The sequence below is a fragment of the Nuphar pumila genome, chromosome 13 (genome assembly GCF_984573655.1).
Source record: "Nuphar pumila chromosome 13, dmNupPumi1.hap1.1, whole genome shotgun sequence".
Lineage (NCBI taxonomy): Eukaryota > Viridiplantae > Streptophyta > Magnoliopsida > Nymphaeales > Nymphaeaceae > Nuphar > Nuphar pumila.
Window position 1 is genome coordinate 10,931,962 of NC_143261.1, and position 144,179 is coordinate 11,076,140.

Consider the following 144,179-nt stretch of genomic DNA (forward strand, 5'->3'; position numbering starts at 1 on the left):
AACTCCGGTGGTCGGTGGTCACAACTGGTCGGAGGTTGATGAGGGGCAATTTGCGCATCACAGCAACGCCTCCGTACCTTGAGCGTGCGCCTCGCCTCTGAGGTGTACGCTTCAGGTACTGAGGCGTACGCCTCTCACAACACTGCTTGAGAATGCCTTGTTAAAAGAGGATTTAATTTTTCCTTCACATTGGTGATTCTTGACTAGAGATAAGCTTGGACCTGGAAGATATTGAATATGATTCATGTTTGGAAACAAGAGTTTCTTTGCTAGAGCTGACAACCACGTTATTTGATTTCTTAACAGAGTCGATGTCCATATAAAGGTAGCAATACATGAAACTGCAAAAATTCATTAATATATATATATATATATATATGATTAAAAAGGATTTTATGCCCATAAAGGCTGACGAAAAAATGGTGTAATCCACTCATGAAAGTTTAATTCTATTTTAATTTTATAAAGCGTGATACGAAAATGGACATGTATATGAGTTTTTTTTTCATTAAAATTAAGGTATAGGAACTAGGGGATTCGAGAATAAGACACAATGTGATCCAAACCTGGGATCCAACAAAACTGGCAGGATCCATATTTGAGCCTTTTATAGTGTTTTTTCTAAGAAAATTTTTCAAAAATACACCTAAACTTTTGGCGATAATGAAAGCACTTCTAGTACACTTTAAAACACACCTAAACTTTTTTATGGTTAATTAAAAGATCCAAGTGTGACTTATGTCAAAGTTGCCATCAAAATAGGTGATACAGTTAGCGAAACTTGGGTGTGTTTCTATATTATCACCAAAACTTTTAGTTTGTTTTTGAATAAAAATTCGAAAAAAAAAATTCTAGTCTTTTATTTTTTTGAAAAAAAAAATCTTATCCTACTAACAGTAACACAACTTGGGTTAATGATAGCTCAACTTAATGGAGCATAAATTTAGGTTCGCTTTTTACAATATCAAAAACTTGGTTGCAATTTTTATTATCGCCAGAAGTTCAGGTGAGCTCTTGAAAATTTCCCTTTTTCTAAATATAATTGTTTATGTTCTAAACATTCCTCTCAGGAGAACAAGTTCTTTGGTAGATTTTTTGAAAAAGATGAAGAATCAACTTTTTTATTTTCTAAGTTTTGTTGAAAAGATGTGTTTTTGTATAACTGGTGGGGGTCTGCCTAACCCCAGCTTGTCTATATAAAAAAAAAAGATGTGTTTTAAGTGAAATTTTGATAACTATGGTCCATATCTAGAATGTTATAGTAGACCTGAGTTGGCCGGACAGGTTCATATGTCTCGTTTGGGTCTATAGACAAAAAAATTGCATGCACGGCCCTACATTTGGGTAATAAATCATAGTATTATTAAGGTGGTGTTTTGGTGTTCTCACTTATCCTGGAGAAGTTGGGAAATTGTATTATGGATCATGATGCCAAATACCAACTTATCACATGCATTATGGATCACAATTGTTCTGCCTTTCCGGATAGCGGCGAGCATCGTTTGTTACCTGACATGAGATGACCACGATTCAAAACTCATGGTGGCATCCCTTGCTGTAAGGTCGAAGCTCGATATACTTCTCCAGTGAAAAGAGGGAACCTCAATGGTCATAACTGAAGTGGATGGTGCAATTAAGTGACCTGTGAAGATTTCGAATATGAGATCAACAAATGAGATTACGTGTTCATGAACTCCAACCTCTCTATTTCTTCAAGTTCGTGAACTTGGTCAGATTTAGTGCAACATCTGATCGTGGGCCAAGAGACTTTGAATTCATTGATTTGGTAGAGCTAGAACACATTCTACCATTGTTTAAAAAGCTGAAAAGTAGTTCATGAACTTGGTCACCTTCAAACTTTAGATAAAGGTAAAGTGTGGTAGGAGAATATACTGAGCAGGGCAGGTCGGCCATAATTAAAAAGAGGAGAAGCTTTGTCTGCTCATGCTTTAATCCCAAATTTGTATAGTGAAGGGGGCATCATCAAGTTCAAGGTCATGTCACCATATTTCCATCTGGCAATGAGAGCTCCCTCTCATGCATTATAGTGAGGGCCATGAACACCAGTGCCACATTTATTGTCTAGATTAATTCCATCTTTTAATGCTAAGATACCTCAGAAAGAGCAGATGGCTACATGGGGATATCTAGATTTTCCTTTGGATGTATTTGTATAGAAGTAGGATATTAATTCCTAGATAAAAAACAAAAAGAAATTCCTACCAAACACATAAAATGACTGGCTTGGAAACAGACAGACTCTAATTCCAATTAGGGTAGAGCCGGGGCCTTGTACTCTAGTAGTTTGGGGTCTAGACTACTTGAACCAATTAGCACATTAAAAAGCTGAGTTATTTTTTGGCTTTTAGAAACTTATTAGACTCTAAACCAATGTTGTCAGTATCAGTGTGTATCGATATGCTTCACTCCTGAATCGGTTATTTTTTAATAAATATAAGAATACTTGAATTATTTTTAATATTGTTCTAATACTATTTTAATTCTTTAACACATGTCACGTTTTGAATGACATGTAATAGTTTCAAATTAATTTTTTTTTGCCAATTCAGAACGATTCACTTGACCGATTCACCTGAACTGTTGGCCAAACAATACAGGGCCGATACTGCTCTAAACACCCTGAGGATGTTTGGTATAATGGGCTAGGGTCAGACAGGCGGCCGAGGTTTAATTTCTGTGGATATCAGCCTTGCGCAAGCCGACATCCAGCATAGGCCCTGGGACCGAGGGCTCTAGTCTCGGAGTTTTATGCCTTTTGGACAACAATCGTAGGTATGGCAGGCTGAGCCAACATGATCAGGCCTTTGATCTTATATTGGGCTTCTTCGAGTCATTAAAAAAAAAACTTGTTAAGCTCCAAACCAAACAAGATATCAAATATGTCAAAGAATAGTCTAGTAGCAAAAAGAAAAATCAATCTTGATGTTTGATAAAGATGTTTGTTGGTTCATGAGCATTAACAGAACAGGTGACTTGTTTGACAATAGCCAATATTTAAAGCATGACATAATTACCAAAAGGGAACCCTCATGATTTGATGTAGCACTTCATAAGATCATTAAGGGGTTTTTTGTTTAACCCCTTAAGAGGCCCTTTTCCATACAAAAGAGGGTCTCCTTCCCACAGGGGCCAAATGAACATCCCTCAGAGAAAAATGTAGGTGGTCTCACATATTTAATGTCAAATCCATGTTTCCTATCATAAACCTTATGTTGAAGCAAAGGCAGTTGAAGCAAAATATTTGGCTCTTTGTAACTTTTTTTCTAAATGACTGTTTTGTTGTGTTCAAAGAATGAAAATATAAATTTGTTTGCGCATTGATTGATTTTTTTTTCAAAAATAGAATGTGTTACATGGCAACCATGTCATTTTTTAAATTAAATGTGCATTGAATTAAACAAGCAACTTTCCATATTCCACCTCTCTCTCTCTCTCTCTCTCTCTCTCTCTCTCTCTATATATATATATATATATATATATATATATATATATATATATATATATGGCCCATTTCTTTTTTCTTTCTTATCCTAATTGGAAACGTCTAAAATCCAACAGACACCACTCTCCCCCCCTTTTTAAAGAGCACGCCACTCCTCCCGACTATAAATTTGCCAAGAATTTCTCAACTTCCTTCTACATTGTTGCTGTTTACGTTCACCTTTTAACCATGGTAAGCATTTTTTCCCCTTGTTATGCTATGTATATTTTTTGGATAAACATCATGCCAAGTATATTTAGATTACCTATCTATCTTTTTTTTCTTTTCTTCTTTCTCTCATTAGAATTTTTGTTGTAAACTAAAAGCAGGTCATTAATTCTCATGGTGAGTATACTCTTTCTTTGTGCTTTTTAAACTTTATGTGACATATATCAACGTTTCTGTTTCACCTTTTAATGTGACGAATAAAATTTATTATTTTCTATTTTTATTAAACATATAGTAAGCAACATAAAAAAATGTTTTATTTGCTTCACTTTTTTTAGCTGTATGTTTTAAACTAAATTAATATAATTTGTTTTAAACATATACATATTTTTATTCTTTATTCATCTATTTATCATAAAATATTAAATAAAGCATAATGTATGTAGGCCCGTTCTTGTGGACAGGCTGATTGGATCTGCACTAGACAAATGTCTAGATTTGGACCCAACTTTGAGATGTTACTATTGGATCTAAATCCTGAATTTATCAGGCCTTCTGTTAAGTACAACCATACCTGGTTGTGATTGTAGAATACAAACCAAAACATCAGATCCAAGTCTATAGATCATTTGGATTCCATGAATCTGACCTGATTAACTAATTCACCTGTTCGATTAAGTATGAAACCAGATCCTATCATATTCAATCCTCTTGGAATCAAGTAATACCTGAACTATTGACAGCCTTTGGTTTATGTATGAAACAGTTCTGTTTATTGCGAATGTGAATATGAGATTTGAGAAAATGGGTTTTTGGTCGGGCTCATTTGAGGTGCTGAGATTGGAGAATATCAGGTTAAATCATTTTAATTTAGTTATATGTTTATTTTTACTAAAATTTATTTGTTGTTATAATATTTTTTTTACGTAAATATTACCTATCTAGAACCCGGCCATGTGGACGGGCGGCTTATCATTCTAGTTCTAATTATAAAAGCCATCGAGGTCACACTTCCTCCCATGGGGAAGCAAAGGAGCTCAAGGGAAGCCTCTTTCCTTTTAAAGAGCTAGTTTAAAGAGAAAGTGCTTTGCTTATCTAGGGGTAGGTATGAACTGATTTTGAAAGAAAACTTGTTTTTTTGCATGGGTCACATCATGTATTTCTTGTAGGCATATTTGTTTTACCTTTTGTAGGAAAAATGCCCTATTTCCTATGAGAGAGAGAGAGAGAGAGAGAGAGAGAGAGAGAGACTCTTTCATGGGAAAGGGCATGAAACAAACGCCCCTTAAGTGTCATATAGAGTGCCAGACAAGAATCTACTTGGATGAGAAAAAAAACAAAAATATATGGAATATATAAAAGATGATCAAGTAGTGAGGTTATTTTGCTAAGAAATAATTGATATAGTTGCTGGATATGAGTAAATCAGGCAAAAATAAACCTCCAGTCTGGTTTATACATACCTGGAGAGAAGTTTGGTGGGAACGAGATAGATGAATCTTTGAGGAAACTGAAAATAGTTTTTGAGCAATTCTCTCCAGGATTCACAAGGATTTCAGTTTAAGCGCACAATCCAGGTGGATTCAGGTTATGTTCGGAGCCCAGGCGGAGACGAAAACATTTAGTCTTACGCATGCAGCAGTAGAATCGGCTTGGTGTCACTCTTAGGCTTGGATTGTTTCATTCCCACACATAAGAAAAAGGACCCCCATGGAAAAGGTATCCCATGATGGGAAGGCCATCCCATGTGTGAAAAAATCCATACGTAAATTCATTCTTATGGAGTGCTGAGAATGGATTTACTTATTAAATGCATGGTCAGAAGGAAAAATGGAGTTAGCATGTTTGTTTACCTGCATACGAAAATGAAGGGTTTCATACGTATGATCCTGCATTTTCATGTGTAAAATGGGTGAAACAAACACGGCCTTAGCAGTGCATGATGGTGTCTCAATTGGGTTCCACTCATTCCCTATGTCATCCCTGTGTCATACCCCATCCTGGGATCTCACTGAAATGAGTTGTTTTGATCAAATTTGTCCCCGGCCACAGATGCGATCTACATAGTCCACTTAGTGAATATCATTATGGAGCGCTGCACATAGTTTTTGCCAACAATCCATTTTTACCAGCTTTTATCATCTCCATCCCACCTGCAATTCCAAGCGACACTATTTGCAAAGGAACGTGTTCATACTGCTGCTTCATTAAAAGCTGACGGCTCAGACTTGGCTATATTTTACTCAACAGTCTGAATCTATGGCTGAAAATGGTCAGATCTTAACCTGGGCCAAGGCAGAGTATGATCTCACAATACCAAACCCAGATTTGCCTAGTGGGTCCTACAAAGATATCAGGGTTGTTAGTGTATTTGACTTGCAATTAGAGCTGGGAAACAAGGCCACCTGCTCTTGGTTTGCCTTGTAAAGAGCTCGTTCGAAGTCGTGACATAGGCTTGGCAAGCTGAACATCATTAGCAAGCTTTTGGCTTACGATCATATAGGCTCGTTGGCTAGTAATAAATATATATATATATCATGGAGTGTAGATCTTTGAAGTGTTTGGCTTGTAAGCAATAGGTTTAGATTTCAAATTTAATTGCATATAACTTTGAAACAATGCATTTGTTTTGTAATGAGTCAGTTTGTGCTTTTTTGGTACACAAGCTAGCTCAAACTCTGTTCATTTAACTCAGGTTTGCGATGAGCTTGAACTCGGTTTGGCTCTCTACAAGAATGAGCGGGGCTTGAACACCCTCTGTTTGATTCGTTCGGCTCTTTTACCAACCCTACTTGCAAGCTTAACCCTCTTGATACATTTGAAAATTGTTCAACCATATCAGTTTTTTTTTTTTATATTTACACGGAGAACAAACCCACAGGATAGAAACCTAGCTCTGTCTGCCATATTTATGGTCCACTGTTCTAGCAGCGTAAAACTCTGTGAGCTTACCCTTTGCTCTCAAGAAGTCACCACACTTCGGCTTGCCGAAGGGGCCATGCCCATGAACCTAGACCACATGCCTAGCGGCCTAAGCCCCATCCCACACTAAGGCAAACCCCTTTGCTGCTCCCAACCATATCAGTTCATCATTGAGAAATAAAATCAAGATTGAGGACAAGCCAAATCTTATGAAACTTGTCACGGAAACAAAGGCAGAAGAGAGAGAGAGAGAGAGGCCACAAAACTCATGAGGTTTTGCAAGCTCTAGGGTTAGCAACCTTCAAGAAACAACCACAACTTTTTTTCTGCTTTTGGCTGCTTCATTGTGAAAACTGTCCCACTGCGGTCCCAAAACCGTACCATTAAAAGCTTGGATTTCATGATACCTCGATTCTCATCCCTCCACCACTCGTCCCACAAATATCATCCAATCCAGATCACCATCAAACCCCAATGGCCACTCTCATCAACATTATGGCTTTGTCTTCATCAAAGATTAGGAATATTTTGAATTCCAATGCTTTATGGCTGACAGAACCGGCCCACTTTGCCCAATCAGACTTCCATAAGATTCATCTGGTTCAGCTTTATCGAGCCCAGCACTAAAAACAGTCCAAAATAACCCAACGTTCCAGTTTTAAGATGACTTCACCACTACTCCCGCTAAAAGGAAATCTTTGTAAAAACCTCGTCGAGCCCACAGAACTCAGGTGGGTCAACCTTGGCTCAATGTGATTCAACAGATGTGTAAAAAGTAAAAACCACCAAAGGTAACTCATCAATCTCATTTTTTTCCGATCATGGATAAGCAGCGCTACAGTTTGGAAGCCTCGTTACAGTCCGAGAGGTGTCACGTTGTCTGTGAACCAGAGTTGGTGTTAATGCCCACTAGAGATGGTATATCAATTGGCTTAAACTTGCAGCACCCCAAGTTTCGAACTATCGACCTCCTTCAATTTGAAAGCTTTAAGCCAACTCACCTAGTCAGATGTGCTGAGTTCTTCTCGGCTAATCAAACATCTGTCCCCATTTAAAAAAAAACAACTGGTAGCACTAATACGTCTTGAGCCACCATTGTCACCAATGCAAATCCAAAGAGTCACCAACAATTTTTTTAAGGCAAGCTGGGTTAGGCAGACCCTTACCAGTGATACAACAAACGTTGGGATTTGAACTTGCAACGTCCAAACACAAGGTGACGTGAACTAGCTGCTCCTGCCAGCCCCGTTAGTCAAAGAGACCAACATTATTCCTCAAAAAATGGTCACAACACTAGTCTGACCTGACCCCATTATCAGTTTTCACTGGCCATTTGGATGCACCCACTTATCTTACAAAACCGGGATAAGTCAGGATATTTCACTATGGAGCAACCACGCATGCCAATATTTTCAAAAAAAAAAAAAGGAAAAACCTTCCGGCCAAAAGAAGAAAGACAAAAGCTAACCGGTATCCTTGGCATTGTTAACAACCATGTACAAGATTCACTAAGCAGATTAAAGAAATAAAAAAAAAATTACAGAGGCGGCACTCGTTATACCGAGGGAATGCCAGGGTTGAAGCTCCGGCACGTTGAGAGGGGTTTCTGGCGGGCACCCTGGCAGAAGAAGAACATGCTGGGACACCGGAAGAGGCAATTATTGGCCAGGCTCACGGCGACCATCCCCGGCTTCAGGCCGAGCAACCCCATGGGGATGGGCCCGAACAGATAGTTTCCGGCCAGCATCAGCCGGGCGAACGGCTGCACCCCCAGCTCCCCCGGCGACACCATCACCACCCTCACGGCGTACGCCGGAGGTATCATCCCCGTGAGCATGTTGTTCTCCAGCGACACCGCCGAGAGCTTCGGCATCATCGCCAGGAACAGCGGCAGGAACCCTACCAGCCGGTTATTCTTCAGGTCCAACGCTATCAACTCGCTCTTGGTGCCGAAGCTCGTCGGAGTCTGCACTCCCCAGAATTGGTTGAAGGAGAGGGTGAGCTGCTGCAGCGATGGGTGATCGAACAGGACCGACGGCACCCACCCAGACAGTCGGTTCTGGCTGAGATCCATCACCTGGAGGTACTTCAGGTCGCCGACCGTCTGCGGGAGGTTGCCTTCTAGTAGATTGTTTCGCATTGAAATCTCTAATAACGAAGCTGGTAGGCTTTCCGGAAAGGCTCCTGACAACTGATTATCGCTCACGTCTAAAAAAATGAGGTTTTGTAAACTGCTCAGATCGGGGAACTGGCCGGAGAGATTGTTTCCTTGGAGCTCGAGTCTCTGAAGAGACCTGAGCCCGGAAAAAGTGTCTGGAACAGCTCCGGTAAGATGGTTGTTATCGAGATAAAGTTCTTCAATAGTGACAATGTGGCCCAGTTCTGAAGGGATGGCGCCGAAAAAGTAATTTCGAGAGAGAGTTAGGTGTTGGAGGTACGGAAGGTTGGCAACGGAAGAAGGGATGGAGCCCTGAAAGTAGTTTCCAGGAAGCTGGAGGGTGGTGAGGAACTGAAGGTTTCCGACTGCGGGAGAGAGCGTTCCGGCGTAGCCGGCGCTGTCGAGGGTTATCTGGGTGACCCTTTTCTGGCTGGAGGAAGACGGTTGGCCGCATGCGAATCCGCAGGTGAAGCGTTGGCCGTAGAGGTTGTCGCAGGGATCGATGGTGAAGTCCCAGGAACTGAGGCAGGAGCCCTGGGGAATGGAGGAGGGGTCGATGGCTCTCTTGATTTGCTTGAGGGCTTCTCTGTCAGTGGCGTAGGTGATGCAGTTGGCTGTGGGGAAGAAAAGGGATGAAGAGAGGAAGAGGAGAAGGAAGAACATGGTCACCATCTTAGCTCTCTTTTTTTCCTTCCCACTCACACTCATATGGAAAGTAAGGGAAAGAGGGAGTAAGTTTAGTAGTAACAAAAATCTGAATAAAAAAAATTGCTCGTTCTTTGAGAGTGTTTTTGTTTTTTTGTGATTTGTCCGTGTAAATCCCCTACTTTGAGGTAAATCCTTGTGGATTAAAGATGACCTAAACAATATCATCTTTTGACGGATTTGGACATCTAAAGTAGGTACATTACGGTAGTGCCACCCGTTCGGGTCTGGTAGGAAACTTAGGAACCTATTAATAATAGGATACAGGTTTGGTATTGAGTTTAGCATTCAAAACCTAACCTGAATCTGACAAAACTCGAAACCCTAATAAAACCCGACCCGATTAAGTCTAAATGTCGGTTTTTAAGCTAGTTGGTTCACAAAAATAGTCCCAGGAACAGGACAGACAAGAGAATGACCACATTGACTGTTCGCTGAGCGTGAAGAGGCGCTTTGGACTACTAGACTAGGGTATCTAATCTTGTTCGCTCATCATGCTTTCGCACCCCAGCGTCAGAGTTGCCTACACTTTTGTCGTTCCTTCGTAGATCTTGGGATTTCACCCCTACACACGAAAAACATAAATTTGAACTTCATTTTTTCTATTTGACCACTGTGGGTAGGGGGGTGTCAACAGTTTGGTTTGGTTCGGACACAAGTGAAACCAGACTTGGACCAGATTTTCGAGTATGGTATCAGGTTCAGACCTAGGTTTAATCAAGTTCTGTATAAGAAAAACCATACTCGTACTCAATAAAAACTACATGAACCAAACCCGGACCATACCTTGTAAAACCATATTTTTTGTCATTTTTACATTAAAAAATTATGGGTCTTAATCGGAACTCAGGTCAAGTTTGGGTCTGGTATAAAATTTCACAAACTATACCTGAGTCCATGTATTAATTAATTGGACCTTTGGGTCCAGACCCATGTCTTAATTGGGTCTTCTTATTTATCACCATACCCGGATTCTATAGGGTTTGGTTTGGGTCCGGTTGGGTCCAAGTAAATAAGGCCCATTGAAACCCGGGCAACATGCGTTAAAAGATTACGAGAGGTATCCAAAGAATGCATTCATTAACATGTGGATTAAATGCCCTAATGAAATTAAATGAGATGAATGCGAAGTGAAGAAATGAGCCTACTTTGGTAAGTTGGGCCTCAAGAAATGCCAAACGAGATTCAGTATTCATTTTACAAACATTTTTAGTTTTGGTACCTTTGTTCTGCCCACAATTTAGTGGACCGGGGGGACAACGGGGCTCTCCCCTGCCTCGCCTGTTTGGACCACCGGGGATTAAGGGCATGAAACGGGGATAGAGGCGGGGACGAAGGTTAAAATCTATCCCCATGCGGGGATAGAGGCGGGGATGGACTTACGCTTTTTCCTGCCTCGCCCCATCCCCAATCCTTTAAAGGATGACTATAGACTAAGGGAAAACGGGGCCCGTCCCGCCTCACCCCGTTTGGGGGATGGAGGACATGAAACGGGGATGGAGGCGAGGGTGGAGGTTAAAACCCATCCCAGTGCAGGGATGGAGGCCGGGATGAAGGTTCAGATTTTGAAACGGGGCGAAGGTGGAGACCTTGTCCCTAGTCTCCGCCCGGGTCCACAATTTCAAGCGACACCTCTTTTTTTTATTTCTTGACACAACCTAATATTTCCCATTATTGCCAAATAAGGAGCACGTGTTGTTTATAATAACAAAATTGTTGTTTATAATAACAAAATTACCCTTCTCTTTTTCCTTATTGTCCCATAATGTGTCTGAGGACTGGAGAGCAGTTACTGTAATATTGTATATGATCCATTGTTGGTTATATTTAATATTCTATATGATAAATCACCCATCACAATCAATCTCCATCGCACATCTTGCTTAAGAACCACACAAGCAAACTTAGGATGTGTGAGAGTGAGGTCCGTACGCACTTATACCAAGCTAGATGTGTAGGGATGTAAAAGGTTCGGATTGGGATCAGATGTGGTGAATACCATATTCAACTAATTGGATGTTGGCTAAACGGATTCAAATTTGCTGTGAAAAGCTCATATAAGATCCATTTATTTACATTAGGTAGAAAAAATCAAAAACTATATCTGCATCAAATTATAATTGGATATGGCTTTGACTTACCAAATACAACTAAACAAAATTGAATTGGGTCAAATATTCAATAAAACCCGATTCATAAACATCCCTATAGATGTGAAGTGGCTTTGGTTATATGCAATGTCACCTTACTGCTCACCTCTTTAACAAGGCAATCATGTTTTTTCACAAAGGTAAAACAAGAACCTTTTTTAAAGCTTTTCACCATTTTGCTTTGGTGGAAGTAGGGGTGAGCCAAGCCAACCCAGCCCGCCATGGGCCAGGTTTGGCCATGATTTTAGGATCGGGCTAGTTACATATCGGGTCAAAACCCAGGCCATTACATACGTGGGCCGGCCTGGAGGCTATCGGGATGACTTGATGAGCATGAGTTATTTATTCAACAACAACAACAACTACTACGCCTTCATCCAAAACAATTGGGGTCGGCGATATGAACCAACAAAAAAAATCATTCTGGGTTTTCCACATGAATCCTTCTCCTCCAATCATTTCTATCCAATGCCATGTCCTCGGTGAGGTTCAAAGCATTCATATTCTTTCCTATCATCTCCATCCAAGTCTTCCTAGGCCTACCCCGACCTCTTTTAACTAATAATTTTTTCATTTCTTCATCATTCTAACTGGAGCATCATTAGGCCTTCGCCGAATATGTCCAAACCACCGTAAACGATTCTCTCTCATCTTATTTTCAATGGGTGCAATGCCTACCTTCTTACGTATCTCCTTGTTCCAAATCTTATCTTTTATTGTATTTTCACACATCCATCTAAGCATACGCATCTCAGCTACACTCATTTTTTGAATATGATGTCTCTTGGCGGCCCAACATTCCGTACCATATAGTAAAGTAGGCCTAATAGTCGTCCTATAAAACTTTTTCTTCAACTGCAATGACATTCTACGATCGCACAACACTCCAGTTGCACTTTTTCATTTCATCCACCCAACCTTTATCCTATGATTTACATGTCCATCAATTTCTCCATACTTTTGAATGATAGATCCCAAATATTTGAAATAATCATCCACCGATATTTCTTGCTCACCAAGCTTCACTACACTCTCATCACTACTTCGTTGCTTACTAAACCGACATTCCATATATTTTGTCTTACTCTTACTCAACTTAAAACCTCTTGCTTCCAATGTCTGTCTCCATAATTCTAACTTAGCATTAACCCTAACTCTAGACTCATCAATCAAAACGATATTATCAGCAAACAACATACACCACGACACATTTTCTTGAATTGATCTCGTAAGCTCATCCATCACTATAGGAAAGGGCTTAAAGCAGATCCTTGATATAACCCAACCGTTATAGGAAAATTGGTTGTCACCCCTCCACAAGTGTGGACATTGGTTACTACTCCTTCATACATATCTTTGATTATACTAATGTACTTGAGAGAAACACCCTTCTTCATCATTGTCCACCAGAGAACGTCCCTAGGTACTCTATCGTATGCCTTCTCCAAATCAATAAAAACCATATGCAAATCTTTGTTCCTCTCTCTATTTCTCTCAATAAGTTGTCTAAAAAGATGTATACCTTCCATAGTTGATCTTTCAGGCATAAAACCAAATTGATTCTCTGATATTATGACAATCTTCCTCAACCTAGACTCAATCACCCTCTCCCAAAGTTTCATAGTATGACTCATGAGTTTTATACCATGATAGTTTGTGCAATCTTGTATATCACCCTTATTTTTATATAAAGGCACTAAAGTACTCTTCCTCCACTCATTAGGCATCTTATTTGTTCACCAAATCTTGTTAAAAAGATTTGTCAACCATTCTAAACCTTTCGCTCCCAAGCATTTTCAAGCCTCGATAGGTATACCATTTGGGCCAACTGGCCTTCTTGATTTCATTTTCTACAAAGCCTCTGTAATTTCTTTCATTTGAATCTTGCACATGAAGTCATGATTCATCTCATGAAAAGGAATGGACAAGTCTCCAAGATCCTGAGCATGACTTCCATTAAATAGCTTATCAAAATAATCTTTTCATCTCTCATTAATCTCCTCATCTTTGACTAAAACCCTTTGTGTTTCATCTTTGATACATCTAACCATACCCAGATCCCTCGATTTCCTATCTCTCATCTTTGCAAGCCTATAAATATCCTTCTCGCCCTCTTTGGTATCCAACTTGGCATAGACCTCCTTATATACCTTATCCCTCGTGTTTCGAGCTACTTTTTTAGCTTCCTTATTTGCTATCATATACTTCTCCAAATTCTCATTATCACGACTATTACTTAGATTTCTATGACACTCTCTTTTAACCTTAATAGCTAATTTGACATCCTCGTTCCACCATGATGTATCCTTACCTAGCGGTGCACCACCTTTAGACTCACCCAATACCTCCTTAGCCACCTTTCTCATGCCACCTGCTATCTTATTCCACATTAATTTTGAATCCTCCTCGAGACACCAATCAGCTTCCTTAACTACCTGCTCTACAAACATTCTTTGTTTAGCTCCTTTCAGTGCCCACCACTTAATTCTATGATCTATCCTATGTCTATCCCTTTTGTGGCATTGTCTAATTCTAAGATCTAAAATTAAGATCTATGTTGTGTAGCTACACTTTCTCTCGGTATAACCTTACAATCGATGCAACAAACCCTATCTCTCTTTCTAAGTAGGAAAAATCTATCTGACTCGTATTAACCCCACTTTTAGATGTTATTAGGTGATACTCTCTCTTCCTAAACCAAGTGTTTGCTAAGATCATATTATAGGATAAACCAAAATCTAAAATCCTTTTTCTACTTTCGTTTCTTTCTCCTATACCATAGCCTCTATGGATACTCTCAAATCCATCCCTACTAATGCCTACATGTCCATTAAGGTTACCGCCGATGAAAAGCTTTTCTCCATAAGATATCCCTTGTACTACTCCATCTAAATCTTTTCAAAATTGACGCTTAATGGAATCATCTAAACCTACTTGAGGTGCATAAACACTAATAATATTAATAATATCTGTACCTAATACTAATTTAATATGTAAAATCCTATCACCCTTCCTACGGACATCAACTACATTATCTATAAACTCACAACAATCCTTACTCCATTCCTATTTCTATTTATTCCTGTATACCAAATCTTATATCTCCAAGGTTCTATCACTTTTGCCTTCTCACCTACCCATTTAGTCTCTTGTAGACATAAAATATCAATCTTTCTCCTACACATAACATCTACTAACTCTACCAACTTATTAGTTAAAGACCTTATGTTCCAAGTGGCTAACCTAATTTTATGGTCTTGGACTAACTTCTTTACCCCCACCCGTCCAACAAAGTGAGGGAACCCTTGCCTATTTGACACCACACCCAGGCGCCGGTGTGACGCGTCGCTTCCGGACGACGACCTAGCAACCCTTGCCCATTTATCACTGCCTCCGAGCCTATAGAGTACAATGTGTCGCTCAGTAGGGAACACCTCAACGAAATTCTCATATTAGTTCATATTCATAGGGTATGACTAAGTTTTTATGTTGGCTGTCACTGGCCTACCGCAACCCTCCTCCTTTATCCGGGCAGTGTGTAACTAAACACAGACGGAGTTAGTTATTTATTATTTTTTTTAATAATATAAGATTTAAAAAAAAATAACAATTTTATAATAACTTGGATAACTATTATTATTTTGCCTAATTAGTTGTATAAAAGCTTTCTATCTGTTAATCATTATTATTTACCTAATTAATTGTATTAATTAAGAATTAGGTTTTCATGTCATATCATGAAAATAAAAGGAAATAAATGAGTTTGGGCTAAGATGGGGCAGACCCGACCCGCTTCACATTGACCCGTTTGACCAATGAGCCCGGCCACAGGCTTCTCTTCAAACCCAAGCCCATTAAGAACCGAGCCAAAATCCGGCCCGTTAATAAGCCGGCCGAGCCATTGACGGAGCCAGCCCGGTCACCCGATGCCCACCCCTAGGTAGAAGTTAACCCAAGGTCCCTACCTCATACTCTCCGGCTAACATTAAGCTTGGATTTGGTTCAGGTCCTAATTTGACACTTTTTGAGAAACGCCAAGTCTCGATTTGGGCTTTTTGGGAAGGTTGGTATCCGAAAGGTATATCAGGTAAAAGTGTGTCAGAATCAGGGAAAACTTTTCATCGTTTAAATATTTTCACTTTCACATCAAATGTAAAAAAATATTTTGAATGTGGATTACACGTCAGCAGGCAAGTACCAGGGGGTTGCCAAACCTTGATCCCAGTGTAAGATTTCTTACAGGTTTGACAAGGGATGGCCCTTTTGTAATTGTCCAAGGAAGGAAGGGGAGTTTGGTCTCCAAGTGGCGAGCAGCAGTGAGAAAAAGAGTTCCCATCTGAACTATGATCTATGGAAGAAACGCTCCCAAGCAAACGTGACCATGTACGGACAAACTTTGATGTCAGCCTCCAAGAAAAAGCACACAGGTAGGAAAAGACATGAAAGGGAAAATGAAACCTTGAAAACAGCCACAGTAAATTCTCTCAAAAGCAAACAAATATATATCTGAAATTGGTCACAGTAAATAATCAAATGCAAACAAATATCTGGAAATTGGTCACAGTAATTTCTCAAAAGGAGACAAATATCTGGAAATTGTTCACAGTAAATTCTCAAAAGCAGACAAATATCTGGAAATTGGTTACAGTAAATTCTCGAGGGCAAACGAATATCTATCTCCCTTAATATTTTGAAAAGTTTCTTTTAGGGTCTATAATGAGCCCCATGTTTTTGGAATTTCATGATATTAGCCACGGGTTTCCTGGAAACTAGAGAACCCAGACCTCATGTTAACGTCCATCATCTCCGAAAACAGAACATTTTATATTCTAAAAAATATAAAAATATAAAGAAGATTAAAAATATAAAAACATAAATAGCAAATTAATAATGAAATAATATCATGACCAAACATGATAGTTTCAAATTATGCAATATTTTTAAAATATCAACCTTTTTCAGTAATATATCAAATTTCAAAATCTCATGATAAAATCGTCAAAAAAGAAACTGATTTGTGACTGTTTTGATATTTTATGAACTTTGTTATTGTCATTTGGTTCAATTTAGATGACATTTAGGTTAAAGTTATTGGGTAATAAGGGCAGGTCTCTTGTTGGCAGTTTCCAGTAGGAGTGGGCATCGGGCCGGCCCAGCCTGCTAATGAATCGGGCTGGGTTTTGGCCCGGTTCTTAACTGGCTCGGGTTTGAAGAGAAGCCCATGGCCTGGCCCATTGGGCCGGGTCCGGTCTGGTCCAATCTTAAAATTATGGGTTAATGAGAGAATATCAAGTTTTCATGCAACTAATTCTTAATAAATATAACTAATTAGGTAAGTAATAATAATTAACAAATAGTAAGTTCACATGCAACTAATTAGGTAAATAATAATAGTGTTGCTAATGTAATAGTTAAAATTTAAAATTTTTATATTATTAAAAATTAATAAATAACTCAGGTCCATCGAGTCGGCCCTAGCCTGACCCACATATATAACAGGCTGGGTTTCAGCTCGGTACCTAACAGGGCTTAAAATCATGGCCCAAACCCGGCCCATTGCAGGCCGGGTTGGGTTGGCTTGGCCCATTGATCTGTCGGGCCGGTTGCCCACCCCTACTTTGGAGAAAACTTGAGGCTTATCTGAAATTTATGTCTTATTTTGCAATTAAATACAAAAAGTTATTAAAATTTTCACCTTAACTGGTTTTTGCTTGCTGAGTTCACTTGTGTTCTCTCTCCGAGTCAGAAGTCTGGCATCACTTGAGTGTTACTTGATCTGCATCACATAGCACAAAATTTGTGCATTAAGCACCTGATTGCCCTCGGGCCTCACTACTGACAAGCTTGTCCCCAAGATGGAGGGTGGTCAGGTACTTAATGCACAAATATTTGTGTAATCACACTCGTGACAATTTATAGCATGAAAAGATCAGGTGCAATGTAATTGCACAAATATTTGTACATTAATCTCCTGATCACCCTCCATTTTTGGGACTGGGCCCAAGACCTGAGTGCAATCAGATTACACCCGATCCTCTCTTATTTATAGCCTTTGCTTGTTTTGTGAATTGTTCTTTTTTTTAATAATTTTTTTTTTTATTTTTTTCTGGTCAACCGAGCAGTCGGAGTTCGACTCCCACCGCATTATCCTCCTTGTGTAAGCCGAAGCCGGTGGCTCCCTAAGGTGAAACAGTGTGTACACCCCTCTGAGATGATTTTCCCGTTCTTATATGAAAAAAAAAAAACTAGTGATCATGGTTCTCCATGAAGCATCATTCACTTTTTTAACTAAAAAGTTTATGGTTGATTAGGAGATAACTAAGACATGTTTGCATTTTTCTGTCTTGCTCCATCTACTAACTAAGAACCTCTTTTGGAGAGAGTAATTAATGAACAAAAAAAAGAAAAAAAAACTATTAATATAAAACCTAAAAAGGGAGAAAATTATTGGTTATCCTCGTGGGTTTCAAACATCCTAGTTGAAAATAATAGTTTTTGGACTAACTCTGATCCATGAATGTGTTTAACAAATCAAAATAATAGGCATTGACTGTTTGGATCATCTTTTTTTTTATCATTGTTGTCAATGTCATAGCGAATCGATCTGAACCGGCCAATTCAGAATCCTTATCGAACCTATTTGTAATATTTTTAAATAATATTAACAATATTCTTTAGTATTTTATTTACATGTGTTATTTAAAAATTAGCAGAATCAGCTCGATTCAGTTTAGAATTGAAATCAGCCAATTCTCTGAATCATTTTAAAAATTGAGTCGATCTGGAAAGATCAGGTGCAATATGATTGCACAAATATTTGTGCATTAAGCACCTAATCACCCTCCATCTTTGGGACAGGCCTGTCGGGTGTGGGGCCAAGATACTGGTGGATGGTGATAAGGTGCTTAATGCACAATTTTTGTGCAATCATATTGCACCCAATCCTCTCTCCAGGACATAAAGACATAAATTTTTTGAAGGTTTAAACCTCAATAATTTATTAGTAGTTGGCTTTTCAGCTCCAAGGTTGTTAAATGTGATGAGGCGAAGAGAGGCGTTGAGCATGTTATGAAGCGAGGCGTTGAAGCGTAATCTTCATGATCAGAATAATAAAATATATAATATTAATAAAATAATGAAAATTTTAAATAAGAACTACTAATTTGCTTTTAGTTATTTTAGTACAAAATCATAAGAAAATAAAATAAAGATTCATCACCGATCTCTGCGTCCGCCATTAACTGAACACACCAGGTTCATATCCAAATCTGACTTTTGTGTACAAGATCCCAACCCAAATCCATATCCAAAATTTGATAAAGGTAGAGTTTAATATGGATCCAGCAAGAGAATTTTGCATTGATAGCCAAACTAAGTGCACACCATAGTCACAAATACCGGCCATTTTTTTAAATATCGTGATTTTATTGTGAGATTTTAAAAAACTGACACAATCTCGAGAAAAATGTGATATTTCAAAATATCGCCAATTTTGAAAATATCACATCTTTTATCACAATATTTTCTTGTTATAATGTGATCTTGGCATTTTTATAATTTTTGCCTATATTTTTCTACATAGTTTATCTGATATATATTAAAATTTTAAATATACCAAAATTTTTTAAGATTTTCCTAAGGAAAATAAATTTTACAGATTATCATGACATTTTCCTTTGTCAAGAAAATAGCTAATTAGATTTATGACTATGGAATACACACGCATTCAGACGGGTGCATGCTAGCATATCGGTAATCAAGTACACTTTGTTCTTTTTATTATATCTCAGGTGACGTCACATGGATACGTATACAAACATGGATGTGATATATGGATTTGAGACATGAGTACATTATATGATTTTTATGCAAGGTCAAACACAGTGATGATATATAATTATATATTTCTTAAATTTAATATATAATTTTTTATCTTTTTTATTATAAAAATCTACTAAAATATTATACATAGTGTCTCTGTAGGCCTTGTCATGTCTTCATCCTTGTGACATAGAATTCTCAAAGTATTAGGAGGTCATAAAAGTCATCTTATGAACAAATGAAATATAAAAAGGCTAAAAGAAATATCAACGCTTCAAGGTACTGAGTGTGCGCCTCAGTACCTTGAGCGTGCGCCTCGCCTGTAAGGCGTACTCTTCAAGTACTGAGGCGTACGCCTCTCACAACACTACTCAGCTCTCAAAAATTTTTGGTTAAGTACCAATGAGAGCTCCACTTGCTTGGTAGGAGCAGCTAGTTGACACCTTGTGTTGGGTTATTGCAGGTTCAAAATCCAATGGTATATTTGTATAACTGGTAATCCCAGCTTGCCTTTCAAAAAAAAATCGTGCAAGTATCATAGCCACATAATATAAGGACTAGCTTTCTATTAAAACCAAACATGTAAATCTTATGTGGATGGTTCAGATGTAACAAATAAATAAATAAAATTAGAGTTTTTCACTAAAAGTTTATAACCCAAGAGGCATACATTTTTCTAAAAAAAGTTTTCAAAATAATAAAATATAAGAATTTTGTGAAGAACAATTGAATAGCCATATTACAAATAGGTGTATCTTGTCAAGATCTGAAACCCCCAACCCGAGATTTTTATGTAAAAATTTGAAAATTTTTGTTTCAAACTCTCAAGCAGTGAAAAACGAAGTTTTCAACTTGATGTCTGAGTCGAACAACTTCGGCAGGTTACAAGTGATGAAAAAATATTTTTCAGAGATCAGAATACATTCAAAATTTTCATGACAAAATTTGCATATATATATCAAGAGTTTCAAAAATGGATTTACAACTTCAAGAAGGCTTAAGATTCAAAATAATACAAAAAGTATCATAAGTTGGTCCTAGGATCCTGAAAGTTGTGGGTTCTGAATGCTACCCTTGCCTCGCACTATCACATGTTTATTGCTCACTTGAAATTTTATAATAATAAGGTCAGACTTGTGACAGTCTGGTAGGTATCTTATCAATTTTAGGTAAAAAACATAATATTTAATATTTACAATACAATGTTTATGAATCTTAAGAGTTTGATTTGTGTTATAACATATATGTATTAATGTGATTCTGATAAACTTATGTTTTGATATTTAACTCCCACTGTAGGTACTCATAGGAGAAACTTTGAGTTAGTTAAGACCATACGGGGGTTTACTATGTTATGTATTTTAATATCTCGTATGACTAACTGGCTCTATCTCTCCATGGGCAATTCAATAACCAGGAGAGAAGTCCACACTGGGTCATAAACAAGAATGCACCCCAACCTTCTGCAGAAGTATGAAAATTATTCACCTAGGATACGTATGTGGTAGATCATATCTCGTATCTTCAATAGCCAAGAACGTTGAGTCATTATCACTCGAGGAGCATATTAACAACATTATCCATCAGAGTTTGTAAATCATATTCTCTTCAAGGTAAGCATAGATTTTTAAGAAAAATAGAGAGTTTTTCTTTCTTAGTAAGTGTTTTATTATTGTGTCTGCCTCTTATGGGCATTTCAAGGCATTGATGGCTTGCATACCTTAATTGAGTAGCTAATGCTTTATGACAAAGTTAGATATTATCTCCCATTCAGTGATAGCTCTATATATACAAGCATGTGCTTGTGAAGGCGGATGTCACTTTAAGTGTATGTATGGATCATTCTTATCTTTCAGTGTTGCTCTGGCACTTTTAGTTTTTGTGCGCACTTTACCTGTTTAGGCGGATCTCGACTATCATATTTTTTATACACTACAAGTATTTATGTTGAATCTCAGAGGTTCTTTAAACCTTAACTCTACTCTTGAAGCTGACTGTATGCATATAAATATAGGTCGTCACTATAGCTCTTAAGGTTTCACAAATTCTCACTAAATATTATTAAACTATCCAAAAAAACTCTTTGTGAATTATGTGAGTATAGATAGAGTTTATAGGAAACAATGATAGTCATTTTTATAAAGGATATTCGACAAATATCTATTTCCTTGAGGATTAGTTCTTTTAGAAATCTTTATTTAGAATTTGTTGACTTGCAAGATACTTGTGAAATATTTCTCTGAAAATTTATTATTTTTTCAAGGTGCTATTTTTTTTGTAAAGTAAATGCTTTGAAAGTATTTATCTCTTTGAAAATATTTCATTTTTCATTGAGAATCCTTATTTTCTTGAGCCCTCATTACTTTCAAAAATAACCATATTTCTTAGAGAATATCAATAACCGATCAATTATTTCGAGAAGTCATGATGGAGCAAATATTCAAAGAAAATAATTATATAAATTTAATTATATATATCAAATATTATATGCTTTACAAACATTTGACAAGAGAAGATCCCACCTTTAAATGCTTGACGAGAGAAGCAAAAAAAAAATCAAAAATAATTCAAGAGATTTTTCCTCCGAAAATACTACGATAGCTTTGGAGATTTCTCCGAGTGTGTAACTTCATTGAAGGAGGTTGGCAAAAATCGAGTCTTGTTGGGCTGAGTTAAGTTGGGCAGAACCTAGTTATGGTGGAGAAAGGTGGAGTCGAGTGAGCTAGGTCAGAACCCGGTGGTGGGTTTGGTCAATCCTAGGCTCAAACCAAAGACCAGGTTAGGTCATTGAAGAAAGTGAGATAGGTTAGCTAGAAGCTGGGTTCAGACCAAGGGCTTAACTAGGTTAGGTAGGTTTGAACCTAAGGGGTGTTGGGTTTAGCCTAGTAGCAAGGGTGAAAACTAGGTGCGGTGAGAAGACTAGCTCGAGTGAGCTTAGCCAAACCAGGTTGGGGCTTGGTAGTGGGCTGGGCTTGTACCGAGGAGTGCAGAAGGCTTGGCCACCACCACCTACGGTGGTGGTTGAGGCAAAGGAGGGTTGGGGTTGTGCCGGTGGTTGCAAGGGTGCAGCCACCACAAGAGGTGGTGAGAGGGAGTAAAGGAGGGGAGGGGAGAAAGGAGAATGTGAAGGAGTGGAAGAAAGGAATCTTTTCAGAGTGAAAAAAAAAAGAGAGAGAGGAAGTCAGGTATTTATAGTGAGAGTGAAGACTGGATTGGGATGCCAAGTGGATGGGTGTGGGGTCCACTTGGAAGGAGAAAGGGAACCGAGTGTAGGTCTTAATGTAAAACAATGGGAAGCAAACAAGGGGCAAATCATGACCGTGTACTCTTTTGGGAGGGTGTTATATGGGTTTGGATTGGATCCTAGTTGGATCCAATCTAGATTCATTAAGTTAAGTTGGCCTTTTGGGGCTGGTTTCACTAACTAGCTAGGTCTTGACCTAGTTAGTGAAACTAGGTCCTCTATTTTTCACATATTAAAAAAAAAAAAGAGACTCTCAAAAAGGAAAAAATGTAAGTGTTTTAAAAAAAGCAGAATTTTTTCATTTATGTATAAAATAAAGGGTTGACTGCTGGTCAACCTGTGGCTTGAACTCAAATTTGTTCTTGAAATTTGGTAAAAAATATCATTATGCTCTTGTAACTTGCTGGGAGAGCTCTGAGTGCATTATAACTTCGATTTTTATGAAAACAAGATCGTACTTCTTAGAATTTCTATACCAATGCAACTGAAGACTTAAAACTTAAAAAATGGATCAATAAAATTATGATTTTACCTTTAACCTATATATATATATATATATATATATATATATATATATATTCAACACAAATTTGTTAAAATAAGAAGGTTATCTTTTTATTTATATTCAAAAATTTTTGTGGATATTACAATCTAACTACCAAAGTGTTGCCTACATGGGCTCAGCTCATTTGATAGGGGTGACTTATGAATGCCATTAAGTTACTAGACGTCACCTATTGGAAACCCATGCGTCACTTGCCACACGGTTAAAGCTCCCTAGTGAACAGGGGGATCTCAAGAGTTTTACCAACGTTAGGCTGGCCAATGTGCTGGTTGGTGATGGGGGAGGAAATACCAAAACACGAGGGCTTATAGGCAAAACGTCATTATATATGATGCTTTTTACTCCATCATATCATGGAATACTACTGAACTAGTAATAATAGCAATAATACTAATAATAACAAGCATTAAGAACTGGCAAGAATAATAATCTTAGTCGTCAGATTAGTAACTTCATTTCATTGATTTAACTTTGGAGCCACTATCAGTGCTCACAGGTCTAGAGTTAGAGTGAACTTGGCAAACATAAGCCATAAATGCTTACTTTTTCAGGCCTATAACTGGGCGTGGAATTCATTGCTCAAATTTAAGTTTGAAACTTCTTGAATTTCCAAGGGTCTATTCTTTCCATTCGACTCTTTTGGTTTTTTTTTTTTTTAGTCCTGATAAGCTTTTTGTTCTTGATAAGCAATTCATTAGCCTTCGTGGTCAGCAAGATGGTTGTGAGGGTGACACATAAGGCAGAACCCTTTTTTTTTTTTTTAAAGGCAAGCTGGGGTTAAGCAACAATTATTAAAAAAATTGTACCAACGGGGCTTCGCTAGTCTTCTAGGAGCAGCACGTCACTTTGTGTTAGGACGTTACAGGTTCAAAACCCAATGGTATAGTCCTATCACTAGTAAGGTCTGCCTAACCCCACCTTGCCTTTAAAAAAAACTATTAAAAAAATTGTACCACTCCTCTTGTTTGGTAGGAGCCGTTAGTGCACGTCGTGTTGGGACGTTGCAAGTTCAAAACCCAATGGTACGAGTTGTATTACTGGTGTTGGACAAAAAAAAAAACTATTAAAAAAATTGTGCTTGGTGTCACGCCTCTTTATCAAGCTAGAAATGCTAGAATCATAGCTGGGGCCCACCTTTCCATCCCTTGAAGAAGACTCTAGAATAATTGCAAGCGTTGGTGTACACGTGGAGGCACTGAAGAGCCATTTTGAAAGGTTCAAGCCTTACACTCCTTTTTTGTTAAAACTTTTTTTTTTCTGAAAGGCAAGCTGGGGTTAGGCAGACGGCAGACCCCTACCAGATATCTCTTAAGCCCCATGTGGCAGAGGGATTCGAACCTGGACCTTCAGCTCGGCACAGGACCCCGCTTACCACATGGGATACCATAACAGATTGACATTTTTTTTTCTCAAAACTTGGGAAAAACTAACGGGGGTAATTTAACAGATTGAGATTTTAGTAAGAGTGTTTTCAGTTTTTCAATTTTATTCTCAAGTAAAAGATACCAATGGAGACCCGTTCATCCCGCGCCCCCCCAAAGGGACACATTTTTCTGTCCCACGCTGTTCTGCCCTCTCTTCTGGAACAGGGAGGATGGGACAACATGGTCACCTTTTGGAAAAAAATTTGTGCACCGTCCATGCATCTTGGGTTGTCCGCAGATAGGATAGGACAAGACATTGTGTCCTTGTCCTCCCCTGTCAGCGAATCAAACACCCCTTAAGACGACCTGGATTCTCTCCCGTAAAGGCCCTATATAAAATGAAAAGAAAGCCTAGAGTGCCAATATATCTAATTCATCAGACATGACGGTACCCATTTTATGAATTTCTAGATTCAGAGAGAGAATGCTATATGGCTCTTGTTTTGTAATCCTTTGTTTCCCAAAACCCTCCCCTTATGCTTTAGATGGTCAACTATTTTCAAGAAGCTCATTCTAATTTTGTTGAAGTACTTTTTTAAGCACTCCTTACTGGTAGTCTATGTGACCATAAACCGCATAGACAGATTTCATCCACAAACAAGGGCCCGTTCGTGGATGAACCATGGACCATTTTTCTAAACTGTTTTTCAACAGCATGCTTATCAAAATCCTGGTCCTTCGAAATCCTCTCCCAGTTGGCGCAACTGCACGCCGAGTCTGAGAGAATCCAAGAGAAAAAGCAGCCTATAAAGAGGCGTGCTCGGCATACAAAAATAGAATAAGAATCTGAAGCTCTCTTAAAGCAAACCCCCAAAAGGCATTCCACCTTTTTCTTTCACTGTCCTTTTTGTTGTCCTTTCAGGCTGCTGCTGTGAGATTCCTCCTTCAACAGAGGTCCAACAGTGGTATCAGAGCAAGGCTAGGTCCTGAATCGCAGCCTGCGGCCTAAAGCAGTCAAACTCTCCTCTGGTCCATGCACATCATCTACAAAAATGAGGTAAGTTTTTTTCCCCTTTTGGGTTAAAAGGATTTTTTTTAAAGGGGCCGTGTGTGTGAAATAACACACCAAAGCTCATCTGAAACTGCTCAAATATCTGTCAAAACCTCGACATAAAGAGGCCATTTTTTGCAAATTAGCCTGTATATGTCTCAAGCATATCAACTTAGCTAATGTTAGACATAAAATAAACATATAAATATACATATATATTTTCTCGACAGAATACATTCAGGTCGACGTTGTTTTCCAACATCCACCTTGAAAACTCTACCCTTTTTTTTGTTCCTCTCTCTGAACACCCGGTTGGTAGACAACCACCGGCATATCCATAAAACCCCTAAGACCGGCTGGAAGACAACCACCGGCATACTGAGCCTTAACCCACAACTGAGAAGCTCGTTAAAAGAAAAAAAATAAAATAACAACACAAAGAAACACAGACAGACGAGAAACAGGGTTTTTACCGAAGTCGTCCAAGGTTGGAGCTCAAAAAATAGAAGCTTGCAACCAGATCTACAAACCCAAAACCTTTGTTGAGCCAGAGCGTTGCCGGAAAAATCTTCGACAGACATGTACCTCTGAGAAATCGAGAGAGGAAAAAGGGAAAAACATCAAAACACTGAGAAAATAGAAGCCTACAACCAAATCTACAAACCCAAAATCTCCGTTGAGCCAGAGCATTGCCAGAAAAATCTTCGGCAGACCTGTACCTCTGAGAAACCGAGAGAGAAAAGAGAAAAAAATATCAAAACACTTAGAAAATAGAAACCTGCAACCGGATCTACAAACCCAAGCCTCCAGCAAGCCGGAGGGTCACCGGGATCGGCCAGAGAGACCACCGGCAGTGCTATCGCCCTGAAGTCGGTCGAGAGAGAAGAGAGAACTAGTGAAAGAAATCTTGAAAAAAAATCTTGAAAAGGTTTTTTTATACCCGGTTCTGAAAAAATTTCATTTTCACTCTAAAATTTTCGAGTATTTTAAAAATCGGGTTAAAGTTTAAAACATTTTATCCCGCATTCTTTTCTTTTCAGAAATTGTAAAACACGGTTTGCGGTTTTTTGAAATTTCAAAAACCATTTTAATTTTTAAGAATTTACTTCTGAGTACCTTTTTTTTTTAAATCTCAGAAAGAGGTTTATCGAAAAAGAAATCAAAATAAAATAAAATAATAATAATAATATAAAAAAATATTACACATAAAGGGGCAGGTTTTTTCTAAGAGAGTGTATTCTTCTAAGTTTTCTTTTAAGTCATGGATTAATTCATTAATTTTATATTTTTCTTTTGTCTGAATTTGTTGAACTTGTCAAAATCAATAGTCTTCAGAAAATGGCCAGTCGAGTGTGCGCTTTTAAACTAGCCAAAACTGACAAATTGAATGGATCAAACTTTGCCATCTGAAAAAGACGTATACCCTTAGCCCTTACCTTAGAAGGTCTAGAGTACATTCTAAATGCACCTATATCTAAACCTGAAGAACCCCCAATTAAGGACGAAAAAGACAAATATGAAAAGTTTTTGAAAGATGACTTAATGGCTAGGACAATCATGCTTACATACATGGATGATGACCTAATTAGGATGTTTGAAGACTTCACCTCAACAAAGGATATGATGGAAGCAATTGCTGCAAAATACGACACAACATCTGAGGTTCACATCCAACTACAGTTAGAGCAATATAACTCATATAGAATGAAAGAAAATGAGAGTGTAGTGGACCATGTAAATAGGATGTTAGTCATGGCAAAAGACTTAGCCATAGCCGAAAATGTTATCCCAGACCGTATGCAAGTATCCACTATCATGAATAGCCTACCATCCTCTTGGAAGATGGTAACTATTGCCCTTAGGTTAAACTCTAAAAATCTTAACCTAACCGAGTTGCCCCTGCAGTTAGCTATAGAACAAGAACACATGAACAAAGAGAACAAATTTGAGTTGTTGATTGGCCAAGAGACACCTACTAGTAGTCGAGTACCTTTTAAAACCAATAATTTTAAGAAAAAAGGAAATGGCAAGTTCAACAAAAGTCAGGGCTCAGAGTTTCACAAACCTCAAAGGAACAATGACTCCCAAGTCAAATGCTTTAAGTGTGGAAAATTGGGCCACATTCAAAGAAACTGCAGATCCAAGATTTTCAACAACAAGACTTATGGGAATAATTGATACAACAACAACAACCATAAGAAAAATGACAACAAAGAGGTTGATTGTGTTGCGTCAGAATGCCACTTTGCGATTGATGAGCTTTCAGGGTGGTGGGTAGACTCAGGCGCTACTCGTCACATAGCCAAGACTACCGATGGTGTTGTGGATCTAAAAGAGATGAAACTTGGTGAACATAAAGTCTATATGGAAAACAATTCCTATTGTGATGTGCTAGGATTTGGATCCTATAGGTTGAACATTGGTAGAACAAGTGTCATGTTTAATGATGTTCTGTATATACCTTCTATGAGAAGGAATCTAGTGTCTGTGCCAGCCCTCACTGAAAAAGGGTTTGAGGTCAGGTTTGTCCTAGAAAAGGTCACTATGGGTAAATATGGAAGAGTCTTATTTGAGGGCAAATATGTAAAAGAACATAATAAGTTCAAACTATGTGACAATAAAGAAACTTTTTTTGTTTATACTGATTCTGCCTTTAGCATTGATATAAATACATGGCATAAAAGATTAGGTCACATAAGTATTAAAAAGATGAAGAAAATGACCCAACAAGGTATTATTCCTACTTTTAATGAGTCTCACTTTGAAAAATATGAGTCTTGTATATATGGAAAGATAGCAAGAAAACCCTTTCCATCAAATGTTGTGTGAGCTAATGAATTATTAGAAATAATTCATACAGACATTTGTGGACCATTCAGGGTCCAAACTCACTGTGGCATGTTATACTATATAACATTCATTGATGATTTCTTGAGGTATGGATACTTATATCTTATTAGACAAAAATCTGAAGCACTCGAGAAATTCAAAATATATAAAAGTGAAGTTGAAAGATAGCTTGGTAGAAACATAAAGAAAATAAGGTCAGATAGAGGCGGTGAATACACCTCTAATGAATTCAGTGAGTTTTGTAAAGATCTTGGCATTGACAGGCAAAGAACCATGCCAAGAACACCTCAGCAAAATGGTGTTGCTGAAAGATGTAACAGAACACTCTTGAACATGGTCAGATCCATGTTGGCAGGTGCACAGTTACCCAAAGTATTTTGGGGAGAAGTTGTGAGTACAACTATGTATACAATGAACTGTGTGCTCTGCAAAGTTGTTCCAACCATACCTTATGAAAGATGGACTGGTATGAAACCAGACTTAGCCCATCTCAAAAGATGGAGATCTATAGCACATGTTAAGATTCTAGATCCTACTATGGATAAACTGGACAATAGATCTGCTAGATGCATTTTTATTGGTTATCCTAAAGGATCAAAAGGCTATAGGTTATATCATCAAAGGTTGGGACTGATCGAAAGTAGAGACATAGAGTTTCTTAAAGAACTCAATAATGAATTCAGTGATCAAGGTGAAGACTTGTTTGATTTACTGGATGATGATGAGCATTTAGGCAATGAACCAACTTCAGAACAGTCTGGTAATGAACCAACTGTGGAACAGTTAGGCAATGAACCTATTGATTCTAATGCCTCTACTTCTCAAAGAATGAGTGGTCATAAAAGGTCTAGAGCTCATCCATCCTATTTGGATGATTACTATGTATTTTTGTCTGATGTGCTATGTTACTTAGTAGACCTGGATGAAATGATCGATAACTTGTCATATTCTGATGCAATAAGATCACATGAAGCTTCAGAATGGAAGAAAGCTATGGATGAGAAAAAAAATCTATTGAAAAGAATAAGGTCTAGGAGTTGACCGATTTCCTTGAAGGAAGAAAACTTGTTGGATGCAAGTGGGTCCTAAAAAAAAAAAACAATTATGATGAAACCATGAAAAATTTTAAGGCTAGACTGGTTGCTAAAAGTTTTTCTCAAAAAAAAGGAATTGATTACACTGAAACCTATTCACCAATGGCCAAGTTTGCATCTATAAGAATAATTTTGTCCATAGTGGCTTTCTTCGATCTTGATGTTTGGCAGATAGATGTAAAAATTGCCTTCTTGAATGGTGACTTAAAAGAAACCATTTATATGGTTCAGCCAGAGGGGTATGTCACAGATAGTGATAAAGTATACAAGTTGAAAAAATCCTTGTATGGACTTAAACAGTCACCAAGACAGTGGTATTTAGCTTTTTATAATGCAATAACCAAGATTGGGTATGTAGCCAATCATTTAGATCATTGTGTGTATGTTTGGAAAAGTGAGAGTCACTTTTGTATTCTATCGTTATACGTAGATGACATATTATCAATCGGAAATAATAATGAAATGATAGCCAACTTGAAAAGTTGGTTGTATACTAACTTTGAAATGAAAGATATGGGTGAAGCCTCATATATTCTAGGCATTAAAATTACCCGAGACAAAAAATAAAAAATTCTTAGCTTAAATCAAGAAAGATACATTGACTATATCTTAAAGAAATATAGAATGCATGACTCAAAACCCATTGGTACTCTTGTTGCCAAAGGAGTAAATCTGAGTAAAAGTGACTGCCCATCAGAAGGACAACAAAAACTGGATGTGCCATACGCTCAAGTTGTTGGAAGCCTAATGTATCTTATGTTGTATACAAGACCGGATATAAGCTTTGTTGTTGGTCTTGTAAGTAGATATCAAAGTAATCATGGTTGGCCTTACTGAAAATCAGTGAAAAGAATATTCCGATACTTAAAAGACTCTAAAGGCCTACAGCTAAGCTTTCAAGCTGACAACCTTGATTTAATTGGATATTCTGATGTTGACTTTGTAGGATGCAAAGATGATAGCAAATCTACCTCTGGCTACATCTTCCTCTTTGGAGGAGGAGTTGTTGCATGGTCCTGTAAGAAACAAGGTTGTGTGACTCAGCATAGTCAAGAGGCTGAGTATATCACAGGTAATGCAACTGCAACATTTGCAGTCTAGATCAGTAGGTTCATAAATGATTTAAAACTAAATCTAGAAGTTGAACCTGTGCAACTATTTTGTGAAAATCAGGCTGTCATTTCCTTAATGAAAAGTGGAGTTGATAGCTCAAAAAGCAAGCATATAATGATAAAATACCATTACATACATAACATGATTGAGCGAAATGAGATAATTGTTGATTATCTACCAACATCAGACATGATAGCTAATCCTCTAACAAAAGGAATCCCTGAGGATCTATTTTAAAAATATGTTGCTCATATGGGTTTAAAATATTTATGATTACGATGAAAATCCTTAAAAAGGAAAAATCATAATCTCCAAGGGAAAACCCACAAAAGTGGGAGCAAGCCCAGCAGATTTATGGCCAAGTGGGAGTTGATAGTCTATGTGGCCATAAACCTTATAGACCGGTTTCATCCACGAACAAGGGCCCGTTCATGGATGAATCGTGGACCCTTTTTCTAAACTGTTTTTCAAAAGCATGCTTATCAAAATCCTGGTCCTCCAAAATCCTCTCTCGGCTGGCGCAATTGCTCATCGAGTCTGATGGAATCCAAGAGAGAAGGAAGCCTATAAAGAGGCATGCTCGGCATACAAAAATAGAACAAGAATCTGAAGCTCTCTTGAAGCAAACCTCCAAAAGGCATTTCACCTTCTTTTTTCATTGTCCTTTTTGTTGTTCTTCTAGGTTGCTGCTGTGAGATTCCTCCTTCACGAGAGGTCTAACAGTTACCTCATCCATGTACCATTCATCTCTCTCTCTCTCTCTCTTTGGTTTTAATGTCTTTTTGATATGCCAATATATAGTCAAGGAGAAAAAAGAAAGTAAAAAGCTCCAATGGGTTTGTGCAATAGAAGTGGCCTTGGCCACAAGACTGATGGTCAGAGTTTCATTCCCATGAGTGTCAAACCTCTTGCATTAACAAGGGCAACCACTGATTACTTGGGTCATTCATTGGATCTTGGGTCCTTTTTTTCACATCAGCTAATTGGAGGACAAGTCTAGTTTGGGCCGGTCTAAGAGCTTCTCTTTTGAATTTTTTATCTGAATAAGTCAGTTTAATTACTAAGATTCTTGGTTGGGTACGTTTGGGAATCCTTGTTCGGATCCTTTCCCATTGGTCTGGGTTTCTAACACAAATAAGAGTTCAAATAATTCACCTAGGGCACAAGATTGGATTTTGAAAATAAGCTTTCTAAGTCTTCTCAAATTGCTCTACGAATTTTGAGAAGTCACATTTTGGGTTAGACTGATTTAAAGCCCCCATTCGAGTTCACCACCGATATACCCAGACTTATGTCTATTGTACCCTAATAGTGCACCACCTGTTTACACCATCAGGAAAGCTATCGTAAGTATGTCAGACTTAGTCAGCACAATTAGGTCTCCGATTTCAAGAGGTAGATTGAAGAGTTTTCTTCCATAACAAACTCTTCAAAGGCCTTCCTAACATAAAATAAAAAAACCATTTACACTAGTAGCATGTTAATTGTTGGATCACATGATGCATAAGTTGCACTTGCACCACTAATGAGGGGTTTAGGTAGACCCAAACCTTATAGGGTCATGGTTTGGTGACAAAAAAAAGAAAGTCTGATTAGAAACCGAGTCAGCCCCAAAGGATCTGATTATTATAGGGAGCAAGGCATGGTTTGTGAAATTTCATACCAAACTTGAGCCTGACCCAAATTCTTAGAATCCATGATTTGTCAATATGAAAAAGATAAAAAATATTATTTTACTGGGTATAGACAGGGCCTGGTTCATGTATTCGTTATAAGACCTCGGTATGGTTGTTCTTATTGCACACCTGAATAGGACCCGGGTCCAGACCCAGTACCATCATCTAAAAGTGTAAGACTCGCACTTTTAAAAAAAAAAAAATATTGTTTCAGATCCAGGTTGGATCCGGGTCTAGGGGGGTCTTTTTAACGCAACCCACCCACCCCCCCCCCCTCCTGTCTCCCTTCTCTTTGCTGAACCCCGATCCCCGTCGAGATCCCTCTCCCCCTCCCTCTTCGTCTTCTTTCCCGTCTCGCGAAGCTCCGCTTCGTCGGGGCCCCTCCTCACGCTGACAGAAACTGACCCGACCCCCTTTTCTCTCTTAGCCCCATCTCGCTCGTCAGAACTTCACCGAAGGCACTGCCTCCCTCAGGTATGCCCTCACTCTCTCTCCTGCTCTTCTCTCTCGTCGCCATGTTTGCATATGGCAAGAGGGTGCCACCCGTCCTGCCCTCTCTCTCGTCTTTGTTTGCATATGGCAAGAGGGTGCCACCTCTCCTGCCCTCTCTCATCTCTGCTTGCAACAGGCAGGAGGGGCGACCCTCCAGCCCTCTCTCATCCCACTGTTTTCCTTCGTGAAAGTTGCAGCATCCTGCTACAGTTGAGGCACGATACCGAGCCCAGCCTGGTTCTCTTAATTGGAGGACTGAGCTTAGGCTCAGTCCCGTCCGGGTTAGAGGCCAGTCCAGGATCGGCTACCAGGCTGAGCCCTCTGCTCCCTCTCTCCTCTTTGCATTTTTTCGGCAAGCCTAAGGTGGGCAAGCCGAGCGAGCCTGGCCGCCAAGCCCACCCCTCCCCTTTATTTCCCCTCCTGCCCTCTATCATTTCTCTCTGGCCCACCTCCTTCCCCTATGCCTTGCACATGGTGGTGGGAGGCCACCTGAGCCAGGGTACCCCTGGGACTCGGGTGGAGGGAAGAGGGTTGGGCTCGACTAAGTCAAGCTAACCTTCCGCCCTGCTCCCTCTTTCTTCTCTGTGCATTTTCCAGCAAGCTTAACAGGCCCAACCCCAGTCGCACGTCGGGGCGCTGCCTACGGATCAGGCTTGTCAGCCCCTTTCCAGTCGCAGCATGGGGACTATGCCGGGCTTGGCCTGACCACCGAGCCCACCCCGCTCCCCTTTGTTGCATGGCTCGCCGAGCTAAGCTCAGCTAGAACTGAGCTTGGCTCGATCTCTGCTTTCAGACCGAGCTGGCTCAGTCGAGCATTTGTACCCACCTCTTGTATTGAGCCTAACTCGGTCTGGTCGGCTCTAACTGGGTTCGGGTTCGACCCCTGCGACGCAAACGTTGCTTACTCATTAAATTAAAATGGTTACATCATTTCATTTCTTTTGAAGTGCAATAAAATATATTTTAACGCACCCTCATCGGTGCAACAAACATGACACATGCACCAAGGTACAAGCCCTTAAAAACCTAAGCTCGAAATCGTCAACAAGTCCTACCATCTCCAAGGTAGGAGAATGTTGCATACGATGACAAATGACAGAATACTTTTAACTTATATATATATATATATATATGCTTTTAAACTCAATGATGCAGTTTTGCGTATTCTTGTCCATTTAAAATTTATGGCATTTATTTTGTCGACACGCTATTACGTGCACAGGCTACTGCTTATGCAATTTATTTAACCGGTGTACGATTTCGTACATCATGCATCGCTTAAACAGTTTATTAGCTCGATGTGTGGTTTTGCACATCAAGTTTGGCTTTATGTCATTTACTTTGCCACCACGTTGTTACATGCACAAGCTACTGCTTACGCAATTTACTTAGCCAGTGTACAATTTCGTACATCGTGCACTGCTTATACAATTTACTTAACCAATGTATGGTTTCGTACCTCATCAACTGCTTACGTAATTTATTTAGCTAATATATGGTTTCGTACATCGTGCATGGCTTACGCAATTTATTTAGCTCAATGTGTGATTTCGCACATCAAGTCTAGTTTTATGTCATTTACATTGCAGTTGCGCTGTAATGTGTACAGGCTTATGCTTTGATATATATATATCATATATACATATATATAACTTTGTAAGGTACGTAGATTTGCATACTCGTGCCTACTTTGCATTACGCTTGCATTTAAAGATGCATATTTGTGCATACTCGTCAACTCTTTAAAGAAAAAAGGGATTTCACATGCGAAATTTAAAAGCTTGTAATATTCGTTGTTTCGAAAAACAAAAATGAATATTTGGCATTTGCATATTCTCAACCAAGTCTTTTTCTTAACCCTGCGTAACGAAAGGGCTTCGACTGTGTAGCCCTAAGTGATACGTATGGTCCTTTATTTGATATTCGAAATGACTCGGATATCCCCGGCCTAAAGCATGGAACTTTGAGATTTTTAAAGAATGTTAGAGTTACTTTCTGAGAAACTGATACCCCTTTTATCGTAATGGTATTATTCGACATGCATGGCATGTTAGTATTACGATGATTGGATGAGAGGTTTATGGTAACCTTGTAGCATGCAAATGCACAATGATGGAAAGAAAATAACATAAATGGTGATAATCGTCTTCACAGAAAAGATGCTCAAGTTGGTTTGAAAGATCAGAGTATGTAGAATGAGTCGTCAGTTAAAATAGAACTTGACATACTCATTCGTCTCTTTGATTTCGTCAAGAAAGAGGATATGATGGTACAAAAACTCTAATAGACAGGTTGTTAACAACTACGTTCTTCAAGTAGCAATTGACTCGGTGTCCCCGATCATCGGAGTTAGGGGACGGGGCTATAAAAAATTATCTTAAGTAGTAGATCACATAGACTTCTCCAGAAGTTAGATGCATCCCTTTAAAAGATTCTGTGTGGGCTCAGCCTTCACTGCAGAAACTAAGAAAAGAGAGAGGGAGATTCACAATGGCTGGGGGCGGCGCACGTTAACCCAACCTCCCAGCCCTAAACATTATAAATAGGGAAAAATACAATAGCTGAAAAAATTATAGACATGCCATTAATGAAATGGCATTGAGCATGTGTTAAAAGTTAAAACATAACGTGCGTATGGATCTGGATCCAGATCCATACGCATACCATATTTTAATACCCTTGCCATGAATGCCTTTGAAAAATTCTCTCTCGATCACTGGTCGTCTCCTTAATAATAGTTTCAGCTAGTTGTCTGGAGTATCAATACATAAAATAACAGACCCCTAGGCAGTCTCAGTTGTTTCTACGTTATCTCTTGTATGTACCCTTGTTACAGTTAATATTGAAACAAGGTTATCATGCTTATTTTGCTTATTCTGAACTGCACATCACAAAATGAATAACGTATATGCTAGTTTTGTTCTGAATTTTGTTATCTATATACCTATCAGATTTTTATAAGTCTGACCCATTTCATAGGTACAGGTGATGATTAGGTCGATACGACAAGTGATGGTATGATGACGTGATGATATCAAGATCTCACTCTTTTCCTGACGTTTTCCTCCCGAAGAGGTTTTGTAATTTAGTATAAGGATTTCTTTGAAACTCCACTTTTTGTGTAAATTTTAATTATTAAAAACCTCATTTTGAACCCATTGGATCTGGTACGGGCCGGGATGGGGTCATACCCGAACCATTGACACCGTCATTCTTGTATTTGTGCTCTGCCCACTTGCAGTTCTTTACTTATCTGAACAAGGATGGCAGTGTTAAATTATCCATGTGGAGAACTACCCTTGTTTATAAGCATAGTGATAAAAGTTCAAGTCAGTAAATTATTCCCCATGAAGTTCTTGAGATATGGAGTGCCGTACTCTCAATCTAAAACTTATGTGTACGCATTTTATTTCAACAAATTTACCTCAAAAGATGCATTTAGCGTGTCTTTTTACTAGGGAATTCACTTTAATTTAGTTTTGATATAAAATTATGATTTTTTTCAACTGTGAAATTTGTACATATTGTGGACTATTGAATTTTGAAGCCTTTAAAATATCTACTTATACAATCGATGGGACGATCAAAACATTTTTTATTAAACAAACCACATAAATAATATCTGTAGGGCTTGATTCAAAAAAAAAATCAAGAAAATGTGATGGAATAGATTGTTTTTACTAGAGAGAGTTTCACACCCTTGACATTAATAATTTGAACATTATAATTAGGACTGGGAAACTAGATGAGCAGCTCATAGCTCCACTTTTGTTCAACTTGTCACGGGTATCAGCTCGGCTTGTTAACCAGTAACAAATATATTTTATACCATAGAGTGCAGATGGTTGAAGCGTTTAGCTTACAAGAATATGCTTAGACCTCAAATCCTATTGCTTACCATTTTGAAATAATTCAGTTGTTTTGTAAATGAGCTAGTTTGAGTTTTAATAAATAAGTTCAGAGTTTAAATTCTATTGTTTTTAGTTTTAAAAATACATTTTATCTGCAAATGAGCCAATTTGTGATTGGCTTGTTTAGTTCATCCTCACCATAAGCTCGAGCTCGGATTGACTCATCATAAAAAACTGGCCAATCTTGAACACCTTATGTTTGGTTTGTTCGGCTTGTTTAACAACCCTTGTTATGATTGCTTCTTAGACTAAGCAAAAAATATATATGGCCAAATTTGCGGTAGTATAAGGCTATGGAAAACAAGCATTTACATCCATATAGTTTTACCAAGGGAATGGCAAGCATTAAGAGTGCTACAGGACATGTTTCAAGCATGTCTCGGACTGGCATGTCTGTGGGATGGATTTGTTTGTTTCATGCAACTTTCATGGGAAAGCGCAAAACTTGCAATCCTTTTTTCTCCTTTCCCACAAACATCAAATCATCATGGTTAAAAAATATGATGCTGGCTTTTTTTCCACCGCCTACCACTTTTTGTGTGAAACCATTCATACACCCTCCCAATGAAAGCATTCTCATGAGAAGGCTGAGTTGGATTTTTTTAGAAATTCATGACCTTCCCCATGAAAGGTCTTTCCCTTACATTGGAATGAAACAAACAGGCATCCTGGAAAGCTTCATTTGTCTTTTACCTTCGAGGATGATGTTATGACCTTTAGAAAAAAAGGGTAGTTTTGACCTTTCACTATACGTCTGATCTTTCATTCATTTTCACTTTTTCCCTTTTAGCATGCCATGTGCAAGGCACTAACGCACAACTGTCTAGGTTTAAAGTACGACTCCCCTTTTATCCCTATCCTTGCTATGTTGGAAACAACCGTCCAAGCATTCATACAGTACCTGAATAGTACATTATTTGATTATCGCACCTGTTAAGATGAATCAATCTTCTGATAATTCAACCATATATCAAATAATGGATGTTGTGTATCAAGGTGTATCTAATACATCACTGAAGATCACCCACATGAACAAAATTTCAATGGTTAACTGAATGCTCAACTAAAAGTCCACCCTCCAATAGGGGTGCACAATGAGCCGAGCTAGGACAAGTCTGTTCAGATGAATGAGCCAAGCTCGAGCAGAAGCTCAGGCCAGTTTGTGTAAATGAACTGAGCTTGATCAACAACCATCGCGCTTGATAAGCTCACCTACATTCGTAAAATTTGTTTATATACACGTCTTGTTGCATCATAAATCAGAAGAGAAAATGGGCTCTTGTAAAAGGGAGGTGGCAGGTTCAAATCCTGTCTTTTCCCGCCTTTACTTTTTCCCTTTTCTTTTCATTGAGTTTAAATGCTGAGCCAAACTGAGCTAGCCCAGATCAAGCTCGAGGCAAGCTTGGACATTTGTTTTTTTAACAAGCCAAGCTTGGACATTTGCTTTTTTAACAAGCCAAGCTCAAACAACCCAGGCTCAGGCTCGGTTCAAGTTCCGCTTGTGTGCAGCTCTACCCTCCACGAGACGTTGTCTGTCACCAAAGTTTAAAATGTCAGACACTGCTTGACACCATCTAGGACTTGATTTAAAGAGAAAAAGTGTAGCTTGAGTCCGTTTCATCTGGGCTTGCAAGATAGTCCAGGTGGGCCAGCTTTTCCAATAGGTAGGAGAGGTCATATCCTTCTGAAAGCATAGTGCAATTTACTAGTTAGAACATATTCTAAATAGCAAGGATGCATTCATCACAATTCACAATCGCTTGGCCTACAGAATCAGGAAACCAATTGGAGCTTGTGCTGCTCTCTGTCTGTAAAGACACCGGGCTGCACACACAGAAAGAATACGAACAGACCAAAATTCAATTGATACACCTAAAGCTGTAACAAAGCAACCACACAATGCGGCCTCCAAGAGGTGGTGCAAGAGTGGTAGAAACAATTTCAGCCCCTTGAACAACAATATGGCACATTTACTAATAATGTGAAATCAAACTGATTGATTTATATTGGCATCCGTACATTTATTTTGGATTTTCTTTTCCATAATGTTAGCTATGTACTGCTTCACAAGCTTTGGATTTGTCTCGAAAATGAACCGCAAGCCCCTGATCTGCAAACATCATTGGTCATATGAATATATTGTTAAAAGGTATGATACATAAATTGTAATTATAGCCAAGTTCTGTTTATGATGTATCATTGATCCATTTGAATCATACAGATCGTACTGTGTTTATCCATGTTCGAATTTATCAGTCTAAAGGCTACGGTACACATAAATTCCATTACTGTTACTGACCAATATTAATACAAGGGCATGTGAGATTCCATAACCAAATACTCTTGCAATCCTTTCAATGATCTTAAGGATTCGAAAGAATAAGGAGACATCTAATGTTATATCAACAATAAACAAAAACAATGACAATTAAAATTAACCTGAGATATTCATATAAACAAAACAGCCAAAACAAGGCCGAAAGCGATCAATACAAGGTGTTTTCCAGTGTGAATTTTGATTATTCAATGTTGTCATGTGCTAAATTTAGTGATTATACAATATGAATTATATATATATATATATAAAATTATGTGGGTCTGGGTTTGGGATTATATGACCGTTGGGTTGGGGCTCCCCAACGTCTATAATGGGAGCCCCAATGGCCCCCTCTTTATGCTTCATTCTTTTTGTATATAAAGGGGTTGTTCCCCCTTATTTTTGTATCTTGTTCTCTCACTTTTTCTCATTAACACTATTCTCTTTTTGCCTTTTGGCATTTCCCCTTAGTGGGTTTGTGTATTTGCACTTTATGTGTTTGTGATATTTTGTTCATTATTGACTACTCTTCAAGTGTTATCACTTGTAATTTGTATTTTGTGACCCTTTGTACATACAAGTTTGTATCCAATTTATAATTTATAATTTATATTTATAATTTCAGTTTATAACTTTATATTTTCAGTATATAATATATATTTTATATATAACATATATATTTAGATTATATTCAGTTTATTTTGTATTTATCTGATATATATATATATATATAGTTGTGTCCCCGGACCCACACTTTTTGGAATTGTTGTGTAGCCTTTGTAGTCAAACCCGTATCCAGATGACATAGCCGACCATGATTGTAAGGTCATATTCTCATCACATGGTTGTTACGTGCAGGATTGCCAGTCAAAGAGGCTGATTGGGGAAAACCATAAAAAATATCTCTACATCATGGATTTTCTTTATTTACCAAAGAATGTTTTTGTTGTAATGCCCAAATTTTTTATGTAAATTTGTGGCACAAACGTTTAGGGCATCCAAGTATGTCAAAGCTTCCTCACTTTTCTAGTTTGGGAAAATTTTGTAATGCTGAGGATTTCCATTTTATTGATTGCATTCTTGGTAAAATGAATTTTTTACCTTTTAGACAAAGAACTTTTATGTCTTTTAAACCTCTTGAATTGATACATTCGGATGTTTGGGGTGCAACATTAATAGTATCTAAGGTTGGATATGCATATTATGCTATTTTTGTAGATCACTTTATGAGATATACTTGAATTTACTTTCTTAGGCATAAATTTGATTTTTTTAACACCTTCAAAACCTTTCATAACCTTGTAAAGAATAGGTTTGAAAACAACATTTGTATCTTCGCTCGTATTCAAGGAAAGAATTTTTACCAAATGACTTTAAAAATTATTTGGACTTAAATGGGATTACTAACCAAAGATCTTGTGCACATATGCCTCAACAAAATGAACTTGCGGAACAAAAACATAGACATTATTGAAACCACAAGGACATTACTCATGTCAAACAATGTACCAAAATTTGTTTTGTTCGATGCCACATTGACCATTATTTATCTCATTAATAGAATGCCCTCAACTTCTCTAAAAAATATCAACTATTGAAAAGCTTTTCAAAATAACCCCAAATTATCATAGACTTAGAACCTTTAGCTGTGAATGACTTGTTGTATATGACAAAGGTGACAAACTCTCCCCAAAAGCTATACCATCTATTTTCTTGGGCTATGCTGAAAATAAAAAAGGATATAATGGTTTTATCCAAACAATGATAAATTATGTCCCTAGAAATGTGGCTTTCATTGAGAAACGTCATTATGATTTGGAAAAGCCTAAGAAATAAACAGAGCATTCTTTTTTTTTAATCTCTTGTCTAAAATATTGATTCTAAGGTTTGTGATTAATGCATAAATATTGATAATGTTGACGAGTCTATCGTTAAAAATATCAATAATGATGGGGTTGGTGTTGAAGAATCTCAAGATACTTGCTTGTAATATACTAGATGTGGTCCTAAAAAATCTTCATGTGCCTTGAAAAATATATGAACAACCAATCTAGAGAAGGTATTAGTGTTAAACGCTCTTCTAAGATCACCAAACCACCTGAAAATTTTGTTTCTTATGAATCTTTTTCACTCCAAATACAAAGCTTGCATTGCCTTGATTAGCTCCTATATTGAACCCAACAAACACACTCAAGCTAAAGAATGTCCAGAAAAGATAGAGGCCATGAAAACTGAATTAGATGCCCTAGAAAAGGCCAAGACATGAGAAATCCAGAACTCACCTTTAAGCGAGAAACCTATAGGATATAGGCGAGTATACAAAGTAAAAACTAAGAGCGATGAAACCCTAGAGATATATAAAGATAAGGTGGCTAAGAAATATTCTCAAGAATACGAGGTAGATTATGAGAAAACCTTGGACCTCATAGCTCATATGACAATTGTTTAAACCTTAATAGTCATAGCACCAATTAAAAATTGGCCTATTTATCAAATAGATATTAAAAATGCATTTCTAAATGGTAATTTAAATAAGAAAGTCCACATGAAAGTTTCACCATATTTTAACGTCTCTAAGGGTAAGATTTTTCACTTGCATTGTATGGTTTTAAACAAGCACCAAGAACATGGTATGATAAATTTGGCAGCTTAATGACAAAGCTTTAATTTAAATCATGTTTTACTGACATTGTCTTGTTTGTTAAGAACTCCAATACAGGTAATGTTATTTTGTTATTGCAAGTGGATGACATTGTTAAAATGTAAAATATAAAGTGTAACATATATATATATAATAATAATATTACATTATATTATTATTCTATATATATATATATATATCTTTATTTTATTTATTGCTTTTTATATTAGTTCCATTTGAACTAGATATATAATCTAGTCAAGTTCTTGTTAGAACTTGACTAGGTTATAGCCGTTGGACTCTAGTCTAACGGCTACAATAAGAGTCGTGTCTAGTCCAACGACTCTTTTTGGGAGAGCTCAAAATGAGCTCTCCCCTCTTCATTCCTCTTGTATAAATAGGGGTGAACCCCTCCATTACTTATTTTCAATGTTTTTTAAGCATTTTGGTTATTAATAAATATTTTTCATTTATTGTTGTGTTCTTCCTTTTATGCCTTTTTATGGGTTGTGCTTGAAGTGTCTTTTAGACACTCTTTTTGGTGGATTCAAGTGCTTTCGTAGAAGCCCACCATTTCATTACATGGTATCAAAGTCGTGGAGATCTTAGATCGTGAAAAGCTTCCACCTCGTTTTTTGTGCCTCACTTGCAAAGGGTATTTCATCACCTTGTTCTTGCCTCAAGAAGATTCGTTTGAAGGAGGCTATTGAAGAAATTCTTTGCTACAAAATTTGCATTATCTATCCTCTCTCCCAGATTTTTATTTCTTCTTCTCTCATCTCTTTCTCTCTCACTCTTGCAAAAGATGGATGACAATGATAAGATCACCATCAAACCCATGAAGTTAAATGATACTAATTATGTAATATGGGCTTCGATTATGAAGCACCACATTTGGGGAAAAGGGTTATGGGGTATAGTGGATAGTTCTGATTCGAAACCTAAACTATCTCTCACCAAGATAGAGGGTGATAAAGAAGTTCCTCCAACGGAAGAGAAGAGCAAGGCATTAGCTACTTATGAAAAGAGATAGAAAGAGTGGAGAATAGGGCATAAAAAATTATACCATGGCTAATTAATAGTGTAGACATTAAAAAATGCTCTAGTCTTGCTAAGTTCCAACAATCTGATAAGGCTTGGGAATACCTCAAAAATATGTATTCCCTTAAAGATATTGCACATGTATGCAATTTACAAGATAAAGTTTGGAGAATGACTCAAAAGGAGAAAACCATTAGAAAATATTACAAAGAGTTGTATGAAATTTGGGAAGAATTGGCTCTTTTAGAGCCAAAATGGCATTGTTTCAAAGACATTGAGCTTCGTAAAAAACAACTCGATATGGAGCATTTTTATCAATTTGTAAACGATTTAGAAAGAAGAATACTCCAAAACCAGAAGATGATTCCGTTCTAGCTGTATTTAGACCGGATAATCATGTACGCTCTTACAGGCCACCTCATTTCAATAGATAAAATGGCGACTTTGACAGAAAAAAAGTAATTTGCCACCATTGTCATGAACTAGGACACTATAAGCCTCAATGTCCTAAACTTAGAGAACTAAGGGAAAAGAGAGTTGTGACTGTTGGATCAGAACCCAAAGATCAAGATGCATCAGTTTCAATGACCCAATTAATGGAGATTCTCCAACCTCTTATCAAAGGAGCTTCCTCCTCGTCCGAAGCCTCAACTGGAGCAGTTGTTTCATCCTTCTCCGATCCAAGTAACTTTTTGTGGCTCCTTGACTCTGGTGCTTCGTTTCATATGACCACAAATAACAATAGCTTATCCGAATGTTTAAAAAATAAGTCAAGTGTGTCAAAAGTTTTTACAGCTGATGGAACCTCTCTTGAAATAGAAGGAATAGGAAATTTTGAAAAAATCCATAAAACTACAAAAATTTTTATTCCAGAAGTTAGTTATATTCCTAAACTAAATTTAAATATTTTGTCTGTCTCTCAAATATCTGATCATGGATGTAATATTTTCTTTTCTTCTCGTAGTTGTTGGGTTAGGGATCGCCAATCAGGAAAGCTGATTGGGGAAGGCCATAGAGAAGGAGGACTCTATTACATGGATTTTTTGGAATTGCCTAAGAATGTTTTCTGTTATAATATTCAGAAAATAGAGTTGGATTTGTGGCACAAAAGACTTGGTCACCCTCACATGGCAAAATCCAATATTTTCTAAATTTGGAAAAAAATTGTAATTCTGAGAATTTTACTTGTAAAGATTGTATTCTTGGCAAAATAAAAATATTACCATTTCATGATCGAACCTTTGTTTCTTCCAGACCACTTAGTACATTCGGATGTTTGGGGTCCTGCAGCAATTAATTCAAAAGGTGGCCTTGCGTATCATGTCATCTTTGTCGACGATTTTTCTAGACATACTTGGATTTATTTTCTTAAACATAAATCTGAAGTCTTTTCATATTTTCAAATATTTCATAACATGGTTAAAAACAAGTTTCAAAATGACATTTCTATTTTTCGCACGGATTCAGGGGGAGAATTTATGTCTAAAGAACTCAAAGATTATATCAATTTACATGGCATTACACACCAAAGATCTTGTCCATACACACCACAACAAAATGGATTGGTTGAATGTAAACATCGACACATTATGGAAACAACTAGGACATTATTAATAGCAAACCAAGTTCCAAAGGAGTTTTAGGCAGAAGTTGCCCTAACTGCTACCTTTCTGATTAATCGAATGCCATCTTCTTCTTTAAAAAATATTACCCCAATTGAAAAACATGTAAATCTTTCTCCTAACTACTCTAGATTGAGAGTATTTGGATGCAAGTGCTTTGTTTTTACTGACAAAAATGACAAACGCTGTCCTCGTGCGATTTCCTATGCCTTTTTAGGATATGACGATAATAAAAAAGGCTATAAGTGTTTTAATCCTCAAAATAGAAATTTGTATGTATCAAGAAATGTCTCTTTCCTAGAAAAAGAAAGCTTCTTTGATTTTGAAAAACCTAAGGAAGTTACTGAATACTCCTTTCTAATAGATCTAACATCAAAATCTAATAAATATGATCCTAAACGTGACTTTGACAATGATCAAAGTACTATTGATATTGATCATAATAATGACAATGAAGAGCAAATCAATAGGGATGTTGGATTACAATATTCAAGATGAAGAGAGTCAAACCTTCCATGTGCACTTAAAAAATATTCTGAAGTACCAACCAGAAGATCATCCCGAGTCTCAAGGCCTCCTGGAAAGTTTGTGTCATATGAATCCTTTTCACCCACATATAAGGCAATTATTGCATTTACACTCATACGAGGAACCGTCATCAAGCTCACAAGCCAAAAATCATGTAGAATTGGTAGAAGCCACGAAAACTGAGTTAGATGCACTTGAAAAGGCTTTTACTTGGACTATTCAAGATCTTCCTTTAGGTAAGAAACCTGTAGGTTGTCGATGCGTTTACAAAGTTAAAACCAAGAGTGATGGAACTCATGAGAGATACAAAGCCCGATTAGTGGCCAAAGGATATGCACAAGAATATGGCATTGATTATGAAGAAACCTTTGCCCCAGTTGCTCGTATGACCACAGTTAGAACCTTAATTGCCTTGTCTTCCATTAGAAAATGGCTCATATATCATATGGATGTCAAAAATGCATTTTTAAATGAAAACCTAGTTGAAGAAATGTACATGGAAGCCCCACCTGGTATTAGTATTCCCAAAGGTAAGGCTCTTCGTTTAGAAAAAGCTCTTTATAGCCTTAAACAAGAACCAAAAGCTTTGTATGATAAGTTTAGTCATATAATGTTTGATATTGGTTTTCAATCATGTTTGACTGACATTGCTTTGTTTATTAAGAATTCTGATGCAGGGATTATAGTTCTTCTCTATGTGGATGACATGATCATCACCGGAGGCGATAAACAGGAAGTTGCAAATATCAAAACTCTTCTTAAAACTCACTTTGAAATGACTGACTTAGGTTTATTTAGATATTTTTTAGGAATTGAAATTGTTTATTCCCCTCGTGGGTATTTGATATCTCAATCTAAATTTGCCTTTGATATTGTTTTCAGGTCTGGCATTACGGATGATAAGAAAGTGGACACTCCAAAAGTTGTCAATGTTAAAATGAGAATTGATGATGGAGAACTTCTTGATGATCCCACTCCTTATAGACAGCTTATCGGAGCACTTCCCATCTTTTCATTACTAGGCCAGATATAGCACACGTATACACAGCTAGTCAGTTTCAGCATGCTTTCACTTTTGTACACATGAGAGCGGTTTTGTGTATTATTAGATACTTAAAGACCTCTCTCTCACGAGGCCTCTTCTTGTCTTCGTCATCATCATTAGATTTAATTGCCTATACTGATGCTGACTGGGGAGGTGATCCTAATAATAGGCACTCAACCACTGGCTTTTGTATTTTCTTAGGTGAGTCCTTAATTTCGCGAAAGTGCAAAAAGAAACAGAAAGTTTCTCTTTCCTCTACCGAAGTTGAATATAGAGTCATGGCGACCACTACAATGAAAGTTGTTTGGCTCAGGCGACTGCTAGCTGACATGGGAGCTGAAGCAACACAAACTTCAAGAATGTGTTGTGACAACAAGAGTGCGAACTACATTGGGAGCAACCGGACATTTCATGAGCGCACCAAACATATTGAGATGGACTGTCACTATGTCAGAGAGGAATTTTTGCATGAAACAATTGATCTGCCATATGTTACATCAGAGTATCAATTAGTAGATTTCTTCACAAGTCTCTTGCTGCTCCTAGATTTCACTTCCTCTTAGACAAACTTTTGCTCATTGTACCGTAACTTTGAGGGGGAGTGTTAAAATATAAAATATAAAGTGTAACATATATATATATAATATTATATTCTATTATTATTATATATATATATATATTTTTTTCTTTATTTTCTTTATTTTATTTTTTTCTTTTTATATATATCTAGTTCCATTTGAACTAGACATATAATCTAGTCAAGTTCTTGTTAGAACTTGACTAGGTTATACCCATTGGACTCTAGTCCAACGGCTACAATAAGAGTTGTTGGACTAGAGTCCAACGACTCTTCTTGGGAAAGCTCAAAATGAGCTCTCTCCTCTTCATTCCTCTTGTATAAATAGGGGTGAACCCCTCCATTACTTATTTTCAATACTTTTTAAGCATTTTGGTTATTAATAGAGAGTTTTTATTTATTGTTGTGTTCTTCCTTTTATGCCCTTTTATGGGTTGTGCTTGAAGTGTCTTTTAGACACTCTTTTTGGTGGATTCAAGTGCTTTCGTAGAAGACCACCATTTCATTATAGACATGACCATCACTGGAGAAGACAAGAAAGGAGTAAATGATATTAAATTAATTCTTATAAAATGTTTTGAAATGACTGACTTGGGTTATTTGTGTTATTTCTTAGGTATTAAGGTTTTTCCCCGCATGGATATTTGCCATCTCAAACTAAGTTTGCTACAGATATTAGGGAACCATTGAAAATTCCTACTCCTTATCGCCAGTTAATTGGAGCCCTCGCATACTTGCTGATCACAAAACTGGATATTACACATGCAGTCTACCACTTCGGAGTTCGTGTGGTTGAGACAATTATTGGACAAGAGAGCTCATTTGATGGAGTCATCCAAGTTATAATGCGACAACAAGAGTGCAATCTACATCACGAGCAATCAAACATTTCATGAAAAAACAAAACATATAAAAATGGATTGTCATTATGCTTGTGAAGAATTCTTGAAGACTATTTCCCTACCCTATGTGAATTTGAAACACCAATTGGCGGATTTCTTCACCAAGGTTCTTCCTTCTAAATTTCATTTTTCCTTAGCAAACTTTTGATGGGCACAGTTAAATATTGTATTATATATATTATACATATAATGTGTATACCAAGGTTGCCAAACTAGGAAGCGAAAGCGGGAAACGATACGAGAAGTGGAAGCGAGAAGCGAGGCATTTTAAAATTTATAGGATGCGAGAAGTGAAGTATTAATTTTAAAGCGAAATATGAATAAAAAATGAAGCAATATGGTGAATGAATAGGAATCGAACAAGAAACAAATAAAAACTAAAATAAAATTAATCATTCTTATAATTCATGATTTGTCAGTAAGAGTTAAATTTTTGTTAAAATCTAACAATGATGGTTACCAATTTAGAGAAAGTACACGAGAAGTGAGTGGAATGTGAGAGGAAATACATGAAAAAATTGAAAAGAAATGTGAAAAAAAACATATAGGAAGCATATACCATGCATGTGAGAAGCATAGAACATGTGTGTGGGAAGCATAGAAGAAGCGTGGGGGAATCGAGATTCCCATGAAGTTTCGGAAGCGAGGAGTATCACGCTTCCCACCTAGCTAAGAAGCTTCCGATAACTCTGGTATATATATATATTTCTTAAGTAGATTGTACTTAGGTATAAATGTATTTTTTATTTCTTTGTTTTTCTTTTTCTTGCTTTTTGTATTTTCAAATTAGCTAGAGTAGACTAGCTGTTAGACTAATCTAACTGCTAGTCTTTTGCTCTTGTATATATAATCGGATCTCCCCATTCTCTCTTCAATTCATAAAATATTAATTTTTATATTGTGAGTGCCTTGTTGCACTTGTGTTCTTGCCCATAAGTGGCATTTGAGCTCCTCTTTTGAATACCATTTCATTACCATCACTAGCGTGTCATGCACCAAAATGTGTCATCCTGTGTGTCATCAGTGACATGAGGACATTTAGGCATGTCATTACAACATAGGTACGAAGTGTTCCACTAGAACTATTCAAATGTTAAAAATGCAAAAGTAAGCATGGTCACAAGAATATTTAAAGTAAAAAAATATATCAAATACAAAGGGAGCTACTTGAGAGTGGAGAGTATCAACTTATACCTCGATTAGAGAACCAGACCCGAGACATAGGCGGTGACCATTTGCTATCTCCTTGTTGTTAACTGAGATAACATGCCTTCCAAGGTTTGTCAGATAAAAAGCTCCATCTTCTTCCATCTTTATAATTGCCTGGAAAAAAAAATCACCTCCCTAAGATTAACAGTAGAGTAGACCTAAAATGAATTACCCATAACAAATGATGCTGCATATACCCAAAATGAGTCTATAATACCAGTTTGAAGAGCTCCTAGACTGAAATATTTAGGGAAATAAACTGAAGAATTTGTAACATAACCGTTTGACCCAAAGAGGTAAACAAATTTTTATTAATATCTTATTAATATTAACCATTTTTAAGTGTAGATTCAAAAATATTAAAAGTTAGCTTTCAAATGCTACAAGAGATGTTTAATCATAAAATACATTACATCGAACGAGCAACCTGTTCAACTATATACAGTTGTTACCTATTACTTTTGCTAGTGCATTACCATCCTTGTATCGCTTACATCTTTTATGACCTTGAATATAATTTGAGGACATTTTGTCATTTATCACGTATATATCTTACCCATCCAGAGGTCATTAAGTCATTAATCATGTATACATCTTAGCCATCAGAGTCGATCATAATTTAGTATACAATATGCATGTTTTTTATCTTTTGTTCTTAACAGTAGATTTTTAATTAGTGCATCCATAAAGCTTCATGTAATATTACTCTAATTGGCTTCTCAGCAAATAAAGCCTACAGCATGCCACTCCTTACAATCTAATCCTGGGGTCATGATTGTTAAGTTGTATATATATATATATATATATATATATATGTGTGTGTGTGTGTGTGTGTGTGTGTGTGTGTGTGTGTTGTATGTATTTATTGCTGCCGCTACCCACAACCCCAGGATTTATGTCGTGGTTTATCTCAGCAGTTTGGGAGGTATAGGAAAAATAAGGCTAAACGGTTAAATCAGGTAAGAGCGGTTTGAACCCGGTAACCGTTTCGGGCATAATTTCAGTTCAGAACTGAAAAGCTTTGATCAAAGGGTTTTAGAGACACCTATGGACGTGTGTGAGGGTCTAGGATATGATCTAAACACAGAAAAAGCTGTTGACGGACAGGGGTTAACGGTTTAGGGAATTTGGGTGTTTCAGGCACCCGGCAGAATGCAGTTTCGGGTTCTAGGAAGTCAATGAAAGTTAATCTAAGGCCAATGAAGCGTTGTAGAGGTACTTGAGAGGTTTGCAACAGGCTGAGATAGAGTTTCCCATATTCTAGAACTCGGACACACGATCTGCAATGCGAAGAAGGCACTCGACTCTTCGAGAAGGCAGAATGCATGGTTCAGGCATTGGAGGAGCTCGGGCTCGAGTGAAGGGGTTGGACCAAGGATGCCAGACTAGAAAGCGGAAGCGGAAGCGGGAAATGATACGGAAAGTGAAAGCGAGGAGCGATGCATTTTAAAATGTATATGAAGCAGGAAGTAAGAAATAAAAATATATATATAAGAATTGAATGGGAATAAAAAATGAAACACAAATAAAAACTAAAATAAAAGTGACATTAAATTTCATGATTTTTTAGTGTAAGAATTAAATTTTTAACAAAATCTAAAAATGATGACTACCAATTTAGAGAAAGCACATGGAAGTGAGTGAGAAGAGTGAGAGAAAACACATAAAAACATGAAAAGTTAAGAGAAAACACATAAAAACATGAAAAGTTGAGTAAGAGAACATATAAGAAGAATAGATGAAGTGTGTGGAAAGCATAGGAGAAGTGTGGGAGAATCGAGGTTCTCATCAAGTTTCAGAAGCGAGGAGTATCGCGCTTCCGCAGAGAGTTTCCGTGAAGCGAGCTTCTCACCTAATCTAAGAAGCTTCTGATAACTCTGAGTTGGATGTCCAGGCATTGTGTGCACTTAAAGTGCTTGTTTATTCTCTTGTATTTGTCCATTATTGGACTTGTAAGTGTTCTACACTTTGTTATTTGTAATTCCGCTTACTTCATTACACCAACCTGCTGCTTTTAAAGATGTTTATAGCTCAGGGGCATGAGGCACGCTCCTCCTACACCAAAGGCCACATTCCCAAGTCATGGCACAACCCATTCCAAAATCCATGGCTTGCATAAAATGTCATGACCATGATTTGTCTCTTTTTTGTGTCCCACTCCATTATTCCTATTTTATTTACTTCTTGTAACTGACGATAAAAAAGAGGTTTAGGCATTCAAGGATAAAATAACTTTAACCCTTATCACAATGATCTCCTATTGAAGTCTTGAAATTTGAATCATTTTAAAAATACATTGTTCCACTTACATAATTCATGTTTGTGTTCCTTTCAATCTTCTCACAATTCGTCTATTTCTCCATCCAACAAAATAAAAAGGCCCCCAACATAAAAGGGGACTTTTTTTCAAAAGAATATGAAATGAACAAAAGACACTGTGAATCAGTTTTTGAAAAACTCCGCTTTTATAGAATTCAATCTTTTAGAAGTGTACTTTGAAACTGTGAAAACTAACATTTTTTAATTTCTACATGGGTTCTTGTGATAATATGCAAAGAAATAAAAGGCTCTCCTCCTCATTCCCCTCCAATTTTATATCTAGAGAGAGCTGTCAACATCCATGGCCTTTCCATGGACATTAACAAGTTCACCACAAATTTACACAGTAACATCTCTGTGATATTTTACCTGTCGCCGTGATATTTTATTTGCAGGGCCTTCTCTTCTCAAGTCAATGTCCACAGTAACATCTCCTGTTGCTCTGCCCAAAGATACCTACAAATTCAGCACCATTTGTCCCCCAGTTAAGCCACATAAAACTGTCTTAGATACTGCAAAACTTGTATCAGCAAAAGAGCTAACAAAGTGTGTAAAGAAAGCAAAACTCTGATCTTGTCTAAGCGCTCCCACTTGTTTACTAATGTACCAAGTGTCAATGCTCTTAAAGGCATTTTTCAACTCAACATCACTTCTCTAGAAATAAAACTAATACACAACAGTGTAGTCTACTTCAACTCAACCATTACATCTCAAGAAATAAAACTACAACATAGCAGTAGACCAAGATTAGACAACAATAGCAATCTACTGGAACGGGATTTGTCCACTTTAAAACAGAAAGGTGTTGAATTTTGGAGAGAGAGAGAGAGACCAAAGATATCATGAATAATTCAGCTAATTTCACACAAGTACCAAAAAGAAGAAAAACAACTTTGGAAGAGCTAAAACAAGCTCGCAGTTCCCCATTGATGGCCAAAAAATCAAGCACAAGACTGGTTTTCCAAACAGATGCTTAAAATCTCCATAAAGCATGTGGAAACCATTCATTATTCTTTTTCTGAAAAAAAAAGACATTCTAATTCTTTTTTTTAATAGGCAACCATTCAAATTATTAATCACTGTGAAAAATTTATTACAATAATCATAAAGCACATGGAAACCCAAATACTCATGGCCTTAGGCATACATTCCCGTTAACCTCAGCAGTTATTATTCTTTTAAAAATTTATTCAAATTCTTAATCAATATGAAATCTTTATTAAATAATATACTCAAGTCTTAAAAGTAACTACACTGAAAACCTCTCCATCCTCCTAGTTACCAACTTCCCAAATTATGCAGAAGGGAAACGATAGACCAAGATTGATCTACTAGACCTACCACTTTTACAGCACGTCAGACACTTCTATGTAACAAAGGAATAGATGGCAAGAAGAGCTCATGGCTTTTTCATTTTCCTTCTCAAACTTAAGGAGAAACTAAAAAAATTAAAACTCAATACAAATTCATTAATAAGATGTCAAGATCCCCGTAGCAAGATAAATATATTTGCAGTCCATTTATTTAGCCCTAGTAAAATATTCCATATGCAGTTCTGAAAATATATGTTTAACAGAATCAATAAGATACCATTCACTGTTTGCATTGAAGTTGATTATTTTCCTGTCACAGTGAGTCCAGGAGAACTAATCTTTCCACTAAAAAATGATAGCCAGTTTAGCTAGTTTCTGCATCAGCGCTTACCAACACTGCATGTGATTGTTGTAGCCATCAAGTACCAAACAACTTAATGGTTTTTCTAATGTAGTTGAATTTGATTTTTCTTCACTAACAATATTTTATCTTATAAATAGAAATTCTATAGAGACTCGCTGAGCACCACGATCATGGCACATCTCTTGAAAATGCAACTGTCCCCAGACCCACAATCAAAGACTATGACACCATACCTACTTATATAACATGAGAAGATCACCTTCTAGCCAATCACATACTTTCATGAGAACGAAGAATTCTGACTGCCATATTTAAGACAGGTGGCATCCCCTCAGTAGTTCATCTCCATGGCAGTAACTATAATATCGTGTTTGTTTATACTATATTAAATGCTGGGATTTAGAAAAAATTGGCTAAGCATACTCGATATTAAGTGGCATCAATTGAGTCTGAGTTTGGCCCAAGTTCCATTGACAAGACCTAAACGAGCCAAGTAAGATGTGGTAAAACTTTTTATTTTTTACCTTTAAAATCAAGCGAAATTTGAGTTAAATTTAGGAAAAATTCAAGATATATATAATTAAATGCGCTTTGAAATTCTGAAAACAATGATATTTTACTTTTCGAAATGTGGGCTACGGTTGGCCCAAAAATCGCATTTTTTCAAAAAAGGCCCACCTCGATGAGACCGGGCCTAGATTGGGATCGGACAGGATCCAATCCGTATGATCCAAATTAATATGGATCTGGACCCAGTCCAAGACCCATATTAATTAGGATCTGGTCTAGTTCAAGATCCATATGAATATTGGATATTAGATATGGATTTGGATCTTAGATCTGGATCCAAATCCAACGAAATTAAAGCTTTCTATTCTCTCCTGTGCGTACCCTGGATCCAGATCTGGTCTATTAAATTAAAGCAGTCTCAGTTGTTTCTACGTTCTCTCCTGTGCGTACCCTCAGGACAGCTAATATCGAAATAATGTTATCATGCTCATTTTACTTATATTAAATTGCATATCACGAATGGAACTACGCATGTGTTAGCCTTATTCTGAATTGTTATATCTATGCACATATTTGATAAATAGAATGCCATCATCATCTTTGCAAAATATTTCTCCATATAAAAAACTATTTCAAAGGACACTCAATTTTAAGCCTTTATGAGTTTTGGGTTCTAAATGTTTTGTTGTTTTATACAAAAGTGATAGTTATCTCCAAAATTCATTGAATGTGTTTTCATTGGTTATTGAGAAAGCCAGAAAGGCTATAGATGCTTTGATTTTAAAAATAACAAACTTTATGTTTCTAAAGATGTAACTTTCTTAGAAAATGAAAATGATCTTTATAAAGATAATAGAAAAGAAGTAGACTATACTTTTTATTTGATCCCTTAAAAAAGATTATTCTAGTTGTAATAAGTCCTTGAATGATGAAGTTATTATTAGTAATGGTCATCCTAATGATGAAAGTATACAACTTAGTGGTTCTACTAAAGATAGTGATAAAGTAGATGAAAGACCTACTAAAGATATATGTGTTTATACCCGGCGTGAGCAAAGAAATCCTCAAAATACATTAGACAAATACTTCGCGCTTGAAGAACCCTTAGTTGGTGATCAAGAGATTGATCATAATTACCTTATAGAAAAATCATCTCTTAAAAGATCTAGTCGTGTTTCTATTCCACTCAATAGGTTTGTGTCTTAAGACTCCTTGTCACCAAACTATAGAGCTTGCTTGATAGCACTACATTCCTATCATGAACCATCACATTATAATGAAGCTAAAAAAAATCACATAGGATTGAAGCAATGAATATAGAATTAAATGCCCTTAAGAAAGCCAAAACTTGAAAAATAGTTACATTGTCATTAGGAAAGAAAATCATTTGACGTAAATGGGCATTTAAAGTCAAAACCAAGAGTGATGAAACCCTAAAGAGATATAAAGTTAAATTAGTAGCCAAAAGTAAGTCCCAAGAATACAAAAATGATTACGAAGAAACTTTTGCACCCGTACCTAGGATGGCTACTGTTAGAACCAAGGTTGCCAAACTAGGAAGCGGAAGCGGGAAACGATACGGGAAGCGGAAGCAAGAAGCGAGGCATTTTAAAATTTATACAAAGCGGGAAGCGAAGTTTTAATTTAAAAGTGAAATATGAATAAAAAATGAAGCAAAATGGAATCAAACAAGAAACAAATAAAAACTAAAATAAAATTGGCCATTCTTATATTTCATGATTTTTCTGTAAAAGAGTTAAATTTTTGTTAAAATCTAACAATGATGCTTACCAATTTAAAGAAAGTACATGGAAAGTGAGTGAAAGCGTGAGAGAAAATACGTGAAAAAGATTAAAAGAAACGTGAGAAAAGTATATAGTATACAATTTTCTCGATTAAAAAAAAATGCATTTCTCAATAGAGAATTAAATCAAGAATTTTATATAAATCCTCCGTCGGGATTTAATATCGAAAAGGAAAAAACTCTTAGGCTTAAAAAGACCTTGTATGGCCTTAAACATGCTCCAAAAGCATGATATGATAGATTTAGTAATGTTATGTCATATTTGGGATTTCATTCTTGTTATACTGACATTGTTCTTTTTGTCAAAAGTATAGGTATCAATATTGTTATTCTTCTACTATATTTAGATGACATGATAATAACCGAGAATGACAAACAGGGAGTTAGTGATAATAAAAATGTTTAAAAAAAAAATTGAAATGTTTCATTTGGGTTTCTTAAGATATTTTTTAGGTATTCAAGTTGCTGACTCTCCCAGAGGGTATATCATTTCCCAAATGAAGCTTGCTACCGATATTTGTGCTAAATCTGAAATTTCAGATGATAAGAAAGTGGAGACTACTGACCTAGTCAATGCTAAGCTAAGACTTGAAGATGAGAATCTTCTTGAAGATCTCACACCTTATAGACAACTAATTGGGTCGCTCACTTACTTATCTATCACCAGATCAGACATAGCTCATAGTCAGTTTCAGCATGCTCCAACCACTGTACATATGAGTGTTGTATTAAGGATTGTCAGATATATAAAAAACATCATAACTAAAGGACCTTTTTATCCTCATCTTTAGATTTACTTGCCTATATTGATGCAGATCGGAAAGAAAATCCCAATGATAGAATCTAAACTACTGGTTTTTGTGTTTTTTTAGGAGATTCAATGATTGCTTCGAGATGCAAAAAATAGCATAAGGTATCACTATCATCAACTAAAGTTGGATATAAAACTATGGCTATGACAACCATAAAGCTGGTGTGGTTATGAAATCTTTTCATAGATATGGGGGTCGTCATCTTCAAACCTTCGAAGATGTGTTGCGATAATAAAAGTGTAATTTACATTGCCAACAATCATACCCTTCATCAAGGCACTAAACACATTGAGATGGATTGTTACTATGTTCGTGATCAATTCTTGAGAGGAACTATTGAGTTGTATGTCACATCATAATAACAGCTTGCAGATTTTTTTTACCAAAGCTCTTGTTGCGTCTCGTTTCTTGTTTCTCAACAAACTTTGAAGGGGGTATTAAAATAGGTTATACATATATATAGTCCTATGATTTGTCTTGCCCCTCAAAGGTATTTTGGCCTTTTTACTGCTTGTAATAAGTATTGTTCATTAGGAACAGTTTTCTCTATTTTTTTATTATTTTTATTCTTTTTTGTCATTGTTAGATTGAGCATGGGCTCTATGGTCAAAAGACCATAGAGTCGTTGGGCAATAGAGCCCAATGCCCTTTAATGTACATAAATAGGGGCTGATCCCCTCTCTTATATTCAATGCTTCTCTTGAGCATTTTGTGATCGATAAAGACTATTTTTTAGCTTGTGTTCTTGTGACTTTTTGAAGTTTTGTAGTTGCACTTTGTACTTGTGTAGTGCCTTAGTGCTCTTGTATTATCCTTTATTAGACTTGTAACGACCCCAACTCATACCCCTTAAAAAGTGCAGACTTTTTTTTTAAACCACGGTGAAAATCTTCCAAAAGACCCGGGCCTTTACAGTTTCACTCACAATTAAATAACTCAACCAACTAGAAGGGATCTTACATTTACCATCCAAACCATACCAAACCAAATTTTATTAATTAAGAAATAACAGTCATGAGACAATTGCATAAGAAATCAGAGTGCATAAACAATTAAATGAAAAAATATATAAAAAAAGCAGAGTCACGTTGTCCATCTGTGAAGTTGTCATCACTGATCCCCTACGGCTACGAAAAAACAAAAAAGTAGGGGTGTCAGAAATCCGAGAAATTCTGTGTACGAATGCCTCTAATGAAACAAGCATAAAGAATACAAATAAGAATTCATGCAATAATTTTGAGAAACGCAATTATGACAAATTCATAATTCAACTAAGCATTCATGCAATAGAGATCAATTATTAAGCATGATAGAACATTTAATAAATAACAGGGATCACAAATTTAGCAATACAACCATTTACCATATATTAAGGAACAACATCATCCATTTACCGGCATGTAATGTAAGGCCCTAAAATTTCGACTTGTGATTTCGAAAAACATTATCGAAAAACCTTTTAAAGATTTAAAGTTTTACTTTTAAAAACGACAGCGGAAGACATTTAGAAAGGAACACAAGTCAACAATCCTGGGTACGTTAGCTGGAAAATCAACATTTATATGAACAACAACTTAAAGGAATTGAGGAAATAAGGCAATAGATTAAAAATCTGCAGTTTATTATAAAATGAGCATTTTCCTTAAGTTCAATAATCTAAAGAAAACTCAAAAAGACTCAGAGCCAAGCCGCCAGCAGAAAGAAGATAAATCTTGAGCCATATTGCACCACGCCATCGGCCGCCTGTGAAGTCCTACTCCTCACCTGCCCATGAAATGTGTCAGCTTCATAACAAACCAGTAGGTGCATGAATAGATAAGTAGAATGAAAATAAAACAGGACATTCATGAGATAAGCAGTTATGATATTAAAACAATCAATACAATTGCAATCTATTCTAACAAGTGTAATATCTGCAAAGAGCTATTGTTCGAAGCGGCTCAAGCAGTGTAAGTCTCAATCCGCTACAACTACTCAAAAATATATTCTTTAAGTTCTGATATTAACTGGCATGTGGGTACGCACAAACGCGAAACGTAGAAACAACCGAGACCGATCCGGGGGTTTATTATGTCAGGTGTTTTCATTAACCTGGATGGCTGACTGAGTCTGCTCCGAAGGGGACGATCAGTGACCAAGAGAGTAAATCCCCAAAGGCATTCGTGGCCCATGGATGCATCCAACTTCTGCAGAAGTACCTGGGAGTTACCACCTAGGATAATTTATGGTAATCTCATTTCCCCTAACTCCGACGACTGAGAAAGTCGGGTCTTTTGCCCGTGGGGTGATTGTTAACAACCTGTCCATCGGAGTTTTTGTACCATCCATCCTCTCCCTTGATGAACCGTGAAGGTCGAATGGGTACGACGGGGGTTTCTTAACTGTCGCCCCATTCTACATGCTCTGGTCTATTAGACCCACTCGAGCATCTTGCCTATGAAGGCGAGTTGTCACCATTTATGTGATCTCAGCATTGTGCTAAATACATGCATCGAGGTTGCTACAACCTCGTCATCCAACCATCGTAACCCACATGGGACGTACTTGTCCAAAAAGTACGATTGTACCTTCCTAGAGGTACGACTACGATGAAAGGGCAACATATAATGTTTTATGATTCTTTTGGTTCATACATGACATGTATTGCTCTCTTAGCAATTGGCCTGTGGAGGCCGGTATTATCTCATTGATATCAATAAAGTGTTGATGGTTCACTTCGAGGTACTCAATGACCTCCCGTACTATTTGTATCATACCTGCCTTAAGGTCTGATTACTATAGTAAGTTCGTGGGTTTCTCGATAGATAACCCATCATAGTGTTTCATAACATCATTATTTTACTTGGCATGCTTGAATACTAAGAAGCAAGAAGTCTCACACAAGATTCATCAGGCAATAACCAGTAAGGTAAGGCATCTACAATAACTTAATACAGTGAGCAAGGCGGAAATACAGTAATAAGATTATTCTAGCAATGAGTCCACTCGTAGAGCTCACAATAAGCATGAAATTTCCAAAAGAATACGGATGTGGAAACACAACACAGACATTCACCAGTTAAGTAATCCTACATGTAAGCATGTATGCCAAATAAACCATTCGATCATGAAATCCTTATATCTTATTTCATTCATACAAACTCTTCGTGCGACTTTCCCCTACCTCGGGATGTCGTGCAGCTGCGTCGTCTACGAGTGTAGACGATACGAGGCTCAGGCCGTGGAGCCAGAGCGGGGTTCGATGCAAAGTCTGCAAAAGTGTGAGTATTATTATGACATAGTTGTCAAAAGAACAGAAGGGCAATGGTAAGACCCGCCCTGTCGGCGGAAACTGATGAATGGCAGGGTCAAGGCTCCTGCATAACAGAAAAAGAAATTGAACGGTAGTGGCCGACGATCTTGACCAAACGGCGAACAGCAGGGGCATCGGCCCTTGCCACGAATGACAAGACAGCGGATGGCAGGGGCATCAGCCTCTGCCAGCCAGAGCAGCGAATGGCAGGGGCTTCGGAACCTGTCTGACAAGCAGTGAATGGCAGGGGCCTCGGCCCCTGTCAGACACAACAGGCAACGGCATGGGCCTTGGCCCCTGCCTCACAAGAGTAACAAAATGGCAGGGACCTCGGTCCTTGCCTGACAAAGCTGGATGACAAGGGCCTCGGCCCCTGCAACCCAATGATTGGTAGGGGCCTCAGTCCCTGCCAGTCGAAGCGACAATCGACAGGGACTGCGGCCCCTGCCTGACCCAATAAGGAACTGGCAGAGGCGAGGCCCCTGCCAGAAGAACGAATAATGGTAGGGGCCCTTGCCCCTGCCTGACAGAACAGGAAAATGGCAGGGCCTCAGCCCCTGCCTGGCGAAAATATAAACGGCAGGGCTTTGGCCCCTGCTCGTTTGAAAAGGAAATGGCAGGGGCCTCAGCCCCTGCCTAAAGAAACAAGGGATGGCAGGGGCCGAACCGACCAATGGCAGGGGTCTCAGCCCCTGCCTGACAGAGCCACAGCGACACTAAAAAAAAAGGAAAAACAGGGTGCCGCAGGGGTGACTGGACCCCTGCCGGCTCTTTGATAGCCCCAAGAGGGAGGGAGAAATCGAAACGGGGGTGACAGGGGGACAAGCCCCTGTGTGCCGAGAATCAAGGGGCAGCAGGGGGATATCCCCTGGCCTCCCAGAAGCCAAGAGGCGGCAGGGGGCGAGCCCCTGCCAACACAGCAAAACAAATGGCGACAGGGGCATTGCCCCTGCCAGCCGAGCAAAACAAAGAGTGATAGGGGCATTGCCCCTGCCAGCCAATACAGGAAGGTGGCAGGGGCACTACCCCTGCGCGCCAAAACCCTAGAGGCAGCGGGGCGAGCCCCTGTCTGTCGGGAAACAGGAAGCGGCAGGGGCATTACCGGTGATCGAGAGGCGGCAGGGGGACTAACCCTTGCCAGAGAGAGAGACCGGGGCAACAGGAGCCACCAACCTCCTGCCGACCCCTTCGCAGGCCACAGAGGAGAGGGAGGGGCGCGGCAGGGGTCGTGCGCCGCCTGCCGGCCTCCCGACGAGGTGACAGAGAGGGGGGGTGAGGAGGAGAAGAGGGAGGAGAACGGCATACCTGGGAGGCGGCGGCGTGGGGCGCAGCGACGGCGGCGCAGGTGGCGTGCGCAGGGAAGGGGGAGGTCGGCACGGGGGGAAGTGAAGGGCTTCAAGAGGGAGGTGTGCCTCCCCTCGCCCTCCCACGTTGAACTTAAAGGCCCCAGGTGACGATGAAAGGGGAAACCCCGATGGGTTTCCCTAATCCTTCCGAAAACGATGGTGGAAGGCGGGGGGGGCTCGGGAAGAGGATTTAAAATCCTCTTCCTGAGTCGGGTTATTAAAACCCTAATGAAAAGGGGCCCGGGTCCAATACAATAATTTTTTTTTTAAATGAAACGTGGGTTTTACATGTAACAATTAAGGGAACAAGCAAATATGCATGATCTCAGTGCAATGCATGAGTAAATTATTATCTTTTATTAGAGCTTTTTTTTTCATATGCATGTCCCTATTAAATGGACACAATTTAAGTTTCTCTTTTTAATTACCGTTGCCCGCGGACATACCAAACGGGTAAAAATTTCCGAGGTCAAGTAGGGTTCTCAGGGTAACTTAGCACACAAGTTGTATTTTATTACTGGGTTCCAAACTTAGCCCTTGACCGAATCACCTTCGAAACATTAGACATATACATCTAATATCGGGACACTAAAGACATCAACATCCAATAGTGTCGCTTTCTTGGTATATCAAAACAACAGTTGTGTCTACACACCACCCCCAGGTAAAGTGCCAGACTCTTCCTAAAATCGTAGTCAGAAGAAAGAACCTCAATATCGAGTTCAGGGGTAATCAAATAATGCACACAGAGTTTTTGTATCCTTGTGGTCTCCCAAAACTGAAACTCTAAGATTCTCATTCTTCCGACGAGAGATCTCAGAATGTATATTACACTGTTCTTTTATCTTTATTTGATTATTATTAACTTATTTCTTTAATTTGCAATTCAGCATGCAAACAAAGACAAAAGCTCGCATATTCCCCTGCGAGAACCATCACGAGACCACCGCCCATAGAAAAGCATAGAACAGTGCAATATAGTGCAAACCATTTATGTGATTTTTGCAACGCATTTAAAATAAATAAAAAGGAGCAAAACCAAAGCTCAAGGCCCACGATGATTCATCATGATCATCGATGCATACCTATGCCGGCAACCATGAATAACATATCCCAATGCATTACTTTTGAATGCTTTACCATGCCCATTCATATATACAAATTTGAAGATGTGCATGAATTAGTAAAGTTTACATGAATATGCATGAATTCACAACTTCATATTCATTGCATGTTTTCATTCAGTACAAAAGTTCATGTCCAATGCATGATTTCATTTAATACCTGTATTCAGGTCAACTGCATGCTTTCACTTACAAATCATTTTAAGCAAACTTGTGAACACATCATGCAGTCACTCACATGCAATCCCATATCAATTCCATGTATGCTCATGTGTAACAAAACAACCATGTGTTAACACTTTTTAACTCATCATATGATATTCAGTTTAAGCATTGGAAATAGCTTGTATGATGGCTATCGAAAACAATTACATGTTTAGCTAAATCGTGGCAGCACTCATAAATGTTTTTGTCATACTGATTAAGGTGTATGCCTAACAACTTTGCATGACCGTATGCATTTTAATCACCTTGTACACAGGTATGACAGGATGCATAAACATTGAGCAGGTATGCAACTAATCAATCAACAAATATGAATCAATTAAGCACGTACATAGGAGTAGTTATATATGTATAAAACTGCAAAATCATATATACACATAATGTGTTATTTGTGTTTTTTTTTAAGAACAAATGACCCAGCCGACCCGGTCGGCTGGGTCTGGCATGCAGCCAAACCCATCCAGCCGACCCAGTCGGCTGGGGCTGACTGCCTAAGGCTAAAAAAAAAAACTTTTATCTAGCCCCATTTTTTCTTGTGAAAACCCAAAACTTTTTTTTTTTTGAAATGAGGCAATGTACCCAGTCGGCTAGGGTTCAGTGCAGGCCCAACTGAACCCAATTAGCTGGGTCCGCTCTGGGCAGACTTGGCCCGGCCTGGCAGAGAGTTGTCAGGCCTGCACTAGCCCAGCCGCAGGCCGGACTGGGCCCGGCATGCCCAGCCGAACTACTCAGCTGGGTTGCCAGGTGCTCAGCCTGCACCAGACTGGGTCTGGTTCGGCCCGACCAGACCCTAGCCATGTCTGGCAGGGCCTGACATGACCGGCCCAGACTCGGATGGCCTGACAGCCAAGTCACCAAGGCACCCAACATATATATATATATATATATATATATATATATATATATATATATATATATATATATATATATATATATATATATACTAAAAAAATATTTGAAACAGAATTAAACATGATATACCTACATGTAGCATGCAGAACACATTATGTAAATACATGGTTCCATTGAGTATTGCCTGCTTGAACTGATCCATAAATCCAATATGTACAAGTATGCCTATATTTAGTCGGTTATGCATGATTGACAAACATCGACCACGATTTTACGATCAGCTCTTACATAAGCCCATTACACAACCAATCGTCATGAAATATACTTTTAAACATACCGTCATATCATGATAAAAAAATTTGTTTCAATATAAAAAAATACATCCACATATATTTTATTCCACAATAACCTTCAAAAAGAGGAAAATACATTGGTTTCAACCATGGGTCTTCGAGTAAATAAATCAGGTTTACTCTTTCTCATGGATTTCCATTGAAAATATAGCATGAAATACCGACCCATGCTCTTTTTCTCATTCGAAACAAAAGAGGAACCCGTACCTTTGCAAAAATTGAAGAAATAATGAGAAATAATGGTGGAAAATGACTAGATTGGTTGGAGAAGAAGATCTGCCTTCTTCCTCTCTTTCCTCTCCTTCTCTTTCTTTTCCTCTCTCTCTCTCTTTCCCTCTTTCTTTCTTTCTTTTTCTTTCCTTTCTCTTTTTTTTTTTCTTTGTTTAAGTAGGCCAAAGAGGGGGTGACGCAACCCCCCCCCCCCAGCCCTCTTTAGATGGGCTGGAGAGGGAGAGATTCCCTCTTGGGCCCTCTCAACTTTCCTTTTTCAAGATTTTTTCCAAATCCCTTTTGAAATTTGACTTTTCAAAGTTTCCAAAAAATTGTATTTTTAAGAGTCTTTCTAAACTCAACACTATCCTTCTTAGGCAAGTACAAAGACTCCATTTAGAAGTCTTTAATCAACCCTAATTAAAACTCGGAATTAATAAAAAATAATCAATTAATTAATTAATTATTAAATATTAATTACTTAATAATTATCTAAAGGCTTCCAAAAATAACCAAATTAATCCAGAAGGCTTCTTAACCTTATTAAACTTCAAATTAAAGCTTTTTATTGAGTTTAAAGCTAGAAAAACGTTGGGCATGGATTTGAATCTGGATCCAGATCTAAGATCCAAATCCAACTCCAAAAACCCAAATAGATTTTGGACTGGACCAATTCCAGATTAATATGGGTCTTGATTAGAGTCCAGATCCATATTAATTTGGATCAAATCTATTAGATCCAATTCTATCCAAATACGGATCCAGTTTGACAAACTGCTCAATTTCTTAAAAAATGCAATTTTCGGGTCAACCGAAACCCGAATTCAGAAAAGTAAAATATCGTTGCGCTCAGAATTCCGAGACGCATCCAACAACATATTACACGAATATCAAATTCTGAATTTCGCCCAAAAATAACCCGAATTTCGCTTGAATTTAAAGGTCAAAAATAAAACTCTTTCTTACGCTTCGATTGGCTTGTCTCGACCTTGTCGATGAGACCTGGGTCAAGCCCAGACTCAAAAACATCGGTCTAAAATCGAGGCTCAAACGATTTTTCTTCCAAACTTAGCCAAATTTTCGACAAAATCATAAAATGACTAAGTACAAAAATACGCGATATTACAGGACTTGTGTTAGTGCTTGTGCACTTTGTATTTGTTTTCCGCAAAATTCATTACAAGCCCAACCAAATCCATTATGACAAGTGTGTTAAAATGTATCATTCAACATTTGTAATATTATATATATTTTATATATATAAAGTATAATACATATTCATATATGGTATATATGCATATGTATTATCCTAATTATATATATAAAATATATATTTCTCTATTTATAGGCATAGGGGTAGTTTAGACATTTCCAGTTTTACGCATATTCCATTTGGAATATGTTTGTAATTTTATCTTTTATTTTATTTTTTATTTTTTCCTTTTTTCGTGGTTTGCGCAACCTAGGGTGGCTCCTTTCTTGTGTTATAAATAGGGGTCTCCCCCTTTGTATTTTCTACTTCTTGAGGGAGCTTATGCTCCATTGTAATGGGGTTTTTACCCCTTCTCCATTATTCTTCAATGATATGCAACTTATGACTTTATGTCATATTTTTCCCTTTTTATGGGTTTTATGTGTTAGCACATTATGTGCTTATGTTGTTTCCCTTTAATGGGTATATTTGCACTTCACGTGCATAGATATGGGTTCATTATTGAACCCAATGTATTTCAAGTCACTTTCTAACATGGTATCAGAGCGAGGTCACGATGGGGTTGTCCTTTAGTGCAACGGAAAGTGTGTCGCTCAAGAAATGGTGAAGTATTCATTGCTCTTCCTAAAGTATTATGCTTTTGAAGTTATTCGGTATGTATCCCTTTTCTTAAATGTATTATGCATTTGAAAATATGTTTCTTGCATATAGTTTGTTCTTTTAATGGTCATGATAGTTGAATTATTTCTTTTCACATTTTGTGTGCTCATATATTTTGAAAATATCTCCTTTTAAATTTGGTGAAATCGTTTGTTGTCCAAATATAAAATTCGTGTTTTTCGAACTACTCATCGCATATAATAGTAATTTATGTTTTTAAAAATTACCTTCAATTATGTGAGATTTATAGTTCTTATATAAATATTTCATGATTGACCTATAAGTTAACTTTTAAAAATTATATATATGATTTCTTGCTAAAATAATGATCTTTGCTTAAAAAATTTTAACTCTCATATGAACCCTAATTTGATTCGAGTTCCCCTCTTGATTATGGATTTTAGTGCATTTTTGAAAAAATTGATATAATCATTATATGAGAATCTCTCACATCTAAAATCTTTGTTGAATCCTAAAGTAGTTCTTGTTAATGATGACTTATAAGAACTCCTAAAAAGTTTTTCAATGTTTCTTTTTTGAAAAATTATCTATGATAAACCATTAGGAAAGATTGTTTTAAAAGGAATTTCCCACATAGAGTGCATAGTTCATCTATTACATCCTTTTTGGTATAAATGATTTCATTTTTCATCCTTATAAACTTGTTGGTTTGTATTTTTCATAAGGTTTCGAAACCTCTTAATAATATCTTTAAAGATGCCTACATTGGCCATAATATGGTTTTCTTTGTCCTCAATTGCACTTATCAAGCATGTAATTACATAATTAAAATTTGAGAATTTCAAGCATTGCTCTTTTTATAAAGTGCATACTTGCTCACTTTTGTGTATTTTTGTATTTTGTGCACATTTGCTTCTCAAATATTTTGCGCTTGTATGCATTCCCTCTTTTTTATGATATACATGCCTTAGTGCATGTTTGTTTACACCTTGGTGTGTATTTGTTCAAGTATTGTATGAGTGCCTTCGTGCACATCTTTTATAAAGCCTTGTGTGCTTACATGTGTATTGTCTCTTCGTAGACATTTTTTGCATTATGGAGCCTTTATGCACATTTCTTTTGTGAAAAATATAATGAATTTAGATATTGAGTTCTTGTTAAATCATTGTAAGTGCTTATAGCACTTTGTATGTGTCCGCATATCTCATCACAATCAAAGAATATTTTAAAATTGTTGTATGGGATTTAATTCCAAATCTATAAATTTTCAAGTGTTTTTTGAATATTCTTTCCTTGAGTATTGTGTTAAAGCCTTCTTTGTGAACCATTACGGTTCTTATGATTTCTTTGATTAAAAGCTTGATTGTCTTGATGAATTCTTTATGTTGTTGTGTTTGTTGCTTAATAAGTCTTTTTTTGGTACAAGACTTCTTTTGAAGATTAAGCATAATTCGTGTTTATGCAAAATTGTTTTGATGGATTATATTGGACCTTTGATTCAATTTGTTAATCGGTCCTCTTGGTAAAAACTTTTATTTGGAAAATGATTCCTTATGTGGTTACTGCCCTTTTGTGGCACTTATATTTGTCCATCACATGTTATTTAATGCATCATTGTTTTGGCCTTATTATTGTTTTATTAGAGATGTTTGTTGAGGTGAGTTATGGGCACCTCGTGGTATATCATTTTAGATTATCCAAATTGCCATATTATAGATGGTGGTTGAGGTGAGTTATGGGCACCTTGGGACTCTAGAATGATTTGGTATATGATCTCTAATTATGAGTGTGACACTCGTTGTTATGTCTTTTTAGATTGTCCACTTACCATATTATAGATGGGGGTTGAGGTGAGTTATGGGCACCTTGGGACTCTAGAATGATTTGATATATGAGTGTGTCACTAGTTTGTTCTTGTGCCATTGATATTATGGATGCTTCTAAGTAAATGTGATGGACATATGGTATTTGAAACCTTAAATGTTTTAAGGTACATTTAAAATCAAGATGTTTTGGGATTATAGTCCAACCTTTTATTTGTTTATGAATCTTATGAGTGCATTTGCACATTTGTGATTCCGTATGTTGTGCTCGTTGTGCACATGTGTTCTTGTGATTTTGCACAAGTATTCTAAGAGTTCTTGGTGTGTGTATGTTCACACATTTGTTCTCAAGAATTTTATTTTATCGATTATAGTATCTTGTTGAAGATATTTTTTACATGCATGTTATTGTTATGAGAATTCATTTTAAAAGGAGTATTGTTTTATTCGAGGTTTATTTTCATTACAAGTTTGTTGCCTCAAAAGTTTTTTCCTTTTATGCCCATTATCTAAGTGTCATCATATGTAGACAAGAATCTTATTACACCTTCGTGTGTTTTTAGCCCTTTGTTGGCTTTTGCTCTCTTGGTCTAGTAGCTGAACACACTTGTCTTGAGTGTTTTTATATGTAGACAAGGTACGTTGATTCACACCATGGTGTGTGATTTTTAGCCTATGTTGGCGTTTGTGTCCTTGTTCTAGTCGCTTAGATGTATGCCCATGGTTGGCTTATTTCACTCATTTCAAGTGTCATCATATGTAGACAAGAGATGTATTATGTATTAGCCCATGGTTGGCTTATTATTCTTGTTCTAGTAGCTGAACATACTTGGTTTTAAGGGTATTTTTACGTAGACAAGAGATACTTTTTAGTCCATGTTGGCATGTATGCTCTTGTTCTTGTCGTAGATGCACTTATGTCAAGTATTATTATATGTAGACAAGAGGATCTTTTACACACCTTTGTGTGTGTCTTTGGCCTTTAATGGCTTTATATTCTTGATCTAGTAGCTTATACACTTGATTTATGGGTTTTTGGAGAACTAATGAGGAAGTTGTTTGTAATGGATGAACTATTATTGAAATTTGCAAAATTCCATTCATGACTTGTGTTTTTCAAGTGAATCATCTTTTTGATATGCATATCAAGTTGTTTTTTTTGTCAATTAAGTGTGACTTTCATAAATGATTTTAAAACCTTGTAAACTCTTGGGTTTATTTTACCTAAAGTATGCTTGGAGACTTCGTTTCTCTTGTTTAGCACTTCATTACATGTTTGAAGCGTGATCATTAATGAGTTCTTTGAGTATTAATTCATTTAATGATAAGTATATGCATATGCTCTTTATGGCCTCTTTTGGGCTCTCATTCAATAAAGCATATGTATTTTATGCCTCTTCGTAGGCTTCTTGAGGTATCCCTTCGTGGATCATTTTGTTATTCCTCATTATGGGGTTATATTTGTCCAATGTTGGACCTTATGAATGCATTATGCATTCTTGCAATTTATTTTTGCATAATGTGCTTCCGCTCATTTTTGTTTTAACATAATGTATGATTTAGAAACTTTGGTTTTCTAAATTTTTCGTTTCATGCTAAAGTAACTATCATATTATACATAAATTTTGCACCTTGTTAGGAATGTTCCTTTTTGAGTAAAGTGCAAAGGTATTTTTTACTTGTTCTTTGTTGTTTTCTTTTCTAAGGATCTTGAAGATAAGAGAAAAGGAAGTCCCTTGGATAGAAGGTGCTCATCGATAAAGACATTGGAGGAAGATATTTACAATGGCATTCGTTCTGAAGGCTCTTGGAGCTTTGAGATTCTTCTTCTTGCCGTCTTCAACCTTTTCGTTCCCCCACGCAAAGCTTGAGGGGGGGTGTTAAAATGTATCATTCAACATTTGTAATATTATATATATTTTATATATATAAAGTATAATACATATTCATATATGGTATATATGCATATGTATTATCCTAATTATATATATAAAATATATATTTCTCTATTTATAGGCATAGGGGTAGTTTAGACATTTCCAGTTTTACGCATATTCCATTTGGAATATGTTTGTAATTTTATCTTTTATTTTATTTTTTATTTTTTCCTTTTTTCGTGGTTTGCGCAACCTAGGGTGGCTCCCCAAAGAGTCGTTGGGGAGCCCCCAACGGTCACAAATGTGACCGTTGGGGGCTCCCAACGACTCCTTTGGGAGCCCCCTAGGTGGCTCCTTTCTTGTGTTATAAATAGGGGTCTCCCCCTTTGTATTTTCTACTTCTTGAGGGAGCTTATGCTCCATTGTAATGGGGTTTTTACCCCTTCTCCATTATTCTTCAATGATATGCAACTTATGACTTTATGTCATATTTTTCCCTTTTTATGGGTTTTATGTGTTAGCACATTATGTACTTATGTTGTTTCCTTTTAATGGGTATATTTGCACTTCACGTGCATAGATATGGGTTCATTATTGAACCCAATGTATTTCAAGTCACTTTCTAACAAAGTGTTTGTTCCCTTAATGCAAATCCTAGTCTGCCATTGCTATAAGTCGTGGTTGTTGACAAAATTGATAACATACATAAGATTCCCTGTCTCAAACAATATGTTTTAATCAATGCAAAATGCAATTTAGCCTTTTGTAAATCTAAAATATCCTTGGTGCTGTCTGAGACAAAATGCTATAGTCAAACCTCAAAAATTGTTAAAAGTAATTCAGGTTGGTGACACTATTAATATCCACCACAAGGCATAGGCATATACAAGGCACACGCAATGAGACTATAGAAAGACTGAAGAACAAAGTCCAATCAAAATCTTAGACATGATAAGTGACATGTAAGACACACTTACATATCAATACTAAATATTTCTGAAAGCACAATAAACCACGTGAACCTAGCAAAATAATAAAATGTTGGAAAAGTGAAAAAAAAATTACCTCTGGTTTCTTAATATAATGCTTCATATGACGTCCATAAAAAACAGCAAAGGCACCCCGTTGAGTAGAAGCCCTTTGAATATAAGATGTGGCAGACTTTTCCAATCTCATGATTTCCTGCCTGTTGTTCCCATATTGATACCTAAGTTCTGAATTAAATAAAAAAGAAGATTTTGAAATTTTAAACACTAATAAAAACATTATTTTATGATGCAGGTAATATGTAAACCTTATATGTACCAAGGTACAGTTCAAGGGTGTGAATGTGAAGATATTTTGTAACACCTGACAAGAGAGAGAGAGAATTGTATAGAAAGGTGAAAGAATAACACACACATGGGGATAATATTTGGTCATGGCGCCACTACGTCAGAGTAAAAAATGCCTTTTTCTTGGCAGACGGCAGATCAGACATTACAAATGTGATCCACAAGGTTTGTTTAGTAGAAAATGGGCTTTTGATTGCATGATTACAAGTTTACAACATGTAAGCAGGTTTTTTGACACCTTGACTAATGAAGGGCTCACAACATATGTAGATTTCATAGCTCAAATTTTGCATTTTAATGTCGAAAACACACAATCCAGGTCTTATTAATAGTAAATAGAATATGTTGAACACATCCATGAGGTCAGATTGAATCAATAAAGCTCAAATCCATGATTCCTAGTCATTGGACAGTCATGGCACTGTGGCTAGGGGTGGACATCGAGCTCGATACCCGTCAGGTTCTCGAATACCCACCCCGCCACAGGTCAGGTTCAATCCGGTACTTGAAATCCCAGCCCAATAAAATTCAGGCTGAGCACAACCCAATAAAATATCAGGTCGGGCTCAGGCACCAGCCCTGGTCCAAGTTGGGCCCTATTGCCCCCTTTAAAACAATGTTGAAAAGATATTATAAACATCTTCAAAATTCAAACAAAAAAAAGAAGAATTTTAAGACTGCAAAGTCAACTGGCCTGACCTATCAGCATGATGTGATAGCTTGGCAGGAAAGAGGTGAGAGGTGTCCTTCCATCTCACCTCTCTCTCTCTCTCTCTCTTTTATTGAGCATCAAGAGGAAGTTGATAGCAACAGAGCTCATGGTGACGAAAAAGCTATCATGATTCACAAGAGAGAGTACCCCAAAAATAAGGAAATGCAGAATATCTCCCAAGGATTCTCTATGTGATACCCGTGATTTTTATCCGATAAATTAACTTGAAATTTATGTCCTTAAGCTGGTACCAGGATATTTTTATTGTTTTATGTGTTTAATATGTATTTGGATCTCGGATATCTTGTTTGGATCTTCAATGTCAAAACCCTAATATGCTATTTGAATCGTAGATATCGGACCACAAACCTATTATGTGGATACCTAATAGTAAATTTCAATCTCTTGTTTCGGATCTCTGATATTGGATCCTCAATATCAGGGTCATATTGGATACTGGATCTAGGAAGAACTCAGTGGATCCACGAAGTTTAAATTAGACGTTAATGAGAGTATTTCTTGATCAGATCTATTAACACTTTAGATGGATCTGAAGTAGCACAGGCGATGGTTGGATCCTGGACATCGAAGAAGTAAATAGGGTAGAATCCAATCAAAATTTTTATGTGTGGATCCATACTGGCTTTGTCTGGATCCACGTATCTTAATTTGGATCCATAGTGGGAAGAAAACTTCGGATCCTTAGATCTGGATTTCTTAAAGGGTTTCATGAGCAAGATGGATCTTGGATTCATAGTAAATTATGGGGGGGTCCATAACAAGGTCATTGCACCCAAATAAAAATTTAATTGGGGTTACATTCAAAAATTTAAAATATAATACTTTAACACCTAAGAAAGAGATCTGGATCCATGAACGGATCCGAATAAGTCAAGTAAGAATCTACAAAGGAACCATATATATATATATATATATATATATATATATATATATATATATATATATATATATAATATATAAAATAAATATAATGCATGGATCCGTAGTTGGATCTATTTGGATCCGACCTTTGGATCCACTCTGCAAAGTTGTTGCGGATCCACATCGTTTGAGAGACACTGATCCAACACACGGCTGGATCCTGGGTATCGGACCCGGACCCAAGCCCCACCCCGCATACATAAAAAAAATGATATGTTGAAGGGTTCAGCCGCTATAGGGTTGAACCCGATAATGGAAAGATGGGGGAGGCGTTAGGGTTCAAAACCCTAACGTTGTGCGAAATCGGAAGGGGGGGTATGCGCAGCCGCCAGGAGGAGACTCCTCCCTTTTCGGGCACCCCTCTATAAAAGGGAACCCCGAACCCCTTCTCTCCCACCTTCTCGCTCTTCCTCCCACTGTAGCTCTCTCTTTTCCCCGCGACCTCTTATCTCATCCCTCCCTCTCTCTCTCTCATTTTCATGCACGACTGCAAGACCACCAGCGTCGGCGACCTTTCAACCGCGACAGCCTCCTCCTCCTCGCCGAAACAGGTAGGATTTCCTGTTTCTTTTCTTAAGGGTTCCCATATGTTGAGCGATGTGTGTGTGGGTTACCGTGAATAGCAAAAGAAAAATTTTGTTTTGGGGGTTTTTTATTTCGACCGTGTGGTTGCCGGAAATACTCGGCGAAACAGAGGGAGACTTGGGGGATGTTGTGCCAAAAACCCCAAATCAACAGATTTGGGGATTTCGGATCGATGATTGAGGCAATGGAGGGGTGATTTTGTTTCGGATTTCTGCATTGAAGGAGTTTCTTAAGGGTAGCAGGGAGGGGTATTTTGTCTGATTCCTGTTAGATGGTCGGAAACCCCAAATCACCGATTTGGGGGTTCCGACTGTCAATGGTATAAGGGGGCCCGATTACTGTCAGAGGGGTAGACCGAAACCCCAAATCGGCAGACTTGGGGGTTCGGTATGCTGTTAAGAAGGGATGGCCGGGAATCCCAAATCGACATACTTGAGGATTCTGACTGCTGAAAATAAAAATAAAAATAAATACAATAAGATTATGGTCGGACTGAAGGGTTAGAGTCTGAGCTCGGTCCCCAATGGTCCTGTTGCGTGCTATTCTTTCTATTATTTGTATCAGTTTCTGAATGGATTTTCCCTGTTAAGGTACCGTTTGGATTATGCAAATTGCTACTACGCTCTGTTATCGATTGATGACCTATTAAGTTCTGTTTGTTTCTTTGTATAACGTGATTGACTGAATTGTTGATTATTGATGCTTCTACGTCACATTATTGACATTCTGGTGGTAAGCATTACTAGTTTACTGGAAGGTAATGGTTTAATTAAGAAACTTTACTAGGATTTATGATCACTTAAACCAAGTTAACTTGGCACACTCGGTCACTCCAATATTAGGTAACTACTGAAAATAGTAAAATATAACGGATTGTTCTTGGTTTGTTTGATTGTTCTTCGGTCTATATTTTTTTAGCTGCTACGTAAATTTCAGAATGTTTAATTGTAAGTTTCATATAAAAGAATGCTTCTGATGCATAAAGGAATTTGACTATTAGTTAAAACTGCATTACCATAAAGCTTTATGAAGTTATTAAATCTAGACAAAAGATTAGATATCACAGCAGGTCATTCGAATCAAACCCCAAATCCTATGTACTGAGATGTTTGAATGTTCAGATTCATGTGCTGGAGCATATTCAGTATTGCTGGTATAAAAAAATGTGGTTGCTAATCCAGGCTTAGTGGTTCTCTTGTTAAATTTCAAATTCCGTTACGTCATGTATATATAGGAATAAGGTGCGGATGTGTGAACCCCAAAGTGAGTAACAGTGATATCTCCTTGTGCATTCCTAAGAATCTAATCATATGATTAGTCGCATGGTTCATTTAATGTTAGTCAAGACAATTAAATATTTAAATAAATCTTAATAAAGATGAAATGTCCAGCTTGCACCAAACTGGAATTGTAATTATAGTCTTCCATATACAATTTGTTGCAAGACTTAAAATCTACTAAAGTGAAACTATTGAGACTGCTTGTGTTGTCGATCAATGTGTCTTAAAAATAATGGGATTCAAACACATATTGTAAGTGATGCTCCTATTATGAAGTACTACAACTGAAGATCATGATGTAGCTAATTAGTCATCTAACATGTAGCTAATTTTCATTTGATCTTGTCGTATTGACAATCATGTAGACTCATGTGATTTTTCTTGAATGATTGGGTTAGCCAGTGTCATAGGGATGCAATAAATCATGCAAAATATGTTGTCATGCAAATGCTAGAAGGTTAATGTTTCATTTAACATGAACATGCATATTGGACATGTTTGTTCACGTGCACACACACTCAAAGGGAGTATACATTGACATGGATACATGTGTATGGATGTAGGAAATACACATGACAAAAATGCATGTGATGTGTGGAATTACTTGCTTATGATTGACTTTGTCTTGTATGGGTGCACGTGCATTTAGCACATTAGTCTGATGTTATGTAACACATCATTATGGTTTTGTTGTGTGATGCATCGATGGCCTAATGGATCATCACCGACCCTGAGAGCCGTGAACTTGGTTGTTTTTCATATATGTTTTATTGCATCACTTAAACCACACATATTGGTTTTGCACACTACTACATTGTTCTAGTTGTCCTCACGGGCTAGAGTCCCGAAAGGATTCTCGCAGGAGTAGATGCGAGCTTTTGCCTTTACTTTTTGTATATGGTATTGCAAAACTTAAAGAATTGATTTTTAATAAAAGATAATAAGTAAGAACAGTGTAATATACGTTCTAGGATCTCCCATCTGGAGAATGAGGATCTTAGAGATCCGGTCTTGAGGATATTGTGAGGATACAAAAACTCTGTGTGCTTAATTTAGTCCCCTGAACCCGATATTGAGGTTTTTTTTCCTGGCCACGGTTTTAGGGAGAGTCCGTCATTTTACCTGTGGTGTGTTTTGACACAGCTATTGTTTTGCTACCAAGGAAGTGGCACTTGTGGGCGTGGGGTATCCCTTGTGTCCCCGACATTAGATATGGAGGTCTAATGTTCCGAAGATGAATCGGTCGAGAGCTAAGTTGGAACCCAGTAATAAAATACAAGTTGTATGCTAAGTTACCCTGGGAACCTAACTTGACCTCGAAGATTGTACATGTTGGGTGTATCCGCGGGCGATGGTAATTAAAAATAGGAACTTAAATTGTATGCATTTAATAGGGCATGCATATGGAAAGTAAAACTTTAATGAAAGACAATAAGGTGTTCATACATTGCACATAAATCATGCATAATCCTGCTATGCATTAGGACATGCATATTTTACTTCTTCTCTTGAATGTTATATGTGTTAGATGGGTGATGGTTAATTTTTAATGCATGTGGAATACCTTGCTTACTTAAATTGAAATACCTGTTGTTGATTAAGGTTCTTGTATACTTAATAAATATTGCATGAATGCTTAAATTGATTTAAGTAATTGTCATAATTGCATTCCTCTGAATCATTACATGAATTCATATCTGTGGTTATGGGATATTTATATGTTGTTAACGATGTTACCTTCCAGTTGGCATCTGATACATTATTGACTGTCGTAGCGTAAATCTTTATTTATTCTTGTATATACTGAACATCACACATGACACCCGCACCACATACTTGACACGTGATATACCTGTAAGAAAAATTACAGTAATTCCTACTTAAACACTTATAGTCTAATTCCTATAAATTTATCATTTTTCAGGTAATGAATACAGTATATGAGCGGTTGTGGGCTGAGGTTTCGATCGAGATTTTGTATTTACTGTTCCACGGATAGTTCGAGAAACTCTGATGTTAATTTTCATTGATATTGAAATGAAATAAATGATTTTGGTTTGCTCCCCATTGTAATGTTCCGGAATGCTTAACCTTATAGTATTACTTGTTTCAGCTGTGTTCAAAAAAAAATCCTCAAAATTTGGGTTAAGATTTCAGGGCGTTACACTCTAGCTTTCTCTTTCTCTCTCTAAAGAGGAACCTAGAAATACTTTTTTTCACACACAAACACATGTCAATAGTAGGGATTTAAGTTGGATATTCGACTAACCTGAACCTGTTTACTGAGGTTTGATATGATCTTCCAAATCCAATTGGTTAAACGGGATTCAGCTTGAGAATTTTACATCCAAATCTTAAAAAAAAATACAATCATCATCCTAGCCCATAGATATGCAAAGTATATCCGATTAGGGCAAACAAGTAAATGGATGTGCATTTGGTAATGGTATATTTCTAACATTGTAGAATTAATAATGCATTTAATCCACATAGGCCTTACAAAGGCCCAGAACTGATGCAACAAAACAGGATACATTATGACCCTGAAACCAGCTCCAGTGTTGCTTTGCACCTGTATTTTATGTAAAATAAGATACCTTCAAATACGTTATGATACAACCTGATATAGGTGTATCTTCCAATACACATAAGTGGGATTTTTTTTTTGCATTTTTTTATCTTTTATATTTTGAATTTCTTGTGTTGGGCCTTTTTTTTTTACTAGGACAGGGCTTCTGAATGCCCCTTGCATTTCTCTCTAATCACTCTAAGGACAAGTTTGGCATCAACTGAAGGTATTGCGCACTATGTTTTAGCAAAGGTGGATTTTACATCCTGGTTCTTGGTTTTATCTTATCAAAGGTCCTTTGGTATTTTCACTAGAAGAAACAACAGAGTTTGCTATTTATGAAAACTAATGTGTCAATTCATTGACGGTCTTGAGCAAGAGGTAAATGAAGATGATTAGTGATTATCTTGAGAAGTCAAATAAGATAATTATCATGATAACTACGAATTGGGGATTGAAAGCAATGAACCCACCGCAAGGAGTCAGTTCAAGCAACCCGTCAAATCTGGATAATTTTTTGTTGGATCAGATTCCCAAATTGCACTGCATAATTGACCCTTGTTCACATTGATATAAGTTGAATCCGACCCTAGTAGCAAGATCCATAACAAAGTGGTATCAAAGCCAACGTCTACGGGACCCCATGTCCAATCTGGAGGACACCATGTGAGAGTATGTGTAAGCAAAGAGTTTGTGACAATGGTCCTCACAAAAATGCTAAATTATGCAACCACCTTGATTCAGAAAAATATGTAAGTAATGTGTTACCCCATGATCACATAATTTTGTGATATAATTTGGTGCCTATAAGCCACACAACATAAATAGTTAAGGGGCACAATCATTAGATAGTATTTCCAAGAAAAAATTATAAAAACCTACCTAACTTTTGAGTTATTACGAATACATGCCTAGTTAACAAAATAATTATCAAAGACCCACCCCCTTAACTCAGTTGGGTTTACCATGGTTAGTCTTTAAAAAATTACATAATTACCCTCCCCTAAGTCTTGTACTGTCAAAATGAAAGGTGTTCTTAATGGTGATTTTGCGTTGAAATCTCTCTCTCTCTCTCTCTCTCTCTCTCTCTCTCTCTCTCTCTCTCTCTCTCTCTCTCTCTTTTTGGAAACCTACCATGCAGTTGATCCCTTCTAGCAAAGCAAGAATCCTGAAGTGGGTTTTCACATGGGTCTGCAACTCTGCTGTGGTGCATAATCGGCCCTCAAGACATCACAGTTAAAATCTTATGTACAGTAGAATCAGATTGGAAGAGGAATGGAGGGAGAGAGGACACATGGAGGAGTAGAAGATCAAAGATTGGAAGAGGATTGGAGGGAGAGAGGACGTATAGAGGAGTAAAATAAAGGAGAGTGGAAGATGAATGAGGCCGGATGAAAGAGTAGAAGAATGGATGGAGAGAGAGAGAGAGAGAGAGGTGAAACATATTACCCTTGGTGGATCCTAACATACATTAGGCAAGTTCCAAAGGTGGGGAGAGGGAAACCTTCAGTTTGAAAATAGGGGTGCTCTAAAACTATTTTCATGGTAAAAGAATACAAGAGGGTAATAGTATAATTTTGTTGAGCCTAACCAAGGACTGACCATTGTAAACCCACCTGAGTTAAGAAAGGCAGGTCTTTGAGGATTATTTTGTTAACTAGGTGTGTATTTGTAATATCTCAAAAGTCAGGCGTGTCTTTGTAACTAGGTCAAAACTCAAAAGTTAGGCATGTTTTTGTAAATTTTTCTATTTCCCATCATCATTAGTTCATTACATATAATTATGTAACATAGAATTGAAAAGTCAATGAATAGTCAGAAGAACAGGAAAAAAACATAAAATAAATAAGTTATAGCAGACCTTCTTGAGCGAAGAATACATCGTGATCACTTGGGGGCAAGTCCATATCTAATATCTGCAGTAAAAAAGAGAGGCAAATGAAAAAACTGAAATGAGGATAACAGGTTTCACAAAAATAAACCGATAATATTCCTGGAGAAAAGGGATCCAACCATCACATAAAGTCCCTCACAGAATAGCAGCAATCAAGCATTAGCCTCACCATTGTTTCAATGTCTGAAAAATATGGCACATCATCTTCACTATCACAAGGTTGCTCCTCCTTGTCAGAAGTTGAAAAGTTGGCTACTTGCTCTAAACAACCCATTTCAATTGTATTATTCACAGGAATGTCTCCAGTACCTTGCACCACAAGAGCTAACTGGTTTTCATGTTTTGCAACTGCAAATGGTGAGCCTGATTCATGCTTTGAGCCATTAACCATATTCAATGGATAGCTTTTACCATAGGTAGCAGAGTCCTCCAGAGGAAATGTGTCTATCGAATAGCAAAAGTCACCCTTTCCTGATTGAGGTGCCGTGCCCTGTTCCTGTAAACTAAGACCCTTGGCAGTTTTTGAATTTAAAGATGCTATGTTGCAAACCTTTGAGTCCTCTTCTCCAACACCTTCATACATGGAGCTTCCAGATGGCGAATCAGATCCAGGATTCTCAATTTTTACCCTTTCACCATGGCCTGCATCCTTTGAACCAATCTCTAACAGAGTAGAGGTTCCAGGAACATAGGGACCCACACGCAACTGAACAGGAGTTTCAGTGTCTGCCTGCATAATAGCTAAACTTGGTTCACTCACTATTTGATGGTTGCGCATCTCTTTATCACAAAAGGAATTTGAGGTAGCAGTTAGATCAGGATTATGTGGGATAACTTTGGGGAAACATTGTTGTAAGACAGATTTTAAAGGAAAGATATCATTGTTACATGGTATCTCAGAATCCTCTGTGTTGAGTACGCAATTCATAGTCACCAGACTTTCAGGTAAACAAAAATTGTGGGTGGAAATAGATGAGATGTTAACTTCTGAAGCATAAACATGAGGTTGTCCAGCAACACCAAAATCAAATGGCTGATTAGCACCTTCTTCTCTAGAACATCCATTATCAACAGCCTGAAGACAGGTTTTTGATGTTGTTAATTCTGTATGTTCAATCAATCTTGATGAATCATCCCCATGTACATCTCCAGGAGAATTCAGCAACATTGAGCTAAGGCCATCAAGGCAAGCCCTTTCTATGTCTTTTCCATCCACATTTATGTAAAGTAGATCCTCATTGACATAATTCAAAAGAGAGTTTGAAAGCTCCATGAACTCGCTTTGGGAAACAGAAAATGAATCATTTACAGCACCAGAAGTCACTACTGCATCATTAAGCTCAGTGATCATATCAACAAGTTCTGGTGAGCTGATTTTCTTCATACCACCCACAGAAGATTTCAAGAAAGTGTCCCCATTTTGTCTTCTGTCGTCACAATTTCCTTCACTTGGCATCGATGATGGGGAAAGTACTCCCATCATTCTCCAAATAGGTTCACTATGTTGAGGAGTGGAGTACCTTGAATGTCCAAATGGAGACTTACAGTTTGCAGCTGTTGAACTGAATGCCTGATCTTCTACAAAGCCAGGAAGAACACTGCCATTTTTCCTATCCATAGCATCATACACTGGTAAAGGTTTTACCTCTAAATCATGATCAGCAAATATGTTACTCATTTCCATTGATTGCTGCATGCTTGTTTCTTGAAATTCCAATCTATTCTGGAAGTTAACTGGATTCTCAGCAATAAGTTGAGAGAAATCTTTTTCTAAGTTTTCTTGATTAAATGGCGTTATGCCAATTCCAACAGCATTTTCAACCTGAATGGAGGATATATTATCTCTTTCAAATCCATATAAACAACCACTTGTCATAATTCCATCATGAATATCATTGGTAAGGGAAGTAGAACCAGTTGTATGAAACCCATGCACAACAGAACCAACAACACTCTCCAGCTGAGGAAAATCTTGACTTCCAATAACAAAACCTGCTTCTGTGACCCTAAAATTATCGCCAGAAGGTGCACCTTCCATGCACTTCCCACCACCAAGTTTGTTTATCTGTTCCTGGCACTGACTACCTCCGTTCCCCATAAATCCTACATGACCATCTTGTGGAATATGATAACTTGGATCAACAAAATCAACAGACTCATTGCATATTCTCTTTCTCATAGCATAATAGTGACCACGAACATTGTCCACTTTCCTTTTCTCAGGAATAAGTTCTTGTCCTTTCAATTTACACAATATGTTGGACTTTGGAACAATGGAAGCAGATAGTTCAAGTTCTACCATGCGAGCAGCAGCTTCTGTTGAAATTTCAGGGTCATAAAGAAGAGCATGCCAGCGATCACAAAGTTCTTTGATAGAAAATCTACGAGAAAACTGCACAGCACCCTTTGCAAGCGACTCTAGGGATGCACCAGCCTGTGAAAAGGAAAGATCGTATAACTCCTCACCAGAAGGATCAAACAGGAAAGAAACTGAAAGCCAAAGAATGAGAGGCAAAACTACACACAAGATAAAGCACAGAAAAATTCAAAGACATCAAATATTACAAACTTATCTAATGGGTGATGATTTAAGCTATTAGATTAAGTGAAACAAGTGGTGTGAACTGTGCCAGAGATGTATCAACAAAAGAGATAACACATTCTTTTGGACATGCCAGAATATTTTACAGGATTCATAAACTGAATTCGTGAGTTCTTCTAAATGTCAGAATTCTTCATTAAACAGTGATTCCCAATTTGCCACTAAATGAGCTTTAAGAAGAGCAAATTAGACCCAGGTCTCCATGTAACGACCCCAACTCATCTCCGCTGAAAAGTGAAAAAAAAAAATTAAACAATTGCGGAAACAAACCCAAAGACCCGAGGTCATACAGACATAACACATTCCAAAACCACAAGGATTTTACATTAACCATCAATCAAACCAATAACTTTATTCATCATCAATAATTAAAGTTTGAGAACAATAAGCAAATGATATCAACAAAAATAGAGTCACATTGTTCCAAAGTAAAATGTCAAAGCCGTCACGCAAGTCTCGTAGGCTCTCTATAGCAGTTGGTCTCATAAATGGGCTTCAACGGCTGTGAAAAACATAAAGAATACGAGGTAAGAATCATAGATCCTGCGTACAAATTTCTTTAATAATTCAAATAGACAAGAATAGCATAAATCAAATTCATGTAACATAATTAGAGAATTACAACTACAACAATTTCATAATTCAAATAATTATTCATGCATTAGAGAACAATTATCATGCAACAACGTTATACCATATGTAAAAGAACAAGTAAAAATGCATGAACTAATGCAGAACAGTAAATATGCATGATATCAATACGCATGCATGAATAACTTGTCAAGTTATTATCAGAGTTTTCTTTTGTATGAATGTCTCTCATTATGCATAATTTCTGCATTTTATTCATACTATTCTATGCATGATCCATCGAAAAAGTCACATTAAAAACTCATTCTTATCAGTGTTTTTGAGAAACTGCTTTAAATTCAAACATAAAGGTAAAATTGCATATTTCAAGCTCTTCCCTACGTTTTTCAGTGTTTTAATTAGTTTAGGACTTTTTATTTGGTAGTTTAATTAGTTTAGGAATTGTTATTTAATATTCTAGTTGGTTTAGAAGTTGTTTTTATGAAACATGTTTTTAGAGGAGAGAAGTTTTTAGAATTTTTGAAATCTAGTTGGACTTTTAAAAAAATCTAGTTTTGACCTAATGTTTTCAATATAAATAGTATTTTTCTAGCTAAAGGGGCTGTTTTTCTCTTGGATTTCACGCAGCTCTATCTCCCTCCCTCTCTTCCCTTCTTCCCCCGTTTCACTCTTGGCCGGTTCCTCCCTTGGTTCTTCTTTCCCTCCTTGTTTCATCTTGCCTCAAATCCTTGCTTTTGTCGGCTTCTTCTTGTCTCCATCGTCGGAGCTACGAGCAACCCAGAGGAAGACCACGTTCTTCTTCTCAACCCCTCCATTGGAAGCAAATCGTGAGGTTTGCATCTTCTCTCCTGTCTCTCCATAATTTATTATTTAGATTAGTTTTTTGTTTATTTCGTAGACTACATGCATCATATTGCATCATGACATATACAACAATAAACAACAACAACTATGCCTTCATCCCAAAACAATTGGGGTCGACGATATGAACCAAAAAAGAAAATCATTTTAGGTCTTCCGCATGAATCCTTCTCCTCCAATCATTTCTATCCAATGCCATGTCCTCGGTAAGGTTCAAAGCATTCATATCATTTCCTATCATCTCCATCCAAGTCTTCTTAGGCCTACCCCGACCTCTTTTAACTAATATATTTTTCCATTTCTCCATCCTTCTAAATGGAACATCATTAGGCCTTCGCCGAATATGACCAAACCACCGTAAACGATTCTCTCTCAACTTATTTTCAATGGATGCAACGCCTACCTTCTTACGTATCTCTTTGTTTCGAATCTTATCTTTTATTGTATTTTCACACATTCACCTAAGCATACACATCTCAGTTACACTCATTTTTTGAATATGATGTCTCTTGGCAGCCCAACATTTCGTATCATATAGTAAAGCGGGCCTAATTATCGTCCTATAAAACTTTCCCTTTAACCGCAATGGCATTCTACGATCGCACAACACACCAGTTGCACTTTTCCATTTCATCCACCCAACCTTTATCCTATGATTTACATCTCCATCAATTTCTCCATACTTTTGAATGATAGATCTCAAATATTTGAAACAGTCATCCACCGATATTTCTTGCTCACCAAGCTTCACTACACTCCCATCACTACTTCGTTGCTTACTAAACCGACATTCCATATATTTTGTCTTACTCTTACTCAACTTAAAATCTCTTGCTTCCAATGTCTGTCTCCATAATTCTAACTTAGCCTTAACTCCAGCTCTAGACTCATCAATCAAAACAATATCATCAGCAAACAACATACACCACAACACATTTTCTCGAATTGATCTCGTAAGCTCATCCATCACTATAGCAAATAGGAAAGGGCTTAATGCAAATCCTTGATGTAACCCAACCATTATAGGAAAATTGGTTGTCACCCCTCTACAAGTGCGGACATTGGTTACTACTCCTTACCTATCTTTAATTATACTAATGTATTTGAGAGAAACACCTTTTTTCATCATTGTCCACCAGAGAACATCCCTAGGTACTCTATCGTATACCTTCTCCAAATCAATAAAAAACATATGCAAATCTTTATTCCTCTTTCTATATCTCTCAATAAGTTGTCTAAGAAGATGTATAGCTTTCATAGTTGATCTTTCAGGCATAAAACCAAATTGATTCTCCGATATCATGACCGCCTTCCTCAACCTATACTTTGTATATCACCCTTATTCTTATATAGAGGCACCAAAGTATTCTTCCTTCACTCATTAGGCATCTTATTTGTCCGCCAAATCTTGTTAAAAAGATTTGCCAACCATTCTAAACCTTTCTCACCTAAGCATTTTCAAGCCTCGATAGGTATACCATCTGGGCCAAATGCCCTTCTTGATTTTATTTTCTTCAAAGCCTCTGCAAATTCTTTCTTTTGAATCTTGCGCATGAAGTCACGATTCATCTCATGAAAAGGAATGGAGAAGTATCCAACATCATGTCACCCGCTATCTTATTCCACATTGATTCTAAATCTTCCTCGAGACACCAATCAGCTTTTTTAACTACGTGCTCTACAAATATTCCTTGTTTAGCTCCTTTCAGTGCCCACCACTTAATTCTAGGATCTATCCTATATCTATCCCAGAGTTACCAGTCGAGAAAGCGGGAGCGGGAAGCGATACGGAAAGCGGAAGCGGGAAGCGAGGCACTTTCAAAAATTTAGGAAGCGGGGAAGCGTGGGACCACTTAGAAGAAAATTCTGAACCGTCTCAGAAGCGACCTAGGAAGCGAACCGGAAGCGAGGGGGAAGCGAAAAAAATGAAAAAAATGCGAAAGCGAGGGGGAAGCATGGGGGAAACGTGGGGGAAGCGCGCTTCCCATTTATGGGAAGCGTGTTTCCCATAAAAGGGGGATGCGCTTCCCATAAAAGGGAAGTGCGCTTCCCAAAAAAGGGGGACGCTTCCCCTCACGCTTCGAAAGCGCGACGTTTCGCGCTTCCCCTTTTGCCTAGGCGCTTCCGGTAACTCTGGTCTATCCCTTTTGCGGCATTTTCTAATTCTAAGATCTAAAATTAAGATTCCATGTTGTGTAACTACACTTTCTTCAGATATAACCTTACAATCGAAGCAACAACCACTATCTCTCTTTCTAAGTAGAAAAAAAACTATCTGACTCGTATTAACCCCACTTTTAAATGTTACTAGGTGAGACTCCCTCTTCCTAAACCAAGTGTTTGCTAAGATCATATCATATGACAAACCAAAATCTAAAATCCTTTCTCCATTTTCGTTTCTTTCTCTTATACCATAGCCTCCATGGATACTCTCAAATCCATCCCTACTAATGCCTACATGTCCATTAAGGTCACCACCGATGAAAAGCTTTTCTCCATAAGATATCCCTTGTACTACTCCATCTAAATCTTCCTAAAATTGACGCTTAATGGAATCATCTAAACCTACTTTAGGTGCATAAAAACTAATAATATTAATAATATCCGTACCTAATACTAATTTAATAACTAAAATCCTATCACCCTTCCTACAGACCTCAACTACATTATCTATAAACTCAAGACCAATAATAATCCTTACTACATTCCTATTCTTATTTATTCCTGTATACCAAATCTTATATCCCCAAGATTCTATCACTTTTGCTTTCTCACCTACCCATTTGGTCTCTTGTAGACATAAAATATTCATCTTTCTCCTACACATAACATCTACTAACTCTACCAACTTACCAGTTAAAGACCCTATGTTCCAAGTGGCTAACCTAATGTTATGGTCTTGAACTATCTTCTTTACCCCCACCCGTCCAACAAAGTGAGGGAACCCTTGCCAATTTGACACCACACCCGGGCGTCGGTGTGACGTGCCGCTTCTGGGCGACGACCTAGCAACCCTTGCCCATTTATCATTGTCGTCGAGCCTATAGAGTACAGCGCGTCGCTCAGTAGGGAACGCCCCAACAAAATTCTCATATTGGTTCATGTTCATAGGGTGTGACATGTTGCATAGTTTAATCTTCGTTCACATGTTGTATTTAGTTTCGATTAGTTGTTTTTATTCATTGCAAAAGAAAATTAATAAAAAATAATAAAATACATTAATTTAGTTTTAGCTGGTTTTCTTGATTTTTGTGTAGAATAAAATTATTTTATTCAAATCAGTAGATTTATCATAGAGTATTTTTTTATATTTCAGTGATTTTTAATTCAGTTCATATTAGATCTAGGTTAGATTTAGTTTAGATTAAATTTTTGATATTAATTAGATTTAATTTATTTATATTTCTGAAATAGCCAATTTAGGGTTTATGTAGTTTTCTTGATTCTTTTTAATTTTTGGTAATGGTTCCACTTATTTCTTGTTAATAGATTAGTTCTTATTTGGTTGAATCATGTTTTTGTAATTTTTCAGCATGTTAGAATAGTTTTAATCAATTTTAATTGCCGATAACATCTGATTTTAATAGAATTGGTTAATCGATAGGCTATGTCACAGGGATTCGGCTAGCAGGGTGCCGCACCCGCGTCGACGAGACTCGACGCTGGTGCGGGTGCGGGTGCGGGTGCGGCACCGGGTGCGGTCAACCCGAACCTGTGCACGTTGACCACACCCAGGATCATTTAGGTCCATTTTTTTTGGATTTTTTTTTAAAAAATTGCCCTATGAAATGGGCTGCGGAAGTTTTTTTAAAAAAAAAATTGCTGACAGTTGCTGCTGCTCCTGCCTTTTCAATCCTGATCCTTCTTTTTCGTAAAAGATTTTCTCTCTCCATAATAAATGATAATGATGGTGGTAGCCTTGCTGATCCTTCTTTTTCGTAAAGGATTTTCTCTCTCCATAATGATAATGATGGTGGTAACCTTGTTGATCCTTCTTTTTCGTAAAGGATTTTCTCTCTCCATAATAAATGATAATGATGGCGGTAGCCTTGCTGGCTATTAGTATTCACCGTTCTCCTAACGAGATGGGTGCGCTATCGTGCAGCAGTATATAAAATGAAATTTGAAAAAACCCGCATCGGGGGAACCCCCCGACCCCCTTATATATATATATATATATATATATATATATTTTTATTTATTTTACATTTTTGCCCCTGCCGCACCCCCGCACCCAGGTTTTTTGGAAGTGTCGAATCCCCGCACCCATGTGACATAGTCGATAGGTAGATTAATTGATTATTTTAATTCTTTTTATTTCAGTGGTCTAGAATAAGTTAATTTCCTGCTTTTAATTAGTTAAATCTTTTTCTTTTCGTTTGAGAATTTTGATTTCAGTTCTTAGTTAGAAATTAATTATTTTTTTTACTTGTTAGAAATCGTGCATAGTAGTATTTCTAATTTAGCCGATTTAGTTGCAATTTAATTATCAGATTTCTTAGAATAGATTAGAATATCTTAATCCATTCACGTTTTGTTGTAGTTTAGAGTAGTTGTGATTAATTAAGTTAGCCTAGATCAAGTTCAATTCACGTCATTTATTTTAGCTTTATTTTTTATTTATCATGCATAGTTAGTCAAAATAATAGCCGATTTTTTTTATTCGTTTATGTGCATTGTTAATTAATTAGTTAGATATTTTAATTCAGTTTGTTATTATTTTCAGCATTCATTAGTAGTTAGATTTAGATTTAATTCATTAGTTTATTTCAGCTTTTGATTTCAATTTAGCATGTAAATCGGTTAGATAGTCAATTAGCATAGTCGATTCTTTATTTTGTTTATTGCTTAGTTAATTAGAATACCTGACACAAGTTAGTTTTTATTATTCTTTAGTTTTAGATTTGTTAAAGTAGTTACACCCGTACAGTATATGGTTCTTGTTAGATTAGTTTAGTTTGTATTAGTTTTTGTCTTTTAGTTTTAGTCAAGTCTTGATTTTCGGCTAGAATAGTTTTCTTGTGTTCTTAGTTAATTTGTTATAAGTTAGTTCCTTTATTGTTAGTTAGTTAATTAATTTGTTATTTTGTCTTTTAGTGAATTAGTTTGTTACATGCTAGTTTCAAATTAGTTTCATGATTAGTTAGTTTGTTATAGGTTAGTTAGATTCTTGTTTTTCTGATTTTTGAGTAAACTAACATTAAATTTTTGTCTAGTTTTGTAAAACCCACTATATAAAAAAATTTGTATTGGACCCGGGTCGGGTCGGGTCGGGTTCGGACCCGACCCGGGCCCCTTTTTCTTTAGGGTTTTAGTAACCCGACTCCCGAGCGCCGCACACACACACACACACACACACACACCTGTGATATCGGGCGAATTAGGGAAACCCATCGAGGGTTTCCCCATTCATCGCACCCCTGTGGCCTTTAAAAAACTCTGCAGGAGGGCAAGGGGAGGCACACAGCCCTTCGCCCCCCATCGCGCCGAACTCCTCCTCTGCTGCGCAAACCGCCGACGCCGGCCACCACCTCCCAGGTACGTCGTTCTCCTCCCTCTTCTCTTCCTCACACCCCCCCTCTCTGTCACCTCGCCGGGAGGCTGACAGGAGGCTCACAGCCCCTGCCGCGGCCTCCCACCTCCCCTGTGCCCATCGGTGGCCCGACAGGTGGCCTATGGGGCCCCTGTCGTTCCCTTTTCGCTCTGAGAATTCGCCGGAGTGCTGGCAGGGGACCGAGGGCCCTACGACACCCCCCTCACCCCTGTGGGTGATAGAGAAACCGATGGGAGGTCGGTTGCCCTCCCTGTCACCCCCCCCCCCGTCCCGAGCCCTCTCTTTCTCTCTGGCAGGGGTTAGTCCCCCTGCCGCTTCTCGATCACCAGTAGGCAGGGGCAATGCCCATGCCGCTTCCTGTTTCCCGGCAGGCAGGAGCTCGCCCCCTGCCACCTTATTGCCTTCGACAGGGGCTGTTAAACCCACTCAAGCATCTTACCTGTGAAGGCGAGTTGTCACCATTTATGTGATCTCATCATTATGTTATATGCACGCTTTAAGGTTGTCACAACCTCATCATCCAAACATCGTAACACCTGTGTGACGCACTTGTCCAAAAGTACGATCGTACATGCCTGAAGGTATGACAACGATGAGAGGGTCAACAATTAATATGTTGCAATTCACTTAGTTTGAACTTGACATGCATTGCTCTTTGAGCATTTGGCCTATGGAGGCGAACATCATTATTTACACTTATTTCAACAGCGTGCTCATTGTACACTTCGAAGTACTCAACGACCTCACATACTACTTATCGTAATGTATATACCGTACCTTACCCAATGTACGACTACGATAGCAGGTTATGGGTTTCCTGAAGGATATAACCCATCACAGTATTTCATAGAATCAGTAATATACTTGGCATGCTCAATCACTACAAAACAGGAAATTTCAGACAAGTCTTGGGATCACTGTGGATCCCATCATTTCCTCCGAGTATCAGACTCGAGGTACTTTTAGTTGCCTCTAGCAACACACAGATGGAATATTCATTTTAAAAGCAAGATTTTCGTGCTCAAGAAGTCGGCCTTGCACCAGGACGATCATCTTCTCAAGATTTTAGCGCATGTACCCAATTTCACACCTTTTTGAAAGGCACAAAATATGGCACGCGCACCTGCACGCCCTATGAGGCTTACTTGAGGGCGGCAACAAGATCCAACATGTAATAACAAACAAAGCATCTACGGTGCAATCACAACAGTGAGTAAGTACAAAAACGCAGTAATAGGAATCATTGTAGCAATGAACCTACCCTTATAGCATACATCAAGCATATAATTTCAGAGGAGCAGGAGCGAGAAAACACAAATCAGGCAATCACAAGTTATATTGTTCTACCTGTAAGCATGTATGCAAAATAAATTATTCTATCTCAGAATCCTTATACTTTATTTCATTCATCCAAAATCCTCGTGCGACTTTCCCCTACCTCGGGATGTTGTGTAGTTATGTGCGCCTACGAGTGTAGATGATACGAGGCTCAGGCCGCGGAGCACGAACGGGACCCGTTGCATAAAGCTGCAAGAGTGTGAAAGCTATTATGTCATAGTTGTAAAAAGAACAAAAGGGCAGTGGTAAGGCATGCCCTGTCGGCGAAAAGCACGAGCGGCAAGGGTTGAGACATGTGTCGTACAGAATCTGATGAGTGGTAGGGATCAAGGCCCCTGCTTACTAGGAAAGTATTGAATGGCAGGGGCCCAAGACCCCTGCCTGACAAAACGACGAATAGCAGGGGCCTCGGCCCCTGCCTGACAAAACAACAAACAACAGGGGCCTCAGCCCCTACCTGACAGAACAGCGAACGACAGGGGCCTCAGCCCTGCCTGACGGAACAACAAACGGCAGGGGCCTCGGCCCCTGCCTGACAAAACAGCGACGAATAGGGAGGGAGAGCACGGCAGGGACCGTTGGCCTCCTGCCAGCCTCCCAACAACGCAAAGAAAAGAAGGGGGGAAGGTGCGACAGGGGGGTCGTTAATCCCCTGCCACCCTTCTGGTAGGCACAAAGGGAGCGGAAGGGCGCGGAAGGGGCCGTCGGCCTCCTGTCGTCCTCCCAGCGAGACAACAAAGGGAGAGGCAAGGCGCAACAGGGAGTCGTCGGCCTCCTGCTGAGCCAACAGAGAGAGAAGAGAGAGGGAGGGCACATCAGGGTTGTGGGCCTCCTGTCGGCCTCCCGACGAGCCAACAGAGAGAGGGGGAAGAACAAGAGGACGAGGGAGGAGGAGAAGGGGGAGGCGCGGCAGGGGGGCGACGGCCTCCTGTCGGCCTTTCGACAATAGAAGAAGAAGAAGAGAAGGGCATACCTGGGAGGGGATCGGCAGCGTCGCCCGACGTCGTCGATGTTGTCGCGCGCAGGGAACGAAAGCGGAAGAGGAGACTCGAGAGGGAGAAGGAAGGAGGAGCACAGGGAGGTGAGGGTGTCCCCTCCCCATGCGTGCTCTTAAAGGCACGAGGGAGGCACCGATTTGGGAAACCCCAAAGGGGTTTCCATTTTTTGGAGAGGGAGGGAGGGAAACGGCACGAGCGGCGCACAGGGGAGAGGGTTTTCTTAAAAACCCTCACCCTTGCGTCGGGTTTTACAACCCTAATGGGCCCGGGTCGAGTCCGACCCCGACCCGGGTCCGAAAACCTTTTTTTTTTCAAAATACAGCACATAACCACCGAGCCATAGTTATGCTGCCATCATGCACAGGACAGCATTAGCATGTTGTTGGCAGTATGTTTCTCATGCATAAACATGCAGCCAATGGTAGTGGACAGTGGATAATGTTGCACATAAATATGCAACATTGTTTTGCCCTACAATAGCTCACTAAAATCACAAATAGAACTCATTTAACAGCAGTAGAATAACTCATTTTGTTGCATTGAGAGTAAGTAAAAATTTAGCTTAAACATAACGTAAAAATTTGTTTTACCAGCGTGATTACATAACTCAACAAGCATGACTTCAAGGCTGGTTCGATGCCCACCCATGTGGCAGCATCCAACCACATAGTGATAGCCGCATAATATAAATAAAACCGAGCATAAACAGTTTGCTCATGCCCCTTACAGGGCTGGTCTTATAAAATCAACAAATACAATATGAATTGAATGGAATATAACATCATTGGCAAAACCAAGTTTCTTTCTAGCATAACAATCAATAGATCACATGTAAAACAATGTCAGGCAGTCCTTTCACAAGTCAGCTTAATGGCCAAGACTCAAAAAAAGTTGATTTGCGAGGTCGGTTTTTGTAGACCGACGCCCGAAGCAGAAGTGGCCTGGACCAGATCTGTCTACAACATGTGTACCGGCAGATCGGTTCAGGTCTGCGGGTGCACACTGAAATGAAATGGGGATCTTCGAAACACGTGCTTTGATTAACAAGAGCAAGTGTCAAGAATGACACTAAAGCATAACCCTTAAAAAGGGTATAACTGGAAACAAAATAAAAATAAAAATGTATTCTTTATTGATATGAAAAACCAATTGCTTAAGAAGCATTGGGGTTAAATACAAGAGGGGCTGCACCCCTTTATATACACAGCTGAAAGAGGACTCAATAGAGCTGTTGGGCACAGTCCAACAGCTCTATTTAGAGCTGTTGGAATGTGTCAGTCCAACAGCTCTATTAAGAGCTGTTGGACTGTGTCAGTCCAACAGCTCTATTGCTAGTCAAGTCTGGACAGAACTTGACTAGCAACAGTCATTCTAGTTCAAACTGAACTAGATGACATAAAGACAAAAAAATAAAAATAAAGGAAAAAAAATACAGAAAAGAAAGAAATTAAAAATGTATTTATATATATATAATAATATAATATTATTATATATACATATATGTACAGTTTTACATTTTAACACTCCCCCTCAAACTTACGGTACAATGAGCGAAAGTTTGTCTAAGAGAAAGTGAAATCGGGGAGCAGCGAGAGGCTTTGTAAAGAAGTCTGCTAACTGATATTCTGAAGTGACATATGGCAGATCAATTATCCCGTGTAGATATTCCTCTCTGACGTAGTGACAATCCATTTCGATGTGTTTGGTGCGTTCGTGGAATGTTCTGTTACTGGCAATGTAGATCGCACTTTTGTTGTCACAACACATTTGTGAAGCCTTTGTTGCTTCAACTCCCATGTCAGCAAGCAGTCGTCGGAGCCAAACTACTTCCATGGTCGTGGTTGCCATGGCTCTGTATTCAGCTTCGGTGGATGAGAGAGATACCTTCTGCTGCTTTTTACACCTCCACGAGATTAATGATTCCCCTAAAAAGACACAAAAGCCAGTGGTTGAGTGTCTGTTATTGGGATCACCTCCCCAATCAGCATCAGTATATGCAATTAAATCAAGAGAAGAGGAGGAAGATAAGAAAAGTCCTCGTGAAAGAGAGGACTTGATGTATCTGATAATACGCATGACTGCTCCCATATGAACAGAAGTAGGAGCATGTTGAAATTGACTTGCTGTATGAACAGCATGTGCTATATCTGGTCTGGTAATGGATAGATAGGAAAGTGCCCCGACAAGCTGTCTGTAAGGAGTAGGGTCTGCAAGAAGTTCTCCATCATCAATCTTCATTTTAACATTAACAACTTCTGGAGTGTCAACTTTCTTATCATCAGTAATACCAGACCTGAAAACAATATCAAAAGCAAATTTAGTCTGAGATAATAAATATCCTCTAGGAGAATAAGCAACTTCAATGCCTAAAAAATATCTCAACAAGCCCAAATCAGTCATTTCAAAATGAGATTTAAGAAGTGTTTTGATTGTTTTAACTCCCTGTTTATCGCTTCCGGTGATGATCATATCATCCACATAGAGAAGAAGCACAATGATCCCTGCATCAGAATTCTTAATAAACAAAGCAGTGTCAGTTAAACAGAATTGAAAACCAATATCAATCATAACACGACTAAACCTATCATACCAAGCTTTTGGTGCTTGTTTAAGTCCATAAAGAGCTTTTTCTAAGCGAAGGACTTTACCCTTAGGAATACTTAGACCAGGAGGGGGTTCCATATATACTTCTTCAACTAGCTTTCCATTTAAAAAAGCATTTTTGACATCCATTTGAAAAATAAACCATTTTTTGATAGAAGCTAAGGCAATTAAGGTTCGGACAGTAGTCATACGAGCCACCGGAGCAAAGGTTTCTTCATAATCAATCCCATATTCTTGGGCATAACCTTTGGCTACTAAACGGGCTTTATATCTTTCAAGAGTACCATCACTCTTGGTTTTAATTTTATAAATCCATCGACATCCTATAGTTTTCTTCCCTGGAGGAAGATCTTGAATATTCCATGTAGAAGCCTTTTCAAGTGCATCTAATTCAGCTTTCATGGCTTCTATCCATTTGATATCATTTTTTGCTTGAAAATATGTGGATGGTTCTTCATATGAGTGAATTAATGCAATAACTGCCCTATATGTGGGTGAGAAAGACTCGTATGATACAAACTTTTCTGGAGGCCTCGAGATTCGGGATGATTGTCTAGTTGGAATGTTAGAATATTTCTCAAGTGCACATGGAGTATTAGACTCTTGTCGCCTGGAATATTGAATACTAGTATCTCTATGAACTTCTTCATTTTCAACATTAAGATCAATAATTCTTTGATCATCATCAAAGTTACAATCAAGGTCATATTCATCAGATGTTGATGTTAGATCTAGCAAAAAAGAGTACTCAGTGACGTCTTTTAATTTTCTAAAATCAAAGAAGCTCTCCTTTTCAAGAAAGGAAACATTTCTAGACACATATAGTTTATTATTTTTGAAGTCAAAACATCTATAACCTTTCTGGTTTTCAGCATATCCTAAAAAGGCACAGGGAATCGCACGAGGGGAAAGTTTATCATTTTTGTCAGTAAATATGAAACATTTGCACCCAAATATTCTTAATCTAGAGTAGTCTGGAGAAATGTTCATTAGTTTTTCAATGGGAGTGATATTTTGTAACGAAGAAGATGGCATCCTATTAATGAGATAGGTGGCAGTTAAGGCAGCTTCTGCCCAAAAGTCTTTAGGGACTTGATTTGCTATTAATAAAGTTCTAGTGGTTTCTATAATATGGCGATGTTTTCGTTCTGCCAGTCCATTTTGTTGAGGTGTATAAGGACAAGATCTTTGATGTGTGATGCCATGCAATTTAAGATAATTTTGAAAATCTGTGGATAAAAACTCTCCCCCTGAATCTGTGCGAAAAATAGTAATATCATTTTGAAATTTGTTTTTAACCATATTATGAAAAGTTTGAAAGTATGAAAATACTTCAGACTTATGTTTGAGAAAGTACATCCACGTATGTCGGGAGAAATCATCGACAAAAATAACATAGTAAACAAATCCTCCTTTAGAAATTACTGGTGCAGGACCCCAAACATCCGAGTGTATTAATTCAAGTGGTCTTGAAGAGAAAAAGGTTCTGTTCTGAAATGGTAATCTTTTCATTTTGCCGAGAATACAATCTTTACAATCAAATGATTCAGAGTTACAAAATTTTCCTAGATTTGGAAAATGTTGGATTTTGGCTATATGTGGGTGACCAAGTCTCTTATGCCACAGTTCCAACTCTATTTTTTGAATATTATAACAAAAAGCTTTCTTCGGCATTTCCAAAAAATCCATGTAATAGAGTCCTCCTTCTCTATGGCCTTCCCCAATCAGCTTGCCTGACTGGCGATCCTGTACCCAACAACCATGAGAAGAAAAAGAAATATTACACCCATAATCAGAAATTTGAGATACAGATAAAAGATTTAAATTTAATTTGGGAACATGTCTAATTTCTGGAATAAAAAAATTTTTTGTTTTATAAATTTTTTCAAAATTTCCTATTCCTTCTATTTCAAGAGAAGTCCCATCAGCAGTAAAGACCTTTGACACACTTGTTTTATTTTTAACACATTTGGATAGACTTTGATTATTTGGGGTCATATGAAAAGATGCACCAGAGTCAAGAAGCCAAGAAATTTTACCTAAATCAGAAAAAGATGAGGCTGCTGCGCCGGTTGAAGCTTCAGATGAGGAAGAGGCACCTTTGATGAGAGGCTGAAGAATCTCCATTAGTTGGGCCAGGGAAACTGGTGCATCCTGATCTTTAGGCTCCGATCCAGCAATTGCAGCTCTTTTTTCTCTCAGCTCCTTAAGTTTGGGACATTGTGGCCTGTAGTGTCCCGGTTCATGACAGTGATGACAAATAACTTTCTTCTTATCATAGTCACCATTTTGTCGGTTAAAGTGAGGAGGCCTATATGATCGAACATGATTCCCTGGTCTAGACACGGCTAAAACGGAATCATCTTCAATTTTTAAAGAACCTTTCCGGAGACGATTTTCTTCCATTGTTAACTCTTCAATAGTTTCAACAATAGAAGGAATTTTTCCCCGGTGAAGTAGGGCCGATTTAGTGGTTTCAAATTCCGGCCTTAATCCAGTGATAAACTGGTAAAAATGTTCAGCATCGAGTTGTTTCTGACGAAGCTCGATGTCTTCGGCACAATGCCACTTTGGTTCTAAAAGGGAAAGTTCTTCCCAAAGTTCGGACAACCCATTGTAATATTCACGAATAGTTTTGTCTCCTTGTGTCATCATTCGAACTTTTTCTTGGAGGTTGCACACGTGTGCAATATCTTTAAGGGAATACATATTCTTAAGGTATTCCCATGCCTTATCGGCATGATCAAATTTGGCAAGACTTGAGCATTTTTTAATGTCAACGCTATTGATAAGCCATGACATTATCTTTGCATGAGATATTCTCCATTCTTTCCATTTCTTCTCGTATGAGGCAATAGCCTTGATTTTCTCTTCTTCCGATAGAGGGACCTCTTTATCTCCCTCCTTTTTAGTAAGAGATAGCTTAGGTTCCGAATCGGAACCATCCACAATCCCCCATAAGCCTTTTCCCCATATATGGTGCTTCATGATTGAAGCCCATGTTACATAGTTCGTATCGCTTAGTTTCATAGGCATGATGGTGACTTTATCATTGTCATCCATCGATTACAAGGAGAGAAAGAATAGGGATAGAAGAGAAACAAGAAGGAAAATGAGAAAGAAAGAAAAAAAAACAATACAACAAGATGTGAAATCTTCTCCAATGAAGTGATAAAACACTTCTCTTCAATTGGCGAACACTTTTGCAAACGGGCACGGAAACCGAGGCAGCTTTTCCTCAAGATTTAGTACTTCCGCGGCTCTGATACCATGAAATGAAATGGGGATCTTCGAAACACGTGCTTTGATTAACAAGAGCAAGTGTCAAGAATGACACTAAAGCATAACCCTTAAAAAGGGTATAACTGGAAACAAAATAAAAATAAAAATGTATTCTTTATTGATATGAAAAACCAATTGCTTAAGAAGCATTGGGGTTAAATACAAGAGGGGCTGCACCCCTTTATATACACAGCTGAAAGAGGACTCAATAGAGCTGTTGGGCACAGTCCAACAGCTCTATTTAGAGCTGTTGGAATGTGTCAGTCCAACAGCTCTATTAAGAGCTGTTGGACTGTGTCAGTCCAACAGCTCTATTGCTAGTCAAGTCTGGACAGAACTTGACTAGCAACAGTCATTCTAGTTCAAACTGAACTAGATGACATAAAGACAAAAAAATAAAAATAAAGGAAAAAAAATACAGAAAAGAAAGAAATTAAAAATGTATTTATATATATATAATAATATAATATTATTATATATACATATATGTACAGTTTTACATTTTAACACACACAGCTAACACCGCCTATATATATATATATATATATATACTATGTCAAAGGGATTCGGCTAGCAGGGACACGGGTGCGGGTGCAGCACCGGGTGCGGTCAACTCGACCTTGGGTGCATTGACCGCACCCAGGATCATTTTTGTCCAATTTTTTATTAAAAAAATAAGTTTTTTATTAAAAAGTAAGTTTTTATTAAAAATTAAGTTTTTTATTAAAAAATTAAGTTTTTATTAAAAATTAAGTTTTTATTAAAAATTAAGTTTTTATTAAAAATGATTTTTTATTAAAAATGAATTTTTATTAAAAAATACTTTTTTATTAAAAACAAAAAAATTTATTAAAAAATAAATTTTTTATTAAAAATAATTTTTTATTACAAAAAATTTTTTATTAAAAAAAAATTGTTCTGGGGGGCGGCCCCCCATGGACCCCGCCCGCTGACCGCGCAGCGGGACCCGCGCCGGGGGGAGCCCCCGGACCCCCCTTTCTGCAAGGGCAAAAACTCTGAATCAGGCTCCACAACTCATCAGCTCGACCCCTCCCCTGCACAAAGAGGGCGCAGGGAGGGGACTCAACCCCTCCCCTGCACAAATTTTATATTTTATATATATTTTGCCGCACCCCCGCACCCGCACCCATGTGACATAGTATATATATATATATATATAAACCAGTTGTCGATCTGTCCATGACAGCAAAAAGGGGCAGGACTGTCCAGATCATCTATATGACTATATGCAGTCTGGAAATTCAAAAAACAACACAAGAACAGAATTTTACAACATTTCAAGTGTCAATATCAAAACCAGTTTTGCAAGCGCAAACCTAAAAACAACATACTGGACATATACAGCCGATGCACAGTCATAATCAATTACAGAAAAAAAAAACAGCACGTTGGAAACATGCAGCAGATGCAAATGCATAAAAAAAACACCATGCTGGAATTATGCAGCTGACGCACATTCATAATCAAATGCAGAAAAAAACAGCATGCTGAAAATATTTGCAACAGGTCTGAACATATTCGCCTGCACCTAAACATCCGCAGATCTGGACCAGATCTGCACACCTATGAAAATCGGCAGATATGTCCACACGCACAGTGTAACAGATCTGTCCATAAGGACAATGGGACAGATCTGTCTACATGCATAGTGTGACAGATCTGTCCATAAGGACAGTGGCAAATCTGATTTTCTTTTTGAGTTCTTAAAATATGCAGAACTGGAAATATGCAAAAAATTTAACACAAGGGACAGATTCAGCTATAAGCATAAAATCAAAAAAAATATCAAGTACATGCCAAAAAGGAAATAAATGACTGCTTTAACATCATATATATATATATATATATGTATATATAGAGAGAGAGAGATCTGCTAAAAAAAAGGAAAATTGATTTGTATATATGTATATATAATATATATTTTTGTATTATAAATTAGATTTTCCTATTTTTTCACTAAAAATCTCACATAAATTGGATTTAGACTGTTTTCCCCCATTCGAATCAAGAGAGGAACTCGTACCTTCAATCAGAGATGGAAAAAAACTGAAAAAGTATTCGGCGGATGATCGAAACGGAAAGGGATCTTCTTTTTCTTCTTTTTCTTCTTTTTCTTCTTTTTCTTCTTTTTCTTCTTTTTCTTCTTTTTCTTCTTTTTCTTCTTTTTCTTTTTTTTCTTCTTTTCCTTCTTTCCTTTTCCTCTCTTCTCTTTTTTTTCTTTCTTTCTTTTCTTTCTTCTCTCTCTCCCTCTCTCTCTCTCTCTCTTTAAAAAATGAAATCTAGAGAATGGGGCGAGTTAGACCCTTTTATAATTTTTTTTTTGGTCTTCTAGATAGAGAGTGACGTCCCTTCTCAAGTTTTCTATTTGACTATGAGATAGAGTTCTTCTAATGTAGAACTCTATCTCTAACATCTTTCCTTTTTAACTACTTTTTATCCGTTTGGTATTTTATTTTGTTTTACTATTTTACTTTAACCCCATTTGGGCTATTCTAGAATCCCTACATATTAGGTAGAGTTCCACAAATGTAGAACTCTGCCATACCAAAAATAAATTTTTCAAATTAATTAATTTTAATATTTATTTAATTATTTATTTATTAAATAATAAATTTTCAAAAAGTTTCATAGGGTGTCTCACCCCTTTAGAAGTCTTTTTAACTTGAAAATTCACTCAATTAAACCTTTATATTGAATTTAAAACTTTAAATTAGCTGGACTTGGATTTTAGATTTGGATTTGAATCCAATATCCAACATCCATATGGATCTTAAACTGGATCAGATCCTAATTAATATGGGTCTTGAACTGGGTCCAAATCCATATTAACTTGGGTCAAACGGATCGGATTGGATCCAAGCTAAAACCGGTCACATTGAGGTAAATCATTTTTTAAAAAAATGTTATTTTCGAGCCAACTGTAGCCCAAATTCAGAAAAACAAAATATCAATGTTTTTAGAATTTCAATACGCATCTAATCATATATTACCTGAATTTTGCCTCTGAATTTTGCCCGAATTTCGCTTGATTTTAAAGGTCAAAAATAAAAAGTTTTATCAAATCTTAATTGGCTCATTTAGGTCTTGTCAATGAGTCCTGGGCCATGCCCAAACTCAGCTGACGCCACCTAAAATCGAGGATTTTATCAACTTTACCAAAACACTTAGTCAAATTTTCTGAAATCTCATAATTTAAAATGATAGAAAATACACTATATTACAATCCATTATACTCCACCAGCAATACAATGTGAACCTAACTAAACAACCACCTTGAATACCAAACACAAATAGCACGCAATCCCCAAAGCTTCAAGTAGAGCGAAACCAATTTTGCCTTCTTCCACCTTTCTGAATAAGTCACAAATTCCAATTGCATCTTCAGCAATTCCATGTTTCCATCATAAAAATCCAGCACTAATATCAGAAAACTCCTAGGGTGCACCAAACTACTAAGCATACAAAAGAGTATAGTAGGTTGAAACCAATCCGCATATTAGAACTCAAATAATAACACAAACTCTTGATGGTATGAACATGTCAGAAAGAAGTTCGAAAACAGCAAAAACTGTTCGGAAAACAGGAAGGATACATGAAGGAACAAAAATAATCACCTTCATCACCATAACCACACTAACAAAAACTCAAAACAACCTCAATACACATGCATGACACGATTCCAAAACAATGAATTGATTCCCATAACCGCGCAAGAACGAACTCCAAGAACACCCAGAGTTGCAAGGCAAAGTAGGAACTAAGCAAAAGCTACAAAAATCAAACACCTTCATCGCCACAAATACCATATAACACTCGTAACGCCAAACAAACCAAGAATTCAGACGCATGGCGTTACCTCAACCGCATTCTTCAGCAAAAGATCGTCCTCAGGAATCCAAGGGGGAAAATAAGGAACGGTGGCACCCATGATTCCTCCAACTCTTCACATTCCCGCGGACCAAGAGACACCACCTTCGATTTCCCCGTCGAAACCCCCAAAACCAAAAGATGGGTATGTCGAAAACGGCCAAACTCGACCGGTTGGAGAGGAGAAGCGAGTTCTCCAAGACCCCAAGAGGGGTTTTGGAGTTACCGAAGAAGGCGGGGGGCGCTTAAGCGGGCTCCAATAAACGGATGCTGAAAAGGAAAAACGGGGCCACTATGGCGTTGGGCGTGATCGGTAGAAATAGCAGCGCCCAGTGAAATTAATTCAAAGACATGCTGAGAAGCAAGTAAGGAAACTCTTAACTTCTTTGCGCTCTCGGGGTTTGGTGTGCAGCAATTGCGCGAAGTCCTCTGGCGATTTATTCGGGTGAGGGTGACTAGTGCACGCGGGAAGGAGGGCGATTTTCTAAATCTTCCATAATTAGCAGTTCATGAATAATCTCCTTGAATTTATTAATGCAAGTACCCAAAAAAAAACATGAAAACCTTGTCTTTCTAGTAATAATTATACTTGAGCAAGACGATCAAACAAAGAGAAAATATTGGCTACCGTCTCTCTAGTATAAGACACCCGTTTCATTCATGTTTTCTTCATTTTTTTTGTACATCAAGCCCTAAGAACATGATGATCTAATATTATTTGCTTAGTTAAAAACATATTTTGCTGATCGTGTTGTATAAGATTATTTATTAAGGGCTACAAAATCCAACAGTATAGTGCATCAAAATTTGGTTATTAAGTAATTTATGTTTTTACGTCAAATCACAAAATCTAAAACAAAATCTAAAGTGCATTTCTTAATAAACAGTTCATGTGAACTGTGAACGCAATCTCACAGTTAAATGGGTCAAATAAAGCTCACACCTATTAAATTCAGTTAGAGGGTACCATACCCTCTAGAGCAGTCAATATTTTCTCCAAAAGAAATCTTTAATGTTAAGCTTTTTCCTTTTTTCTATTTTTGAAAGGCAGGCTGGGGTTAGGCGTACCACTGAGGTTTGAACCTCCAACGTGCCACCACAAGGAGGCGTGCACTGATAGCTCCTACCAACCACCCGGAGTCTGGGTTGGTATTTTTTATTTTTTATTTTATAACAAGAGAGTCCACCTTACAAGTCATAAGCTCATTGATTTAAAAAACTTATAAGTCATTCTTGCCCACCAAGGAGTACACAAGAAACGCGTACCCATAGGTTTCAAACTCATGACATTCCTTCACAAGTTGCTCCTACCAAATGAGCAGAACCATAGTCGTCATCATGTTTGTACTTTAACATGCTGCTAATTGCAAAAAGAGTGTTGTAATTAACCAAACAAAAATTTATTGGATTCTTTTACATTTTCACATAGCAGCCAACAGCCATTTAGAGCAGTAATTTTTTTCTTAACTCACAATAGGTTGAAGTTATTTTTCTTTTACATGTAAGATTAATCAGTTCAGATCATAGTCACGAATCGTTCCAATTTTATTTGATATCTCCGAAACGATCCTAGTCACAAATCATGGCTACGGATTTTCTCATCAAGGGAAAACTTGCAATATCTTCAAAAACGTTTAAAAAAAATACTAGTATATTTAAAATCCAAGAATATATGTAAATACAACATAGAATAAACATTAAAGATGTAAAATGTATATATAATGTTAATATTGTACAATATCATGACAAAAAAATTACAATATTTTCAAAATAGGTGATATTTTAAAAATATCATAATTTTTTTTCAGGATTGCATAGGGTTTTGAAGATATTGCGATAAAATTGCAATATTTCCAAAAGATTGCCAACATTATAGTTTACACTAGGTCGATTGCTTGCTTCACGTAGTTTGAGCAATATATATATATATATATATATATATATATATATATATAGAGAGAGAGAGAGAGAGAGAGAGAACTGGAAATCTTTTCTAGAGGCATCCATTTTACTGGAAAAGCAAATAAGATATCCCAACACATTGGTATCATGATACAGCCACTAGCGAGAAAAAAATGGATAAGCAAAGGGAAAATTTTGGGTTTATGTTGAACGAATCACCCATATCAAGAAAAATATTTTGTTTCAGTGTGACCCACAATGACATATGAAATGGCTAACTGGATAAATCTAGTCATGCTTTTTCCCAATGATATGTTACAGGAAAAAGGATAATTTGAGACTCTTTATCAATTATATCCTTTGATGGGGACGGGGTTATTGTGTTTAAATCCCTTGGATCTCAAATGCTAGGTTTTATCCTAAAATGATAATTTGCTACCCTTATGGGTTTTAAACTCCTAATGACATTGACCTTCTCGATGTAATCTACATGTTTGATTTTGTAGAAACTTGATTATGCTTTTCTATGTTAGGTTTTCTAGATGTTGAAAATTCGACAGCCTACAACGATCCAAAATTTTAACCTGCAAAAAATAACTTTTTATGTCAAAAAGTTATGATCCAAGGGTCAATTTCTACTAGGGGGCAGAGCCAGAAATCCAAGCTTGAGTGGACACACATAAAAAATTGAACTTTTATGTCAAAAAGTTATGATCCAACGGTCAATTTCTATGAAATCCAAGTTTGGGTGGACACACATACACGTCTTGTGTCTATATATGTATAGAGAGAGAGAGAAAGAAAAAAAAAAAGGTACAACATTAGAGGATGAGCCGGTCAAAGTCAGCACTACCCACCCTGACCCAAACTACCCATCCTAACCCAAACCTTCTTATTGAGGATTTTCAGGTCAAAGTTAGCACTTGATCATGTAGCTCAGCCCTTGATCTCTACTAACTTGACTATGTTGAACACATGCATAAGTACGGCCTCCTCTTGTGAGTTTCATCTAGGGAGTGGAAGCAACAAAAGTAGCTCCCACATTAAAATACATTTATTTAGAAAGGACATATCTCTATCCCGCCCCTCAATTGGTCCAGAGATGTATGATAGCTAAATTATGAATCTCAATTTTATATTTGGAGAAAGATATGAATTGAAAATTTGACAAAACTTGAAACTTTCGATGTGCCCCACGGCACCCCAAACCCCATAATCAAATGCACCCTTGTTTTTTAGGAAAGGTAGACTTAATTTTATTGATCAATATAATATAACGATTCATGAATGTGGAGATTAGTCATGAACCAAAACGAGTGATTGAAATTGCATAAAACTACTAAAATTGCTCGGTGAGTAAATGCTAGATGTGAATGGACCAAGTTTAATCTGGATTTAGTGGACTTAGTATGTTTTGGTTGTCAAATAAATAACAATTGGTACGACATATTCTTGTGATTGAGCTCCCTAGAATATTAATCGCATTATCTCCATTCGAACTCTGCAAACCAGGCTACGTGGGTTGACTAAAGGCTTTCAAGCTGAAGGAGGTTGAAGGCTCGATATCTAAGGAGCGCGTCCTTTGATGCAAGGCTTAAGCCAAATGAAGGACTATCTCTGATGGACAAAAGAGTATTTCGTGGAGTTTTACAGGCTCAGCCCATGTGGGATGTCTGGACCGCAATAACTTCTCCGTATTATGCTTTTTTTTAAGCCACATTGACTACATCTAGTTTAGATGTAAGAACATATATATATATATATATATATGGGTAACTAAAATATGTAAACCGGTATGAATTGAGATTTTCATAGCTTTGCTTCATTTTTTTATAAAATTTCACCGTACAAATGCTATCTACATGCATAGTTTTATAGAAACACACTTTTGGATCATCAGATTATGATGTATGAGAAAGATCTTTTAAGGCCTTAAAATCAAGGGCTCAAAATTTTCATGAGTATGCTAACTTAAAAAATTATATTTGTAATTTGATTACGATGATCTAATAGTAGATTCCAAGCAAATAGACCATACTGAATGCATCTGCAATGTTGGGTTTGCAAATAAATATATAAAAATCTGGGTTCATACCAATTTGCATATTCTAGTTTCTCATATATATATATATATATATATATATATATATATATATATATATATATATATATATATATATATATATATATATATATTGGCTACTAATTAAGGAAAGAAGCTAATGAGCTACAAATCATAGGTGCAAGATGCATAGACTCAATCTAACCACTCCGATATTTTCAACATGATTTATTTTCTAAGGATCAAGCCTTGGATTGTGCTTTTTTATGTAAAAATGTGATCTTTTGACTTATGAAATTTTGATATATTGTGGGCCGTTAATTTTTTAACCATTTTAAAAACCTAATTACTTGTCATAATAACATGATTCAAAACAAGTTTCCTATTAAACAAACCATGTAGATCACACCCGTAACATTTGATCTACAAAAAATAAAAAACTCTTGAAGAAAAATGTGTTTTCTACTCATTAGTTTTGTACCTTCATTAGTATCCAATATTTACCTTATATATATATAAAAAGTATTTTTTAAATAAAATATATATATATATATATATCACCATCGACTTTTAAACTTTATAAAAATCACATGTTGGTCCGAATTAGACTATCCAAGAGTTGATTCTTATAGTATCAAGCATGTAGAACACATATATATGAGGTAGGCTAAAAAGTAGGCAGCTACCAACTGATATATATATATATATATATATATATATATATATATATATATATATATATATATATATATATATATATATATATATATATATATATATATATATATATATATATATATATATGAGAGAGAGAGAGAGAGAGTAGGTGGTGGCTGCCTACCACTTATCTAGATTATTGTCAGCTTACCAGTCATTTAAAGGGTTTTTTCATGTTTTTTCTTAAATCTGACCATAAAAATGTATTTTACATGCTTAAATAGACTCTTGGACTGTTCAATTAGGAAATGTGAGTAGGTTTTTATAAAGTTTGAAAATCGATGGTCTATAATCTTAATAAATATCTAAGCTGAAAATATATATTTTTTATTTAAAAACATAATTCAAGTATTTTTCCTAGCAAATTGACCCTGCTGAACACAACTATAGGAACAGGTTTGCCAAAAACAACCTAAAAGCACTTGTTCACTAGGAGTAGGCTAGAAAAGTGATAGGCAACTACCACTTTTCATATATATATATATATATATATATATATATATATATATATATATATATATATATATATATATATATATATATATATATATATATATATATATATATATATATATATATATATAGAGAGAGAGAGAGAGAGAGAGAGAGAGAGAGAGAGAGAGAACTAATGTATGAACCATTATTTTTATGAACTATATATATATATATATATATAGAGAGAGAGAGAGAGAGAGAGAGAGAGAGAGAATAGAATATGAGAACTAATGTATGAACCACAATTTTTATGAATTTTGTATTCTTTTCTCTTGAATCTAACCGTAAGGATGTGATCTACATTCTTGGTTTTATAAGAATTCGCTCTTGAATCATCCGATTTTGATGCACAAACGAGTTTTTTTTTAAGCTTTAAAATCAATGGCTCATAATCTTCATAAATATTTAAGCATTCAAAAATCACATTTTTTTCATTAATAATACATAATCCAATAGTTGATTCCTAGCAAATTCACCATGCAAAGCACATCCACATGGTCGGATTTGCAAAAAAAATGTTGAAAATCCCCATATTTTTAGTTCTCATATTCTAGTTATTATATATACATATATGTGTGTGTGTGTGTGGTGGTGGTGGTGGGTGTGTGGGGGGGTTAGGCGAGAATATGCAATGATAGGCACATTTGCCACTTCATATGGAATATTAGGTGTTCTGTATTTCATAATATTTGATAGGTACATGACCAGAATGATCAGCCAGGTTACAAAGGCCAACAAATTAAGAGCACCTAAATCAGAAGAGTTCCAAACACATTAATCACTAGATTTGAATTTCATCATCGAGTTGAAAAAAAGATCCCAATTCTTTTGTTTGTAGTCAACCCCAAAGTTGGAATACAGCTTTTGCTTCATTATTCTGGCAGCAAATCATCGTCTCCATTATCAGCATCAGCATCATGCTGTTCTCTTCTAATCATAGTCCTCATCATTACTCTATTATGTTTTGGATACTGGTTAACATAGATAAGTGTATATATAAAAGTACTGGATCATATATTGTGAATTTGGATATTGGTTAGGCATGAACATCGTTTGCAATATTCTTTTAATCGAACCTCATATTCACCACGATCTGGCCCTTTATGCATGAAATTTAGCTGCCTTAGTTTTCAAATTATTTAAGACAAACACTTACCTTTCTAAGAAATTACTCAGATGATAGCCTCGGTTACTTTATGTTATCAAACTCCAGATGAATCTTTAAAATGACAATTAAATTATTGAATAAACACTTTTATTGTTGCAAATAAGGTCTTGTAAGTAATTTCAAGAGGTAAAAGTAAGTCAGGTGGTCACCTGACCAACTTCTTAAAATGGTAGGTATTTATTTTAAATATTTTAAAATTGAAGTTGCTAAACATAAATTCATTATACTTTAACTGCCTATATGTAAAATTACCCTTTTCTGTTTTCACATAGAATAAGAAAAATGTTTCATGTTCTACTAAACTCTTTGAAAAATATGCGCCACAATACTGTTTTATGCCAGCATTTTTCTGCCTATCCTAAATCCTATAAAAGCCGTGATCTTTTCTAAATTAAATGATGAATTACATAATTTACACAGAGCAGTGAAGTTTTCTAAATTCCAGTCCTAAATCCTATAAAAGCAGAAGCTCGAGTATTCATCGCAAAAAGTTTTTCTCCAAGTTTAAAAAAAAATGAATAACAGTTCAAAGGTACTTGTTGGACTTCAAGAATTGAGTGACCCTTATTATTATAAAATAATGTTACACTATGAATATGAATAGGCATACTTATGAGTATCCGTACTAACTCGCCCCATTTGGAGCGGGGATGGAGGGCTTGAAACGGGGAATGGACTGGGCATGGAGGTGAAAGTCAAGACCCATGCGGGGATGGACTTATGGTTTTCCCCGCCCTTCACCAACCCACCCCGCACTGCCCGCCCCAGATCCCGTTAATAAAATGACTACAATACTTTTATTTATTTTATATATATATATATGGACATTGAAATTTTGAAATATATATGTGTGTTTCAAAATAAGTTCAAAATTTCAATGTTGAAAATCCATTGTTTATTAAACTACCCAGGTGGGGATGGGGATGGGGATGGGGTGGAGGTCCAAAAGTTTTTTCGGCCACAGGGATGTGGAGCAATATTTTGAAATGGGGCAGGGATGTAGACCTTGTCCCCACACCCTCCCCGATCCACTGTCATCCCTAACTATGAATAGGTGCATATTCACATCCCTTCCATGCATCACAATTATTAAGTTCATTGCCTAATCCAAAGTAGGGTGTCAATGGGTTGGGTTGGGTTCGGACCAGATAAAACCATATCCCATACATGATCTGATATAGCATAACTAGGTCCGTTTGGTTCCTCAATAGTTGTTTCATTTTAACCCAAAAATCAATCTTGTTGTAGTTGACAAAAGCTTAATATTTCAAGAATCAAAATGAAATAGTTATTGTCATGATGGTACTATGAAAGCTCTAAGTGCAACTAGGTCCGTTTGGTTTCTTAATAACTGACTCGATAAATATCCGAACCCAAACTAAATGCATTTTCATTTGACCCAAAAGCCAATCTGGTTGTAGTTGACAAAAGATTTACTATTTCAAGAATCAAGATCAGTAGGTTATTGTCACGATGGTGACTATGCGAGCTCTAAGCACAACTGGGTCCGTTTGGTTGAGAGAGAGGGAGTCAAACTTTATGTAGGTGAGAGAGAGAGAGAGATTAATGATTTGTGATAAATAAATAAATAAAAAGTTTCCTAAAAACTAGGCTTTCTCAGGGAGAAAGACATATGGGTAGCATGGTCATTTAAAAAAAATCATAATCAAATTAATTAGACGTAATTAAATTTGGGTAATTTGATTAACCCAGGTAAAAACTTTGGATGGCATTTGCAAACTCTGAAAAGTTTGGTGCGCATAAATTATTCTTATTCCGAAACAGGGCGGTATTTGAAATTTGTCCTCTTTTTCCATTCTTTTTTTTCGGAAAGCCAATATTGGGGATAACATTGAGTGTGATTTAAATTTTAAACTTGTGCCACATGGACACTGACACGTGCGCCAACTAGATATGGACTTGAGATATGAATACACACTTTTCCAAAAAATACGACACGAGATCCGTATTTTTATTTTGAATTGATAACAAATATATATTTTATTTTTTAATACATAAAAATACATGGATTATTCAAAATATAAAAAAAAAACAAAAATGATGCTAAAATAATGTTCAGCCTGTCAAGTGGTGTGTCGATGTGTCGTGCCATATCACATAGGGCAAGGTACTAAAGGCTATTTAACGTGTCCTTGTAACAGAGATTTGAACCCGACATTAAGAGGACTACCCTGTCCAGCTATGTTATACAACCTGGTTTCATGCATTTAAGTATGCCAGCTAAATCCATGATCCTTGATGCAAGATCCCATTTTTTTTTTTTTTGGATAATCTAAGGGAACCCCTCCCCCAATTACTGACCATACATTGGTTGGCCTCTAGTTGGTAAAACCCTTGAGGTCCTCTGCCCGCGAAACTACGCCCAGTTTTGACCTTGCAGCATGGGACACCACCTGTAGGTTTCGAACAGCTTAGTGACATTCACAAAGTTCCCCCTACCAGATATGTGGAGCTGTTGTGGGCCTGAGATCCCAATTTTAATGATGTACTGCATTATCATTTATAATTTCCACACTAAAAAGTAGAAGCATCTCTTTCAGGCCACTTTGCAGGTTTAAAGTTTAGAACATGGAATACCAGCTACCACCCCTTTTGTAGGAGGGAGGATTAGGTGCAATGTGATTGCACACTTTTAATGTGCTGCTGCTGCACCTGATCACCATTCACCCACCATCTTTGAGGTACAATACAACGTCCCATCTGTGGGGCCCAACAGAAGATGGAGGGTGATCATCTCAATAAGCGTGCTGCCACATTGCACTTAAAAGTGTTCTAAAATGACTTTGCAGTTCAAATGAATCCGAGTGTCCATATTATTTGGTGGTGAAAATGAATTTCCAATGAAGTTGATGGTCCCCGAAGCCTTTCTAGGAAAGTCCTATGCAACACTTACAGGAGTTATGATTGCCTCGGCAAACTTTTCCTAAGAAAAAGGGAAGCACACAAAAGAATAGTATAGCAACTGCACAAACAATTCAAGTGAAAATGAATTTCCAATGAAGTTGATGGTCTCCGAAGCCTTTCTAGGAAAGTTCTCAGAAACACTTACAGGAGTCTTGATTGCCTCGGCAAACTTTTCCTAAAAAAAAAGGGAAGCACACAAAAGAATAGTATAGCAACCGCACAAACAATTTAACTGTTAGATCCCTCTCACTAATGAGAGTTTAGAAGGGGATGAATTTAATAATTGCTCAGATGCCAAATCTATTATATCATAGTTTCCTACAAGACCATGAATAAACATGTTAATGATACCTCTTTGTGTGCATAATATGAAAACCTAAGAATAATGAAGTAGAGATGTTTTTTTCTTCTTGAAGGCGAAGAAAAATCCTCACCGAAAACCGGGTCACTTAATGGGTCCGCCTCAGGTAAAACTCCGGGTTGAGGACATGACAACCCAGCCTTACTTGCCCCAACCATGATAAAGCAACAGTAGGATTTGTGGCTTGGCCAAGACATATCTTATATCAAGTACAAAGGCTCCATCCTCCTACTACTTTTTCTTGTGATCTTTTTCCCGGGTAATTGGTAGCCTACTGACCAACGGATGCTCAGCGTGGTTGGTAGGAGATGTCAGTGCACGTCTCCTTGTGGTGGGATGTTGCAGGTTCAAAACCCAGTGGTACGTTGAATAACTGATGGCTGCCTAACCCCAACTTGCCTTTCAAAAAAATAAATTGTTAACCCACTGGCCAGTTTATTCACCATGCATGTATTTTGCTTTAAAAAAAAACTTTTATTTCGTCAAAAATAAAACTATGAGCATATAAGAGAGGTCTCATCATCAATAAATTGACTGCTAACCACTACGTGACTCCCCTTAGTCGGGCATAACACTGATAATTAAGTGTTCTGCCCCGAACACTGGATCTGCTCGCCTACATGGGATGTATGGGTATGCTTCTGGTCAAGGCATTTATTTATGATAGACGATCAGGTCAGTGTTAGTACATTCACAGGATGAACCTGAACCGCTTCCCAAACATAATGTTTTGAGTTTATTTTCATTCATTCATTTTATATGCTCTAGATGCCCTTCATCTTTTAAAAAAAAAATTGTAGGACCCATAAAAAATACAAAGACCTCAGTTATAGTGTTTGGGAGGTCGTCCTATGGATGAATGGTATCAGATGGAACTCCTCTGACCTGATCCCCTCTCTTTATGTAGGGAAGAATGAACAGTCCAATGGTTATGAAAAAAGAATGTTATATAGTCATGCCTTTGCATGACAATATTAATTAAACCAAGCCACCAAAAAAAAAGGGCAAATCATGACTTGTAAAGCAAGGAAATGAAACAGCTCTTAACTAAGAAAATTGAACTTGGTCGAATGACATTTCCCAATTCCACTACAACCTCTCACCAGGGGAAGCAGATCAGGTCATGCTGAACGTGAGCGTTTTTGCTCATGCCGACATCGTGGCCATCCGATTTGCATTTTAAAAAGGTCAAAAGTCAACAAAAGCACGTGGCATTCATCCAAAATGCAAACAGACGGCCACGATGTCGGCATGAACAAAAACGCTCAGGTTCAGCATGACCTGATCTGCTTCCCTCACCAGGGGGCCTCTGTGATCACTTCTTGGGGAATATCTACCTTCCCATCCATCTTACACATCCTCCCCCTCATCCATCGCCACCCTAGTCGGAGCCGCCTATTTCAGCTGGTATGAATCCCTATGGACCTCCTTCATCGTTGGCTGGGCACAACGATCCTACAAGCAATTCACTTAGCATGACATTCAAGAAGCCTGTTACGGCGGCGTGCTCTCAAGGTGGCCCCTCTCGAGGCCTACATCCTTGTCTACCTACACGTAGGGGTGGCAATCGGGTCCGGTTGGCAGGTTGGCGGGTCGTGTCGGCGGGTTGGCGGGTCAGCATACCTCAACACGAACCCGACCCGTTTATTAAACGGTTCGGTTGTGGCAAACACGAACCCGACCCCTGCACTTGTTTCAGCTTCTCTTTGGGGCAAGGGCAGAGCCAGAAATTTAAGCTAGGGTGAGCACACTCACAGTGACTAAAAAGTTGGCTCATCCACTAGTGACTCATGATTGGGTCAGGTCAACTTGGTCACTCGTTTCGATTTTGTTAAGTTTTGATTTTGTTTAAAAATAATATATTAGTAGTCAACTCAATACAAAAATTTAAAAACTGATATGATTTCTACTAAAATCACTAAATAAATCAAATAATATCATGCAAAGTTATAACTAAGCTTTATCGAGTCATTTATTAACAAAACAATCAAAATACTGAACAACTAAACTAGTGCCTCAAACTATAGATTATATGACATAATTCATGTAAGCAGTTTATCAGTACTCATAGAACTCATTTTAATTTGAGATCTTGCTTCCAACATTTATAAATTCATTCAAACACATTTTAACCTACCCATCAAACATTCAAACATATAACTTCACAACCTACCCATCAATTCATTTAAAAATATAAATTTATTACATGCTCATAAATTCTTTCAAACATTTAAAGTTCAAACGCAAACATATATCATTCAAATACAAATATAAATTTATTTTAACATTTAAACACAAACATGCCCGTATAACATTCAAATACTTCATAACCTGCCTGTTAATTTATTCAAAAATATAAATTTATTCTTTGCTCATAAAATTTTTTAAACATTAAAAGTTCAAATCCAAACATATATCATTCAAGAACAAACTCATTCATTTAAAGAAGATGCATTCTATGAATAATGTAGTGTGTGACTAAGCTCAAGCTTCGATCTTGAAATGCATTGCGAAATATGTGATAAAGAAATACAAAAGTCCTACAAATAAATAGTCAATTAATTAGTTAATCTTTTAAAAAATCTATAAAAGATATCATAAATATTTTATAAATAATTAAAAAAAATACACACCACTCAAAATAAAAAGGAACATAAAACATATTTAAAATTTATCCTTTCAAGCATGTAGAAACTAATTAAAAAAATAACTAAATGAAAACTTCAATCCTAGCAAACATCATTCATAGTTTTCATACATAAACTAATTGAAATAAAAAATAACGAAAACTCGCAAATTTCTAATTAAAACCAAGCATGTAGATCATGTATAATGTTGATTAAAAAAATATAAAAATAACCAATTAATATACATCTCATTAAAAACTTAAATGTTAATTGAGAAAAAAACCACAAAAGCCCTAAACCTAATGTTAATAAAAAACCCAATTCTTATATCATCAATTATGTGTTTATGCCATAAACACAAAAGAGTGAAGACATTGTCTTGTGCGCATAGCAGCAACAATGTGCACGGTGCATTGGACAGTTATGTGACTGGAAATTGGGTCATGGGGTCGCAAATCAAAAAGGAGAGAGAGAGAGAGAGAGGCCAGTCTGTGGGCTCACAGGCAGAGGCGAAGATGTGGAGAGGGAGCTACAGGTGAGGCCGCAGGAAGGGAGGAGCCGCGAGGGCAGAGAGAGAGAGAGAGAGAGAGAGAGAGAGAGAGAGAGAGAGAGAGAGAGAGAGTTTGGGGGCATGATTGTAGGATCACAGGTAGGGGTAGAGCGGTGGAGAGGGGGGGGGGGGGGGTCGTAGGGAGGGCGGAGCAACGAAGCAGCGAAGGCCAAGAGGTATGCGAGAATGATTCGAAAGAGAAAGAGATTGTCGGGGACCAGATAAGGGGTTGTGAGCAGGGGCGGAGAGGCACTACAAAAAATCTGTGGATTAGCGATGACCTAAATCCGTGGCTAATCCATCGCTAAACAGCTTAGCGATGGATTAGTGTCGGATTAGAGACATATAGCTTCCATCGCGAATTTTTTGACACTAATTAGTGACTGAATATATCTGTCGCCCATTCCGTCGTTAAGTAGCGACGGAATGTATCTGTCGCCAGTTCTGTCGCTAAGTTGCGACAGAATAACAAATGCCAACATCCGTCGCAAGGCCGTCGTTACTATACGACAATTTTGGTATTGCGACAGATTTATAGTCGTCGCTAATTCATCGCTACATTCAATGCTAACAGTAATTAACGATGGATATATTCATCACTAATCTGTCACAAACAAGTAAAAAAATTTAAAAAAAATATTTAAAAATTAAATATCAAGAAAAAATTTCTCGTGGTACAATTTATATTTCCTGTGAATAAAAAACAACGTACACATTAAAATACATATAAAAAGAAACTAAAACAATTAATCGATCCACTGTAAAATTTGCAAGTTCTAATTATTTACAATTCAACATTTATATTTTTGAAACAAAAAGAAGGTAGAATAAATTCAACACATGAATCTAATCATTGCCAAGATTTTGTCCGTCATCTTGTTCATTGTCATGATTTGTCCCTTCAGCTCCACTACGCAGATTATTGCCAGCAGCCTACACGAGAAAAGAAATGTTAGTATTGATAAACAAAATATACTAAAATAAATTATACTCTATATGTGATTTTATCATACTCATATGTGTTCTAAGGCAGTAAAAAAACTGTATATGTGATTCTATCATACTCATATGTGTTCTAAGACAGTAAAAAAACTGTATATGTGATTCTATCATGCTCATATGTGTTCTTAAAGCAGTAAAAAAACTTATATGTGATTCAATCATGCTCATATGTGCTCTAAGGCAGTCAAAAAAATGTATATGTGATTCTATCATGCTCATATGTATTCTAAAGCAGTAAAAAAACTTTATATGTGATTCAATCATGCTCATATGTGTTCTAAAGACAGTAAAAAAACTATTTTTGTGATTCTATCATACTCAGATATATGTGCTCTAAGGCAGTAAAAAATTTGTATATATGATTCTATCATGCTCATATGTGTTCTAAGGCAGACAAAAAACTATATATGTGATTATATCATGCTCATATGTGTTCTAAGGCTGTTAAAAAACTTTATATGTGATTCAATCATGCTCGTATGTGTTCTAAGGAGAGCAAAAAACTATATATCTGATTATATCATGCTCATATGTGTTCTAAGGCAGTCAAATAAACTTATATGTGATTCAATCATGCTCATATGTGCTCTAACGCAGTCAAAAAAATGTATATGTGATTCTATCATGCTCATATGTATTCTAAGGCAATAAAAAAACTTTATATGTGATTCAATCATGCTCATATGTGTTCTAAAGACAGTAAAAAAACTGTTTTTGTGATTCTATCATACTCATATATGTGTTTTAAGGCAGTAAAAAAACTGTATATATGATTCTATCATGCTCATATGTGTTCTAAGGCAGACAAAAAACTATATATGTGATTATATCATGCTCATATGTGTTCTAAGGCTGCTAAAAAACTTTATATGTGATTCAATCATGCTCATATGTGTTCTAAGGCGAGCAAAAAACTATATATGTGATTATATCATGCTCATATTGTGCTAAGGCAGTCAAATAAACTTTATATGTGATTCTATCATGCTCATATGTACTCTAAGGTAGTCAAAAAACTTTATATTGATTCTATCATGCTCATATGTGTTCTAAGACAGACAAAAAACTGTATATGTGATTATATCATGCTCATATGTGTTCTAAGGCAGTCAAAAAAACTATATATGTGATTCTATCATGCTCATATGTGCTCTGAGGCAATAAAAAAATTGTATATGTTATTTTATCATGCTCATATGTGTTCTAAGGCAGTCAAAAAAACTGTATATGTGATTCTATCATGCTCATATGTGTTCTAAGGCAGTCAAAAAAACTTCATATGTGATTCTATCATGCTCATATGTACTCTAAGGCAGTCAAAAAACTTTATATTGATTCTATCATGCTTATATGTGTTCTAGGACAAGAAAAAAACTGTATATGTGATTATATCATGCTCATATGTGTTCTAAGGCAGTCAAAAAAACTATATATGTGATTCTATCATGCTCAAATGTGCTCTGAGGCAATAAAAAAACTGTATATGTTATTCTATCATGCTCATATGTGTTCTAAGGCAGTCAAAAAAACTATATATGTGATTTTATCATGCTCATATGTGTTCTAAGGCAGTAAAAAACTGTATATGTGATTCTATCATGCTCATATGTGTTCTAAGGCAGGTAAAAAACTGTATATGTGATTATATCATGCTCATATGTGCTCTAAGGCAGTCAACAAAACTATATATGTGATTCTACCATGCTCATATGTGCTCTAAGGCAGTCAAAAAATTGTATATGTGATTCTACCTTGCTCATATGTGTTCTAAGGCAGTAAAAAATTTGTATATGTGATTCTATCGTGCTCATATGTGTTCAAAGGCAGTAAAAAAACTATATATGTAATTCTATCATGCTCATATGTGTTCTAAGGCAGTAAAAATATTATACTAAAATATTATATAAAAGGTCAGTATTGATAAACAAAATATACCGAAATAAATTATATGCAATGCACCTAAGTTAAGGCAATCAAAGTTACATGAAATCTAACGACATATAATATATCATATGAAACTTTCATACCTGAGAAGCACCTGCAAACGAAGGTCCCCTGTTCTGCAAAAAACTGTTGAACTCATCCCGAAGAACGTCAACAATTGTTTTATGGAAGTAGTCATGCATTGCATCCTTAACGATCTGGCGTACATCATCCCAAGAATCAGTCTGATGTTTGGAATTGATGTTGATGAGAAAAGTCTCTGAGCCATGACTGGAAGAAGCAACGACTGGTGAGGTGTTCATATTACTCCCAAACTCGAACACATGACCCTTTTTGGGTTCACCTGTTGCAGTCACCCATGTTGTAGGATCAAATGATGGATGCTGAGTAGAGTCATCGCCATATCACTCTACCATCTGTTGATCATATGACTCCTACAAAATAATGTTTACAGTATGAATTAATAATTAAGAATTACAATGCTTATGATAACTTGTATATTACAATGATTATTAATACAATAAATATATATTGTTGTCGTTCTCGCCTTCTCCGATATGAACTCTCATGTGGTCTTACGTTTATGTGTTTAAACAAACACATCCTTGTATGACACAATGTCTCCTTTTTCTGCTTCCTGCGAAGTGAAATGATAAAAGATTTAGTTAACAGGTTTGCAACAATACTTATAAAATTGATTTGTTTATATATTGATGAGTTACCATTTTCATCATGTGGCTCCCAAAAGTCCTAGATCCACCTGTGTGTAGATATGCTTCGGGCATTTTTGCTCGATTTTGTGCAGCCTTCGCTGAGCGGTTTCAAAGTGCAGCCCCAACCCACTTGTCACACATTGCATCCCAAACATTTGACCTGATAGTAGAAGGTTCATGGCCCTTGCACTGCAGTTGATCATCTATCTCGCCAGATGCTTTTCTTGCTGCAGTCTTCATATTGTGCAACATGTCGGCAAATCCATTGACAACCACCTTCTGCCATACCTTCTTTGCATCATGTTCCTCCATCGTAGTCACGAAGCGATTTGAAGCATACAAATATTTTCAAAAAGTTAGTAGACATGACTATAAAAAAAATTTAAATAGGAAACACATTAACTATGACAAACAACTATATACCGTGAATGAGGACCACAATCTGTCTATAACCACTTTTGGATACTCTTTCCATTGAGCGATCGGTCTTGGTAGATGTTGACGTATGTATACTACTTCTTGTGGCTTGAACCTCGTGCTACACATGATTTGGTACACAGTAAATATCAATATACAATATTTGTAAGATATGCAATAAGTAAAAATAAAATACTTATGGTCGATTATCAATATACACTATTCGAATGAGTCTTCTTGTGCTAGACTGAGAAGACATTGCATCCTGTGTTGGCTCCTGACTTGTATGATCAATTGGTGTAGGTGGGTCATGTACAGACAAAACATCATTTGTAAAAAAATATGTTAAAAATTCTTATAATGCGCATTTCAACTAATCAAGCATCCAATTAGTTAAATGATATACCTATCAAAGGAGCCCGTGAAGTTGAAGGCTGAGACTGGCGACTACTGGATGAACGACCACTGTAAACTCCTTGAACCATATTTTAACAAATAAAAAATGTCATGCAATATATTCAAATTGTTTCAAATCGTTCACATCAAGTATTTCAATGCATTCAAATAATTCAAATCAAGTATTGCAATACATTCAATTCATTCAAATCATTGGAATACCTGCAAATCATTCAAATCATTGCAATACATTCAAATGATTCAAATCAAGTATTGCAATACATTCAAATGAATCAAATCATTGGAATACCTGCAAATCATTCAAATCATTGCAATACATTCAAATCATTAACATCATTCACATCAAGTATTGCAATACATTCAAATAATTCAAATCATTTACATTAAGCATTGCAATACATTTCAATACATTCAAATAATTCAAATCAAGTATTGCAATACATTCAAATCATTCAAATAATTGGAATACCTGCGAATCATTCAAATCATTGCAATATATTCAAATCATTCACATCAAGTATAAAACATAAAAGGATTTAGAACTGTGTTGCGTCTACATATACTTACTCGATGTATGGGTCGATCACTGAGCAATTAAAAAGAATATAGATGTGTGTTGCGTCTTGCGCTTGATCTGCCAAGAGTCTTGATCGACAACTACCAAATGCATTCCCAAGTGGTTGAAATATCGATAGCTTGTTAGCTATAGTTACTTGTTCTCCATCATTGTTAAGAGGCGGGCATGTGTAATTCGTTGGAATGTGAGGTTTAAAGTACATAGATGAGAAATTTGAAATCTCTTCTAAAGTGTATGCCTCACAAATAGAGTCTTCTACTCTTGCTTTATTACGAACCTTTTTTTTGAGGTCAAACATACATCTGTCAAAAATATACATTTCAAATTTGAAATATCTGTCATTGAAGAGACAAATATAAGAAAACGTATACCTTTCAAATGGGTACATCCACCGATATTGCACAGGACTATCGACCCTTAGTTTATATAGCAAATGTATGATCAAATGTTCCATAACATCTAAAAATGTTGGCGGAAAAATCTTTTCTAAAAGACAAACAATAATGATGATAGAGTCCTTGAGATTCTTTACATCAGATACTACGACTTCTGATGCACACAATGTTCTAAAAAATCCACTCAACTCATACAACACCTTCCATATAGGTTTGTCTAACATATCATGGAACACTAGTGGTATCAATCGTTGCATAAAAATATGACAATCATGGCTCTTCAACCTATATAATTGTTCATCGTCAATCTTCACAGTCTGAGCAATGTTAGAGACATATTCATTTGGAAATCTCAATTGTCTCAAGCATTGACATACTTGCTTTATTTGATCAGGTTTAAGCACGTACCTTGCCTTTGGTTTCAGTATTTCGCCATTATACTCTTTGAGTTCCAATTCTGATCTTTTACATATTACTTTTAATTCCATACAGTCCTTCAGATTATCCTTTGTTTTTCCTTTAACATTCATTATTGTATTGAATATATTATCAAACACATTTTTCTCCACATGCATCATATCTAAATTATGTCGTATCAATAGGGTCGACCAATATGGTAGTTCCCAAAAAATAGATTTATTTGTCCAATTGTGATCCTTGCCAAATCCAAGGAAGGACGTCAGACTACGGGCATCTGTTATTACATCTGGAAAGTATCGTAATCTTCTTAAAATCTCTATGCCATACAATCTTGTGGGTGAACCTTCCATTTCAGTTGTGTCTGCTCGAAACACATTCCTTTGTCGTCGGAAGGGATGGTCGCTGGGTAGAAATCGATGATGACACTCAAACCAGCAAGGCTTCCTTCCATGCGTCAATCTAAAAGTTTTTATATCCTCCATGCAGTACGGACATGCCAACCTCTCATGTGTGCTCCAACCAGATAACATACCATATGCAGGGAAATCACTGATTGTCCATAGATCAACGACTTTCATATTGAAAATTTGTTTTTTGTGGGCATCATACGTGGTAACACCATCATCCCACAATACTTTTAGTTCATTAATCACTGACCTTAAATATACATCAAGATTTTGGCCAAGTGAGTTTGGAATAGGGATCAATAGAGACAAGAAAAGATTTGGATGCTTCATACACAAGCTTGGTGGAAGGTTGTATGGAGTTGCAAATATTGGCCAGGATGAGTATAAAGTTGATCTATCCCCAAATGGATTAAATTCATCTGTACATAGACTGTGTCTAACATTTCTCACTTCCATTGCGAAGTTCTGATGAGTACGATCAAAGTGATTCCAAGTTTCTGCGTCAACAAGATGCGTGATCTTGTCTTCATCATGTCGAACTTTATTTGCATGACATCTCATGTGTTTAGCTGTCCTTGAAGACATGTATAATCGTTGCAATCTATGAGTGATAAGAAAGTAGCGGAGCAACTTGTATGAAACTTCTTTTGATCTCGTGCTATCATTGCCTCTTGTCTTTGGCTTAAACCAAGGATGCACACATGACGAGCATGATATGTTATTTTTCTGATCCTTAAAATACAACATGTAGTGATTTGGACAAGCATCTATCTTTTTATACCCTATACCTAAAACGTTGACCATAACCTTCGCACGATAGAAATTTTGTGGCAATTTCTCATCTTTGGGTAACATACTCTTCATAATCATGCACAAACGGTCGAAACATGATTGACTCAAATTATACTCAGACTTCAAATTCATTAGTTGAAGAACTGCAGACAAGATAGTGTGACTCTTGCAACCGTTCTGAAGTGGCTCATCAACATCTCTAAGTAAATCATAAAATCTACTAACTGCATCGTTTGGTGATTCTTCATCTACTGTAGTTGTTACATCACTAGGACGCACGATAGAACCCAGTTATGTTCATGCGACATCAAATATCAAATTCATATATGGATTATCGTGCACCATATTCACTCGTGCATCAAAATTGTTTCTAAATTCTTCACCATGAAACGTCTAATTCTGATAATCACTTACAAAACCCTTCCTGTATAGGTGATGTCTAACGCCATGAGGTTCTACAGATCGATTATTCTTACAAATCTTGCAGGGACACTTAATCCGACCTGTGAGATCCACTATACGGACACTTGCAGTTGCAAATTCAATAAAACTTTCAACACCATCCATATATTTATGCGATAACTCATTGTCAACTATCCTACGGTACATCCATTCACGATTTGCAATCATTTTGTCGTATGATGTTATAAATAGTATCCTAATCAGTTAAAAGGGAATCATCAAAATGTCATGATGAAAAAAACATCAAATTTATCATGCAATATATGATGTCATACAATCACAAGAATTATGATGCATGCATTGATAACTTAATATTTTCATGTGAAAAGTATTCATAACACAATATATTCATTTGAAGTATGCTTTCATTATACAATTTCACATGTAAGTCATAATCAAATTGAAAGTAACTGCATGCAAGCATGGATACAATCACATCAAACATTACAATACATCGAAAACATTCATATCAAAAAAATGTCAAACATGTACCTACAACAAAAATACTCCAATACCCCGCTAACTACTACCATGCCTAGCATGAAATCTGTACTCAAAAAATAAGAGCACTTCTATTCTCATACATTAAAATCATACTCAGCATGATCTCCAAACTCCAACAAAGCAGTCTTAGATATCAACAACTAAGTGAGTGTGTGAACAATAAAGTATTGCATCTAATAAATTAAATAATATGTGATGCACTTGCATCACTTACTCATCACGGGTATTTACCCAATTTGCATTGTTTTTATCACTTACTTACCATGGGTGGCGAGACACAAGCAGGATCCGTTAAGAAATCTATAAGAGACACTGTGTTAAAATGAAGTCACCCTTTGCCGAAAGAAAAAAATTTAGAATAAATATCGAAGTCAGACGGGATTCAGGTGAGGCGGAACGCCTCCCAGACATCGACCACCTCTCCGTTCGGCCCAACAGGTTTTCGAGTTCGGCCGGCCAGTCAGTAGGCCAGCGATGTACGATAGCGGCATGAGGTCTCCAGAGGTAGTGATCGTCCCCCAGAACGGCAAGTATGGGATGATGTCGTGGTTCAAGAACCCAGCGATCGCCGCCCCCTTCCCCCCTGCTAAAAAAAAATGAGGCAGCAGGGGCAACTCCCCACAGGAAAAAAAATGAGGCAGGGGGTCGCCCCCCCGTGATCATCGCAAAATTTTTTCCCATGTATTCTTTCTCTCTTTTCCTTTCTAGCCTCTATTTCCCTTTTTGAAGGGGAAATAAAAGAAAGAAAAAGAAGAGAAAAGAAAAGAAGAGAGAGAGGAACTATTTTGCGAAGGTCTCACTTGACCTTAATTTTGACAATATTTAAAAAATTACTCACCTCCGTTTTTAAAATATTTGCGGAAAAAAATTGGAGAGACGGGATTCGCTCGTCAGTACGAGGTTCGACCGTTTCTGGCGCCTTTACCAGGGGTAATCGAACCAAGGATCAAATTTTATGCCTTTTGTTTTAACTAAATACTATCTAAGAATTTATCCTAAGTCTGAAATGCACAAAGAATCATGCTTGTGTGAATGCAAAGATGTATGCACTTTTGAGAAAATGATTTGGAAATTTCCAAGTGTTTCTGAGATGAACTTGATAATGAAGTGAAGAAATGGTTTTTAAAAGTTGAATCGAACTTAGAACTTTAAAATAGATCTTTGGAAATATATTTGAAGTTCTAAGTCTTGAAATAATCAGAGTTTAAAAAATAAAGCTTTGAATTGAAAGGAATGAAGAGAAAGAGGAATCTTGCAGCTGAGATAGAAGAAGAAAATGAAGTTTCAAAGTCAAAAATAGCATTTGAATTCGAATTTTGGAGTCTAGATTTCGAAGTAGAGATGAAATTTGGAATGGAATTGAATTTCAGATTTAAAGTTTGAAATCAAGATGGAATTTTGGATTTAAGAAATCCAAAATGGAACTTGAAAATAGAATTGGATTTAAAAAGTCCAGATGAGATCTGAAAATGGAATTGAATTCGAACTCAGCCTTAAGGAACAGATTCAAAATTAGCTTTTTAAAACGAGAATTGGAAATGGAACTGGATCTGAAATATGAAAATGGAATTTGGATCCGAAGTCTGGAATCCAAAATTAAGTTGAATTCTAGAATCTTAATTGGATCCGAAGTCTAGAATTCAAAGTTAAGTTGAATTCTGAATCCTAAATAGAATTGGATCCGAAGTCTGGAATCCAAAATTAAGTTGAATTCTGAATCCTAAATGGAATTTGATCCGAATTATGGAATCCGAAAATGGAGTTGAATCCGAAATCTAGGATCCTAAATGGAATTAGATCCGAAGTCTGGAATCCAAGATGGAGATTGGAAATCTGAATCCAAAGTGGAACCAGATTCTAAATCTAGAATTGGATTTTAAAAATCCAAATGGGACTTTTGCAGATGGATCTGGATTATGAAAATCCGGTTTTGAATTTAAAAGTGGGCTTTAAACTTTAAAGAAAATCAGATTTTGAGATTCAGAATCAATCTCAAAACTTGGATTTTGAATTGAGAATCAAGACTCAATCTTTAGATAGAATTTTGAAGATTTTGGGAAAAATAAAGAATAAATTTGAATTTAAACTTTGAATTTTGAAAATCAAAAGATGAAACGGGAATTTCAAAGTTGAATTGAACTATGAAATTGGATTTGAGATGTTAATTTGAATTTTGAAATTGAATCTTGAAAATGAATCTGGAATTCCAAAGTTGAATTGAACTTTGGAAATCTCGAATTGGAAATTGAATTTTGAATATAAGAAGAGAATTTCGAAATTTCAAAGTCAAATTGGACTTTGAAATTGAATTTTGAATTTTAAAGTGAGATAGAAAGATGAATTGAAATAGAAATTGAAGATTGGTTTGAGAAATAAACAAGATATGTGAAGAGTTATCTCAAAAATCACTTGGATTTTGAAATAATATGAAAAGAATTTTTGAAAATATGATGTAATTCTATCCTAAATGCTGAATGAATTAGAAGAATTTGAAATTGAGTTTTGAAAAGCATATTTCATTCTTTAAATGAATTGAAATAAGATTGAAGATATAATACATCCCTGGCTATGGTCATTAAATGTATTATATAATAATCATATTTGTATTCAGGTGGAGAATACAACATATTTTGGTGCTTTTATAGAGTTTAAAATAAAATTAACTCTCAATATATCCTGACTATGGTCATTGATATATATATTTTGAACTAATTTTAAGTTAAACTCTGATAAAAGAAGAAAATATTTTAAAAATATAATGATTTTTTAAAAGGATCCAGTGTGGATCCAATGTTATTTCATAAAAGATGAAAATTCTAAGTTTTGTTCACACCCTGACTATGGCCATTGATGCAAATCGTCAACTTAGGATTTAATCACCTTTTATTATAATGGTGCGCATGCCATTCGTGTTCCCATTCGTGAATTTTTTAAATAAAAGAGATAAATGATATGAAAACAAGCAATTTCTAAGATATATGCATGCTCATACATTCTATTCTAAGACTGAAAATGTAAAGAATTCTCATTATATGTAGTTATTACAATTTTTGAATTGAAATTGAAATAAAATCCTAATCTAAGAAGGAAGTTAACATTATGTATGTTTTCCTGCAAAGTAGAGTTAACTCAGAGCAAGGTTGCGAAATATAGAGGATGATGCAATGGAAAAAAATTTGGAAGTTCAAATGAGTATACATACATGTGAAGATCTAAGATGTAAAGAAGGTAACAAATGTAAGGTTTAATGAACACATGATACAACAGCTACTGTAATGAGATCATCAATTAAAATGGAAGATATGAGCTTCCCGATATGCCATAAGGTTTTGGTGTTAGCAGGAAGTGATGTGAATACATAGCACTGTGTAAATGTGAGTGTTGTGGATAAAGGCAATGTTGCAGAGATTGACAACAGTGAATGTTGTTAAACACAATTTTTATACAAATGAAACCAGCTGCAAATGGAAATCGGTGTTGTGTTGTGAAGAAAAATGCAAAAGTACCCATGATATATAGACAATGAACTAGAAGAAAGAAATATTGATTCCTAAAATGAACAGATGCAATAGTGTAATGAGGGAGTGTCGTTAGTGTGTTGTAGATGTCAAGTGAGCATGAGATGAGGGTGGTACAAGTTATACCTAATGGATATGCGAGTGGCTATAGCAGAATGGTGAGTGGCTGCATGTAGAGCTAGAGGGGTGAGGTGATTAGCACCTTTAGAGATATCTATGGTGAAATCACAACAGTGCCTAAATACTGTTGTAAGGGTAAGAAAGAGGAACAACACATCAATGCATCAGCACTGCTGTGGATACATAAAGGGTTACTATAGGTTAAAGAGGTAATTTTGAAGATTGAGGTGATGATGGTGAATGGGAATGAGGTGCAAAAGATGAGTGGTGTGGTATATGTGATATGTGGAAAGTAACTGCAATGTAGATATGCGGTGGGGATGTAAATGAGGAGAGGTCTGATGACAGGTGAACAACATATCAATGTGACAATGCTACAGTGCCCTACATAATTTGGGTTGTAGTATGCAACGAATTGTTAGGGAGCTCATGCAATTCAGCAACAACAGAAGCATCATTACAATGGGAAAGAGGAGAGCCCCTGTAATATCTTGAATTTTTCTCTCTTGTACTGAAAATATTGTCCCAAAGCATACCTACAGTAGACAAAAGATGCATGCATTTTTCACTCTTTTGAGGATAAGGCAGATAACAAATCCACCAAATCAGGGCATTCCCAATCTTCAACTGTTGTCATTGCCAAAACCAAGTGCCTTACCAATGCAAAATTATTGGAAACAGGGTCAAATAACTTCATCACCTTCTTACTTACATGACTGATATAATCAGTTACACCCAATTATTCAAAAGAAACACTCTCCATTTTTAGACTTCAAATGATGAAGATGGGGTACTGAGATGCTTTAAGTATATGCAGTCTATTTCCTTCTATTTAAACTTTGTTCTCCCTATCAACTTCATCACATCAGCAGGACTTTTGAACTTCTTGCTGAAGAGTATTGGTTCCAGCAGAGGGCTTTTAAAACCATTGTTTAAAACCACAACTTTCTTCTGTGGCTCTGAGATTATGTAAGGCCCTTCAAACTTGCAACTGCTGCAAATAGACTGAGAGTGATGCATGAATGGACCCCAAATACTCCACTGCTAATCAGGAGTCCCGGACGAGATGTACATCCTGACTAAATTATGTGCCGACAACCATTAAAACCTAATTTCAAGAGACGTCTATATAAGCATAGAGACTCATGTCTCTCCAATATCAATACTCCTAATTCCCTCTTACCCATTCGAAGCTTGGCAGGATCTGCCATTCGGAGCTTGGTATATAGATGGAGAAAGAAAGAAAAAAAAACCTTTTTAGAGTTGATCACTTTCATAGCTGCTAAATGAGGTGTCACGGGGAGTATCACAACAATGTATTAATATTGTTGTGAATCTACAAAGAGCTATAGGTGAAAATGAATTGGTAGGGTATGCTGTGAAGTGAAGTGGAAGGAGTGATTGCACCCAATGGCAGATGAAGCAAAATTAATGTAGCAATGAAACGCAAGACAGGAGATTATGCTATCAAACTAATTTATAGGAAATGTGAAAATACAACATGAAATCGCAGGAATTTGTGCAAATATAATAAGTGTGGGTTTGTGAAAGGTGGGAATAGTGTATTTTGCAGGAAAAATTTAAACATCAAATGTGTTGCATAATGATGGTGCTAAGTGAAGTACACCAATATACAACGATAAAATAAATAAAAAATAAATAAATAAATAAAAGGTGAATGCAAGGTATCTAGGTGACAATAATGATAATGCAACAAAGTAAAGGGACATATATCGATATGAATATTGACAACAATTACCATACAGTAGTAGAGCAATCTTAACCACTTATCCTCAATCATAGTGCTTTGATCTCTCCGATCGAACTTTGGCCCTGTAGCTATTTCATTTCCACCTGCTATCGGATTGTACTTTAAAAGCTTCGATATCCCAAACTGTTGAGCAACTTCACATTGTTGCATTTATTTGGCCCAGAAACTACAGATTTGAAGGAGCCAGGAGGGATCTTCACGAAGGTATTTAGTTTTTTTTTTAGATGTCAAACGTGAAGGACAAAGGTTGTAGCAAAATGGGAATTAGATCACACGGGTGATTCATATTGAGCCAGATATAAATGCTGAGCTTCAGAAGCAACGAGTAAAAAAAGAAAAAAAAAGTTCACACGGTTCAGAAATTCAAGATACAGAAACAAAATGCAATAACAAAATTCAAACAAACCTGCAGTATGACCCCTTTTCGTTTGGAGCCTCATTTTTTTTATTTATCTGACTTTTGATTAAAAGTCATGGTGGTCTGCAATGCTTAAACAGATTAAAAAGGGGATTTAGAGCATATCTCTCTGTCGATCCACCAGGATGAGATCAAATTGTGACTAACATGAGGTATTTATGAAAGATATGAAAGGGGAATGAAACACACGAAGATGCTGGCGATGAAGTATAATCAAAATACAGATGAACCATATTTTATCTAATGGGTGATGGGATGAAGAAAAATAAATAAGAACGCTGATGCAATGTACATAACACGCGACAGATGACATTAATACCAGAAAGGAAAAGTATCTTCAAACCACAAATTACAGAAATAACAGAGAAATATACGGTGAAAAATAAGAGATCTAAAGCTGAAGAAAATTTGTAATTAAGGATTTAAGATGTCGAAATCTAAAGATTCCGTTTGATGTTGCATAATACATGTAGATCGGTGTTTGCTATTGGCAAAACGATGCTACAAGTATGCTTTTATAGAAACAAAAATAAAAATAATAAAATTAAAAAAAAAGGAAAAGGAAAAGGAAAGCAAGATCCAAATCGCGATCGGATCCAGCATCGCGGGTCGTGGGTCGGACTCAGACCCGGCCCACACTCTATAAAATTTTAATACAGGGAGGGATTAAAAAGGGGGGGGGGGGCAACCCGATATGGGTTGCTCGATAAACATACAAAGGGGGAAAACCCCCTCCCCCGATATATCGGGTGTTAGGGTTCAGTTGAACCCTAACACGTAAAGAGATGGGGAGGTGGGGGAGCACACCACAGCCGCCGGGAGGGTAGGGTTCATCCCTTTTCGGGAGGCCACCCACCTACAAAAGGGGACCCCCTAATCCCTCTTCCATCCCTCTCTCGCTATCCCATTCTCTCTCTCTATCTCCTTTCCCTCTCTCGCTCTCATCTGCCTCTCTATCGTTTGAATCGCCTCCGAGCTCTGGCCTACAACACGAAGCATTTGCCGGGAGAAGCCGACCGACCTCCTCTCGTGGTTGCCGCAACATCTTCGCCGAAAAATGGTAGGCTTCTGTACCTTCTTGCTAGGTTTAGATTGAGGTCTGGTAGTGATTGGGTCTGGGGGGGGGGGAAGAACTCGGTTGTTGCATACTCTGATGATTTAGATGGGGTTCTTACTAAACCCTAAACCGGGAATCCCAAATCAAATCGATTTGCTGGTTTTGTTGTTGTAACTGTAGGAGTCTCATCTCGGGAACTGGTTCAACGTCAGTCTCTCTCTCAAACACTTTATCATAGTTATGGCTCCCTTTTAATCACTTACATCCTACCCTAGATCACAACTTTATGAGTTTTAAATGACCCATGTTAGTTGGGCATAGAGAAGTTGCACTTATTCTTTTATGTGCCAGACCTATTGTTTTTCTGGGGTTTTGGTCTTTCAAGATTGATTGCACTTAGCAGATTAATGATTGGAGGCTCGCAGAGATTCTTTCTCATAGGACATATAGTGGCACTATACTTTTGTTGGCCTTCTAGGTTAATGTTGTTTATCGTTTATCAGTCTTGTGCGGTGGCGTCCGACTCTCTTTAGTCTTCTCTTCTTGGATAGATAAGACTTGCCATCTTTAATGGTAAGTCTGTTGTCTGAAAAAAAAAAGGATGGTTAATTCCACCTGATTACATCTGATATGATTTAGTAGTGCTTTAGGTATATATCCTCTTTTGTCAAGCTGAAGATGTCATACAAATGACCCATTGGTTATTTAGTTCCTGCATTTTTCTTTTGAATGTGAATCCTTTATTTTTTGGATTTGTTTAAATCTGGCTCTTATAGTGGGCTTAAGTAACTTGAATTGTGGAAAATGGTGGTTCATATGCCTATCCTCTATGCATAATGTGAATGGCGTCTTGGCTGTTGCGTAAACCCTGCATGCTAAATTACAAAAAATAAAATAAAATAAAGGGATCTGTACATCAGATATTGTTATTACTAAACCAAATGATTAACTAGTAGGATCATGAGCTTGTTGATAACGTACAGAGATGACACTCAATCAGATTACATAGTCTAATTAGGGTTGTGTACTTAATTAATAAGTTTTAAGTTTTATTTGGATTTTTCGCATATAAACAGGGTTTTGTCTTATTGTATTCCCATTACTTAACATTAATTGCATACATCGATATATTCCAATTGGTTAACAATAACCGTTCATATTGATTTGTTCAAATTAGTTATCAATAACTGCTCGCATTGAGATATTCTAATTAGTTAATGATAATTGCTTACATTGGTATATTCTGATTAGTTAACTTGAAATGCATGCGTAAGTTTTGGGTTTCGATTAATGAATCATTGTGCGATACTGCAGGCAGTTGTACATGCCTTATGACATTTTTTCATCCGATCGATAAATGTAGATGCATGCTTAATTCCAGTGTTTTCATTCGATTCATTTTAAATCAAAGTACAGGCCTTGCTCGAGTTATGTATATGCCTTTTGATTTTGTTTCACCGAGTCAATTATGGTTAATAAATCACAAACCCTCAATTCGGTTATAATACTCTTGAGATTACATGGCATGAACCCTAAATGAATCAACTGGGTCTGCATAACTAAATGGATACTCGATGTGGGTACTTGGGTTGTTAACTTGTGGGCTATGACAATAAAACTGATGAAAACTTAATCATAAATGTTGTGTTCCCAACTGGTTTAAAGGTACCGGGGCCTTGTTGCTTGACAGTTTAAAGGTACCGAAGCATGATGAATAATGATCATAACACTGATAAGAAACTTAAATTTAATTTCTATGGTCTAACTGGTTTGAAGGTACCGAGGCTTGTGTGCTTGACAGGTTTAAAGGCACCGGAACACTCTGAGTGGGTTTAAGTAATTAATATGGAAAAGGGATTTGGATGGTTTATTCACCTTGGTAAAATGACTAAGGTTGGGATCTACTGCTAAGGCAGTAGAAGGAAGTTAGGGAAATGCCCTGTACTTCGAGAAAAAAATTAAATAATGAAACCAACCCACTCAGATTCGGGCTTACTTTAGAGAGTGTAGGTGGTACAAAGCTCCGGGAACGTGTTTATTTGTTCGAGCTAAAATGACTCGTTGGTCCCCAGTCATCGGAGTTGGGGGACCCGGACTACCATTATGTCCTAGGTGGTAGCTTCATGTTCTTCTGCAGAAGTTAGGGATGCATCATGTTTCAGTTTTGGCCTTTGGGAGGTTCTCTCGGTCACTGGCCGCTCCCTTGGGATTTCAGTCGCAATTAGAATGTCTGGGTTAATAAAACAACATTGAATAATATACCCCTGAACGTTCTCTTCTGTGATGGTTGCCTCGGCCCGTGTGTATCAGTGGGATAAGAAAAGATAAACATCAATTAGAACATTTCATGTAACACAGCGAGTGATGTTCTAGGGAGACATGTTTTTATTTTTCCAGCATGTCACGGGTTTGTGATGAAATGAAATCCTGAAATGTGTAGATATGGGATAATCCAATTTCATATTGTAATTGTTACCGGAATGCTATGCACAACTGTTATTATCGTTGCAGAATATGCTTTAATTGCTTAATGCCTTACTTGTTTAATTGTTGTCTTTGCATAAAATGCTTTAATTGCTTAATTTTAACTGCTGCATAATCTGTTTGCCTGCCTAGATACATGTTTGTTACTGCTGCCACATAGTCTTATTTGTGCGATTCTTAATAGGTTGAAAATTCACACATGACCACCACGTCACGTACTAGATTCATGATATTCCTGCATTAAGAGTACAATTTCCCTACTTAGACGTGGTTGTCTAATTCCTATAATTTTCATCATTTTCAGGCAAAGAGTAGTTCTATGAGCGGCGCGGGATGAGGCGCGGACTAAGACTTGATCTATTTGTTCTCTGGCGGTCCTACTTTCTTTCAGATGAAATTTTTTATCTTGAGAGTCATAATGTGAAAAACTCTGATGTTGAATTCTATTATTATTGAAATAAAAATAAATGGTGTGGTTTGCTTTTACCTTCCTGTATTGTTCTGAAATGCTTAACTCTGGAATTATTAGTTGTTTCCGCTTTAAAAAAAAATCCTCAAAAATCTGGGTTAAAATTTTGGGGCGTTACAGTAATGAAACAAAATCAGAGTGAATAAGGTGAGGAAGAGGAAAAGAAAACAGGAAAAGGAGAGAGTGATATACTACTTACCGTGGCTCTCTGCTATACGATCGACTTCCTTCAACTGATGGTGAAGATAATCAGAGAGAGGGAGAGGGAGAGGAGCGATAATGGATCAGAGAAAAGGAAGATGCGGGATGATGAGCTATTTCTTCAGTAGTCCAGAGGGGAAAGCATTAGAAGAAGGAAAAAGATGCGTGATGCAATGGCGGGGAGGGAAACAGATGGAGGGCCCCTTCCCCTGCAGTCTCCCTTTATAGCGGGAGGCCGTTGGAGATTTTACGAGGGAGGTCCCTCTTTGTTTTCAATATTTTTAAAAGAGAGGGCCTCTACGTTTTTAAATTTTTCAAAAGGGGGCTCTTTCACAATTTCTTTTTCAAAAGGGGGCGGTTTAAAGCCATTTTTTGTTCTCAACTTTTTATAATTTCTGTATTTTTTTTTTTTAGATAAAAAACTATAGAACTAAGGGAATTTTAAAATATTTTTATAAAAAAATTAAAGGTATTTACACAAGAAAGATTTTCTGAGAATTTAGGGTGATTTTTGAAAATTTCTTCAGAAAATGAGTTGGATCCGGATTTTGAGGAAATATTCAAGTTTTTAACCTCGAATTGAAAAATACAGAGTCGTGGATCCAACTAGATGTCAGATGGACTGTCCAAGCCATTCAGAAATTATTTTTGGTATCTTCACAAATTTAATTTTGAAAATTGGATAACGAGGCTCAGATTTTGATTTTAACACTGGGTCCGGATCGAAAATTGAGTCAGATATAGAAAATGGATTTGATTCCAATACATTTGAGAAATAAACTGGAATTTTGAGCGAGAAATGACTCAATTTACTCAGAAAATGGGGCCAAGGGCAAAAAGGGAATATTTGTAAAATTTTTGAAAAATTTGGGGTGTTAACACCCCCTGCCTGAAAAAAAAGAGGCAAGGGGGGCGGCCCCTGCCGAAAAAAAGAGGCAGGGGGGCGACCCTCTATCGAAAAAAAAAAACGAGGCAGGGGGTCGCTCCTCCCCCCCTGCCAGAAAAAAAATGAGGCAGGGGGTGCGACCACCTGCCCGAATAAAAAAATGAGACAGGGGGGGCGACCCCTTGCCAAAAAAAAAAAACGTGGCAGGGGGTCGCCCCTCCCCCCCTGCCAGAAAAAAAATGAGGCAGGGGGTGCGACCACCTGCCCGAACAAAAAAATGAGACAGGGGGGCGACCCCTTGCCAAAAAAAAAACTAGGCAGAGGGTCGCCCCCCAGCCCGAAAAAAAAAAGAGGCAGGGAGCCGACCCCCTGCCCGAATAAAAAAATGAGGCAGGGGGGGTTACCCCCTACCAGAAAAAAAAAGAGGCAGAGGGTCCCCCCCCCCCTGCCGAAAAAAAAAGAGGCAGGGGGTTGACCCCCCTGCCGAAAAAGCAGGGGGCGACCCCCTGCCCGAATAAAAAAATGAGGTAGGGGGGGCGCCCCCCTACCGGAAAAAAATGAGGCAGGAGGTCCCCCCCCCCTCCCGTGCCGAAAAAAAAAATGAGGCAGGGGGTCGCCCCCCGTGCCGAAAATAAAAAATGAGACAAAGGGACGACCCCTTGCGGAAAAAAAATATGAGGCAGACACCCCCCCTGCCTGAAAAAAAGAACGACGCAGGGGGGCGACCCCCTGCCAAAAAAAAAATGACCCACTTACCTGGGAGACGTCGAGCGATGGGCGACAAAACGGGGGGCTATGGGCCGGGGGAGGGACGGGTGGCGGAACGGGGGGCGATGGGCCAGGGGAGGGATGGGTGGCGGAACGGGGGGCGATGGGCCAAGGGAGGGACGGACGGCGGAACAGGGGGCGATGGGTCAGGGGAGGGACGGGCGGCGAACCGGGGAGCGACAGTCCGGATAGTGCATTAGGCGGGAGAGAGCGACGGTCGAGGGAGTGCGTCGGACGAGAAAGACGAAACATGAAAGAGAAAGAAGGGTTCTGATTAGAGATTTACGGGAAACTTAGCGACGGATTTGACGACGGCCTACTTCTGTCGCAAATTCAGTTAGCGACGAAATATTTCCGTCGCTACGTAGCGACGGAAAAACCTTTGTCGCCAAATCCGTCGCTAAATGTCACAGGTATTGCGATAAAAACCTGTCGTCGCTAATTAGTGACAGATTTGACGACGAAAGTTTTTCCATCGTTATTTTCCTAAATATTACGGATTTTAGCGACGGATTTGTTTCTTTCGTTAATCCGCCGCAAAGTTGCGATGAAACAAATCCGTCATAAACTTCCGTCGCTAATGGCCATTTTTCTTATAGTGAGGGGAGCCATGACCCAAGGCACAAAGGTGGGGTCGCGAGGAGGACAAAGCTAAAGAGAGAGAGAGAGAGAGAGAGAGAGAGAGAGAGAGAGAGAGAGATTGGGGGCCGACTGTGTGGTTGTGGGCAAGGGTGGAGAGGGGGGACCATTGAGGTGGAGTCACACCATCTAAAGAGAAGGATTTTGGAGGAGAACACTGGAGATTTTACAAAAGGGAAGGCACAACCCGTTAGTCCTTTTGGACCCGGCACCAATGCCCATAGGATCAGCTAGTGCACATCTCTTTGGACGTTGCAAGTTCAAATTCCAATAAGGGTAGGGTTAACCCCAGCTTGGCTTTAAAAAAAAAGTCTATGTAATAGAACGCAGACTGTAAATGGTGGATCAGAGAGTGCCAAATAAATGAGTTTTTCAAAATAAATTCACATCACCTTAGTACAAGTGATGACGTGTCATTGTCCGTCTCAGTCACATGGGGTGCATCGGGTGCTGAATGGATCCGAGCAACACAGTACCCACTCTCTTTTCTGACGTTGCATCTCAATTGAAATTCAATGAATCGAGGCTCCAAACGTCCATCAGTTTTTCTTCTCTTATTTGTCTCTAGCGCTTTATTGCTTTTCGGAGATACCTCATACCATGCTTTGCTTATGTAATGTTAACCTTCGGAATTTTAATGAATTTTATTTGCTACTCACTCTAAAAAAAAAAGCTCAGTACATTGTTTTAGAGAGTAGCAATTTTAATGAATTTTATTTGCTACCCTCTCTAAATTTTATTTACAATATAAATACATTGTTTTAAAATTGTAAGCAATAAGAGTTGCACTGTAAACTTATTGCTTGACAGCCAAACACATCAGCCATCTTACAATCTATCATATAAAATATATTTATCACTAGTTAACAAGCTCATATGAGCTAAGCCAAACTAAATACATGTTCGTGTTTGGCTTGATGAGCCTATTTTATGAGCATAAGCCAAGCCAAGCCAAGCCAAGAGAGGCTGGTCTCATTTTGTATATGTCATCCACCGTTCATCGACTATCAACACTAATCACCTAAATAGCTAGTGTATTGTGTAAAGAGGATTCACACAAACATGCATGCATATAAATAAAAATTTAATGTGGTTCGGTAGTGTCACCTACATCAATAAACACACCCTCTTTTAATTTACACCAAAAAGAGCCTTTATCTATAAACATTTTCATGTATGAATTGCATTTGTATAAGATGACTATTATTTTAAATCTGCTTAGAGTCCTTACACCTATTAGATTCTTAATTGAGGTGAGTTATTTTTCTTGTAAGAGTCCTAATTAGCTCAAGTTTCTTTTTCTCACAAGTCTTTTCAACATGAAGCTTCTTCAAATGACTATTGTGTAGAGGCATACAATGACTCTTGAAAGTCCCATATTGAGGACTCTTGGGCATCAGATCTTGGATCCATTGTCTTAACATATTGCATATTGTTGGAGACAATCTCAAATACATTTTGATACATTGAAGGGACCATTTTCATAGACCAAATAGTTTGGGATCACAAATGCCTAGATTAAATTGAACTGGATTCTCGCCATCTAGGGTGTTGTGCTCCATCGTTTCGCCTAGCAGCACACGCCGTTGGTATTTCTCTCCCACAACTCCAACACTCTTATTCCTAAATTTACAAAGAAGGATTCATTTTCACAATTACAAGTGACTCCATTTCTTAGAAAGTGAATCATATAGACTAGTTCAATCAATGGGATGAAAAGAAGGGGATACTGTTAAAATATCATCTTTTTCCTTAATTGATCATCATTTATGTAAGCACCTAAGGTTAATCAAGTAAGGTTGGTCCTAAGCACTGATTCCATTGATGAGCCTGAACTAATTAAGATGACAATCTATAAAATTCCAAAAATGTTTGGCATATATTTATTAATGCATTAAGCATTAGCATTTTTTTAAATACATAGTTACTTTTTAGGATAATGTGCGTTATTTGTTTTAAAGAAAAATAAAAAAACTAAATACAAGCATTAGCATTTTTTTAAATACATAGTTACTTTTTAGGATAATGTGCGTTATTTGTTTTAAAGAAAAATAAAAAAACTAAATACAATTTTTAGAAGGCACAAAAAACGTACTTCACCAGTTTGAATTTGAAAAATGAAATTACTTTTTTACCTTCAAAAGCTAACTATGTATGCAAAAAATCCCAATAAATTCGAAAAATGTTTTAATCATTTCAAACTTTTTTTTGGTTAAGGCAAGGTAAAACCCTCTATCACCAACCGCACATTGTATTTAAAAAAAAATGCATATTTGTGCTCATGATTAGACAACTTTGTGAAAACCTGCAACTGGAACCAGGGGAGAAGGTGCAGACCTCTTCGTCTTAGGTTCGACTCCCGCCGGGTATACGGGTGCCTTTAATTGGTGGGCTCTGTAACAGCTTAGTTGTTGGTGACCCTACTTGGGGTTTACATGGTAGGAAGGCCCATCTATTAAGTGACCCAGTTCTCGGCGAGGGTTCGTTGTCATCAAAAGTTCAAAACCAGCAGTTTATAGTTTCTTACCCAAGCCGTTACATATCAATGTTGTCAGTATCGTTCTGAATAGGCCAAAAAATAATAAAAACATATTAAGTGTCAATCAGAACGTGACACATGTTAAAGCCATTAAATAATATTAAAATACTATTAAAAAATAAATTTAAGCATTTTATATTTATTGAAAATAGCCAATTCAAGTGTGATGCGATTTTATGCCGATACGATATGTATGGGCAGATAGAGGCCGATACGGATCGATACTGACAACATTGGTATAAATTGAACCTGACGGGACCCAACATTATCTAGCCAACCAGGGTGCGAACGGATCAGATACATTCAGATGTCCGATACGATTTTGGCATATTATTTGGGATCTTGATCCTTCAAGTAAGATCGAAGTGTGCATTTGGATGGGACTTGGGCTCATTTAATTGGATCATTTATGAATTCCGGTCCGATTCTTATCAGTAGTTTAAGTTTTTGAATTCAGATCAAAATCCAATCTGATTGCATTTTTTACACGTAAAGATGGATATGTTTTTACTGGATATAGTATTACCATTACCAGCATAGTTCTGATCCAAATGTAGTTTTAGATCTTCGAATTCCTTTCAGATTCGGATTAAGTGCACAAAAATCATATTTGGATTTGTATCAAGCAGGGTCCAGCATGTATCTGATCCATTTACAGCACTAGTCATACCTAGGGGTGTCAACGGGTCTGATTTACTCAGACCCGACCGGGACCGAACCCTATAGGGTCCAGGTATGGTGACAAATAAGAAGACCTGATTAAGACTTGGATCCAGACACAAAGGTCCAATTAATATATGGACCCGTGTATAGTTTGTAAAATTTTATACCAGACCCGTGCCCGAGCTGATTTCCGATTGAGACCCACAATTTTTCAATGTAAAAATGGTAAAAAATATTATTTTACCGGGGATGGTCTAGGTCTGGTTCATGTAGTTCTTATCGGATCCGGATATGATTTCTCTTATAGTGGACCAGATCAGACCCAGGTCTACACCCAATAACATATTCAAAATCTAGTCCAAGTCTGGTTTCACTTAGGTCCAAACCAAACCCAACCCGTTGACACCCCTAGTCATACCCGGCATATGCTCTAGGACAGTGACTTGTTTGGGACTAAAGGAAATAGGATACCATACCCCTCATGACACCTAAACTCTATTCATATCAGTTTGGATTTGGGTCTAATTTTTACACACAATTCAAATACGGGTCTAATAAAATCTGACTTGAACCCGACCCAAACCTATCCATTTTGACATGCGACCAACCAGAGTAACACTTTCTGACCCGGACTCTGCGCAGGCTCCATGGGCATCGTGGGTCCGGGTCGGGTCTTCTGGGGCCCACCGAGCTCACGAGGGAGAAATCCGGCTGCCATCGATGGACGGTCAAGATAACCCCGATCGCACCATAAGAAACATCTGAACCGTGTGTGTGTGTGTACGTGTGTGTGAGAGAGAGAGAGAGAGGGAGAGGGCCAAAGTGCGAGTGCGAAGATCTGTATCGCAACATCGGACGGTCATAAGTAGCACCGATCATCCTTCCGAACATCCTGACCGTCGGTACGATTTTTCTTTCTCCCCGTACGGTATGATATAAACGGGAACGTCTAAAAAATGCGCTCTCTCTCTCTCTCTGCAATTCTCGGCGAGATCTGAATCTGCGAGTGCCTCCATTGAACTCTAGCCTTCATCTCCAAACGCCAATTTCGGTAGTTGTTCCTGAAGTCTGAGAAAATCTCTGCCGGAATGGTGGCGTTCGCGATCTTCCGACATTGATCTGCCCGTTTTTCCGATGGCTTCCTCTTGATCCGACCCCCCAATTTCAGATCTGAGGTAATCCCGATACTTCTTCTCGATCTTGTTCGTTTCCTTCGGTTCGCTTTGAAATCGATGTTTCGATCTGCTCTGATTTCGGGCTTTTTCTTCGAGATCGAGATTCGTGCTTGTTGGGATTTCTCAATTTCGGGGTTTTCTTTGGATTGATGATTTTTTTGGGGGCTGGGTCTTGTTTGGAGATACTAGCTGGGCTCTGATCTTGGTTCTCCTCTCGTGGTCGATGCAGCTGTTGTGATCAGGGCTAGGGTTGGGGTTGAGAAAATCGGTCACGATGCTGACCAAATTCGAGACGAAGAGTAACAGAGTGAAGGGGCTGAGTTTCCATAGCCAGAGGCCATGGATTCTCTCGAGCCTTCATAGCGGAGTGATTCAGTTGTGGGATTACCGGATGGGGACTCTGATCGATCGGTTTGACGAGCATGATGGGCCGGTTCGCGGGGTTCATTTCCATCGGACGCAGCCGCTCTTTGTCTCCGGAGGTACCCGTTCGTTTCGATGATTTTGTTTGAAGAGAAATTTTCTGTTTTCTGCTCGTCCTCTTGAATTCGTAGTGATGGTTTTCTATGGTATGCTGCTGAGTCTGGGAATTATGTGGTTCTTCTGATCAATTAAATTAGCAGATGGTACATTTTTTATCTTTGTTTTTCTGGGGATGTGGGTACCCCTCCTATTCGTGTTTGGAGAACAATTGGAAGCAGTTCTCTTCCATATCAGTTTGTCTATACATTTGATAGTTAATGAGAACACTTGTTGAATCGAATTTGTATTTTGGATCGATTCATGTCTAATAGTAATCCATTGAACAGATTGATAGCGAGATATCTCTGTTGTCATAAAAAGAGTATGGCTATGTCAGGAATGGTTTTCACGGTTGTCCTTGGATGTGTGTTGGCGGTCCAAATGTATGCTTTGGCCAGTTTATTTTCCAATTGCACATTCTTTAAGCAGCTTGGTGTACTTTTTTTAAGAGTGGTCAAGTTGGCTCAGATGCATTCTGTTTCTTGATTAGATGGTACCTGCTAACTTACTTTGTTGTGCCCTAGAAATGCATACTGATGCTTGGTGATACCTCTCCCCGCATGGTGAACTTCATTTGTTTGTGTTTCTTGTATGCTGTCCTTTAATTGCATGGCTCCTTCCAATGCTGGTTCAACTCGCCTAAATTCAGATGTAATTTCAAAGTGAATGATGGAACCCTGGTTATATTTCAATTAAGCTAATTTTCTTCTGGTGCGTGTGTTAAAATACATGTAATCAATATATATTCAATCATAACCAATAGGGGTATTTTAGTCATTTCACATGTACCCAATAGGAGTACTTGTTTTTCTCCTCTTTTTATTTTTTGCATTTATTTTTTATTTTTTTTACCCACTTAAGGGGGCCCCACCATTGAGTCGTTACCGTTGGGGGCTCCCAACGACTCATGGGAGCCCCCTTTGTGTCTCTTCTTTTGAGGCCAATTGGCCTCCCCCTTCTCTCATTTTATTTGTATAAATAGGGGTGAAACCCTTTGTATATTTTCATTTTTGAGAGCTCCATATTTTGTGTTGTGTTGTCCCTTTGTGGACTTGGCTATTATCTCTTTTGTTTGTCCGTTGGTGGACATTGTAAGTGCTTATAGCACTATTTGTACTTCTGCATATCTCATTACATGGTATCAGAGCCTTGTGTGCGCTCTTGGTTTTTAATATAACTAGTTGACTAGTTATATTTTTTATTTTGTATCTCTCTTTCTTGGTTTATCTTCTTGAGAGAGGTTTAAATGGAAGGAGAACAAAAGATTGATCTCTCTTTCAAACTTTATGGTTCCAACTACATGATGTGGGCCGCCGCCATGGAGAACAACCTCAAGGGTAAAAAGCTTTGGGGATACGTTATGGGCACCATTCCGGAATCGCAACTCCAACTCACCAAGATGGATGGTGATAAAGAAAAAGCTCTTGAAGGAAATGCCCGCTTGAAGGCCATTGAAGATCACCAATCTAAAATGGAAGATTGGGAAAACAAGCATGCAAAGATTCTTGCTTGGTTCATGAACAATGTGGAGCTCAAAATTTGCGCCAACATCGCTAAATTTCAGATGGCTAATGAAGCATGGTTCTTTATGAAAGGTATGTATACTAAAAAAGACCTTGCTCGTCAATTCTTTCTCCAAGAAAAAATTTGGACTATTAAGCAAGGGGAAATGAGTGTAAGAGATTACTTTAGCATTCTTGGACCCTTATGGGATGAGCTATCTTTACTAGAACCAAAGTGGGTTTCTAGTATAGACGTAGAATTAAGAAGAGAACAAATGAAAAAGAACACTTTTTTCAATTTCTACATTGGCTTAGGCCCGAATATGAACAAGTTAGATCTTCTCTTCTTCATAGATCTAAGCCTCTTCCTTTGGAAGATGCCATAGCCGAAATATGCCAAGACGAAACTCGTCTTGGCATGATTAAGGGAGTAGATGAAGTTTTAGCCGTGTCTAAACTCGGCATTCATGTAAAAACCTATAAGCCTCCACACTTTAGGAGGCAAAATAACTATAATGACAACTATAGAAAAGCCATTTGCCATCATTGCCAAGAACTGAGTCATATAAGACCTAATTTCCCTAAGCTAAATGAAGCACCAAAGAATAAGGTTGCCTTCGTTAAAGAAATTACTCAAAATAACTAGGAAACTATCAAAGGGAAGGAGTCCTTCTCTCTTGCTCAACTATCAGAAGCACTTCAAATTCTACTCAAATCGCCATCAACCTTGGGTGCCGCCATAACTTCTTCTTCTCCTCCAGGTATGCCTTCTTGGATTCTTGATTCTGGAGCTTCCTTTCATATGACCCCTCTTGAAAATGGGCTTTCCGATTTGTGTAATAACTCTAAAAACTCTTATGTTTCAACCGCCGATGGTACATCTTTACAAGTAAAAAGTTTTGAAACTTTAAATTTTTTCAAAGATTTCTTTGTGCCAAACATAAGAGTGGTACCTCAACTTAATTTAAATCTTCTCTCTGTTTCTCAAATATGTGATCATGGATGTGAAATCTCCTTCTCAACTAAGGATTGCTCTATATAGGATCTCCAGTCCGGGAATCAGATTGGGCAAGGCCATAGGAGGGGAGATCTCTATTATATGAGCAACTTGAAACTTCCCACTAACTTTTTTTGTAATCATGTCCAAGATAAAAATATTGAAACTTGGCATCAAAGACTTGGACATCCAAGTTTCTTAAAAATGTACTTCTTTCCTTTTGGAAAGAAATATTGTAATGAGAAATATTTTGTTTGCAAGAATTGTATTTTTAGAAAAATGAAATCCACTCCTTTTCCAAATCGAACTTTTGTATCCAAAAGACCTTTTGAGTTAGTCCATTTGGACGTTTGGGGCCCTTCTCCGGTTATATCGAAAGGAGAATACTCCTATTATGTTACTTTCATTGATGACTACACTAGATATGTGTGGATCTATTTTCTCAATTTAAAATCCGAAGTCTTTGACTTCTTCAAGAAATTTCATATGATAGTCAAAAATTAATTTTCAAGTAATATCTCTACTCTTATCCGATTCGTGTGGAGAGTATCTATCAAATGAATTTCAAAATTATTTGGAAACAAATGAAATTTGTCATAAAAAATCATGTCTTAGGACTCCTCAACAAAATGGTTTAGTCGAAAAAAAGCATAAACACATTTTGGAAACCACTAGGACACTTCTTATTTCCAAAGAAATTCTAAAAAGTTTTTGGGCCGAAGCCGCTTTAACTTCAACTTGATAAATAAAATGATATCTTCATCCCTACAAATACATCTCCAGATGAAAAACTATTTGAAAGAACACCCGGTTTCAATAGATTAAGAATTTTTGGGTGTAAATGTTTTGTCCTTACACATAAAAGAGACAAATTATCTCCTAAATCTATTGAATATGTTTTCTTAGGATATGGAGAAAATCAAAAGGGTTTTAGATGTTTTGACCTTAAAAATAACAAACTCTATGTATCCAAAGATGTAACTTTTTTAGAAAATGAAAATGGTTTTGAGAAAACTAAAGATATTGATGAAAGCGAATATGCTTTCTTATTTGATCTTCTCTCTCAAGAAGATGAGACTCCTCAAGAAGAGGAAATCTCTAATAATTTGTTGAATGATCTAGAGGGTATTCCTTTTAACAATGTTGAAAATGAAAGTGATAGAACCATCCAAACCTCTCTTAGGCGTAGTCAACAAGCTCCAATGAGTGCCTTAGAAAAATACTCTCAAGGTTCCATCATAGAAGAAACCTCTTTAAGGAGATCCGACCGAATCTCCAATCCTCCTAATAAGTTTGTTTCTATGTCACATGGGTGCAGGTGCGGGGATTTAGCACTTCCAAAAAACCTGGTTGCGGGGGTGCGGCAGGGGCAAAAATGTAATATATATAAGGGGGGTCTGGGGGTTCCCCCCAGCGCGGGTCTCGCTGTGCGGTCAGCGAGCGGGGGTCCAGGGGGGGCCGCAGCTGGCGGGAGGTTATAGGGGGCAATGCACACCCCCCCCCCCACCCACCCCCAAGATTTTTTTTTTAAATTCCTCAGCCCATTTCATAGGGCAATTTTTTTTAAAAAAATAAAATAAAAAAATGGACCGAAATGACCTTGGGTGCGGTCAATGCACCCAAGGTCGGGTTGACCGCACCCGGTGCCGCACCTGCGTCGAGTCGCGTGTCGATGCGGGTGCGGCACCCTGCTAGCCGAATCCCTGTTACATAGGTTTGTTTCCTATGAGTCTCTAACCCCAAGGTATAGTGCGTGTCTAATTGCGTTACACTCTTTTCATGAACCTTCACATTATCATGAAGCCAAAAACATTCCCCAATGGGTTGAAGCCATGAACTTAGAACTTAGTGCCCTTGAAAAGGCAAAAACTTGGAAAATAACTTTATTACCCACTGGAAAGAGATCTATTGGATGTAGATGAGTCTTCAAAATTAAAACTAAAAGTGATGGATCATTGGAACGCTATAAAGCCCAGTTGGTAGCAAAAGGATACGCTCAAGAATACAATATAGACTATAAAGAAATCTTCGCGCTCGTAGCTAGAATGACTAGTGTTAGGACTCTTATTGCGGCTGCGTCAGTTAAAAAATGACCTATTTATCAATTAGATGTTAAGAATGCATTCTTAAATGGTGAATTAAATGAAGAAATTTACATGGATCCTCCACTAGGAGTATGTATTGGTGAAAATAAGATTCTCAAACTTAAAAAGGCATTATATGGTTTAAAGAAAGCTCCAAAGGCTTGGCATGATAGATTTAGCAATGTAATGATAAGTTTGAATTTTCGTTCATGCTATACTGACACTGCTTTGTTTGTGAAAAGTGCAGGGTCTTCAGTAGTTATTCTACTACTTTATGTTGATGATATGATCATCACTCTAAGTGATGAGCAAGAAATCAATGATATTAAGAAAGTTTTAAAAGAAAACTTTGACATGTCTGACCTTGGTTTCTTAAGATATTTTTTAGGAATTGAAGTAGCGTACTCTCCTCGAGGGTACATTCTCCCTCAAATGAAACTTGCTGCTGACATTTGTTCCAAGTCTGGTATCTCCGATGATAAGAAGATAGAAACCCCTGAAGTTATCAATGCAAAGTTAAGGTTGGAAGATGGAACACTCCTCGAGGATCCTACTCCCTACCGCCAACTTGTTGGGTCTCTGACCTACTTATCCATCACTCGGCCAAACATAGCTCATGTCGTCCACTCAGTCAGTCAGTTTCAACATGCACCTACAACTGTGCACTTGAGTGCAGTCTTAAGGATAGTCAGATACATCAAAAACACCATAACTAAGGGAGTTTTTCTTTTTTCTTCTTCATCACTTGATTTAATTGGTTATACTGATGTTGATTGGGGAGGAAATCACAATGATAGAGTATCAACTACTGGTTTTTGTATTTTTTAGGTGACTCTATGATTTCTTGGAGATGCAAGAAGCAACACAAAGTATCATTGTCCTCAACAGAAACAGAATATCGTGCTATGACCACTGCAACCATGGATCTTGTGGCTAAGAAGTCTCTCCAGTGATATGGGCATAGTCATCTCTACTTCTTCGAAGATGTGTTGTGACAACAGAATCACAATCTATATCGCAAGCAATCACACATTCCATGAGCGTACTAAACATATCGAGATGGACTGCCATTACGTTCGTGATGAATACCTAAGAGGAACCATAGCACTGCCTTACATTACTTCCGAGTACCAGTTGGCGGACTTGTTCACTAAATCCCTTGCAACTCCTCATTTTATGTTCCTTCTTAGCAAGCTTTCGGTTATATTCCAGTAAAGCTTGAGGGAGGGTGTTAAAATACATGTAATCAATATATATATATATATATATATATATATATATATATATATATATATTCAATCATACCCGATAGGGGTATTTTAATCATTTCACATGTACCCAATAGGGGTACTTGTTTTTCTCCTCTTTTTATTTTTTGCATTTATTTTTTTATTTTCTTCCTTTTTACCCACTTAAGGGGGGCCCACCATTGAGTCGTTGGGGCCCCCAACGGTCACATTTGTTACCGTTGGGGGCTCCTAACGACTCCATGGGAGCCCCCTTTGTGGCTCTTCTTTTGAGGCCATTTGGCCTCCCCCTTCTCTCATTTTATTTGTATAAATAGGGGTGAACCCCTTTGTATATTTTCATTCTTGAGAGCTCCCTCTCTTTCAATAAAGAGGCATTTATATTTTGTGTTGTGTTGTCCCTTTGTGGACTTGGCTATTATCTCTTTTGTTTGTCCGTTGGTGGACATTGTAAGTGCTTATAACACTATTTGTACTTCCGCATATCTCATTACAGTGTGAG

The 144,179-nt window shown here is 37.3% G+C and overlaps 4 protein-coding genes across 4 annotated transcripts in view; 1 reads left to right on the forward strand and 3 right to left on the reverse strand.

Annotated features, from left to right (window-relative positions):
• Positions 1-8,147: 8,147 nt before the first annotated feature.
• LOC149817740 (uncharacterized) lies at positions 8,148-9,422 on the reverse strand. Its single transcript, XM_089986067.1, has one exon. It carries the CDS (start codon positions 9,420-9,422, stop codon positions 8,148-8,150), a length of 1,275 nt encoding a protein of 424 aa, XP_089842193.1.
• A 28,316-nt stretch (positions 9,423-37,738) lies between these two features.
• On the reverse strand, positions 37,739-80,188 carry LOC149817741 (uncharacterized). Its single transcript, XM_089984331.1, has 6 exons — positions 78,212-80,188; positions 78,010-78,064; positions 69,792-69,940; positions 51,357-51,443; positions 48,654-48,782; positions 37,739-38,470 (listed from the first exon to the last, which is right to left on the reverse strand). The coding sequence occupies exons 1-6, from the start codon at positions 80,138-80,140 to the stop codon at positions 38,264-38,266; spliced, it is 2,556 nt and encodes an 851-aa protein (XP_089840457.1). The 5' UTR covers positions 80,141-80,188; the 3' UTR covers positions 37,739-38,263.
• Positions 80,146-100,107, reverse strand: LOC149817742 (uncharacterized). Its single transcript, XM_089986069.1, has 3 exons — positions 99,750-100,107; positions 80,195-80,476; positions 80,146-80,157 (listed from the first exon to the last, which is right to left on the reverse strand). The coding sequence occupies exons 1-3, from the start codon at positions 99,819-99,821 to the stop codon at positions 80,146-80,148; spliced, it is 366 nt and encodes a 121-aa protein (XP_089842195.1). The 5' UTR covers positions 99,822-100,107.
• Positions 100,108-137,115: 37,008 nt separating this feature from the next.
• The window catches only part of LOC149817743 (coatomer subunit alpha-1-like), a 12,052-nt gene continuing 4,988 nt past the window's right edge, over positions 137,116-144,179 (forward strand). The window contains exons 1-2 of the mRNA XM_089984506.1: positions 137,116-137,325; positions 137,555-137,807. Coding sequence (XP_089840632.1) covers positions 137,600-137,807 — 208 coding nt within the window. The 5' untranslated portion in view covers positions 137,116-137,325; positions 137,555-137,599. The remainder of the gene's footprint in view (positions 137,326-137,554; positions 137,808-144,179) is intronic.

Bases quoted from the DNA above. Each gene is read 5' to 3' on its own strand.
- LOC149817740 (XM_089986067.1), bottom strand. From the start codon at position 9,422: ATGGTGACCATGTTCTTCCTTCTCCTCTTCCTCTCTTCATCCCTTTTC.
- LOC149817741 (XM_089984331.1), bottom strand. From the start codon at position 80,140: ATGGGGAACGGAGGTAGTCAGTGCCAGGAACAGATAAACAAACTTGGT. The intron at 69,941-78,009 runs GTCTGCTATAAC...TATTTAATTCAG, and splicing joins TGTATTCTTCGCTCAAGAAG to AACTTAGGTATCAATATGGG. The intron at 48,783-51,356 runs GTAAAATATCAC...TTTTTTTTCCAG, and splicing joins ATAAAATATCACGGCGACAG to GCAATTATAAAGATGGAAGA.
- LOC149817742 (XM_089986069.1), bottom strand. From the start codon at position 99,821: ATGGGTGCCACCGTTCCTTATTTTCCCCCTTGGATTCCTGAGGACGAT. The intron at 80,477-99,749 runs GTAACGCCATGC...TCCTTTTCACAG, and splicing joins TGCTGAAGAATGCGGTTGAG to GCTGGTGCATCCCTAGAGTC.